The 144,179-nt window shown below is 38.8% G+C and overlaps 3 protein-coding genes and 1 long non-coding RNA gene across 4 annotated transcripts; 1 reads left to right on the forward strand and 3 right to left on the reverse strand.

Annotated features, from left to right (window-relative positions):
* The first annotated feature begins 39,112 nt into the window (after nucleotides 1-39,112).
* hs3st2 (heparan sulfate (glucosamine) 3-O-sulfotransferase 2) lies at nucleotides 39,113-70,232 on the forward strand. The gene is made up of 2 exons (XM_055004993.1): nucleotides 39,113-40,078; nucleotides 63,749-70,232. The coding sequence occupies exons 1-2, from the start codon at nucleotides 39,576-39,578 to the stop codon at nucleotides 64,365-64,367; spliced, it is 1,122 nt and encodes a 373-aa protein (XP_054860968.1). The 5' UTR covers nucleotides 39,113-39,575; the 3' UTR covers nucleotides 64,368-70,232.
* Nucleotides 70,233-86,490: 16,258 nt separating this feature from the next.
* Nucleotides 86,491-87,731, reverse strand: LOC129347544 (uncharacterized). Its single transcript, XR_008599686.1, has 3 exons — nucleotides 87,525-87,731; nucleotides 87,192-87,256; nucleotides 86,491-87,103 (listed from the first exon to the last, which is right to left on the reverse strand). It is a non-coding gene; the product is annotated as an uncharacterized LOC129347544 (long non-coding RNA).
* Nucleotides 87,732-89,013: 1,282 nt separating this feature from the next.
* LOC111582089 (inactive histone-lysine N-methyltransferase 2E-like) lies at nucleotides 89,014-99,393 on the reverse strand. The gene is made up of 22 exons (XM_055005312.1): nucleotides 99,322-99,393; nucleotides 99,076-99,239; nucleotides 98,715-98,907; nucleotides 98,289-98,363; nucleotides 98,028-98,090; nucleotides 97,207-97,281; nucleotides 96,991-97,080; nucleotides 96,293-96,367; nucleotides 96,004-96,093; nucleotides 95,148-95,222; nucleotides 94,860-94,949; nucleotides 94,020-94,094; nucleotides 93,729-93,818; nucleotides 93,039-93,113; nucleotides 92,748-92,837; nucleotides 92,058-92,132; nucleotides 91,769-91,858; nucleotides 90,947-91,021; nucleotides 90,731-90,820; nucleotides 90,027-90,101; nucleotides 89,737-89,826; nucleotides 89,014-89,094 (listed from the first exon to the last, which is right to left on the reverse strand). Exons 1-22 carry the CDS (start codon nucleotides 99,391-99,393, stop codon nucleotides 89,014-89,016), a joined length of 1,968 nt encoding a protein of 655 aa, XP_054861287.1.
* A 19,900-nt stretch (nucleotides 99,394-119,293) lies between these two features.
* usp31 (ubiquitin specific peptidase 31) lies at nucleotides 119,294-142,613 on the reverse strand. The gene is made up of 16 exons (XM_023269295.3): nucleotides 141,431-142,613; nucleotides 140,660-140,794; nucleotides 139,310-139,404; nucleotides 139,136-139,228; nucleotides 137,680-137,815; nucleotides 137,258-137,405; nucleotides 136,989-137,169; nucleotides 136,675-136,786; nucleotides 136,374-136,468; nucleotides 134,312-134,389; nucleotides 131,970-132,099; nucleotides 131,418-131,537; nucleotides 130,092-130,317; nucleotides 129,814-129,972; nucleotides 128,463-128,615; nucleotides 119,294-127,025 (listed from the first exon to the last, which is right to left on the reverse strand). Exons 1-16 carry the CDS (start codon nucleotides 141,953-141,955, stop codon nucleotides 125,542-125,544), a joined length of 3,870 nt encoding a protein of 1,289 aa, XP_023125063.1. The 5' UTR covers nucleotides 141,956-142,613; the 3' UTR covers nucleotides 119,294-125,541.
* Nucleotides 142,614-144,179: the final 1,566 nt, after the last annotated feature.

Genomic DNA, 144,179 nt, shown 5'->3' on the forward strand with positions numbered 1-144,179 from the left:
GACCAACACAATATAAATAGTGTTCTGTTTCTTTCCTGGGAATTAGGAAAGTACCCAGACCTATTCACTTCTTGCATACTTCGCATTGTGGATTAAGTTTTGACTGGATAAAAATTGTAATTTTTGCTTGTCATTCTACACTCATTAACTGACAATGACAAACATTTAATCTACAGCACAAATTGTGTAAAAACTGAATGTATTCATTGTAAAAATAATTTTTAAAAAATCTAGCTGGAAATGGCTGATTTATAATGGAATATCTCCATAGGGGTACAGAGGAACATTTCCAGCAACCATCACTCCTGTGTTCTAATGGTAAATTGTGTTAGCTAATGGTGTTGAAAGGCTAATTGATGATTAGAAAACTTGTGCAATTATGTTAGAACATGAATAAAAGTGTGAATTTTCATAGAAACCATGAAATTGTCTGGGTGACCCCAAACTTTTGTATGGTAGTGTATGTTTGCTGATTTACACGCAATATATGAAAAAAAAAAATCATTTCCAAAATTGGAGTGAGCACATGAGGACTTACAAGCAAAATGAATATTACTGTCAATTAATTAGGGAAAGACAGCCTTCACAAAACATGATGGAAATAAACAAAATGCATAACTGATGACAAAACGACCATGTCGTTTTAAGATTGATGGGCTTTTTTTCATTAAGGAATTGATTATTTCTCTGATTTCCATAGACTTTGGGTTTATCTGAGACCTGATACTCTATTTTCTAAAATTAAGAATCTATTTTCTTTCTTATTTTTTGCGCCTGTTAAGATAAAGTTTCTCACATCTTTCATCTGTCAGCCGATAGATTTCATCCCCTGAGAACTGTTCAGATATTAAAGTTTCATTTCTCCCTCAGTTAGACAAGCCATGACTCTCTGATTCCCAGACCTAAATAATTATTTTGGTTTATTTTGTCATTTTGCAGATTATTTCATGCGTGTAATGACAGGCTGCATTCTATGTCGTGATTGTAAATACATTCAGTGGTACTGTAATTCAATATAAGCACTTGACAGGAGCATCATAAGATTTTGCCTAAGTGTTCTCGTGTTAGAGGCTTAACTTGTGAAATGGCACTTTAGCGCAGATGTGTCTTTCCCACTGAGACCAATAAATTCGGCCTTTTTATTAAAATGAAATTCTGTGTTTGACAGTGGACAGTTCTCCGCCCACAGGATATGATGAATCAAAATTGAACACTCTGTCTACGCAGTAAGTGAGTGCCCGGAGAAAGGAGAGCTCCACTCGCTAACAAAATGTGCTCTCAAAATAGAGAAATAAAACGTAGCTACAAGCCACAAATGGATCAGCTGAACCCAAATATTCACAGACCAAAGTTTTCAGTCGTGGCAGTGGATTCATTCTCTCGCACAATCAGTAGCAGACTGTTGCGATAACACTGAACTGAATGCAAAGTAAGTGCGATGCCTGGGCCAGGAATCAAATTCCTCTCTCTTAGTGAGAGGAAAAGATAATAATCAGGGAGATATAGTGTCATGACGACCTCTAAAACCAGGACTTCAGCAATAATATGTGATTACATAGAATAGAATAGAATAGAATAGAATAGAATAGAATAGAATAGAATAGAATAGAATAGAATAGAATAGAATAGAATAGAATAGAATAGAATAGAATAGAATAGGCCTTTATTGTCACTGTTTCAAAAAACAATGAAAATCAGCTTGGCACTCTGTATTAGCAGCATTAAAATATAAATTATTTAAAGCAATATTAAACACAGAATAAAAATATATACAATGAAAAGATATACAAAAGAGCAAATATGGGCCAAAGATATTAACATTCTATACAACCATAAATATTGCAATTAAGCATAAATATTGCACTTCACCATGAAAAGTTAATTAATTAGTTTTCTATTTTTTGTATACTTCATTTCTTGCATGCTTTAATTGTTTCATGCCTTGTCTTTTAAAACTGTTTTAGTCAGTTTTAGTTATTCTATAAATCTGTGTGTACTTTATGTAACTATTTTGTACTGATTTATGAATTTGAATTTATGAATTTCATTTTAATTCTGATTACATGTTTTATTTTATTTTTTAAACCATCAGCATGCAAAGCGCTTTGAATAACCTCTGTGTATAATAAAGTGGTATATAAATAAAAGTAAATATTAGTATATTCATCAAGCCATGGGACAAAAATGTATGTTGCTATGGACATGCATCTACATGAACATTTACAGGATGTTCACACTGAATCATAACGTTCTTCTGTTTGTATCAGGGCACATTTACATGAAAGTTAAATGTACACAGTTGTCATGATATTTCTGATACATGTATGAAAAGTCACCACTACTTTGTAGTGTGTTTATGTCATGGTGAAAGATCATGAAAACAGCCTCTAGGTGCTTTTTCAATGAGCTGCAGTAAAATCCAGAATACACACAATATGCAATTATACAATTAAGTGTTGTTGAGTTATGTAATTTTTTTTTTTTTAACACCATTTCCCATCCAGAGATTCACACACAGTGCATCTAAAATGAAACACAACACTGGCCTCGTCTATTTCTTTTCAGTCAAGCCAAATGGTCGATCAGTATTATATTTGTAAGGTCAGGCCCTGAGGATATTTGACTGGACCAGTTTTTGCTGGCAGGAATATGACATTTGAGGGTTTTTTATTTACATGTTTGGGGGGAAAAAACACCTCTAAAACAGGATAAAACTGCTAAAGAAACCAGGTGCAAATAAACAATACATTATGATGTGTTGGATTTAATATTTTCATCAATGAACACGTCTAAATGAACTCGTACCATGTCTAAAAAAATGCTGAACTATTAATACATTCTGTCAGTAAGTGTATATTAAGTCTTAAAGTCCTCATGAAGGTAAAAGTCGGTAAGAAGTGCTACTCATTTAAATTGCTGTTATTTCTGGGAGAAATTCAGAGTTTGCCCACCAAGGGGCTCCCTCCTCAAACAAAGATATGACTATGCAAAGCAGGTTCAACCTTACGATGCATTTTCAGTCACAGTGTTCATTTTTGTGTGATGATTTTGTCTAGAAAAGCACAATCTTACTAATTTACCAGCCATATTAAGTCCTGAATAGTTTACTAGAATGAGTCTAAGTATGACCAGATTATATGTTTACTGGAGTGGATGTATCCATTTCTAAAATGATATAAGATAAAGATGAGTGTGTTCTAAATGCCACACATACAAACCACAATAGCAGCATTAGAGTAACTAAATCGCCACTATAATAAAAGCTTATTTAATACTCATGGACTCTATGGAAATAACAATGTGCTTTTAAAAAAATCCATATTCGAAAAGTTCAGATATATCTGTCATCTTTTTCAACCATTTCTCATAATCTATGTTATTTCCAGACAGGCAACTGTAAGAAAATTACACGTAGCCTTAAAGCTAAACGCAATCCATAAAGTCCATGTTATGATTCAAGTTTTCTTCTTGTGTGCAAACACCAGATCTAACACAAAGTCAGATAAAAACCCATGTGTTTGTGCACTGCACTGATGAAATCCAATTGTACAAACAGGCAACATAATATGAAAAAGAGAAAGTTTTGCATGGACCCCACGTCCGCCACTGACCTTTCTTGATTGAGTGTAATAGCATACAGAGCAAATGCAAAAAGGTCACTGATGGAGACAGCTTTAATATTATAATTGGCACTTTTTCCAGGGAGACAGCTCAGTTTCAAGCAGCTACACACACTTCCTACAGAAAAATTTATTACATATTCAGGACAGGGTGCTTGTAAGCCTGTCATATCCATCCAAGATGGACTACCTGGTAAATCACACGGACACAACGTTGTGATTTTACAAACAGAATGAACTCTTGCAACAAAAGTGTAGCGAAACTTATTTTTCCTTCTTCTGTCAGTTGACATTCTGAGAGTTGCTGTGTGTCTTTTGCCAAGGCTACTCTTTATTCTACGTTATAATCAAGGAGAGCATGTTTTCAGCTCAATTCACTTCAGCTGCAATATGCATCGGGGCAACAGTGCTAAAAACACTGAATTACAATGCTTCCCTTGACTTTAAAGAGTCAGCGTGACTCTGTCGCATTTCAAAATGTTGCTTCTGTCATCTTCAGGAACAGTCGGCGCTCTTGTACACCGTTGTAAGCTAATCAACAGAGAAAAATATTGTGTTCGGTGACTGTTAAGCAACTTCAAGTACTCTCTGACTGCCCTCTCCTTGTGCCGTAATGATGAGCAAGCCGTTTGCCCAGTTTAATCACTGTTATTCAGGCGGGTTAGCTTTGTACGTGGGCTACATTGTTAAAGGCCAAATCTGAAAATATAGAGCGAAGCACATTGAGGAAACATCTTTGTCCCTGGGCTGGCTTTGTTTACTTTGTTATTGACTGGACCAAAGACTTTGTTACACAGGGATGTCTGAGTTGTGTTTTATTTTTTTGCTGTTTTTTTTTTTTTTTCATATATTGAAGGACAAGTAGTTTTATGCATTAATGGCTCCCCCTAAAGATTTTTACTAAGATGAGTGAAAAAGCTCAAAGCAATCTTTAAGGTCAGAGAATGCCAAAAAGACAAGTTTATATACAAAATTTAAATGTAGTTAACAGTAACTAAGTACAATTAGCCAAGTTCTGCACATTCTATTTTGAGGCAACTGTGCTTTACTTAAGTATTTATATTTTATGTTGCCAGAAACATCTACTTTAATATAATTCAAATGGAAATAGTATATTTTCCCCTTATTAACATTTATTTGACAGCTGTCGTTACAAGTTATTTACTTTTATTATTTTAAGTTTCTAATTAAACTAACAAACAAAAAAATATATAATCTTTGTGAAACAAAAGAAAATTCTGACTTTGATATATTTTAGATTTCTCTGAGTTTTTCCACATGCCTTAAAGTAGCTAAACCTTTACCAGACATCCACTAAATGCAACAATCTATTGTACGAAACAAGTAGTTGAATTACATTTGCATTTTAAGTATATCTTGCTGCTAATAAATACTTGGCAATTTCCATGTATTTTTCAACACTGTTATACTGGTAAATTTATCTTTTTCCCATCACTCAATACAATGCTTTTAATTATTTATTTTTGCTTTGTCCCAATGAGCTTTAATTATGAGTGTACATCTTTAACAATAAAAAAAAAAAACATTTCCCTTTGTACATCCACCTGCAACCCTTTGTTCCTGGAAGTAGCTACAGTATAACAATGGCAACAGTAGTTAACAGTAGAGTAATTATTTTCACACAAGCTTAATAATAGGTTTAGCTCAATGGCTTATTTGTTCTGGGTTATGTAAATACTATGCATTCTAATTAATGTAACTGGGTAAACAGGAAGAGATAATTGGGAGGCATCGCACTAAGCACTTGTGTGCTTTGGTTAATAAAAGAGTCACGGTCACAGAATGCAAACTTCGATGCAGTATGTTCATAAGCGAGGTACCAGGAATTTAATATTGTGCCCCGATTCAGATGTACTGTACTCTCTAGAGGTAACATGGGAATGAAAAAGCTCAGGTTCATTGTTGCAATAAGTGTTGCATTTTGGATTCATGCGTCACACTGGACAAGCAGCATCTTGACACCATCTGATGGATACGATTCAGTCTGCAGATGATTTGTTAAAGATTAATGGACGCATCACAGATGCTGCACTGACTTCGGATCATGATCCCTGCTGTTGTTCTGCTGTTTTACAAAAGCCTTTACACCAGAAGTGCTATTTCCATACTTACCCAGTTATTTTTTTAACTTTAATACAGTCATTCATTGTTTACTGTCTCTTATTTTCTTTCCTAAAAACAGTACAAGGACAGTTTCAGCTCGTTTCCAATGCAAATCACAATATTCTCTGTCATTTTGTGTCACTGTAGTGGACCATTTGCTGTATTCTGTCTTTTTCCAAGATTGTAGACTCTTATTTCTACAAAAGGCTTGAAAAATATAGATTTTTCTATATAGAATTAATTACTGAAATAATAGACCTAAACAGTTGGTCCACTAATCAGACTAAAATATCTCATTAATGACTGGACTGATTGCCATGAAGTTTTGGATTCATTCATGGTCCCCAGATGTTTAATCATCGTGGCAATGCCCTGAACTTTCCTGGTGCCCCCATGAGGTTCAAATTTTGGTTTTTGAGTGAAATATCTCAGCTACTGATATGAAATTTGGTTCATACTTGTATTACTTTGGTGATCTCTGATCCTTTCATGTACACTACCAGTCAAAAGTTTGGACCTTCTCATTCAAGTTTTTCTTCATTTTTAGCACTTTCTATATTGTAGATACATGAAGACATCAAAACTGTAAAGCAAAATATATGGAATTGTGTAGCACGCTAAAAATTGTGAAATAACTATAAATATGTTTTATATTTTAGATTCCGGGCTGCACAGTGGAGTAGTGGTTAGCACTTTCACCTTGCAGCGAGAAGGTCCCTGGTTCGCGTCCCGGCTTTCCCAGGATCTTTCTGCATGGAGTTTGCATGTTCTCCCTGTGCATGCGTGGGTTCTCTCCGGGTACTCCGGCTTCCTCCCACAGTCCAAAAATATGCTGAGGTTAATTGATTATTCTAAATTGCCCGTAGGTGTGAATGTGAGAGTGATTGTTTGTCTTTGTATGTAGCCCTGTGACAGACTGGTGACCTGTCTAGGGTGTCCCCTGCCTTCGCCCGAGTCAGCTGGGATAGACTCCTAACAGCATAACAGCACCTCAGATTAGAGCCCAGATAAATACCACACAGAGTTCTAGTAGCAGACACATCTCTACGTCAACTGTTCAGAGGAGACTCTGCCACTCAGGCCTTTATGGTCAAATAGCTGCTAAGAAACCACTACTAAAGAAAAGCAACAAGCAGAAGAGATTTGTTTGAGCCAAGAAACACAAAGAGTGGAGATTAGACCGGTGGGAATCTGTGCTTTAGTTTGATGAATCCAATGAGGACAAGGTAGAATGGTGTGTGGGTGCTTTGCTGGTGACACTGTTGGGGATTTATTAAAAATTCAAGGCACACTGAACCATCATGGCTACCACAGCATCCTGCAGCGACATGCCATCCCATCTGGTTTGTGTTTAGTTGGACCATCATTTATTTTCAACAGGACAATGACTCCAAACACACCTCCAGGCTGTGTAAGGACTATCTGACCAAGAAAGACAGTGATGGAGTGCTGCATCAGATGACCTGGCCTCCACAGTCACCTGACCTAAACCCAGCTGAGATGGTTTGGGATGAGATGGACCACAGAGTGAAGGTAAAAGGACCAATAAGTGCTCAGCATCTCTGGGAACTGCTTCAAGACTTTTGGAAAACCATTTCTGGTGACTACCTCATGAAGCTCATGGAGAGAATGCCAAGAGTGTACAAAGCAGTAATCAAAGCAAAGGGTGGCTATTTGGAAGAATTTAAATATAACACATTTTGATTTATTTCACACTTTTTTGTTTACTACATAATTCCATATGTGTTCATTCATAGTTTTGATGCCTTCAATGAGAATCTACACTGTAAATAGTCATGAAAATAAAGAAAATGCATTAAATGAGAAGGTGTGTCCAAACTTTTGACTGGTAGTGTCGATTCATTCTTTGGTTAAAATTGCCATCAGCCCTAAATTTTGGTTTATAACTGAAAATCCATTCAATTGTATTTAATTTATACAGCGCCAATTCCCAACATATTACAAATTTTAAACAGAGAACCCGGCAATCAAAAGTTCCTTTTGGATTCCCTATGAGCAAGCAGTCGGCAACAGTCAGAATGAACCACGAAACAAAAAAAAAAAAACAAAACCAAAAAAAAAAAAACTTTAACAGGGAGGAATAAGAGCCCTCTCCTCTGACACAACCAGCCTCAGGGAAGGCAGATATCTGCTTCGACTGGTTGGGGTGAGAGTGGGGGAAAGCAGGAGGTGTGAATAACAGACAAACAACCCACTATGTTAGATACATAATGTACAAAATGTTTGCTATTGCCATCCACCTCAGCTGTACTATGTGTTACTAATTAGCAAATACATTTAGATGTATCAAAACATCCAGTTAAAATGATCATGTTAGCAGTGCCATTGTGAGCACGTCAGCATGCAGATGGTGGCAATTTAGTTAACATCTGCATGCAAGACATTAAAGGCTTGATAACATAAACTGCTTCATCAATAGAGTTCTATACAGCCTGTTGCATGGCTATCCACTCACAGGTTATCCATTTAGTTAAACGTTTACACCCGAAGAACCAACAGATGCTGTCAAAATCCAATAAAGCAAGAACATCGAGGTGGGAAAATCATATTATATCTCAATACGCTCATTACCAAACACATCTCACATCTTCACATGCAAATGAACCCCAAAGGCAAGAGACTAAAATTAGTCTGACGATCCGTCCATGAAAATGATAAATGCACACATGTCTCCACAGGTTGATTCATTCTACTGAAGAAACCATCACTGTATGTGAGAAATAAGTGCCTGTATGCACCTGTGAACCCCCCATGCTTTCATGATTATAGTATTTAATGGCTCCCACTCAGTAACACATTGACATTGTCCACCCGAGATCCTCTCATAGATGGCTTGATTTACCAAACCCCTCGAAAGGGAAAAAATCTCATTGAGGAGACGGATTGCTGAGAGGACTCTCCAGCAGGCCTATAAATCATTCTTTAATCAGAGCACACTGAGAGTGAGGTTACACACTCAGACCCCACATTAGCACCACTGACTCTCAGCTGTCTATGGTTCTGCTCCTGCACTCTGCCTTCCAAACTCCTTCGGTGCTCCTTTGCCCTCCATCTTCTCTTGTCCTCTACACCAAGAAATACAAAGCAGCATGCCATTTACCTGAGAGAAATGTTATTGGGGAAAATTAAATATTTAACAGTTTGGACATCAGATGTGAAATTAATCGATAGGGGAAGTGTAAGCTTTAATTTGAGGGTGTTTCCCTTTGTGTAACTGTGGGCAGGAGCCTTTTTTTGATCATTTTACCTCTTTAAAGATGCCAGTTTTATGTTCATTGATGCAAACTCTCAACAGAAACGTTCACCAATCAAACAGGATATTTTCTGATTATCCAAAAGACTTTTAACTTCAAAGATTAAAGCGTTAATAATAACTTTTGGGCATTAATAATTGTCCAAGTTGTCTCAGCAGTGGTCTCCAGAACAAGCTTTGTTTGCTGAATTCAGCCTGTTTAAATATGGAACACACACTGTTTGGCTTCCCCAGAGTCACGGACAGTCCAGTTAGTATATGTGGGAATGAACAACTCATAAAAAAGACAGAGGTTACAGAGAGAGGTGCTGGGGTGTAAGATGAAAGTCACTCATGAAGCGAAGAAGAAAAGAATCTTCTCTGAATGTAGACACAAAAAAGTCCTTGAATGACACTGTATAAATGTAGTTTTAGCTGGACTACATAAAAATAGCAAGATGATGTGATTTGAGGCACACTAGGCTAACTTTCATTTCCTCATTAGACACCTAATAAGTGTATGATTAGCTTTTCTGTCTCCTCAGGCCACTGTAATACTATTAGTCTTTTGTTCGCTCTGAACTTCACCGACCCACGTTCTTTCATCTGTGCTCACTGTTGAGCAAACAGGTTGAACATTGTCAGTATTTCAAATTGTAAATTATGACTATTTGCCACGACTGCTTAGAAAGTCATGCGTCCGTTTGCGCTCTGCTGTCTATAAAGATGAATATCAGCTAGTTAAATCATATTTAGTTGCCCCTGATGTTAAAGATGAATTGAAAGTTCAAATCTCCCTCTGTGGGGAAGAAAAAAGCAATAAAAAGTGTGTTCTAAAAATTGAAAAATTTGCTTTTTCTTTCATTTTTTTTTGAGCCAGAAGTGTCTAAAAAGAAACTAATCCTAGTTGATGAATGGAAATAATTTGTCAGATCATTATTTGAACATTTTACAGGATATTGTCTCTTCCTTTTTATATTACCGAGGGGCTGCATTTTTTGCCGTTTAATAATATTCAAATTCTACAAGTGTGATGAAAACATAATCAATATCTGTCTGACGGGGCTGTTTTATAGGGAAAGTGAAATATTAGCATCCTCATTAGGTTTGCTATGTACCCGCACTCTAAGTCACAGATGAGGACGTTCACCCAGTCGCCACTGGATTTAAGTTCTTTCAATTCACTTCAAAAGCTGCCTTATGCTGATAGTGTGGCAAAAAAAAAAAGTTGAAGCTTCATTACGGTCACATCACAGCCTGCACTCTCTGGATGTGTCAACTCCATCATGTGGATCCTCTTAGTTGCCATCTTCTTCAAACAGGATGTGTTCAGCTTGACTAAGATACGGAATAGAGAAGTATATTTCAGTCTGTGCGTTGGGACATCAAGTGTGCTAAGTCTGAGGATCATGTGTAGAACTTCTTCTTTTTTTTTTTTTAAGAGAAAACAGCTGCATGTAGGCCTGCTGAACATTATCCGCAGAGACTGAACAATCAAAAATACATCAGAGGGTGCATTATCTGCTCCAGCTCTATAATGTAGGCTAAATCACATTCAGCTGTAGTAAACTAATACAGTTTAGTAGCTCTATGCTGACAGAGTAATAGAAGTTTCTCCAGAATTAATCACAGATTACATAAATTGACCTCTATTCAGCTGCAAACGTAATTACAGTGATTCTTTTCTATTGAGAGAGCAAATGTAATGTGTACCTCAGTGCTGTGCGCGGTATTTTAACTGGTTGATGCATTTGAAGGACACTTTATTTTCTTTTTTCAAACAGCCAGCCTCACCTTAGTTGTAATGATTTTGGCGACAGAACAAACTGCAGCGGCTCGGAGACAGATCACTCTGAAACAATACAAATTGTTGCCAAGCAGTTTCTTATTTAGACATCCCGGCATTATCATTCATTTGGAGACATGTCGGGAATTATCTGGCTTTTTCTGCCTGTCTGCTGTTTGGTAATGAGCAGGTATGGTGGGTTTTAAGAGCTTTTTCGTCTGGTGCAGCCCCAAAACAACATTATTAGAGCGGTGAGAGTGAACCAGAACAGAAAAGTTGCAATGACATGAAAGCACCATAAAGGCAAACAGAGTTGCAGATTCACACTCTAATCTTTAATATAAGCAACCTCTGTCACATTCTTTCATTTTGTTTTGGTGGAAAATATTACTATAGCTGCTTTATGCATTAGTAATGCATTCATTATTGCTTAACAGAATGCATAGGTGGACTAAGTTGTCAACCTGTGAATCCACTGAATATAAGCAGTGATCACCACTTTGGTTGATGTTTTGTTTTCATAGATTTTGCTGTGAATTTTTAAAAAATTCATCTGAATAGGTATGACAAACAGCCAGCACTACCAAACTGCCTAAAATACGAATGCAAACTGAATTTCCCTGCCTGCCTCCAGAACATATATTAATTCCACTAAGCACAAATCCCTCCAAAAAGGCTTGCGACTGATAAATATCCTCAAGTTAACCTCTGCATAGTGGAGTGTACAGTGAAGCCCTCTCACACATCTCCTGGGAGGAGAATTCCTGCAGGCTCTTGCTAAGTTGGGAGCATTGCCGGTTATGTGGCACACAACCTTGCCATTAGTCCCCAGCTTATTGTGTGTTAATGAAAACAAATTGGCAGTGTGCCTGTGAGGTGACTGATGCAGCTGCCTTTGCTTCTGATATCCTTGAAATGTCACAGTTGCATACGTGTTTGGAGCCTTTTCTGTTTAAATATTGAAACCGCACCACTATCAGGTAGAAATGAACTTCTAACTACTAAATAGAACCTTTTCTTGTCAGAAAATTATATTGTACAGCATGAACCAACTCCTAAGACAAGGAAGCACCGTACTCCATAATGTATGTTGTTCACTGCATGTAGCTGCATCACGTCACTCAAGTTTGGTCTCGACTTGAGTTGTTGTCTCACCTTCAAGAGCCAAAATGTCCAGGGTCTTGTGCTTAGAGAGTGTAAACTCTGGCTCTTGCAGCAGAATACTATGTAGCTTGCCTTTAGGTTGTGCTTGCTGAGTGAATGCATTTCACAGCACTGTGCTGTGTGACAAGTCTGCCTTAATGTGAACGGTCACTTTGGGAATGTCCTGAGAAGGACTGCTGGCCTTCATTTGCTAACAAAGCTTTGTTTGTGCAGAAAAGACCAATAGTGAAAACAAACTGATCTCCTAACATAGGTTACATTAATTATGTTTATAAAATTTTTGTCATTGGAATCAAATTCACAGATGGCAATATACGCTGCCCGTCCAAAAACAAGTCGCACACTCTAATATTTTGTTGGACTGCCTTTAGCTTTGAGTATGGCACACATTCACTGTGGCATCATTTCGATAAGCTTCTGCAATGTCACAGCATTTATTTCTGTCCAGAGTTGCTTTCATTTTCTGCATAGATTTTGTATTGATGATGGGAGAGTCGGACCACTGTGCAAAGTCTTCTCCAGAACATCCGGACAATCCATGTGTGAAAATGATCTCATGCTCCCTGAACCTCTCATTCTCAATATGAGCCCCATGAATCCTGGCATTATCATTTCGGAATATGCCCGTGCCATCAGGGAAGTAAAAAGACCTGGCCATACAGTATATTTAGGTAATCAGCTGACCTCATTATTTGGGCACATAAAGTTGTTGAATCTAGACCTGACCAACTGCAGCAACCCCAGATCATAACACTGTCTCCACAGGCTTGTACAGTAGGCACTAGCCATTACTTCATCTGCCTCCCTTCTTACCCTGATGCATCCACCACTTTGGAACAGGGTAATTCTGGACTCATCAGACCACATGACCTTCTTCCATTGCTCCAGAGTCCAATCTTTATGCGCTGTAGCAAATTGAAGCCTTTTTTTCCTTTTTTAGCCTCACTGATCAGTGGTTTCCTTTGAGCTACACAGCTGTTTAGTCCCAATCCCTTGAGTTCCCTTTGCATTACACGTGTGGAAATGCTCTAACTTTCACTATTAAACACAGCCCTGAGTTCTACTGTTGATTTCTTATGACATGATTTTACCAAATGTTTAAGTGATCTCCAATCACGATCATTTAAGAGTTTGTTTCGACCACATTTCTTCCTCAAAGACGATGGTTCACAACTATCCTTCAGGTTTTAATAATGCATTGCATGGTTCTTAACCCGATTGTAGTAGTTTCAGAAATCTCCTTAGTTGTTTTCTTTGCTTGATGCAGGCCAATAATTTGCCCCCTCTGAGACAGATTAACATCCTTTCCATGACCACAGGATTTGTCTTCCGATATGGTTGTTTAAGAAATGAGAAGCTACTTACTACTTCAGCTAGGATTAAATAAGTTGTTGCAGCTGAAACATTCATCACTGCAGTAATCATCCAATGGAAGGCTCTTATCTATTTACTTAGTTAAATCCATTTTTTTGGACAGACAGTGTATCAGCTTCATTATCGGGCCATCTGCTGTGAAATTTGCTACAGTTTTCTAAAATAAATAGTAGTTCATTATGGCTTATTTTTACTTGTCATGATAGACAAACACTATTTTTTTAAAAGTTTTTCCGTTTTCCTTTTGTTGGTTATGTTTTGCTGATTCTATGTCTATTATTGTGTCATGAAAACAAGAAAATAGGCACCACTGAGAACGAAAGAAATCTGAGCCAGCTAGTATTTATTTGTTCTATTTACCATCTGAGAATGTTCTAGGAATGTTTTTAATGGGAAGTTCTTTTAAGAATGTTCTTTATAAAGGTGGAATAACTACATACTTTCCAAAAATATTTACTAATATAATTATATTAGTAATTTGTTCCCTAACATTTTTTTAAAGTTTTCTAAATGTTGTATTGAGAATGTCCTTCTTTTGCCATCATGTTACATTGTGTAACATTGTCAGAGCATTTTCTAGAGATATGTTCCGTAATGTGTTACCACAACAAAATCTTCAAAACGTCCTTGAGACATTGCAGGTGAATGAGTCAGAATGTTTGTTAATACATCACATTACAGGAACATTTTGTCATCTGAGGCCTTGAGAACATCTGGAAAACATTTTTTGAATATTGTTTTGGTAATATTCTTCCTTTGTCATCATGACAAAAAAATCATCTGTGGCACTGACAATATCCTCCAAACTTCCTTGGAATGCTGCATCTTGTAGGTATGTACAGCTATGTTTTAGGGGTTATATTATAATCTAAAACATTACTCGAGCTTGTAGGTGATGTTAGCTAATGTTGTGGGAATGTTGCATGCCACCTGGGGATCCTTATGATTAAGGAGAAGCTTTTCCAAAGCCAAATTTGTAGCACTTCAGTTATGTTTGCATGCAAAACATGACAAATGACCAAAAGTGTCCCTTTCTGTTTCTGCAGTTTTGGCATCCCTCAGCCTTGTATTCTGAGACTCCACCCTTGTGACACTGGTGCAGTGAGAAGTGACGAATGATTGGAGTCAACCCATTTTATCCCTCCATTCTTCTATATGGAGGCTATACTATCTCCTCTGACAGACACTGGTTGTGTGTAGAGCTTCCCCTGAGCAGTGCAGGGATGGTATGGATACAGAGTCAGCCCTGTGTGAAAAACAAACTAGGCAGAAAATTGAACACCATTTGCAAAAAATAATAAATAAATTTAAAACTGTTGAAACATTTATGCAGCGATCCTAAAGCTTCCTCTTCTGATTGTGTATGTGCTTCCATATCTACCCAAAGCTCTGACAAATATACAGGCCTTTTCCTGGAGCACAGTGTGACCCCAGTGATACTTAAAAAAAAAAACACCAAAAGTAATATCATAAATTAAATGTATCCTTCCATATGTGTAAGATTGTTTCTTCTTCCTGTTTCCATGGTCACTGCCAAGCACCTTTCTTTTTCGACTCCTCCTCTAAATCCCAGTAAGAACATTAATTGAGAGTAGATTCCTGGAGGATGAAGGCGATGAGTCTGCACGGATGACAGTAAATGAGATCTGAATATGTAGTGGGGACCAAGAAGGATTTAAATATAAATTATGAATACGGCAGGAATTCTGAGTGCTCTAAAAATTCTCCCTCATGCTTCAATAATAGATATGTTTTAGTGCTCTGCCAATCCATATGGAATCTGTACTGAGACGCTGGTGTTTGGTAGCATAATTCCAAATAATCTTTGCTCTGTTTAACATGAGATGGATGAAATTTACAGTGTTGGTTTAACTTAAAATAAAATTAAACTTATCACTCAGCTCAGTGCTTTTTATTTGATACCGTAAATGTATGCTGCAAACTCAAGCTAAACTTCTGCATTAGCTTTTTCTCATTTTTAACTTTGCAGTACGCATCACAGATCGTGAGTGCATCTTTTTTTTTATTACACGACATGTTACATTTGCAATATACACCAGCAAAACAAAAGTTGCTTTATACAAACACCTTTTGCTCTCACTTCTGTTTTCACAGAAGGATGCTGTGTAAAAGCACAGTTGCTTCCTCCTGCACTGACAGCCCTCATATGCTGAGATGTATGATGAACTGTAAGGCTCCTCAGGAATATCAAAAATAACTGTCCAAGGGAGTGTGTGCTGTAGGGGAGTCGGGATCAGGGATCTTTAAAAATTAATGCATGGATACAGGTAGATAGGTACCCTGCCCATCTCAGTCACCTCAGTCATAACAGATGAAATGCTCAACATTTTTGGATAGGAAGTTATTGGTAGATCTGTGCAGGGATGTGTGTAGAAAAAAAAAACACTCCTCTCTTTTAAGCTGAGACTTGTTCCATACCACCTATACTGTCTGCATCACCTGCTGCCTTCTTGAAATCTCATACTGGGACAGAACCTTTTAATCTTCTGTAGGATACCAGTTCACTTGAGGCAGTAGCAGGATACAAACATGCTCTTTTTGCTGTGTTCAAGTCCACAAGGAGAAAATGAAGGCGCCAATGGCCCAGAAGTCTGCGCAATGTAACACAAAGCAGGTACAAAAAAAAAAAAAAGAATGAGTGAACCACATCCTGAGAAAACCAACAATGATCCAACTTCTTGGTGCAACATCATTACACTATGTAGTGTAGTGTAGTGACACGGCAGGTGGAACCAAAGATCTCAAATTTGGACTCATCAGACCAAAGCACACATTTCCACTGGTCTAATGTCCATTCCTTGTGTTTCTTGGCTCAAAAAAATCTCTTCTGTATGTTGCTTTTCTTTAGTAGTGGTTTCTTAGCAGTCTCCTCTGAACAGTTGATGTAGAGATGTGTCTGCTCCTAGAACTCTGTGTGGTATTTATCTGGGCTCTAATCTGAGGTGCTGTTAACTTGTGATTTCTGAGGCTGGAGACTCAGATGAACTTATCCTCAGCAGCAGAGGAGACTCTTGGTCTTCCTTTCCTGGGAAGGTCCTCATGTGAGCCAGTTTTGTTGTAGTGCTTGATGGTTTTTGCGACTGCACTTGATGATATATTCAAAGTTTTTGCAATTTTCTGAACTGATGGATCTTCAGTTCTTAAAGTAATGATGGACTGTCATTTCTCTTTACTTAGCTGATTGGTTCTTGCCATAATATGGATTCTAACAGGTGTCAAATAGGGCTGTCAACTGTGTACCAACCTGACTTCTGCACAACACAACTGATGGTCCCAACCCAATTAAGAAAGCAAGAAATTCCACAAATTAGCCTTGACAAGGTACACATGTGAAGTGAAAACCATTTCAGATGACTACCTCTTTCAGCTAATCCGGAGAATGCCAAGAGCGTATAAAGCAGTAATCAAAGCAAAGGGTGGCTATTTTGAAGAACCCAAAATATAAAACATTAGTTTTGACTTTTTCACACTTTTTTGTTTATTACATAATTCCATTTGAGTTCATTCATAGTTTTGATGCCTTCAGTGAGAATCTACAATGTAAATAATCATTACTTGAGAAGGTATGTCCAAACTTTTGACTGGTATTGTATGTATCTATGTATTATATTATGCAAGACTTACTTTAATCAAAAATGAACATCATATATTGTCACTACCAAAACCATGTCACAACCAAAACCTTTCCATATGTTTTTGTAGTGACTGTTTCGGTAGTGATATTTTATGATAGTTGTTAGCATAACTCAACGCTAGGCACAAAGTGGCTACCAAACACAGTTTTCAGCATGTGTACAGAGACAGAAAACACAACATTTCGCATTTAAATCAAAAGTGCTTATTTAATTGCAGAAATTATGCATTTTAATATTTTATTTATGACAAAGTTTAAATTATGGGTAAAGAGTGAAAATAAATGACTGGGATTATTTTGACTCTTAAGAATCTGTTTATTTTTAGTTGAGTGCACGTCAAAACTCTCGAATAGCCACTATCCACAATCCTGTAGGGCTAAGTACAGGACATAGCCACTACGGGTAGTGACATGAAAACTTGGGACAGGATTTTTTCCATAAAGACGACAAAATCAACCTAAATATTTCACCTTCCCTTTAAAAGAAATCAAAAAGATCTATTAAAATAGAACATTTAGGAAATTGGCAAAAATCATTAAAATTGTATTTTCGTTCACTGAAATTTAGGAGTTAGAGGTTGGGACACCTACCTCCCAATAGGAAGTGACATATAAAAGAGGATTTTTTTGTATATTTAATTTAATGGTATCTCTACTATTAATGTCTTATGATAAAATAGATCATAACAGGTCTGAACACTTCATTGTTTTTTAAAATATGATTTTCACTGTGGGACAGCAATTTGAATTCAATTCGGTAGCGTGGTCCTTATACATCTGCCATAACAAGCTCACCATCTACAATATTCACATCACCAGTGACATAGTCCCCATACTCAAACTGCTGTACAACCATAACAAACTCTTTGAGCAAATCTGCCACACACAGCAAAGTAGACCCACCACTGCTCATATTACTCTCATCTAGCACCGCGTACAACTCATTGCCTAAAACTACTACCTCATCGACAGTGTCAGACTGCTACAAGAACATACTATCCACTGTATGCCTTGCTATGGCTACTAAACATATAGCCATACACTGAAGACCACCATACTGAAAGCAAATGTCCCCAATTAAAGGAAACTCTGACAGAAGGTTTAGGAAAAACATCAGTCCTACCTTTGACGCACATGCCAACGGCACTCACTGTTGCACCCATCACTGCGCCCACAACCTTGCAAGTACTGGCCTGGAAGATGGATCCACAAGACACGGGGCTTCCTCCACCTAGAAAACAAAACATTGAATCAACTGCATATCAAACGTGTATGTACACACATAGCAATTCATAACACATTAGGACGGCTTTTTTTACATTAAGAAGCACAGTCAAATGTTACTCATACGTAAACATGTACTGCATTAAAAATAACTAAGACAACTTTGCGCTTTCAATGAAACACACATTTACAGGCCTTAAAGTGAAAAATAATCCTGAGCCTGAACTGTTTTTGTTGTTGTTAATCTAGCCAACTAATAAACAATTCAGATATCTGCCTTTACAAACTCAGACTACAGATTATAATAATATCAAGGCCAGTAGGTCGTGGTAGGTACTCCATCTGACTACAGTATGGTGCAAATACATTTTTTAGCAACCAAAGACATGGAAAAATGACATTGATTCTCCTTTTAGCAATATGTGCACCATTTGTGTTACGGGGGGAGCTGGAGAACCCAGGCGCAGACAGGTGAATTTAGGAAAGACTTTTATTAAACCAGAAAACTAAAACAATACATAAATGGAGAACTGAACTGGGAGGAAACAAAACTAAAATAAACACTATGAATTCAAAAACGGAAGATGACCAAACTAAAACTAAGCTAAGGAGGGGCACTTACAAGATGGGGGGAACTGACAACAGAAGGAGCAGGGAAGCAGGCTCAGGAAATTTGGGGTGAATGGAGATGAGACTGGAGCTACTGGCTGGAGACATAAGCAGGGCTAGCGAGAATCTGAAAGAAGACTGAGTCCAAGTGAAGGAAATCCAGAGGAGGGGAAAACAGAGTCCAAAAGCAGAGTCCAGGTGGGAACAGAGTCCATGAAGGCATGTGGGTCGATGATCCGATGGGGAGTGAATCACAGCACAGAGCTTAAATAGCTGGAGGTGAGGTGGAGAACAGGTGAGCTGATTGTCACAGCTGACTTTCATTGCAGCAATCAGCAGTTCAGGCATTGAGAGCAGGGGAGAAATGAGAGACAGAGAGAGAGACACAGGGGCAAGAGCGACGGAGAGAGAGAGAGACAGATACAGAGGAAGACAGACAGGTCAAAACAGACGCAGAAAAACGAGGAAGAAGGAAAGAGGGAGAAAGAGGGAGAAGGAACAAGGACAGAAGCAGAATCATAACAATTTGCACTATTTATTTTGAAATACAATGTAAACAGAGTGCAAAAAACCCCCAAAATAGATAAAAATATAGTTTATAACAGCAAAGCATAGTTCCATTCAAATAACAACAACAAACATTAAAGTGCTCTAAGAACTAGTAACTTCAATAATCAGAAATAATAACAAAATAGAAAACAAACAAATACAGTTTACTACAGAACGCAGTTCAGTTCAATTAAAAAATATTTACTGTGCTCCAAGAACTGTTTAGCTGAACCTAAATATTTTCCTATCTATTTCTTCTTCTTTTTTTTCTCAGTCTGGGTTTTGAGTCCTTAGAACCCCTCCTTTTTAAAGTATTTGCAGAGGCAGCTGAGGCTTTGGCTGAGAGAAAAGAGAGAAAAGAACCTGGCTGGCCCAGAGGAGGTGGTAGATGGTCCAGAGAGGGAAGAATGTCTGGCTTGTTCAGAGGAGATGGTGGCTGGTCCAAAGGGGGGACGATGTCTGGTTGGTCCAGAGGAGATGGTAGCTGGTCCAGAGAAAAGAGGATATCTGGCTGGTCCAGAGGAGATGGTAGCTGGCATTTTGGTTTTCCTGGCCTGCTATACCAGTTTGTTTGCCACCTTTGATGACTGCACCCTTGTTGCCTCATACAGCCTTTTCTGCTTTATTGTCTGTTCTCTCCTTCTTGTTCTGCAAGTGTAATTGGTAAGTTTGGTATGATGACAGGCAGGATCGCCTCAAAGGCTGGTCTATAGTCGTAGTTGAGGCTGTCCAGCCTTTGGTTTTCATTGTGGACTTAACTGCAAGGCTCTTGTAAGTTTCCACATTCATGGAGCACCTGTCAGCTTCAAGGATATCATCCATTAAACTGAAAGATTCTTCCACTAGGGAACCAGTGAAAATGGAAGGAAGAGTTTGAACTGGCTTACACAGGGTGGGATACCCCACATCTCTCTCTGGATTTTTCAGAGATGCAACACGGCTCCACCAGTCAACATCCACTCGGCCTTCCTCTTCAGTGTAGCTCTGGGCATGAGGTACCAGGTCTACATCAATCTGGTATGCCCGACTCTATTCCTCTAGGTGACCAATGTCTTCTGGAGGAACAACATTAGGCAAGGCCTCTCCTAGAGTGATAAAAGCTCCACAGACAGAATCATACTGAATTAGAGATGAAGTCAGTGCAGAGTGAAGTGAGTATGCTGTTGTCCAGGGGAAGTTTTTTTTAGAGGGAACTCAGCTGATTTCATGTACCCTTCTCTGTGAGAGTTGTAGATATTTCCAACTCATGTCTTCCTCTCCACAAGGGCCTTGTTCAGCACAGAGTAGCAGAACCTTCCAACACACAGCCTTTTGTCTGACATTTGCAAATCTTTACTCCTGACATCAACCCTGAGAATCTCCTTGGCACTCAGTTGGATAGCTGTTGCCTTCATAAATCTGCTGAGAAGTTCTCTCACAAGGACCACTATTTCCACATGCAGCAAGTGCACCAATGGCTTTTCATGTTGAAGTTTTTTCACGAACCCCTGAAATGTTGGAAGGACACTTGCAAACATAAAACAAAATCTAAATATTGGATTTGACATTTTTCAAGAGTAACTGAAGCTCACAACCAGTGTTGGGAAGTAAATGAACGCATGCATTTGGAATTACATTTTAAAAATCCAAAATAGAACTATTTAGTTATAGTTACGTCAAGGTGTCTTTATTAGTCTCCCTTGGGAGAAATTAAATTTGTCTGAGAAGGGTCTGCTGCACAGACAACACTTACCACTCATACAATAAAATAAACATCCAGAAAAAATGAACATACAGGTAAAATAAACATCCATAATAATAAATAAATAAAGTGCAATGCATTTTCACATTGGTTAAAAAAACAAACAAAAGTACAGTGTGCAAACTCAACATTATGTATGTAAAAATAATACAGATACACCCCTTACACTGTTACACACAAGTTATCTGGATGACCTTACTGGCTTCCTGTCCTTCTGTACATCTCGGATAATCTGCTCATTACTGAGCTTCACTGACTGAGGGATGAATGAGTGTTTGTACGGATTGCGTTTGCATAGTGCGACCCTGTACATTCAGACAGTTACATACATATTTAAATGGGTGGTATTCAGAATACACTTGTTTTGATCAATTGAAGGGATCACTTCTTGATAAAAAACATGACTAAGTTTGGCGCCTGTAGCTTTGGTGCTGGTGACTGAAGTGAATGCAAAAATACACACATACTTTGTACTTGTCCGATTCAAACAACACAGTTACAAAATGCTTTTTGTATATCTGAAATATACACGTGTGCCGTAGATGTTGACAAATCATACTTGCATGATCAATGACAGAATACAACTCACTAACAAAATAACAAATTAACTGTATATTCGTGCTTTGTATGTGCAGGACTTGTCAATTCAGTTGCACAGCTTGCCATTTGGTGTGATACAACATTGTGTTATACATACACTATTCCTGCTCCACAACTCGAGGTTTGTAATTGGAAAGTACTCCACAGTAGAGAAGCACTTCATACCTTATAAGAACTAAATTCACATTGTGAAAAAATGGGCTTAATTAAAGATCATATATGATTTTGAAGGAATATGTACTCAATATCTTTTCCAGTTGTTAGATAGCCATTTACACAGATGTGTGCATGTCTATAACTGCTATTTTTTTTTACATACCCACATGTGCAGCCACCCAATGATACTCATTGTGACGGTGTTTCTGTAGCTTCATGTCAATGTTCAAACGTGGAGGAAAGTCCACCACAACAACTTGTACAACACAATTCTTGCTCATTAGAATTCAATCAACTCCCAAATCAACCATATATATTCGTCTGCAGGAATCATATCAATACAAAATTTTAATACCACTAACATATTAACACCAAAAAAGTTGGCAAATATGCGTACTTTTTTGTAGCTGGTGCAGACAATGGCAAGAAGTTTGCTAAAGTCTGCAGAGGCATGATCGATGGTTCTGCTGGCATTGAGGTTGTTGCTAGGGGCTAGCAGACAGACAGCATCAGGTGTCCGTGGACAAAACAGCGTTCACCACCTCTGTTGTCAGCTAAGCTGCAGCGGCCCCTAGTGTCGACTGTACACTGAAGGACAAGGAGTCATGTTCAACCACTACAATAATCATACCTTCTTGTGTGGTGACTCAGCTGGAATGACCAACTTCCAAACTTTGTAGTTAGGAGTCACCAATAAGCAGCACAAACTATAACAAACACATTTTCCAGAATTAATATCATCATACTAGTATTTGGATATTGTCTTCAACCACTACAACAATCATGCCTTCTTGTGTGGTGACTCAGCTGGAATGACCAACTTGTGGCTTCGTCCAGTCAGTTCGTCCAGTTGGCCATTTCCGCACTGCATGTCGGCAACCAGTACCTCTGCCTATAATAAAAACACACAACACCAAAATACTGAACATCCATGCTTTAAAAATCCACACAAATGCTTAATCATGGCATCACTATAAACTTCTACCCCTCCAGACATACAAAATACATTCAGCTAACACTGGTCCGCTGTTCATTATTGTCTACCACAGGGGTCACTAACTGGTGGACCACAGTCCAAATCCCAACCCAGACGTCGTCCTATACAGACCCGGACCTGTAATCAGTATATTGTAATGGAATTTTAACCCCTTAATGCCTACTGGCACAAATATGCGACAAACCGTTTGGATCAAGCAATCAGCCCATATAGCGTCTGCATTCCCCCAATGCCAGTTAGTGCATATGCAGTATGAACCTAGGAACCTTTGGCAAGCACTTGCTTCTAGTAGGACCGGTCCGTGATTGACATATTTCCTGCTGATGCAAGAGGGTGACTCCATTTGTGACGTGGTCAAAACGAGGCTGGAAATCAGGAGTGATTGGGAATGATATAAATGTCCTGTGTAACAGTACAGAGGGTTTAGACTTTAGAACTTGAAGACTTAAACCGCAATTAGTAGTAGCTGTATCTTATTAGTTATCTGCACGCATAAAGCTTGTATAAACCAAGAGGACTGGGGTCCAGGACGAATGCAGACCATCAGAAAACTGTCCTAAACATAACATAAAAAGAATCAATGTAATTTAACACTCACAAAACATGCTCATAAATGATGCTTTGCAGGCTGGGATTTTCTCCTGTGTCTCCGTCAGGATGAAGTATTTGACAGTCAGCTCCCTCGTCTTTTGTTCGGCTGGATTGTCTACTTTGGGTCTTCTGCATTTCACTAGCATGATGTCCATGTAAGACAGCAGCGTGGCATCTTGCTTAACTTTATCGGTCACTGCACTGATTCGCTCAGAGGAGTTGTCGGTTTTTGACAGGAAACAGTGGCACTTACTGGTTTCTGCCACAAGACATGAACTTTGCCGCAGTTTTAAATGGGAGATATCGTCCTTTCCATAAAAACGAATTTTGTATCTCACAACAGCTCTATGTAAAGCATTCATTACAACTCTCAACTCATTTTTTTTTTTCCAGATTAGCATTTATTGGTTTTTGCAAATGAAAATGACAAAATCTGCTGGGTCAATAATGCAGCAGTAACTTGAATTCAGTATCAGTTCTGGTGATATAGATCATCAAGTATAGGTAAACTTTTGTTCACAACCAGAAGAACAGAAAAATGACAAAGCCATTTAGATGTCCAGTCATCAGTCTTGAAAGATGTTAGTCCCGATGAGGAAATCTGATAGTTACCTGATAGTTTTTGTGACAAATTTTCAGCTTTTGGAGTCAGAAGATCTCACCAGCAGACATTCTCCTGAAAAACATGGTATTGATCTGCTTTGGTCTCGACTTCCAAAAGCTGACGGATGCTCTAAAAGTCTTGAGTTTGAGAAAAAGAGCCACTTCAGCTGAAAAACTTTGACAAAAAATGCTGAAGATGCCACATCTGTCCATCTTAACTAAAAAACAGTAGAGCAATGGTGTAAAAAGGATCCTGATTAGTGATTTCGTAAATAATTTGCATTGTAAACAAGCAATATCATCTTGATATGTGGCTTAATATGCCTTTAAGCCCCAAAATAAGTAATTTTAGAAAAACAAACTGTGTATTTAAGGAATGTTTGACATTCATTTTGTCAGTTTTCTTGCTAAAAAAAATAGCAGTAAGGTAATCTGGCAACTGATGTATTGTGCTTTTATCATGAATGTAGTTGTTTTTACCTTAAACACACTCTTAAGTACACTAAATAGCTTTTATTTGTCACACCAATATTTTGTTTTGGCTGCTTGTGTATTTAGATAATCTTCAACAGGAGTCACTTAATTTAAAACACTGCATCCCTGAGAATAACTTAAAACACATATATGTGTGTGGGGTCTTTGCATTACCTTGTAAATATGCAGATGTGGGCAATAACAAATCTTATTTTCCCACTCAGTATGCTCATTGGCAAGACAGCTTGATTGAAAAGAGTGGACAACTCATAAACGCTTCACATAATATTCTGTGAATGCGGTCACATCTGCCTGTGTGAAAATTAAACAATCTACAATTTTGCTTGAAGCAGAAAATGGCCAAATGAAATATTCTCATCTCTGCTGGACGTAAGATGCTGCAGGACATTCCAATCAATATTTGTCACTGTTAATTCTCTGCTCAGGTCATAAATGAGACAACTGTAACTGAAATGTGGGGCGTTTGCAAAAAGTGACATCAGAAGTATCAGTTGTTAACTTTGCTGAGCCATTTTTGATGTTGTGCCTGCATTTTGTGACGACATAGGTTCTTTATTTTAGCAGACAGGTGTCTGGGATTATTGACTGGAGAAAATTTAATATGCTGACTATTATTACTATTTTATATTGGCTCATACTATAACCTTTATCTTAACCAAGCAAACGCAACAAGTTAGTTTGCACAGAGAGACCCAGCCAGTGTCATTATCAGTGTTGTTTTTTGCTATTTCCCACTTTGAGTCTGTGATCCATCAGCCCACTGAGGGACGGTTCTCATTTTGGCTGGATTCAGGATTGCTGAGCCTCAGAATAACAGCAGGGATTAGGTTTCCCTTGTTTATGTGCTTCTCACCGGGTGCCGGCCACCCAGAATAAAGTAGCTGCGATGCAATCAAGGAATACAAATCTGAGACCCACTCGAAGGACATCGAAATCCGCTTCGCAGTCATTATTAGGCCCCTGTCACATTTAAGCAACAGAAACAGGGGTGTATCCTTGTGCACACAGTGATCAATCAGTCACCGAAGCAGCCTCCTGTGTCCGTGTCACTGAAACCCCTCCAAAAAGGCACAAAATCCATCAGCTGTGTGGTTTGTCTAAATCAATAAGCAGCTGTGTTCAGAGGAGCAAATAAATGGCTTCATTTTTAACAGCACTGATGTCCTTCTGTGAAGGCAGCTGTCCATCATCACAGAGCTGCTTCATAAAAATGGAGCGAATGCAAATCGGTCAGTGTTTGAATATTTTTATGATGCAGAGAGATTTGATTATATATTAAAAACAAGCCGCCCGTATATCATTTAAACTGCTTTAGAAACTGCTAAATATTTGAAAATTGCAACATTTTGTAATTGATTATTTCTACTTTTTAAATCACTCAATCTTGAATTACTTACTAGATAAAGTAGTAACTCATTTGAATTTTAGAATTCCTCCTGGCAGTTAAGGGTCTTTTTTCACCTGCTAGCAGCTGGATCTGTGGGTGTTGACTTTACTCTCTGTGCAGGTGGATCAGAAATATTTACTGCATTCAGGAAACTGCTGAGTCCTGTCAAAGCAAACTGTGTGATAATTAGAAGATTTTTTTTTTCTAAATATCGAGATGCTCAGCAGACAGCGGAGAAGATGGCATTTCTAAACTGCGTCCACTCTTTGTGAAGAAACAAAAGAAAGCAATGCATCAGAATAGTTCCGATTTAGACAACACAGGCAAAATGTCAGCAGCAATTAGCTGAACACTGCCGTTGACAAGGAGAGAGGTAACCTGCTGTTCGACGGCCTTTAGTCGGTGCTTGGCTTTTGTTCTTGTTGTCTTTTTCTTGGTGGATCAACAAATGCACAGGAAGAGGAGGAAGATCATGAACAAAAAAAAGATGAGTAGTCATAGGAGATGTAGTGGGAGTAGAAGCTGGTTGGAATTAGAAGAAAAAAAGAATGCAAATTAGTACTTATTTGACAATAAGTTTTCAAAGCACAGTTATGAAAAGAAGAAAAAAGTGAACTGAAATATTTTGCTCTGAAGTTCATGGACAAGACAAGTCAAAGTAAACAGTGCCTGATGAGAATAAAAGAAAAAAACTTTTTTCCTATTTTTATAAATAAAAAATACAGCTTCTCCTGCCCCATTATCCCTTAGGAGGTGCAGTGTGCTCAGAGTCTTGAATAAAATAACATCAATTTATAGTGAAAATGTCCTTATTTATACAAAAGAAAACAAATTCAGCCAGGGTTTGACTGTTATGGCCCTGGGCTGTTGCAGGATTTGATTCTGAGTTTTATTTTGGTAATGCATCACAGATAAGCATCTAACTAACTTCATCTGTTGTTATATTAATTTCTTTTGTCTGAGTAGCATCCATTGCCCTCAGGTCCTCCTTTTGTACAATCTGTGTTGTTTAATTTGTGATAATTACCCACCTTTTAATAATAAACAAATATCAGTTTTAGCTAAACAGCGTCTACCTGGCTGTTACTCATCATTCACTTAGCAAGCTGTGTTGTATTAATGACAATTGAAAATATAATGAAATATAATGCAATAAAGCTCTCAGGCATTCGATATTGCTTTTAAATATTCTGCTGTAGATCAACTGTTCTCATTTATTAATACCACACATCAAGATTTACTCCTCTGTCCGCTATTGTTTGCAGCTGTAACCTCATCATTTTCAAGGATAAAGCCATCAAATTTTAAGAATTTTAAAACCTCCTCAACATTATTAGCCCAGATGTGCTTCTGCACATTAAGAATATACCATACAGATTTGTATTTATCCCCCTCAAAATCCACAGTCTGCACTCGTTCACCCGTCAGTGTGGTAGAAGTGACACAATTTAACTGCACATCTTTCAGTGGTTCCAGCGAGTCAGCAAAATTTCTTTAGTGTGAATCATGCATACTTTTTTCTTTTTGTCCCAAGCACAGATGAAGCTCCAGCACATTTATTGATTAAGTTGTAAATGATGAAAATAAAACTGTTAATAAATTTAATGAACCACAAAACAATCACCAAGTTTTGATGATTCAAGTGTCAGTTCCTGACCTTAAAACGCCAACATGCAAGAATTTCATCTCTATATACACTACCAGCAAAAGTTTGGACACGCCTTCTCATTTAATGGTTTTTCTTTATTTTCATGACTATTTACAGTGTAGATTCTCATTGAAGGCATCAAAACTATGAATGAACACATATGGAATTATGTAGTAAACAAGAAAGTGTGAAATGAATCAAAGCATGTTTCTCATGTTCTTCATGTTCATCAAAATAGCCACCTGTTGATTACTGCTTTGCACACTCTTGGCATTCTGTCCATGAGCTTCATGAGGTAGTCACCTGAAATGGTTTTCACTGCACAGATGTCCCTTGTCAAGGTTAATTTGTGGATTTTCTTGCCTTCTTAATGGGGTTGGGACCATCAGTTGTGTTGTGCAGAACTCAGGTTTGTACACAGTTGACAGCCCTATTTGACAACTGTTAGAATCCATATTATGGCAAGAACCAATCAGCTAAGTAAAGAGAAACAACATCATTACGTTCAGAACTGAAGGTCAGTCAGTCTGGAAATTTGCAAAAACTTTGAATGTATCCCCAAGTGCAGTGGCAAAAACCATAAAGCGCTACGACGAAACTGGCTCACATGAGGACCTCCCCAGGAACAGAAGACCAAGAGTCTCCTCTGCTGCTGAGGATAAGTTCATCCAAGTCACCAGCCTCAGAAATGGCAAGTTTACAGCACCTCAGATTAGAGCCCAGATAAATGCTACACAGAGTTCTAGTAGCAGACACATCTCTACATCAACTGTTCAGTCCAAATTTGAGATCTTTGGTTGCAACCGTCATGTCTTTGTGTGACACAGAAAAGCTGAATGGATGGTCTCTACATGCATGGTTCCTACCGTGAAGCATGGAGGAGGAGGTGTGATGGTGTGGGGATGCTTTGCTGGTGACGCCGTTGGGGATTTATTCAAACTTGAAGGCACTTTGAACCAGCATGGCTACCACAACAACCTGCAGCGACATGTCATCCCATCCGGTTTGTGTTTAGTTGGACCATCATTTATTTTTCAACAAGATAATGACCCCAAACACACCTCCAGGCTGTGTAAGGACTATTTGACCAAGAAGGAGAGGGATGGAGTGCTGCATCAGATGACCTGGCCTCCACAGTCACGTGACCCAAACCCAATCCAGATGGTTCGGGATGAGATGGACCACAGAGTGAAGGCAAAAGGACCAACAAGTGCTCAGCATCTCTGGGAACTGCTTCAAGATTGTTGGAAAACCATTTCAGGTGACTACCTCATGAAGCTCATCAAGAGAATGCCAAGAGTGTGCAAAGCAGTAATCAAAGCAAAGGGTGGCTATTTTGTATAATCTAAAATATGTTTTGACTTATTTCCCACTTTTTTGTTTACTGCTTAATTCAATATGTGTTCATTCATGGTTTTGATGCCTTCAGTGAGTATCTACAATATAGTCATGAAAATAAAGAAAAACCATTCAATGAGAAGGTGTGTCCAAACTTTTCCTGGTAGAGTATATATTTTTGTAAAAAGGACCAAAACACTTCCACACTGTCACTCATTTTATTAGTCCTTCTAAAATTAATTTTGATGGGACAGTGCAACAGTAATAAAAGAGATTCATTGGTGTGAGAACTGCATTTTAAAGTGTCCTCAAAGTGCCCATTCTGTCAGTCCAGGGTCCAGACTAATTAATTAAAATGTGCAGGAGTATTTGATGGCAGAAAAAAAGACAAGATTTAACTAAAATAGCAAGAAAACACAATTTCGTAGCCTCATTTTTTTTTTTTTTTTTTTGCTGGAAGCAGCAGTGGATCATCTGGCTGCTGCTTTACACTTTGATCGCTGCTGCAGCAGGACATTCTGATGAGGGGTGTTCAGTAGTTGTATAACACTGTGTTATGGATTCAGTGCGTGTGTTTGTTCTCAAAGCAGCAGAACATTACTGCAACTCCCAGGGTTCTCTTTGGGCTCTTTGCTCTTCTTCCTGCATAATTTCATAACTGGTCCAATCGGGAAACACTCTTCTGCAGATTTGTTCATCCAGTCTTCTAAAAGTGTTTCTGATCTGTGTCTTTCAGGCCTCTTTGCTTTAATTAAAGTGAGTTGCTGGGTGATAAAGTCAACAAAGTCAAGGTTTTTCAACTCTTTTTTTATACAACATCATAAATTTTTAATTTTAATGTCTGTCTTTTAATTTTTCAGTCACAGCATGTGGTGTATTTTTGATTTCATATCTAACTCTGCGGTAGTTATTTTAGATTGAAATTGTGAGGATACACAAGTCAAGACGACTCTCAATCTGATTTGCCACCAGAAAAGTAAGGAAAAGATTGCAAACAATGAGTGGGTGTTAAGCACAGATAAAAATGACACATTTTACTTTACTCTATAACCTGAATTCTAAAACTCATCATCACTGTCAAACTATTTTTTTCCCAAAAGAAAGAATAATAGTTATTGTCCTCACACTGGCATCTTTTTCAACTTTATCTACAAAACTGTAGCCTACAGAATGCCACATAATTTACCCATATAACGTCAGGTTCTCCACATAGAGTGGGTGGAATAACTTAATGCTGTCAAGTCCTGATATCACACTGATACTGTGATCCTATAATCTCTGAATGGCATGAAACTAAATGAAAAAGTGTGATATCCTGATATCCTTGGCATTACGGGACGATTGGAAGAAGAAAGAGAAGGTGTTTCATTACCACAGGCTGCTATGCTGCGCTGCTTTGCAGAGCTTGGCAAGGTTGCTTATTCTCAGTGGTTTATACCAACTTAAAAGGGAAAGATTACTTGAATCCCCCGGGACAATATTCTCTGCTGGAAACGTGAGCTTCAGCCAGGGCACAGCTGGCAGTTTAGCGACATAAATACAGCGGCAGAAGAGACACTGCGTTGCATTTAATTGGGACATAGCAGCAAGTGATCAACACATGAGATTTCAGTGTTGATATACTATTAATTAAACATGAATAGGCTGGTATTTGCAGAAAATGGAGTGTGTGATGTTTTGTTTGCTTGGATCAGCAGGAACAAAAGTACACAAGGCACACGCTGTGCAGTGTAAGTGAAAATATTCGCTGCGTGACAAACTGGCAAATATTGCAGAAACTGATAATTTAAGAGCGATTTGTGGGACACCTGCACACGTCAAGCAAAACGTTCATGATATTCTGCTCCATTACTGACTGCAATTCCAGACATTTGCACAGAATCCAAAAAAGCAAGGTCACCTTCATCACAGTATTCCCAAATGATGATGACAAGAATTTAATATTTACAGAAAGTATTCTGTAGATTTTGAAGTGTTTTTTAATATTTTATGTCCTGAATGGTTATGATTTTTACAGCCTTCATATTTCTTCCTTTTTCATTGTGAGTATGATGGTCATATCTCAAGGCGTAATTAGAAAAAAGTACCTATACTGTACCACTTTACAGTCTGCTGTCCTTAGATGCTGAAGGAGTTCAATCATTAAAGTGTGAAGGATGTGAGGGAAGTGTAGTGTCGGACATAAGTGCAAGTGTTCAAGAAGTGTTCTGGAAAGATCCTTTCAATACCTGCTGTCTGTGTGAGCAGACTTTAAGCAGGTGAAGGAGTGCTGTTTTTTTCTGGAGAGGACGTGTGTTTCTGTGTGGAGGAAGGAGTTGAAGCTTGAACACTAATTTAGTGAAGTCACCACTGTATGCAAGGTTTATTTTTTGGTAAAACAGCAACTCATGGGCCGATTCATAGCAGTTTATCAATTGCAAATCAATTCTATTGCCCGACCGAAGCTGAGCTGACTGAGACACAAAAATGTGAACCACCCACACTCCACACATATGCTGACACCACCAAGAGCTTTTCAAAATTCCAGCAGTGTAAGAACACATATAGGTTTAAAATGCTGTCTCTTCATGTCCTTGAATTTTAGTTTGGAGCCCATAGTCTTTCATAAGAGACACAAGCGTGCATCCTTGCAGACCAGGGCCTCTCTCATGGACAGTGTTGAGTGACAGTAAGTGTTAGGACTGTCTTCAGGGCAGTCTCTTCTGCTACGCTGAAATTTCTGTTTCATATTCATTTTGACCTGAGTGCACTCGTGTTGTGTACATGTTTGCGGATCCAGCGGCAGCTACATGGTACGAATCGAGAATGCTAAAATGATGTTATATAGTGCGGTGTCATTCACATGCATTCAAGAAAAGAAGTGTTTTGGTTCATCTCTCAGTTCATTTGAACTCTCAGTTCACTGTGAGTGAATGTGCAGAAATAAACTCACATACTGGGTGAGCGATTCAAGCTATTCATTTGCAGGGATAAATTCAAGCAAAATAGCAGTTACTGGATGTAGCTCCACTGCTATGAGTATGTGTAAAGCCATGAGGTAGCTCAAGATTATTCATACATAGGATCTGCAAGACAGAATGAATGGAGTTATATGACGATCGGCGTATATTTGTCTGTCTGTTGTTTGTCTGTGTGCAACATTATTCAAAAACGGACTAACGGATCTGGATGAAATTTTTAGGTCAGAAATGATACAAGGATGAAATAATTAGACTTTGGCAGTGATGCGGCTTATAGTCTGGATCAACGGATTTGTTCAGGATTTCTGTATCATTGCAAGATAGCACCACAAATTTTTTCAAGATTTTAGCTGATGATACAACGACTTAGCAGCCTTGGTAGAGCACTGCGCTGTCTGAGTGCTTTGCTTGTTACATTCTGCTATAGGGGGAAAAATGCCTGCCTTGTTTACAGTTCTTTAATCACAGTCATATTGTGTGGAGCTAAGAGAAGGAAGCAGTAACAGTGTTCCTGCAAGATAGCGTTGGGGGAATTGTCTTGGTAGAACATTTGCATACAGGGCGGCAAACACAAAATTTCACCAGAAAAAAAGAACTAAAGAGTTCACCTTACAGCAGAGTCAGAGCTCTCTGCAAAACTTTAAATTGTCAGTGTCGTAGGTTGCTAGCTAAGAGGTTGCTATTATTTCCCATGGTGAATGGCATTTTCAGAATGATAACATGTAGATAGCTGAAGGAGAGGAGAAGGTTGTGTGACACGCACGGCCAGTGGCAAGCCTATACCCACAGTCTACATTCAGTAAGTCAGACTAGATCAAGGTAATCAGTGGCCTAATTCATCACACAGCTACTCTTTAAAAGCAAAATGAATGCAAATGCACCCCCCCAAAGATTGTTTCAGATAGCGAAGTATGTTTGTTCATTGAGTTTGTTCATTGAATGTATTGTCTAACTCACCAGATGCAGACGGTGGGTATAAACCTGCAATTGGCCATACATTTCACACAGCTTTCTCCTACCCTTCCACTATCTACATGTTGCCATGACGGTGATTGTGATTGATTTAAAGAAAAACTAATAAGCCAAGAGTTTTATTCGACTATGTGACAGATGATGAGGTACAAGCAGACCATTCTGTGCTGCAGACAACTGAATGTATAGCACAGTGTGATGGAGGCGCCTTAGAGATAGCAAGTGGCTCCAACTGCCAGAATCAGGCCTTGCAAGTTCCAATGTATAGCCGAACTGTAAATCAGTTGAAATGCTTAAAGAAACTTTTAAAATATCAAGCATGGTGGGCTACAAAACAGCACATTGAGTTCTGGAGGCTGGATGACGATGAGGAGCACACACTGCTGCAGTTCAGTGAGTTAGTCGGAGCTCCAGTCAAGCACTGCACAATTCAGTGAACGATCCTTTTTAATGAACACAATCTTAAAGAACTACTTTGCTCCTCAATAGTGGTAAAGTCTCAGATTTGCAACAAGTCCGCCTCATTGCACAGCTCGTTTTCTAACAAGAGCAATACCTGATGGGAGAGAGGGATGTGGTTCTCTAATCTTACTTAAATGTAGAATTTATTTATTAGAAAGCAGACAAAAGGGGGAATAAATAGCAGACCCAAACGGATTGTTATTGTCTAAAAAGCTCATTTTTTAGAGCTGGTTACATTTCTGGACATCATCCAACATGTGCCGCAGGTGAAGCGATGCTGTCTGCGAGGTAGCTCAAGGGGCCTGACAGATGATTTCATTAAAAAGTATATAGCTTTAGCAGTCTAAAAAACTGCCACTTGTTTATTTCCAGGGATACAGCACAGTAGTATGGTGGCAAACCCAAAGCAGCCAAGAATGTTGTCTGTCTTTATAATGTGGCAATATTTGCACCTCCAGATATTTTCCTAAAACATTATGTGGAAGCAGTTCATCTGTGCAGCATGACACTGCTTTATGTTCTTCTTTAATATGTAATAAAGACAAATTAATGATCAAGACGGGGAATAATAATTCTGAAAACATAATTGTTTTATTTTTTTCAGTTCATGATAACAGGCTCGGTTTCACGGGCTTTTGTGTTAATGTGAGGATCCTGCTTTTGTTTTAATGTCAAATATGGCTTTTATGAGCTTTGAGTGCCGGGAAACTGAAATAATAAAGAGTTAGAAGGAGGCAGAGGCTGGATATTGAGTATCTGCGTTCTCTGTTTAACAGGGACTTCACCTTCACCTCTTTGCACCTCTTCACTTTTAGCAAATACTGTACACTTTTATCATCGTAATCCTTCATGAAACTGACTTCTTTCACATTTGTGCTTTACTCTTTTTGTATGAACTGTTTGCCTTGAAGCAGTAAGTACATACAGGCACATAACTTTGCTCTGAAATCTTTCACTTCTAGCTGCTTCACATCATTGTTGTTGCTCAGACAGCGCTTCAAAGGACATTCATGCAACACACAACCACTGCAAATGGATCCCAAGCTTCATGAAAGAGCCAATACGAGGCAACGGCTCAAGCATGTGTCTGCACAAGGTCCGGGACATTCACAGAATAGCAATATATTATATTGATATTTTTGCATTAAAAAGCAGGCAAACATAAATATTGCAGCTGCTGTTTATCTAGACACTGAAAAAGCCATTCACTCCTCCATAATTAAACAAACTTAAGCCATGACACTGAAAATTTTGCATTCCAGTCTGCATCCAGCTTGCATCATAGCAACGCAGAGGATCAAGTGCGATCTTGACTTTCAGTGGCTGCGAATGCCCAGCTGTGTGTACAGAGCGTTCTCAACATGTAGAGAATAGCGCTCAGCCTTGATGAATCATTCTGTTTCAAGTGAAAGGCAAACATGTTGTACACGGCGGAAATTTGATTACAAAACTGTTCGTAGCTGCTTTCAAAACCAAGATGCTGTGGCTGTTGAAAAACAAGAAGTGGCAAGTATCTAATTATGGTGGCCCTGAGAGTTCAAACACATTGCAACTTTTTTTTTTTTTTTTTTTTTTTTAAAAGGAAGTCGTAGATGGATCCCTATGCGGGGCGGCTGGTCACAAGCTCAGGGAGCCGAAGAGTCAGGGGGGCATCTGTCCAGAGCTGCTGTTTGAAGTGATGGTTAACATTCCTTGCTGGTAAATCAATCAAATAAACAGAGCCACAAAAACAGTGACAGGGGCCCAGAACTACAAAGAGAATCAAAAGGACCAGAGAGAGAGATGCTAACTGAGCACAAATAAACACAAAATGACTGTAAATAAACACAAACTGGCCAGAGATTTTCAGCACAAACACAAAACAAAAGCAAAAAGATACAAAAGAACCACAAAGAGATGCAACCGCAAGGCTCAAAACACATCAGCATTGTGTGTCGCCTCCTTCAGTCTGGGTACCTTACTTCTATATGTAGGGGCTTTGTACAAACACAAGGGAAGATCTGCATGAATGTGACAACACACATGCAGAACACTCAACCCAATACACCAAACGGCAGATATCTGGAGTGATATCTGAATCATGCGGTCACTATGATAAAACAAACACACATTTTAGTCCATTTTCCCACGCAACAGTTGGATAGTGGAAATCAGCAACTTCATGAATCACCATGGCAGCAGCAACTGTGTCCCAGCCATCTTCATCACTTTCGTCATAGTCTGTGTTGTTTCTCACTGTATTTTCTCGCTTTGGAGTATTTTCTTTTTTGTGAAAGTTGCACAAGTGTTGACAGCAATGTCTTCTTAAGATGCTGACTCTTGAGCTTTCTGAGTCACCTTGGACATGATGAAACTTCATGTCAGAATAGGCTCAAGGTTCAACAGACTGAGCGAATCTAAGAGACTAAGTAAAAATGATTCTCAAGACCTGTGGCTCTCAAACTGGTGGACAGGTTGCATGACAGGTGGAAAAATGTAGAATCAAACCTTTTCCTGAGTTCTCTTTGATGTTGATGTTCCTCCTGGCTTCATTCAGACGTATCTATAGATAGTTGCGATATGCAAGCAATTTTTGTCATACACGGAAAATTTGACAGTATATCAAGTTACATAATACAGAATGATGCACTAATTATAACAAAACAGACTAAAGCTAAACTAATAGCATGCTTAGCAACCTCTCCAAATAACAAATAGCCTAGTTTATTTGTGATTTTGTAAATGCTGAAAATTGTTATGATAATCTAACTACTAGTTTATGAACAGTGAAATGAAAATATCCTGTCAACCTGCTGTGTAACAAACTATTTAATTACAGCTGATAAATTCTGTCTGTGACAGTTTACCTGCCTAAGGTAAAGAAAAGTACACGTCATTTACTGTTAGATCCTGACTAATCACATCTCCATGCCTGGAAAAAATTAAAATAATTACTCAAGCGTTGTTGTGCTATGTGTAAATGCTCACAGGTCTCTTTGGAAACACTCATATGGATCCTGATGCTGATCTGATGCTGCAGGTATTTAATAAACTCAGAGGAAATACTTTTACAAACAGCTAGAAGCAACAAACTAAACTTCAACTCCTGTTAACATTTTGTTAAAACCCAAATTCATTATTGATGAGTATCTGACTTGTTCACTCTGTCTTCACTGCAGTAAAATCTTAGTTTTATGGATATTTCAGTTTTTAGTAAAATAGATGCAAAATTATAGATCAAAGTTGATGAAAAAGCTGCATCTTGCACTTGTTTTGATGCTTTTGGACCAAGGTTCAATTTGTATGGATGAAGCCTTCTCAAAATCCCTTAATGCAATTCTAAATATGTCACTTGTGTGGGTCTCTCAATTACTGACACAGCCTGCAGTTCAGAGTTGTGCCATGTTGGAAGTGATGTGCAAATGTTATTACGTCCAACATAGTAAAACCTCTTTCAGACATACACTCCTTTCATTAATCTAACAGCAGTTGAAGATGTCTGAATGAGCTTTGTAATCACTTTTCCATCAAAGCTGCATTGGGAAGCTTATTGGGCTGGACTTAGTGCCATTTCTATTTATTTCCTTTCAGTACCGCACAAGTAGTGGTGTCGGTGCTGTTTAAGTGCTCTGTACTAATACAGCAAAATGCAGTGTGAGGAGCTCTTTCCGTCCGATGGCCTACAGATCACCCCTGGGTAAGGTTTAGCACCTATTTATCCTGACCAGGGTTATGTGAAACCATGACTTGCAGGTGGATGGATGATTGTACAAGCAGATTCAGTTGAAGTGAATATATGGTTGCATAATCACAACACTGAGCAGACGAATCCATAGATCAATGTCGAGGGTTACAAGTCCAGTATGGACACTGCAGCTGAAAATGGCAACGGAAGACCACTTCAGTATTTATTCCTAGTACAGCCATGAACTCCAGTCAGTGTTGGTTTAAGCTCAATGATGTGAATGGAGCCTTCAAAGAAGGAACCTCATTCGATAGGAAACTTCATGGGCCACAGGTGCCACAAGTCTGAACTGCACCCAGTCACAGTAACAGAAAGACATGCTCAATGTAACACCTTAAAAGGTGCAACCTAGTCCCATCAGAAGCTACCTGTGTGACTGCAACAAAGTAAAGCAAAAAGCAAACCCAAAATGTCTACAAACTGATGTCACACTGAGATCAGAGAGCTGCTCTTTTCCCACTGAGGATGAGGTCTTGGGGGAGATTTATGGGACAGTGTGTACAACAACATGACCACTAGCCTGCACAGTTGAGTTGTGCAGAGACGCAAGGCCCAGGTCATTAGTAAACTGAAAGGTTTTTGGACAAAATATTTCATTATAAAGGGCCGCCACAGAAAGAGTGGCAAAGGAAAATCATGTTGGTTGCACAAGTTGACACTTGAAAAATTCAGTGGCTTAGTAATTTGTAGCAAGATGGTCCCAGAAGAACAAGAAAAAGTTGACGAGGTGAGTTCTATTGTCGTTATTGTGGCGTTCTGGTTTCCATTTCAATTAATGTCACACAGTGGCTGTCGAATCGCAAACTTTTTTGCTTCTATCCAGGTATTTTGACAGTTTGATAAGCTTGCTATTAGTTTATGTTTAGTCATTTGTGGGGAAGGAAACATGAACAGCAGAGTGACATGCTGCAGTCGGGGTTCAGGATAATGCTGCACTGTTGGGATGGCTGATCAGAAGTCTTTATTCTCTTGTTACACTACCGTTCAAAAGTTTGGGGTCACATCCCTATTTTTGAAAGAAAAGCATTTTTTTGTCAATAAAGATAACATTAAATTAATCAGAAATACAGTCTAGACATTACTAAGGTGGTAAATGACTATTCTCGCTGGAAACGGTTGAGTTTTAATGGAATATCTCCATAGGGGTACAGAGGAACATTTCCAGCAACCATCACTCCTGTGTTCTAATGGTGCATTTTGTTAGCTAATGGTGTTGAAAGGCTCATTGATGATTAGAAAACCCCTTTGTAATAATGTTAGCACCTGAATAAAAGTGTGAGTTTTCATGGAAAACATGAAATTGTCTGGGCGACCCCAAACTTTTCAACGATAGTGTATATTTTCAACAGGACCCACTTATAAACCCCCTGAAAATAAAGAAAAAAAGAAGCTTTGACACCAGCAGATTTCTGAGGACCTGCTCAATCTTTTACCCGACATTGACAGACTCTCCAGCAGCAGAGGGAATATGAGGACAGCGTTCATAGACAGGAAAAAGGAGTACAAGAGGCAGCATTGGGCCGTGCAGCTGGAAATGTGGAGGGAGACGCAAGAGGCTCTGAACAGCTTCTTTAGAGAAGTTTTAATCCGGATGTCTGTTTTTGACCTTGACTTCAACCCATCTTTTCTGGATGCCTTCACAACTTTTATGGAAAAGTAACTAGGGTGCACCTTCAGTTCCTGTGAGATTAACAGAGAGGAGTGCATGTCTGAAAGGGGCTTAAGCTGGATAAATATAATTTCTGTGAAGAGTTAGCTGATGCTGTTGTGTTGATGTTCACTAACATGGATCCTTTTCTGTTGAAGCTTCCTCTTATTGTTAAATGATAAAAGCAGTGAAGGATGTGAACTTTTTTTGACTTCTAAATGTGAGGATGCCAACAAGAAGTTTTTGTGCCCCTTTCCCCAAACTCTCTAAATGTTATGCTAAAGAAAATATTCCGGATGTTCCTTTAAAAAATACACGCATATAGAATTATGATCATGTGCGTGACGTCAGAGGGTTGATTAAATATTTATACCTGGCAGCCTAAGTGCATATTTCTTCACAACTTCATTATGAAAGGGAAGGAGAGGTGGGCTGAGCATCGAAATCTCCTCGGAGGAGAACAGAATCTTCGTGCTGGTGAGAGTTTTAGGGACGCTGAGGACGCGTTAGACTTTTTTTCTTCTCGCTCACACACAACAAAAAGAAGAAGCTGGATAACGATGTGATTCCTCTGGTGTGCGTTCCAAGACAGTGGCATCAGTAAATGATCCAAATGAGTCACTTCAAACTACTTAAGAAGAACTCGTTTAGAGGAGGACTGATCCAATTTTCTCGGCTGTAATCGTATTCAGCTCCCAAGTTTTCCCCCCTCACAGTTCAGCAGCCTATTGAAAAGAAATGATGCGCAGTTGATGCCTCCAAGAAGCCACCCCTATCCTCATATGCCAGTGTGTCTGACTTTGGAACCTATATTGTTGCCAGACTCCGACCGCAGAGCAACACAAGGAGGGAGACTCCGATGGAAAATCATGCAGCACTTTGAACCCATGGAGACATGGCACATAGGTTCCTCTCATCTGCGAACAGATTCAGCGCCAGATTCGCCTTCATATTCACCGTGTCACTGTCTTGCACCTACTTGTGCTATAGTATTATTTTCTGCCGCGGCACAATCATGACAAACCAGGGCTACGAGGGGAAGCGATGTCCGCCGAGCAAGAACGCGGGAGGGAAGAAACTTCTTGGGAAATTAGACAATTGCGCGTCGCTGGAAGTCAGGTCCGCTTTGGATGAATCCGCTGCCCAGCGAGGATCAAGTGATCTCCGGGACCAAAGTAAAGCCCCTGGTAATCACTGGACTGACGCAAAGTTGAGAAACATGAGCGTTGCGCAGAAATATGGGAACAAGAAGCTGCCAAATGCGTTAATAGTCGGCGTAAAGAAAGGAGGAACCAGGGCGGTGTTGGAGTTCATCCGGATACATCCAGATGTGCGCGCACTCGGAACAGAGCCTCACTTTTTCGACAGAAACTATGACAGAGGGCTGGACTGGTACAGGTGAGGAAAATATGAAACAAACACTGAAATATTCATTTGCACTGTCACTGAAATAGGCGCATTTACCTTGTCAGCTTTGTGCGCAAATGCTGCGCTATCTGAACAGTCACCTCTGTGATCTGTATGACAGATAACTCTTGAAGATGAGAAGACACTGTAAAGTCTATATGCTCATTTAGCTTGTTTTCAATATAAATGCAAGTCCCAAGGCACTAGTCTGTGGCATACAATCGTTTATTATCTCCTAATGGCCTGCAATTCATTTTAACTGACTGTACTGTGCCTTCAAAAGCATCCTGTTGGTGGAACAATCACACCCATGCTGAAGTTTCATGTCCGGACTGAGATCATAGTCTTGAAATACTTTTGTGCTTTTTCTTTTCTTAGTGTGTAGAGCGCTGTTTCTGTCAGACTTTCGCATAGCTGTCAGCAGGCAGCACCACCAGCCTAATTTAGTGTGATGCAGTTCACACCAAAAATCACAGCCAACACCACAGATGACACAGGCAACCCTCAGGTTAACAGCTGCCTTCAAACAGGATACATCCCGGGCACAAACTGTTCTGGGTTAGGCTGCTGAAGGCAATAGGGGCCCTCGGCTTCACCCCCATCCACACAATTGCTGTCTCTGCACCAGGTTTCTATACAGGGACCCTGTTGAATCTAAAACAAGACATCTTTCTACTTTTTTCTTTCTGTTTGTAACCTATTGAGTAACTGTAAAACCTCAGTTCTGACCATGAAGCAGAAAGCAAGTAAAGTGCTCCTCAGCAAAACCCCCCAAAATACTGAAAACTGTCACTAAAAATGTTGTATTCAAGTCCTCAAACATTCTCATAAAAAGGCTTGATAAGATCGTATTGCATGACATCAGATAGGGGTCTGCACAGTGGCTTGGTGGTTCGCACTTTCGCCTTGCAGCTAGAAGATTCCCGGTTCGCGTGCTCGCCTTCTCTCTGTGCATGTGTGGGTTTTCTCTGGCTAAACATGCTCAGGTTAATTGGTAACTCTAAATTGTCCATAGGTGTGATTGTGAGTGTGATTGTTTGTCCCTGTGTGTAGCTCTGTGATAGACTGGGCATCTGTCCAGGGTGTCCCCTGCCTTCACCCTAAGTCAGCTGGGATCGACTCCAGCCCCTCCACGACCCTAATGAGGATTAAGTGGTGAATAGATAAGGAATGGATGACATCCGATTGTTGGAGCTTTCCATTGACACGATGCCACCAGTGTCATCTCTATAATCGCTTACAAAACCTAGAACAAGAGATGAAGTGTGTTCTCAGGCAGCACTGCAGGAATGAGCAGCAAGAGGCTGCAGCAAAATTATCATGTATTTGAGTACCTGTCCGTCATGTTTCGGCTGATGGTTTGCTCAGATCTTGTCAGACATGCACGCTATGAGGTGTTTTTGATTCACCTCGGCTATTTAGCAGACTGAGTTAGCATCATTTTTAATACTAATGAAATAATCACAGGTTGAAATTCTGAACAGGCAAAAAATTTCTTTGTGTCTCAATTCTGTGTGTATCTGAGTTTTATGTGCTGAAACTAGACTGATTAGTTGCCTAAATGAGCTGGTTCTTGGAATTACTAATATAAAAAATTAGTGTGCTTACAAGAACACATGAAGGCCACATCTCTGGACTCAAAATGTGTCTTTTTAATGAACTAACCTAGTGCTCAGTCACACATACAACCATCATCTTTAGCTAAAGTCATTGTTCCACTTTGAGTGTGGTCATTATAAGGGCCTCATTTTAGATCTGATTAGGTATTCCAAAGGTAAAGGTCAATATATGAGAAAATACATCCTAAAATCAGTAGTGGTTAGTTACTCTGTACTCTGTAGAGTCTGTACTTGATCTTGTTCTGTCAGATGAAGAGTTTTAGAATCAAATAAATGTCAATATTATGCATCCTTGATAGTGTCAGTATGAACAAATAGGGCAATCTACAACATATACGCACAGTGTACATATTTCAACTCAAAAGCTGGTTATACAATTGAGTTATCATTCATTATAAGCAGCTCCCGACTGACATAAAGAGAATTTGTCCTTTTCATACTCAAGCTAATAAACCAGAGGCTATAATATTTTAAAAACGCACCAATATAAGACATAAGAAGTACATTATAATTCCCCCGGCGTGATGTTAAAATAGCAAACACTTATTCAGTAATTTGCATGTTATTAAAGACTTTTTGCACTTTCTGATTTTAATCTTAATTTCCTATTTCTTATACTTCAAAATATATAGAGTGATTTCACATCATTTGCATGCATGGTGAGGAGCATTTAAACAGCAAAGTAAGACTCCCTCAGGGGTTTCTTTATGGATATTTAGCCTTTGTTGTTGTCTGCATTTCAGAAATTAAATAGATTTAGAAGCAATGCATTCATAAACAATGGTGCTTATCTTGGTAACGTGAACAGCATGAGCTGGAATGTCAGTTACATACGTTCACTCACACTTTTATTATAGGATGTGCTTTTTCAGTGCTGAAAGAGTCGGTTAATTTATGAAAACACAGACACATATACGGCCAAATGGAGGCGCAGAGTAATTTAGTATATAGTGTATTGATAGGCCTGTCTTCATAGTGACAGAGGAACTAAACCTCAGTTCAAACATCTGAATTACGACTGAAGACTGAGTACACTGATGTAAACAGCTGTGGTGCATTTATCAGGCTCTCCAAGAGACCAGATCACACGTCAACACATCAGCCATCATCCTGCCTCATCCATTAGTCCGTTCACTGCTTCTGCAGCCTTCCATCATCTAAATCTAACATTTTAATACAGCTTAATGATACACAACAGCAGCCTCATCAGTAAGAAAACTACCAGACCACAGATTTTGGCTTCACATAGCTTTGATGTAGTTTTTCTTGTTTCTTTTTCTGTCACTTCGAATTCGAGATAAATTGAGGTCCCACGCAGATACAATGCCACTTGTGGACAAAGCTGGAATATTGCACACTTGTCACAAACTGACAGCTCACATATTCAAGATACTTAAGCAATATCTTGGACACAAAGATTAAATTAGTCAAAAATAAAACAACAGTTTTTCAACCCTGAGTGACTGAGACTGGTCCTCAGTGATTATCTGTCACAGTGTTCAGGCCGTTGGCAGCAATGTCACGTAAAGTATCTTTCCATTTAATTTAACTATGACATTTGTCTCTGTAGGCAAGTAACTGTATGCGTCCAGTCAACGTGTTGCTCTGTTTTGCTGCACTCAATCTATCTGTCTATCAATGCATTTCAGATCACAGTTTGTTGTATTGTTATTATCCATCAGTTATTATTACTTTTTATTGTCACATTTTAGCCTTGAAATATAAAAGATGATGGCCGACAGAACTCCTCAGGTCTCACACACTTTCATGTTTACAGTATAGCAACTTTTGTTACTACAGTATAAAAGCAGCTAATATACAACCCAAGAGATGTATTGTATTTAAAGCTCAAAAGGATTCAATAGAAAAACAATATGCTAAACAAATAATGTAGTGTATCGACAAAAGAAACTCAGATTCAAGAGAAAACAACCTGTTTGAGTTTCTTATCTATAATAGAAATAAGGACAACATGTCAAATGTGGATGTCTATAAAATGTATAATAAATAGAATAAAATTAAAAAAAACAAGTATAAACTTATAGTCTGTAAGTTATCTTATAAAATCAAATGAATTAGATAAAAATGTACACTGCCATCTATAATTATTTAAGGATTGCCATAAAATTTGGAACACATATTCACGGTCCTCAGTGGATAAATCCTAGCTTTGTTGATCCACTGACTCACAGCACGTCTAATTTTTCATACCAGTTTCATGATTTTATGTTTGCTGAAAAAAAGATTGGAGCTCAGTATTGTGGCCCGGGCTCCTTTAATCTCAGAAGTGCCCGACTCTGCACAATTTGCGGACAATCTAAAAATTAGCAAATAGGTGGAACATGATTGAATCTGAAGTGAGTCATGCAAACATCTCTGGACCATGGAATTTTCCATGACGGCACCCACTTGTCACTCCAAGTGACCATGCCCTTAATTAGGCATAACTTTAAGCCTTAATGACATTTCAACGGTGAGTTATATATAAAATGTACCCACTCCACAGATGTCAGGATAAGCTAAATTAGCTACGGAGACCAAAACCATGCAGTAAACATATTTATTTCTGCTGCAAAATTGGACATTTTAACATGGGTGTCTATGGGGATTGACTGACTTCTGGAGCCAGCCTCAAATGGCCATTCGAGGTACTGTAGTTTCTGGCACTTCTGCACTGGCTATATATTTAAGTCTTGGCGGTTGCTGCTGGGTTATAATTGGAGATCAAAGAACTAAGACAGCCCCAGATTAATTTTCCTTTAATTGGTGAATTTGACCATGGAAGCTGACTGCTAACCTTTAAATGTGTGACAAAATACTCAAAACAGGAGTTGCTCTTTCACATTTTTCATTAGAACATGCAAAGAATTGGCTGCATTACAAGACAGCATTACCCAAATGCCTAAGATATCATTTTCAGCACAGATCCATCTGTAAAAGAAACACTTTATACTCAACACAATCCTCTGCAGACGATAAAAAGTGTTTTCTAAAGACACATTTCAAAACACCTTTTTTGTTATTTGAGCTAATTCTCAGCAGCTTATAGCTCTTGAACTGTCTAAAACATACAACGTGTGACATCAAATTAACTCTCGTAAGTTTCAGTGTACCGACCAGCTCTGCACAGTCTGTCTTGTTACATTAAGTGTGTGACAGACCATTTAGACTCAGAAGAAAAATGGTGCAGTGTTCATTACTGTGCCTCCTGAACAGAACACACACACGGCCTCATTTGTTTTGTGCGAGGGTTTTCGCATAACCACACAGGACTTGAAGAAACAGACATTTCTCTGCCACCAATTGCCAAACACTTTTCTCGCCGCTTTTTCCATTCTCTAAAGAATCATAAAGATCAAACAAAAACACATTGCTATACAGCATCAAGACTTAAAAGGGCACCTCAACTCTATTGATTTCACAAGAGTCAGAAGCACTTCCAGTTGCTTCTCTGAGAAGTGTAGAAATTGTATGAGAGGCTGCAGCTACGAATATTCTCCAGGTCCACATTAATTGGCTCGGGGAGGCAGAGAGCTGTGGAACAGAATCATCAGAAAGGTTGATGAGGACAGAAAGTTGGATGGTTCTCATTTAACACAGAAAACTACACATTATAGAGTGAGGGATGGTTAGGCCCTACTCTGCATTATTAATGAGCTGTCTTCATTGTAGCGCTGCTCAGAGACATGTAGTAGTTAACATTAATTACAAAACAACTCTTTTTAAGACGTTTCCCCAGCGAGTAAAACAGGAGGTTGTGCTTTTATTCCAGTAGAATAATTCAGGAACTGTTCTAATCATGCATATATCGGAGGCTAATCATGCTAAAGCTCCTGTGTAGGCAATTAAATGACCAACAGCAAATCTGGCAACTTTGGTGGCGTGAAGAGTCTGATAATTTGATATTTATAATATAATAAGTCATCATATTTCGCAGTACTTGCTTACATATTAGTCAGTAATCAGTCAGCTGGTCAGACACTTGGGTTCAGAGTGAAACAACACAGCAAGTGTTAGATTAATTGGAATTTTGCATTGTATAATTTTGTACATTCATAATATAAGTGAGGAACCTGAATTTACCTGTACTGTCAGCATAAGGTTGTGGTTTTGACATGTGGCAACTGTTGGATGGATTGTCATGAAATTTGGCAGAAACAGGGCCAGCTTATGACACCTGCCAACCAGGTGGTTGCCTGAGGCATCACCAACTTCAGAGACACCAAAGAGGAGGAAGAAATATCATGTCATGCATCCGGATCTGTTCTTGCCTAATGCACCAGAACCTGCAGAGGGATGACTCTCACATAGCCTGACTTTTTCTAAACTTTTCCAAACTTGAGATTCATTTGCTCACACTGCTGAGCAAGAATCACATATGAGGAACCAGGTTGCTGATATGTCCTGCAAGCATTTTAATATAACCCACACTGCGATATATCATATTATATTGTAAGTGCACAGGTGTTTCCCCAACTTGGGTTACAGGAGTCAGTAATAAAAGAAAGCCTGTAATGAGGAGCAATAATCTGCACCATGGTTTCATAATATGATAATGGTAAATGCAGACATTGTAATAGTGATAACATATCAGCTGTAAATCCAGATGTTTGCTGTGGAATGAGTGTAAAAGACACAGTTTACATGCTTAAGAGAGGAAGGGCCATGCCCACATCTGAGTAAAAATGAATGTAGGTTTGATCAAATCTAAACCAGAATTAAAGTTTGGTTTGTTGCTCACGGTTGCTTGTAGGAGATGTTCCTCTTAAATGATTAAATAAGTGCAGCACCAGAATCCATATGTGTCCAAAGTAAGAGAGATGCATGCATTTACACGCGTGGTGCAACAGCAGCAATCTCATCATTTATTCATCACTAGTAATTATTCCAGACACAGAGACATGATCAGTCAGGCCTTAACAGTAAATTACAATTTGTACATTTGTACGCCACAGACAGGTGAGCTGTCACATACAGAGATACAGTTTTACAATTAGATCATTAGTTTCACAGCGACCGTCCTCAGGTAGAGTTCTGAGCTCTGTCACAGCTGTCAGATCATTTTTATTTTACTGTCAGTAAACGTCTGATCTGTTAATTAAAGTAAAGATTGATGCTTTATCTGCACCTTTTTTATTTAAAATGAGTGTTTGCAGTAGTGATTACTTGTGTGTATTAATTGCTTCCCATAAGTACACTGTATATAAGTATTCTAACTCTATAATCATTAAAATAACTAAAAAATATAATACTAAAAATAATAAATTTTATTTGAAGGCACTTTCTTGGCACTCAAGGACACTGTACAAACAAACAATTCCATATATATACATTACAAATTAAAAACATTCACAATAGAGTCAGGGCAATTGGCATCAGATGGAATATGCAGTTTTGAACAGATGTGTTTTGAGTTGTGATTTGAAATGGAGGAATGAGTCCATGTTTCTCAGCTGGGGTGGCAGTGAATTCCAGAGACGGAGAGCAGAGTGACTGAATGCTCTGCTCCCCATGGTGGTGAGACGGGCAGAGGAGATGGACAGGTAAATAGAGGAAGACGATCTGAGGGAGCGGGATGGAGTGGGAACATGGAGGAGGTCGGACAGATATGGGGGGGGGGGGGGGGGGGGGGGGCTTGACTGTTAACAGGAGGATTTTGTATTGGATGCGGAACTGAACTGGGAGCCAGTGGAGCTGTTGAAGAACAGGAGTGATGTGGTGGATGGAGGTGGTCCGAGTGATGATATGGGCAGCTGAATTCTGGACCTGTTGAAATTCGTGGACGGATTTGTGAGGGAAACCGAAGAGGAGTGAGTTACAATAATCCAGACGGGAAGTGACGAGGCTGTGGACAAGGATGGAGGTGGTGTGGGGGTTGAGGGAGGGGCGGATGCGATTGATATTTTGTAAGTGGAAGTAGGCAGATTGGGTAATGTTATTGATGTGAGATTGAAAAGATGACACCCAGACTCTTAACCTGGGGGGAGGGTGAAACAGAGGAGTTGTCAATGTTGATAAAAAAAAGCTATTGGTTTTGGATAATGTGGATTTGGTGCCGATGAGGAGAACCTCAGTTTTATTACTGTTTAATTTAAGGAAGTTTTAAGTGAACCGGGTTTTTATTTCAGTAATGGAATCAGTGAGAGAAGTGGGCGGGAGAGGAGGAAGCAGGAAGCAAGGTTACTGATGAAGTCTGTAGTGATTTTGTATTTTTGCTTGGTCACAGTTTGCTGTCAGTTAGGCCATGTTAGACTGATGGCAGTTATCAGACTGTCACTTGATGTCTCTTGAAAATAGTTAAAATGTAATTAAATATGGGCTTCAGTGGTCCCTTCATGAAATGGTGCGATCAAAAGAACTCTGTTATTGTACAGACATTGTGACTGTGATATCCAGCAGTCAGCGATCCTTAGCTCACATTTAGTGATTGTCAGCTTGTTAACTGTCCCCTTTTGGCAAACCCAGCGTGTCCCTGCTGACCAGGGATCAAATCCTGTCTGAGCTTTCCTTCCTCTGTCCCCACTTTTCTGTCTCCTTTTGTACTTCTTCCACCGTCTAAGTAAAGACTGTACACTTCTAAAGATGTGCAATCTGTCCGCTTTCCATTTATAAATATCCTTGACTCTCACATTGCTAGAGGCGATACTGTAAAACCTAGAGAGAACTTCTAGGGGCTCCGATGTTGATGGAAATGCAAGAAATCACCATTCATGTCAGTGGAGATGCTGCTGTAAAGCTGCACAAATAGGTAAGAAATTAAGGCAAAGTATGCGAGCACAGAATGTGGTCTTCCCATTACTGATTCATGCGTTCACAATGTCAACAATTAAGGCTTTTATTGTGAATTACTAAATTGTAAAACATTTTTAGTTCAGTTGAAACACAGATGATAACACCTTGATTGTATGTGTTCATCAGCTGGAATTTCAAAACTCATTAAAATAAATGCAAAAAATGAATCAAATCATTAAGATAAATGCACAGAATAGACAGAATGAGCAGTAATCTTCATCCGAGAATGTGCAGTTTAGGATTTCAGAGGCTTTTTGTGTCTGTCTGAGTGTCTTCATTTCAGTGACCGTGGATATTTTGCCTTGCCACATGTTAATGTGACAGCTCGTAGCTCAGTTCAATTGAACGTGTTATTGCTCAAGGAGAGCAAGTGTCAGTCATTTCCCTCTGCAGGCCAAACCATGAATAATTGTTATTTCAAGGAAAACAAGAGCCTTGAGTTGAAATGACAGCAGTTAAATAGGATTCTGTTCAAGGGCGAATATTTTATACTATTTTTTACAGTGCTGCAGGACTGCATTGTCCTGCTAGAAATGTGTTTTGATTCTATTATATGGGCTGAGGACATGCCTGATGTCAAAAAGATTCTCTCATGCAACACGTCTGCCTCAGTCAGCCGGCTATTTTCAGCCAATCTGTCTCCAATTAAATTAGAGAAATAGATGCTTGATTCTCAGGTCGGCGAATTGTTATTCACCTCTGTTCCTCACCTAGCTGAATTGGCCGCGGGATCGCTGTAATCGCCCGGACTGCTCTTTGTTAACTCTTAATAGACTTTTGAGGTGGCAGGCTTCGGTTGTCGGTGATTAATGACGAGGTGTCATCACAGCTGTAATCTAAGTGAGTGATAGTTTAATAATGGAGCACGCTTGCCGTTGGAGAGACTGGATCTATGCTTTCATTTCAGGAAAAAGGAAGATGCCATTTTTAGGAAGTGCAGTGGCGCCGACATTATGAGAATCACGCAGCATAAGAACATTTTCTCCTCACAGTCTACCTGTGTAATACACACTGTTAATGGGTTTGGATGGCGGGGAGCAGTTCTATTTGTGGTGTTGGCTTTTTCAGTACATTTCGTGGCCAAATGGTTTGTACGATTTCCTCACGTCAGAACGAAGAGAAAGACTGCACACAGAAAAAAGGTACGGAAAAAAATAATTAATAAAAAATAATGTAAGCAAATTGAGCAGAAATATCTCAAGTGAGACAAAAATGCATTTCTCCACAGCTCCATTTGAAAATATACTCTTGTGTCCCACGCAAAGTAATTACCCTGAAGCTTCTATGACAGGCTCCCAGGACAGTGCACAGTTCAATTACTAATAATATAAATTTTCACAAACCTGACGGCAAAATTTATTAAATTAGTCAGACAAACCAACAACAGAGACTTGCTGTTTTTCTTAGTAGTACATTATTCAAAGTTGAACTGGATTCTTTTACATTTTTTTAATTTTTGCCAAGGACTGACCATCATTACGCTGCGTGCTGCTTACTCTGATAACACCCTGGCAATGAGAACCCGGGAGACTTGTTCTTATAATTCATTGTTTAACTTGTTTTGTTCTTAAATTACTCCAGAGACCGGCTAAACACAGCATGTAATGGATACTTTGATTCGGGCCTCTGCATGGTCAGCCTGTGAGCCTGCATATTGTTTAGTGGCCAGTGTTCATTATTAGTCCTTGTAATGACAAATATTTGTTGTCTGGTGGGAGGTAAAGGCCATTCACTAAATCTCCCTGTCGCTGCCCCGTAGAAACACTTCACATTGTGATTAATAGCCTCCAAGTTAAATCCCAAACAGATCAGTGTTTGCCTGAAATCCTCCAAGCCCTCCAACTCATTAAACTGATTTATTAGTAATAGCTTGTCACCACAATGCTTTGATTAATTAAAAGTGATAGGAAGGATGACGTGTGTAAAATGCTTGTCAGTTTTCAACTGAAGTCACACATTTTAAAAAAGCTTTCTTGCAAATCGCCCACAAAATAATGCAGAGTTATGATTTAAAATAGAATATTAGAGTTTGAAAGCCTCACTGACAAAAAAGCACATAATGTGAAATAATAGTTTGTGCATTAGAGTTAGCGAAGTTAAATGGTGTTTCAGTTTGCATAAGTTCGTGTGATACAAAACGTATCAATCGGCAACCATAATAACCGCACAAATATGGAGAGAAGTCACTGGAATAGAGCAAAACTACGTAGCAAAGCAACACAGCAATAAAACAGATATTTTGCTCACTTGCTCAGTAGTTTTTTGTAGCTTTTTTACTTACAGAAAAACATCAGTTCAGAGTTCTGTCTTTGATATACAATACATAAAAAACACACAGCTAGAAAGTCCACTCTAGGATTTACCATAGCGGCAACAAAACCAAACCACTTCAAAGGGTCTTATTTTCCTGGAACTGGGTGCAAGAGCAAATTCTGTGAACACAGAATTACAGTGAAATGCAGCTTTTGGAAAATAACAAGTAATCACACAGTTTGACCAAACATAGAGTCTATTTGCCTAAACTAAGACAAACTAAAATTGTGAATTATTCTCATCACACAGCAAATTCTGTACCCGAAATATGTTCAGTCTATCGTCAAGGTGTTGCAAGTTCAGATTGTACAGTGAAATATGTCACACAGTCCTGCTTTTGAGCAAAACAAGCTAAATGTGTTCAGTGAACCTGTGTGCAGTTTTTAGATCAGGTGACAGAACCTGACGGTGACTCTGTTCTGTCAGAGATGTGCTGTCTAAAAGAGAATTTAACCTTGACTTGCAGTTTTCTTTAAAGCTTTGGGCTGAATACTGATTTTAGACTGCATATTGAGTTCCACTGAGGACTGTGACATGTTGAGTAATAGTGAATACTGAGTTATACTGAACTCCAGTAAACACTGAGTACCAATAACTTAAACTATAGAATATACAGCTATATCAGAGAACACAAAAAATGCAAAATAGCTTTCCAAGGTGCAATCGCATAAATGTTTAATATTGCCCATTACTAAGCTGTTTTTGTTGTAACTCCCAGCACTTTGCCTCACATTACGTGTTTTACATTAAAGAATAATATATTCATACCTCAATTACTTTGCTTTGTTTGACTCTAAAACAATAAATTAAAAAGTTATCTGCTTTTGCCAGTAAACAAGTTTTAAATTTGAAAAGGCTTAATTTGGAAGATAACTGCATTTTGTGAAGTTACTTGTACTCAATCGGAACAATCTAGGAGTGACACGGTGGTGCTGTGGTTAGCTCTGTCGCCTTACAGCAAGAAGCTCCTGGCTTCAGGTTTCCCCAGGTGCTCCAGGTTCTTACCACAGACTGAAAACCTGCCTCGTAGGTTAACAAGAGATTGTAAATTGGTTGGTGGTTGTTGGACTCCAAAGATGCCCCTTGTCTCCTTGTCCTGTTTCTGATGCTCATGGGCTGGATCTTAAGATGTGCCTGTGGTGAGGAAGGTGTCCAGTTTGGGAACCTCAGAGTTGCAGCTTTGTTTTTTGCGGATGACATGGTTTTTGCGGACTTTGCTTCATCAGGCTGTGACCTTCAGCGCAAACTGGGGAGGTTTGCAGCTGAGTGTAAAGCAGCCAGAAAGAGATTTGGTATCTCTAAGTCTGAGGACGTGGTTCTCTGCCAGAAACAGTAGGAATCCTTCCTCTAGGCAGGAGGTGAGGATTTATTGCAACTGACTGTTGTGGTGAAAAGGGTGCTGAGTTGGAAGGCAAGCCTCTCCATTTACCAGTCAGTCTTTTGTTAACCCTCACCTACGGCCATGAAGTCTGGGTAGTGACCAAAAGAATCAGATTGTAGGTACAAGTGGCCTAAATGAACTTCCATTGTGGGATGGCTGGGCTCAGCCTTAGAGATAGAATGAGGAACTTGGACATCTGAAGGGAGCTTGGAGTGGAATCACTACCCCTTCGTGGTGAAAGGAGCCAGCCAAGGTGATTTGGGCATCTGATTAGGATGCCTCCAGGGCACCTTCCTTAGGAGAATGTCAGGACATATCGTACTGGGAGAAGGCCGCGTGGTAGACCCAAAAATTGCTGGAGGGATTACATATCTCGTCCAGAAAAAACTTAGAATCTCCCCGGAGGAGCTGCAAAACTTTGTTAAAAAAGGAACATCAGGAATGCCTTGTGTAGCCTGCTTCTACCATGGCCATGATGGATGGATGGATGGATGGACAGACAGAACATTAGGTACATTCCAATGCCTATGCTACTATACTATATAGTATGTCAGAAAACTTACAAGTATGTCCGAGCAGTAGTGTCAAAAATAGTATGTCAGAAATACCAGGATCTCCTTCTACCTCTAGATACATTTTGCATTATACATGGCAGCATGTTTATCTGGCCTGTCGGAGATACAATCCTCTGCTATGGTAGATACAGCGCAATGTCTGCACAAGTATAAACAAGATTGAGCTGCCAGGAGTCAGCAGACAGATGACAGCTCATTTCATTTTACAGATTGCAACAGATATCTGACCAAGAGCTAAAAGCTTCAGCCATATTATTATGACAAAGTTGTATGCTATGTCCTTACCGTATGCATATTGTATATAACACAACAGACTTTGTAGGGGCAGCTGCAGTACATTCTAGAAGCACAAAGAAAAGGTATGTGATATGGAAGACAGCCTTTGTGTAGTATTAGTAGTAGTAAAAACAAAGATATCTGCAATTGAACTCAATCAAGCCAAACTGTATTCAGGGTTTGTCGCACAAATATTAGCCCAGTTGGGAGTGAAATAATATTTATGATTCAGTCTCTGGGAATAGTGTCTGAATTTGCCTTTTTTTTTTTTAAAGCACCGATCACAGTCAAGGTTGGAGGTATTGTGACACCATAAATGCAACAGTATTTAAAGAAAGTGAAGCTGCACAATAATATTACCTGAGATTGGTTGTTGTTGATTTAAAAATATGCATTATTGTTACATACATTATTATAAAGATATGAATCTTGTGTGATGTATAAGACAACATATCAAACATTTACATGAAACAACCAATCACATGTTAAAGCAGTTTGATATGGTCTTTCTGTTCACGATTTGTATGCAACCTCTGTATTGCATGTGCATATTTGCTGCATGACAATTTTGCATATGAGCCGGAAAATATAAAGAGAATTTGTCTTGAGTTGACACAATGTAACAGCCTATTTTAAGTTCAAACCATCGTGCAATGACAGTAATAAATTCTGAGTTCATTGATTGTTCACAAGGAGATCATTCAAAGCTGACCTTTACTTGTTCCGATGGTCTGCATCCCTGATGAACCTGCGTTGCTGTTGAGAAGTTTCCAATTGTTCAAAAAGACACACTAGTCTGCAGTCAGGTCCTCCATTTCTCGGCATTTTGTCAGATGAGTTATGCTGGGAATGATGCAGGGCAATACAACAACAGTGCACACAATAGTTTGTAGTGTCAGAGAGGTTTGGATGGTACTTTGTGGTGTTTTTTTTATGCATTCCTTGTAATACTGGGAAAAGTAGTTTGGAAGGATTTTAAAAGGATTTTTACCTGGTGGACTGGTAAGAGTGAGACTAATTTGATTACTGTAAAGTCTGCTTTTTCCATCACAGTGTCAACAGATGAAGACATTGTGTCTATATTTTTAGATATTAATGCGACATGAACTAATCTTTTGTATTTGTTGATCTTTTAATAGTTTCTTCAACATTAACAGGTCAAAATTGCAGCATTTAAGTAAGATATATCCAAACATAATAGTCAGTTTTTCATTTTTTAATGATACTCAGTCAATTCATGCTCCCCAGAGGATGAGTACTTACGTTTTCCAACTCCAAAAATGTAGTTACGTAATATGGCAATGAATATCACATTGCAGACATTAAACTCAAAACAATATTGAATATTGCACTGTGGATAATTTATGCAGCCAGCCAGAAGTTAACAGATGCTGTTGCAGAGATGGGCTGGTTTCAAGCTCATACCAAAATGAAAAGCTGAGGCCTAAGGACAGAACATCCAGTTTTTTGATTAGATTTCTTGGAGACCTGTGTGAGCTCAGCCCTGCTAGGTTGAAATTGCTCATTCTGACTGGCTGAGTAGATACTGAACATTCATATATCCTGTACCTTTAGAGCCCCATGAGAAGTTCAATCTTGTGTGTAATAGAACAACTGGGCGTTTTACAGATATTAACTGGTCAGTTAAAGAGATGGAATGGATTCATATACAGATGAACTGCTGAAAGTTTGATTTGGGTATGCATGAAAGCTGCAGTCTGGGATTTTTAAATATAAATGAACATCTGTATTAAAGCACTTGCCAAAACAGTGCACACAATACTGATTAAGCCTATTGCCGGCAAGTGTATCGCCTGTGTACTTCATAGTATATTGAAGTATTAAATTAGTAATTTGTCTACATTCCCATGCTGGGACACCAATAGTGATGCATTTTATGTAAACCAGCTATGATTGGATGGTTGAAGTTAAACTCCAGACGAAAAAGAGACAATTAAAAGGAAGGATTAATGTGTAAGCAAAAAACAACAACAATTGTGATAGCGTAATTACCGTCACTGCCAGAAGGCAGTATAAAATGATTCATAAATGCTTCATTTTCGGCATTTGTTTGAACGCAAACATCAGTGTTTCCATTGGCCAAACTTTATCAGTCTAACTTAAACCGTCTAACAGTCTAACTTTAGCAGTGAATCAACTGTGATGATAGTGTCTGTGTAATTATCCTCACTGCCAGAAGGGGGAGATGACAATCCCACTCTGCAGGTGTAAAATGCTGCATAAATGCTTCATTTTCTGCATTTATTTTCAGGTGAATATCAATGTTGTCCTCACTGGCCAAACTTCAACAATCTAACTGTTCACCCACATAGACTTTATCACCATCAAAAGTGTATCTTCCTCTCCCAGTAGTTATATATATACAGCAAAAGATTGCTGTGTCTGGGTTTAATGGGGAATATCTCGAAATAAAGACAACTGTGTTTATGTCTTATTCATTCTGTAATGATATGGCAGCGTCCAGAAGGAACTAGCCTGAACTCCAGACCTCCTGCTTCCACAGTGCCAACAGAGATAAATCATTCAGCGTGATAGCCAGCAGGCTCTTGCAGGTTCACTATAATATGTTTACTAGCTTTCGGCACACTGCAGCTCATTAATGAAAGGCAATAACTGCTGCTTTCCCACAGTTGACCCCAACTAACCTGTAGATAAGAGTTGCAGGAGTTTTTTTTTTTTTGTCTTATCTCACGACGTAGGCACGGGGCTAACATTACTAGAGCTGTTGAGGAAGTAAAACGTTAAAATTGACGAAGTGGGGCATTTTTGTCGTACTTCAACGCCCAAATTCTAACGGTCATATTTATGGAGCTTATATGAAGCAAACTTTATCTGTTTCAATAGACACATTTAACAAAGATGAGTGTATGTTAGAGTAGATTACATAAAAAAAGGTCAGCGCACATTATACTGAAAAATATTACTGCTGTGAAGATGCCCAAATCAAGAACTTCACATTAAAAACCGGGTGTGTATCCATCAGTGGCTTTATATTTATTTTCAGGAACTTTGTGTTTTGGCTTCTGTCTTTAAACAGATTGAGCTGGTACTTTCTTTTAGGTTGTCTAGGTTTATTTTCAACAATGTGTTTCTTTGTTTCTTTTATATATGACATTAAAAAAAAATCATTAGATACACATGACATTGATACAAAAAAATCTAAGTACAAATGCTAATATAATATTGAATCAAAATTTAGCCAAATAATTCAATAAAATTGCATTTTTTTTCCAGACTCTATTAATGAAATTGTGCAGTTCCAGCCTCAATTGCAGTGCTGAAGTGTAAAGAGCAAATTAGCTTTCAGCTATGTTCTCCACCAACAGGTCTCATTTACAGTATTGAGCAGATCTTCCACACCTGAGTTCATTTTCCCAGCGTGATTAAAATGTCACCGCCAAGTCTGTAATGCATCCTGACTTCAAGTTTGACCAAGAATCGAGAAGAAGACTGTAAATTACCCCAAAGAATTTACTGTTGATTCTGAAGGAGAAGGTGGTAATCAATCAAGGCACTTCACTCAAATGTCACTTAATCAAGGTGTGTGTGTGTGTGTGTGTCTCCAAAAAGGCAAGATGTTCACATTTATTCCCAAGTTACAGAAACAGTGATTACTTTTAAAGCAATCCCAGAGGAATTACAATTGTGTAGGTTTTATAATTGCAAATAATTATTATTCACCAGGTACTGAGTGGCTTTAAAAGCACAGCATAACCTGCTGCAGTAAAGACCCTCAGTTTTATCTTTTCATTTCAGATGCTGTGTGCAGCGCTGATAGTTTCTTGGGGGCATGGTAAGGGAGAAAAAAAATCTCTGAAAAGCAAATTTCTGATAGTTGGTTCAGACACCTGCCTCAGGTATCACATGTTCTCCTTCTGGCCTGATTCTTGCTATCTCACTGACAAAAAGACACACGTGCAGCTGCTGCCATGTGTTCAAATAAGGTAGATTTATTTTAAAAAATAACATTCCATTTGCTTCATCACTTAAATAGAGACATACCTCCATTAAGGGTTGACATGCAGCCATTAAAATCAACCTATGTCAGAGCCAGCTCACATGTGGATGCTAATTTTATGTTAACCAAACAAATGGACCTGAACATGAGCCCCAAGTACAAAATGTTACATCAAACCCCTCCTCCTGCAGTGTTTCTCATTAACATCACCCCAAGACAGGCAACTTTGAAATTATTGGTCCAGGCTGCTCCCGCTGACATGAAAGTACCCCACATAAATAGCTCTGATTAGAATAAAAAAAAATAAAGACTAAGGTTCTTTGATCACCGCATTGCATCTCTGTCTCCGCGGCTGCAGCTACAGCTAGTTAAACAATCCTTTGCATGGACAGCTGACAGGTGAAGCATCCGAGCTCATATGACACGGTTGCTGTAGGTATTGGTTTAATGAGCCAGGGGGAGGAATTAAAAGTCAGTTTCCAAGGATGCAAAGCAGAAAAATCTTCTGTTATTTCTAGTTTTACCTAATCTTGTGTGAACAGATGCTGCATACACAGTTAATTCATATCCTAACTGGTAACAAGTTGGTCCCTGTTTAGAAATCTTTCACTGGAAAACTACACACACATGCACACACACACACAAAAAAAGAAATCTGGATTTTTTTTTCATCCGTCAGTGATAATAATTCTAACAGATAGTGTTAATGTGGATCATAGCAATGAAACTGCAGCTGGGCCTGAATAAAAGCGGATGAGCCACAATTCAGTGTAGCTCAGTAGCATTTACAGTACATTACAAAGCACAAAAGTGTTCTGTATATAATGACCTGCTGTGTCATATTTCCATCCCATAATGGTGCTAAAAATCAAACCAATCCACTTTGTTCAGTTACTGCAGCAAGACACAAGCATCCCACAGTAGACGTGGCAACAACACAAGCAGCTTCATACACAGCAACGACACAGAAGCATCAAAACCAAGCCTTGTATAATAAATATACAGTGCATAGCTAGTCCATGGACACTGTAAAATTCTGAAATCAATCAGGTCTGAAATCCAACTCCAACTCAAGTCGTGCCACTCAGCAGCCCTCTTGGTAACGCCCTCGGGCAGTTATTTTGAGTTAGCAAGGTCCCCATCTAAATGAATGAGGAGAGAGACATAGCTGGAATTCTAGTGGTGCTAGAGCATTAAAATGACTTCACATTTAGAGTCACCAGTCAAATCTAACAAAAACTTACTTTAAAAGTTACGAAATATGTTCTTTAAAATGTTTTATCCTGCAGGTTGTGAACATATTCACAACGCTGTGCTTGCATCAGTGCAACACCATGATTAGCTGGTAGTTTTCCTGGTTCAGCTCTTATAAGGAAGTTGATTGGCTTTTTAAGAAGAGGGATGTTTCATTCAGCTGCCATTTTTAGCACTACAGAATTCTATCAGATTTCTGAGTCTCTCTTATAGCATCTAGTATTTATTAAATTGTTTATTACTCCGCCAAGGAACGGCTGAGTTATTTGGCGATCGGCGTACGTTTGTCTTTTACTAGCATTACTCATAAACGAACTGACGGATTTGGATAAAATTTTCAGGGAAGGTCAGAAATGACAAAGGGACCATCTGATTAGATTTTGGCAGTGATGTAGCGTGTAGTCTGGATACATGGATTTGTTAAAATTGTCTGCATTATTGCAGGGTAAAATACAACTATTTCATAGCAAGTTTGAAACTTTTCATCTAATATATGATTGCTTGAATGGAAAAAAGTGGCATTTTAAGCACTAAAATAAATGGCAAAACATGAATTTCCCTCAAAAGGTAATTCAGAATGCAGTTTAGTTACACAGTTAATGGAAGACTCTTGCCAAATCTTGTGTGAGATTATTATTATTTATCACCAATTTGTGACAGTTTTGGAAAGACAAATTGTTGTGATGAGGGCTTCCATTCAGAAGATCAGACAACGTCTATCTGCTGTTGTAGAGGGAACAGAGGAAAAGTTCTGAACGTATCTGTAGAAATCTTGCTAACTTGGCTAATTTTACTTCGACTGTTTTTATAAAAAAAAAAAAAAAAAAAAAAGCAATCAGTGCCAACATAGAAACTCTCTAGGTGCCTTGCCTTCCTTTCCTGTTGTATAAGCTGTGGATTCAGCTCCAAGCAGTTATGCTATCGCAGCATCTGTGGGCTTTTACTGGCTGCCTCACATTTCATCTCTGATTTTGGGTTCATAGAACATGTGTCGTAGAGCGGAAATCTCAGAGTGTATTCATGTACGAGTCTGATTTCTTGTAGGCTCCCAGCACACATTAATAGGATAAAAGCATTTAATGATACAGCTTCTCGAGATTATCTTAAGTTATTGGACCAAATAAATCCAAATTTTATAATAAAAATCATCCTTTTGAGGGGTTTGCGATGCCCAGAAAAATGTTTTCACCATCTGACAGCTGCTCCTTTTCCAGTCATAGTGGGTGTGTTTTTCTTTACCAAACCTGCACAGAATGCACTTACACTTTCTTGTCACAGTGACTCAGAACACCTCCAGATGTGATACAGATGCATTTCGATTGCAAATGTGTCCTGCATGTATTAACGCCTTGCAAAAACCCGTTAATGATACGATTTTAGGTGCGAGTATGTGTATTCAAACAGTTACATTTGCAGTCAAGTCAAATTTTTTTTGCCTCCAACAACAACAAGGCAGAAGAATACTTGACAGAGACCTGTCAAAAGCACCAGAGTGTCTTTCAAAGTAAAAATAACATAGTAATGGTACAATTACCCCTTCTTTTTTTTTCACACTTTCCAGATAATTATATACACTACCATTCAAAAGTTTGTAGTCACAAAAAATGTCCTGATTTTTGAAAGAAAAGATTTTTTTTTTAATGAAGATAACATTAAATGAATCAGAAATACAGTCTAGACATTGTTAATGTGGTAAATGACTATTCTAGCTGGAAATGGCTGATTTTTAATGGAATATCTCCATAGAGGTACAGAGGAACATTTCCAGCAACCATCACTCCTGTGTTCTAATGCTACATTGTGTTAGCTAATGGTGTTGAAAGGCTAAATGATGACTAGAAAACTCTTGTGCAATTATGTTAGGACATGAATAAAAGTGTGAGTTTTCATGGAAAACATAAAATATAATAAGGTGAATTTCCCCTGGCGTGGGGAGAAATAAAGGACTCTTTTCTTATCTTATCTTAAATTGTCTGGTTGACCCCAAACTTTTGAACAGTAGTATATATTAGGGCTGGGACTGTAACACCTAAAATACGATTAATTAATCACAAAAATCACAACATGTTTCGAAAAAAATAAATAAATAAAAAAATAACGCATTTAATCGCACCTTTCTCAGTTCCCTAATTTCTGGGACACCGATGAAAACTCTAGCCAGGTAGGTGGCGGTAATGCACCTAAAGTCTGTTTGTCAGCCACTGAACGTTACGGTGGGGGCTGGAGAACCCAAGCGCAGACACAGAAATTGGCAGACAAGTAAATAAAGGAAAGAGTTTTATTAAACCAGGTAACTAAACCAATACATAAAATGGAGAACCAAACTGGGGAAACCGAACTAAACCAAACTACTCAAAACTCTACAAACCAACACTAAGAACGCAAAAATGGACATCTACAAAACTAAAGTGAATAAACAATACTAAGCTAAAGAGGGGTACTCACAAGATGGGGGAACTGACAACAGAGGGGGAAGACAGGCTGAGGGAATCCAGGGGCAGACAGAGGCGAGGCAGGAAAAACAGGCTGGAGACTGAAGCAGGGCTGGTGAGAAGCCAGTAGGAGAACTGAGTCTATGTGGGGAAAATCCAGGAGGGGGTAAAACGGAGTCCAAAGGTGGGGAAACAAAGTCCATGTGGAAACTGAATCTAGGAGGGCAACAGAATCTAAGAAGGGAAGGTGAATCTATGATCCCGGGGGGAGTGAATGGAAGCATGGAGCTTAAATATTGCAGGTGAGGTTGAGAACAGGTGAATGAACTAATTACTGCAGGTGACACTCATTGCAGTAATCAGCTGATGGCAGAATGCAGGCAGGTGAAACAGGGAGAGCAGGAGGGCGAGAGACAGGGAGAGAGACAGACATGAGGGAGAAAGGAGGAAAATGGGAAAAAGGGGAAAGAAGGGCAGGGGCTGGAGCAGGATCATAACACTGAAGAAGATACACAGGACACACTGAGTGAATCAGCGTAGAAATGTCGGACCAACATGGCAGCTCAGTCGCAAACTTCCTCTTTTATTACGAAAACTGTTCAGCAAAAAGTATTTCTGAAAGCATCTGAAGCGAGAAATAAGCTGCTGAATCTGTCCTGGTTTTAGCTCAACGACGGCTAGTTTAGACATTTGACGAAAGTTTTGCGATGTGTTGGACCTCCGCTCCTCGCACCATATTTGCATAAATGAAACTACTTAATGCAAGTGAGCTCCAGGGCAACCACCATACGTTTAGCTACAACAATCCTGGTCCCAGCAAACAGTGTAACCAGCCCACAATAGACCACTTTTGAAGACATTGAAATTGCTTACAAAAAGTCTTAAAATGTTGAATATAATTGCTATAATTGCACTTTGAGTTTGCAGTAATCTGTGAATGTAGACGATGATGAAAAATGCAGATATATATAAATGAAACAAGCATTTTTGTTTAAGTTCACGTATATGTCTATTCATCGATTCAGTCGCCAACTTTGCTTATTATGTCATATATTGCTATTTGACAAAAAATTTGATTAATCACATTTAATTAATTACAAAGCTTCTAATTAATTGAACTTTTTTAATCACGCCCCACCACTAGTAAATAATAATAATAATGCTGCTGGCTTCCGAACTGCAGTCTTTTCTTACACATATATTCCCGCTTGTCAATATGAGTTCCTTCTGTGTTTTATAGTTTCCGTGTAACAGCCGTGTAATTTTTTTCCAGTGCTAAGACTCACTGGGAGTAAACAAACATAACAGCTGTAAAAATCAATAACTCAAGGCAAGTTAGCAGATGTTGCAACTTCATCTGATAGGGGAGACTCACTCTGGGCTTTATGTTCTGTAACCAAACAAAACAAGCAGTTTTGAGTGAAAAAAAAAAATCCCCGTGTGACATACATTGCTACCTTATCATCCCCATCTTTTCCATGAATGTCGCTCTGTTGTCATCCTGCTGTGGCATGTGTGTGAACATGATGTCTACAGAATAGTGCTGTTGTGTAGTCGACACCAGCCGGCTGCGGACAGTATGTACTATTTTAAGCGGAATCATCTGTGACCTTTCACTGTAAGTGTTAATGCTGTCGGTTCAGTTTTACAATATGCCAAGCTAAAGTTTTGAAGTCGCACATATATGAGCCTCTTTGAGGTTGGGGGAAAAATACTGTGTTTGGAACTGACAAAGACAGTTCCTCCTACAAGAAAACCAAAGATTCTCTTTAGATTCTGCACCTCCTGGAAGGTCTCTGCAAGTTTTTTTTGTTCAGTGTGTTGCAAAGCTGTTTGCTCAAAGAGGTGCTGTTCTCATAAAAGATTAATAGTTCCCTGGTGGCCCTGAGGCACCCAAGCACAACAACTCAGGATTCATAAATAAAACTAAATGGATCAATATTTCCAAGACGTTAGAGGTAACCTATGGCTAGCCCTACCTTGAGAGAGCGAAACCTTTGAGAAAGGTTAGGTTTTAATCGAAGCCTTCCTCCAGTTATAATAAGGATAGTGTGGTATTTATCGTCAGCACTGTGTGGCAACGTACCTGAGATCCAGAGCCTGATTCACGCTGGGTGAATATAGCCATAGAAATTCAGGCACTCCTGCTTCTGCAATCATAAACCTTAATGACCGTTTTAAAAGAACTGTCTCGGTATTATTCCAGCCAAACTGCAGAGATATTGTGCAGCGGAGCCACTTTTCTCTCCAGAGGACACAGAGAACTATGGGTATATGAAGGAGTGTAGCCGATCTCTGAATGGTGAACGAGGTATTCGTCGTCTCAGCAGCCAACACCAGATGGTTATTAATCAACTTTTATTGAACCAAAATGCCAAAGCAGAATGACATATTACAGTGGGAAGGAAAACTCTCATGACAAATATGACAAATACAATCATTTGCCTGTGGTTTGCAAAGCAATTATCTTGGCAGCCTGATGATGATAATGATGATGTATGCTTTTTGGTTGTACAAGCTGTCCTGTCACCACTGAATATCTAACAAATACATTCACATTGTGTTTATTTGGGCGTTTGTCTCTGTATTAAAGCATTACAAGATACTGGCAATTATTCGACACCCCTACAACTTTCTTTGTTATCTCACTGAATATGTAAAACCAGTATTTGCTTGTAGCTTTGGGTCAACACCCATCTGACATTGATTTATACATAAATCTGAAGTAAGATTTTCATTGCAAGCCAGAACAAATTACCAGCTGCAAGTCATTAATGCATCTGTAACAGTATTACTTCCACTAGAAACTGACTTTCTACACTATTGTATTGCAAAGCTCTTTCTCCAAACACTAGTTTTTAGATCTTCTGTGATGCAAGTGACAGGCAGTACTGTTCAACTTCCACCTGATATATTTTTATTTATCATCCATGAAACAAAATAAAAAAGAAAAAACGTGTGTGGAAATGTTCCTGGACAGGAAAACAACAACTCTTGCTGACTCATTCATGTGTTTTGTTTTTTGTTTTTGCCTCCCAAGGGGACTAATGCCACGAACACTAGACAGCCAGATCACATTAGAGAAGACTCCCAGCTACTTTGTCACCAGAGAGGCACCCAGACGCATCGCCAGCATGTCCCCCGAGACCAAGCTGATAGTTGTAGTGCGCAATCCAGTCACAAGAGCCATCTCCGACTACACACAGACTCTTTCCAAGAAGCCTGACATCCCGACGTTTGAAGAGCTGGCCTTTAAGAACGGAAGCTCAGGCCTTGTTGACACCTCCTGGAACGCCATTCGGATTGGGATGTACATTCTGCACCTGGAAAACTGGCTGCAGTACTTCCGCCTGTCGCAGATGCACTTTGTGAGCGGTGAGCGGCTCATAACGGATCCGGCCGGGGAAATGGGCCGGGTTCAGGACTTCCTGGGGCTGAAGCGAATAATCACAGACAAGCACTTCTACTTTAATCGAACCAAAGGTTTTCCCTGTCTGAAGAAGCCGGAGAGCAGCAGCCAGCCGCGATGCCTCGGCAAATCCAAGGGCAGGACTCACGTACAGATCGACCAGGAGGTCATAGAGCAGCTGCGGGAGTTTTATAGGCCATTTAATATCAAATTCTATGAAACTGTGGGACAAGATTTCAAATGGGATTGAATGTACCATAAAGAAATAGTGCTGTTTTTTGTGGAAAAATGGCTACCTCTGGAAACACGCTAAGATATAAATAAGGGTATTTTTAACAAAATGTTTAAAAAGATAAGTTTATTGACCTATGTGTACTGTAAAGTGACAAGATTAATATAAAATAATATGTCATTCAGAGTTTAAAGGATTTCACATCATGCTGGGTCATTCAGGTAATTGAAACATATACAAGAACCTTGCAATATATACAAATTCAACAACAGGCAACAGATTCATTAACCAATTCACTAACAAGTAACCATCACAATGCTTTCCTGTCATTTCACCACACCAGACATAGAATAATGACACTGTTTGAATATTCATTACCTAGATTGCTTATTTATTCACCATTTCCGCTGAAAGTGAACCACTGTCTTTACTGTGAAAATGAGCACTCGACATGAAGTCGTGGCGAAATGTCAAATGAATAATAAAACCAGTCTGTCAGTTATTCTGCAATGAAATTTATCTCCTTATTGTTGACAGAAGCTCGTAGGAAACAGTGACAAATTTACTGAAAAAATGTAAATGCGAGCAAATAAAGGATTCCATTACAAACACGCTAATCAGACTCGCTGTCACAGGGACATGCAGGCATTTTAACTCAATGATTCATAGTGAAATTCTTCAAAATCAAAGCTTGCCTTAGCTGCGATCACACTTTCATCAGTGTGATTTAAGGATGTACCTGCACATTTCAGCAGGAATCCACCTAACTAACCACAATACAAGTAAAATATAAGATAGTTGTACTGACAAGTTTGTACTGAGCCTCTTGAAAGAAAAGATATTCCTTTCCAAGCGGTGCTACACATGTCATTGATCTCAGTAATTTCAAGATTCCTTCTTTTGGTATACTTGATTGTGCTTGTGCTAAGCAGCTACATTAACCTCATGGATTCCCACCCTAAAGCCAGTCAGAGCTGCCGTTACAAATTTACACTGAAAGTGCAGACAAACAAGAAATCGAGCTTTTCAAAAACAAAAAGTTAACACAATAATGCAACCGAAACTGTGTGTATGCACCTTTGCAACACAATATATTGCTATGTGAAATGTAACAGCAAAATTACAGATTACAGACATGAAAAATAATCACTCGTCATCTGTTTCTGATCAAAATCAAATGTGACAGTGAGGAAATATGCATTATTCTTATAACTTCAACTGAAAATGTTTCACAGTGATCATCTTGAGTATGTAATGCAATTAAATGATATAAGGTATTAATACATTATGTAGTTTTATATCTGATTTGATAAAAGAATGTAAGGATAGCATCTTGACTGAAGCAAGTTAAGCTGCTATGCTACTGGCCATGCTAATTCCTGCATATGTGGGGTTTGAAAAATGTTTTTGACTTCTCTTTTCATAAGTGTTTTTTCTCTTTCATTGTTTAATCCGCTGCTGCAGGGCTGTGAATTCAGCAGCCCTATCTAGTCGCACTTAGACTAATGTGCAAATGTGACAATGTGACCTTCCATATTAAGGAAATGAGATATTCTCTTGCATTCCGACTGCTCCTGCAGCACATGTCCGTCGGCCAACAGCAGTATTTAAACTGTCATTTGTGATATTCGCCATTAATTTTTGATTAACCTGCCAATGCTGTCTGCAGCCGCCTGCTACTTAGTGAGCCATCAGCAGACACGCCAGTTTAGCAATAAGCTCAACTTTATCTCAGCTCAGTTAATTATAACTTTTCCCCAAGAATGCTTAGGGCTGGATGACATGACACAGAGGAAAAACTCCCACACCGTTTCCGCCATATGATTCTAAATGAACACTTTGATGCATTATCCATTCAGCATGTGGCTTCTATCTGAGTTTTTGGGTAACTTTTTTGGGGAATATCCATGTTTGTGTAACAGAACGCAGTTTGTTGCACATGAAAAGTGGCTCGTGCTCATTTGCTATTCATACTTTCTTGCAGTATCAAAGGCAACCTCCACCTGCAAAGTCGCAGATGCAGCCGTTGCAATCACAACACGCAGTTCATTGATCGCATATATTGTATTAACTCCTCATTATGACAAAACAAAGGTTCACTGGGTAACTAAATGCTATCTGACTGACCATTCTAACCTTCAAAGTAAATACCAAAGAAGCTGCTGTAAATGTCATGAACTTTGCAAGACTCAGAGGTAAAACACACCTCTGCTGCTCATCAGAAATATCTAACAGCGTGCGCTGAAATCCATCACAACTGCATTGCATTTATTTTCCATTTTAATAAATAAATGGAAATAATGAGGTGGTATTCAAATATGTGTTTTGCAGTCGCCTGTTGTGGATTCCAAAATGTCAGGGGGCTTTTATAACGCCCGCTTTGAAAGCCTATTGAAGTTCTACTGAGACTCCAACCTTGAAACTTCACACACTTTACAAGCTTGTGTGTGTAATATCTGCATTGTAGGGAAGACATCTAAAGAAGAAAAAAACATTTGCAAAAGTGCTGTGTCCCAGAAAGCAAAATAACTATAGACTGCATCAAAAAAGTAACAAAAACTCAATCTTAGGAAAAAAAACTAAAAATATGTTGGAATATTTATAGGATTCTTGTGTGTAATGCACCATGTTTTCTGTTATGTTCCTGAAGCCACTTGACATTTCCAGATGTAACGCAGGCTGATTTCCTCCTTGCTTTTTTTGCTGGAATGTGCAGTTTCTCCAAGAAGACTTCTTCTTTTAGTGGAGGGGGACAGAGTTGAAGTATTTATATCGAGACAACTCCTTGTCCCCTTTAATGAGCCAAAGCCATGAAGGATAATGAGGATGTTCCTTTTCTCCAATGGACAATGAGATGAGCAGACTTCCTTTTAGATGATTTGAAACTTGGCAGCCAGAAACCCCTCCAGAGGAAATCTCATTAAATACTAAAATGGTATGCGAGCCAACCACTACCTGCATCAATGCACCTTTTGAATATGTCATCATTCCCTAAGGTTTTCCCCCGGAACGTGTTCTATCAATGTGCATCTTCAAGTACTTGGAGCTGTTCCTTCGAAATTAAAAGATGTACGAAAAATCGATTTATTTCCACTGCATGTTGGTATTTTCTCAGGATGTATCGGTGTCTCTGCAGTTCCTTCATGCCTGATGTAACACAACCGGCAAGCTCTGTGCCACACTAATGAAAACTTTCCCATTAAAGAAGCCATGCATTCTTGTGGAAAAAAAAGTGGGGGAGAATACAGCCACACGTGCAAGCCTGCAGTATGTACACACATGTACACACCACTAACCAACGTGAAAACCTTTTCCCCTCACCTCATTTCCTCTGGTCTGTTGAACATGTGCTGCTTGCCTTACCTTCACAAAGGTCAAGTGCAGAACAGGTCTCCAGGCACACAGTCAACTAATTAAGCAGTAGTGGTGGAAGATGCGTACCAGCTCCTGGGATACCGCTGTGGTCGGCAGCCACCCTCAGGGGTGACGAATATATTGTTTCACATGCAAGCAAGGTAGGGATTTGCATTGTATTGTTGTCATGCAAAAATATAAAAGACTACTATTCCACACCAGGAAATAAAGCAATCAGATGGTGGGGGAAAAAATATCAATGTACCACTGAATCTTTCTACTTACTACTCCTGTTTGCAAGAACAAGTCATAACAAGTCATTTAAAATGGTGTTAGTCATGAAAATATAAAACAGCTTCTCTGTATCTTGATGCTGTAATCAGGAAATACAGGTAGACAATAGAACTGCAAAGTCTTGATAAACAAAGGATTGAAATATCTTGTCAGCTGCTATCTTATTAAAGGAGAACTTCTTTGACAAAGACTTTCATTAGCCCTGTCACCAAAACATTGCATTTCTATGCAACTACAATTTAACAGACAAACAACATTACAAAAAGCATCATTGAGCATTAAATGCTATATTAACAGAATGAGAAAAACTTACATATAAGTGAGTAAGAGAAAAGTTGGGGGTCACCCAGACAATTTCTTGTTTTCCAGAAAAACTCACACTTTTATTCATATGCGAACATACCTGCACAAGTGTTTTCTAATCATCAATTAGTCTTTCAACACCATTAGCTAACACAATGTAGCATTAGAACACAGGAGTGATGGTTGCTGGAAATGTTCCTCTGTACCCCTATGTAGATATTCCATTAAAAATCAGCTGTTTCCACCTAGAATAGTCATTTACTACATTAACAATGTCTGGACTGTATTTCTGATTCATTTAATGTTATCATCATTGGGGAAAAAAAGCTTTTATTTCAAAAATCAGGACATTTCTAAGTGACCCCACACTTTTGAATGATAGCATATATGGCTACTGAACATATATCAACATGCATTATTATTAAAATCTAGATATTTTTCCATACCAAAATATCCAAATCATGCCATACAATCTCCAGTTTAGTGACTACAACATTATGAATTTTTGTTGGTTGTTTTGGTTGGAGAGTTGCTACACTTGATTAGCTTGGAAGGCAAAGACAACTGTAACATTGCACCTAAACAACATGGGAAATCAATTTAGTTACATAAAAACTATCTAGAACACTGGGTTGCTTTGATACCACTTACATGTCTGCGTCATGTGCCAAAATGCTGTAATTTCTATCCAGAACCAGTTGCCAGGCAACTAGAGGAGACTCCAAGATAGTCCATGAGACAGTTTAATGCATAACCCCGCCTGCAAGATGGTGAACTTGCATTTTTACGTGTACGTGTTTCATTAATCAGATGTGACATAACACGTTCATTCATGCTGATTTATAGTCCTTTTATGCAGAGCAAAGTTAGCGGTTTCTTCCATTTCAAGCTCTTGAGCTAAGCCAGTTAGTCAGCTGCTGACTGCAGCTTTAATTTAACAGACAGAAGAACTGCATCTTCTCATCATGTAACTACAAAAAAAGGCGAATAAACAGGTTTCTTAAAATGTTAAAGTATTTGAGTGCTGAATTATGAACAGATGTGGTAAATGGTCTTTCGGTGGTGATTTGCAGTTTATGTCCGTCGATTTTTTTTTTTGTTACCACAGCGGCTTCCCCCTGCAGCAATATTCCAAACTACCAAGTCATTTGCTACACAGAATTATATTTAAATGGTCTTTTGTTGGGGGGAGAGAAAAAAATCAATCTGGAAGACAAATGATTACATGCAAACTGTTACGGAGGCTGCATATTTGCAAGTAAAACAACTGGTTGGTGTTGGCAGAGGACTGTGCTCTGCTCGCTGCCTTCCATTTAAATGTGGGATCACAGAGGAAGTCAATTCAGTGTAAAGGACTGCGCCCAAGGGAGCCCCCGAAGGAGAGGAAGGGGTACGCAATGATAACAGACATGCTCTCCAAGATGCCTGATAAATGTAGTCAGTCTGAGTCTGTAACTCAGATAATTAAGTCCTTATTCAGCTGAGTGAATGTGCCTGGAAGCGTGTTCAGGAGAGCACGGCACAATAGGGAGCTCTGCCAAATGACCACCACTTACACAAACTTTCGCCACTTTTGTCTTTCTTGCCAAATCCCAGAGCCCATCAGCCTCAAATATAAATAGCACACAGCTCCTGAAACTTAAAAAAAAGACCCAGCAGGTGGTGAAAATGATTAGCATTTCATTCCGAAAACCTTGACTATTAATATGTGGGTAAAACAACTTTAAGCGAGTAAGAAAGGCTTTACAATACAGGCGGAATATGTTTATTGTTAATTTCATGCATTTAATGTATGAAACTGATATCTCTGCAATGAATTTCTTTTCTGTTTTCCTTTCTGTATCTATTGTTTTTGCTTTGCCTGCTTTCCATCTCATACATTCTGGAATCTGTGCAAGTTTTAAATGTGAAACATTAAAAAGTGATCTCACATCTGTTCCTGCTCTGGACATAAGATAAAGGAAAGGTTTGCACACTTGTACGGTATTTAAACCGCTCTAATTTCTGGTGTTGCCATTATGTATCACAAGAATTATGCCGTTCATTTGACTTGTTGATCAATACTGCACATTTGTGTTGCTTGTTTAGATGTAATTATTAATGCAAGGTTGAGATTTATGAGGGCGTCTGTAATGAAATGGAACCGTAAAGCTGTCATGCTTGTTTTCAGGGTGTGAGTAAAGTGCCATCGCTGTCGTAAACATGGATGTGGACGTGCTCTGCTGATATAATGCCTCGTTGACCCGTAATGTGTAGGCATTTTGGAAAAAAAATGGCGAATGATTCTTGAATATAACTCTCTGTAATTGTGAATCTAATGGCCTTACTTTGGAGAACAGGAGACAATAATCAGAGCAAATGCAAAAGCCACTGAGATTGCCTCTGCCTGCCTGGGATGGAATCTCGCAGGGATATTATCATAGATCCTTGCAAAGCTTTCTGCAATCACAGTGGCTCTGTTTAGTCTAATGTGACTTATTAAAGCATTTCCATTGTGTCATTACTTTCATGCTTTCAGAGAAAATGGGCTCATTCAGTCAGTATCAGTCCAACACCTTCTCTTATCTTTTACTGTCTCCCAGCTCAGCGACTCTCAACCCCCAACCCATATATTAAATATTTTAAGATATCATCTGCTCACTCCAGCCAGCTCTCTGCTCTGATTACTCTTCCTCATGGAGTTTTACTGTATGAGTCTGGAGTATATGTCTTCATTTGAAGAAGAAGAGGCTGCATGCATGCATGCACAGAATGAAAAAAAGAAAAATCAGTGGACATCTGCTGCAAACTTCAGCACTGGGAGTCCACTACAGCCATAAAGTCAGAACAAGTTTAGTGGTAGTTCGACTTTGGCAAATATGCTTATTCAGTTTCTGGCAGAGATGCAACACTACAGCAAGCAGGCATTTACTTTATCTTAGCATAAATACTGGGAATAGGGGAGTGCATAGCCAGACTCTATCCAAAGAGCAAAGCGTTATTTATATATAAATTATTTAAGAACACAAATTGAGAAGCAAATATGGGAATTCCCATGAATTTGGCCAAAGAGTCATCAGAGCCAAGAAATAGTCTTTGGGATATAATTTCTTAATTGCACAGTGACAGAAGAGATTCTAGGCAGATTTTGTTTTTAACTTTTGGTAGAGCCACATTATCTGTTTCCATTTCCAGCTGCAGGTTTGTAACACACAGGTATGAAAGAAGTATCTCCCCATCTAAATCTGAAAGAATAGGTGCATTTCCCAAAATGTTAACCTCAAATCAGACACAAAAACAAACCATGCACAAACTCTGAAGGTTACACTTATACAAGGTATACTTACATCAGTGGAAACTCTGAAACATGATGGAACTTTGAGTCCGTCATCAACAACATCACAGTCACAGAGATGATCAGAATCAAAAAGGGTATAAAACTTAATTTAAGTAGTGTAGACGAGGGAATAATAGGAAACCATAGCACAGCTTGAGCATTTTTCCTTTTTGAAAAGCCTCAGATTTAATAAACGCAGCAGAGAAAATGACTCAATCCAAGGGAGAGCTTTTAATTTCGATTTTGAAGCAGCTGAAGTTGGGAAGTTAAGACTCATTTAAGTTCATCATGAAGCGTGTTATAGTGCTCCCAATTTGATCAAGAGAGAGAACTTAAAGAGTGAAAGTGAAATTAATGATATTTTTGAGCCGTCAACATACTTCTAACTGAGCTGCTTCTAAGGATAGAATATAAATTATTCAGTGTTTGCTTTTAACAGTTTTTGAATGAATTCATGCATCTTGATAACTAGCTGGAATTTTCCACTGTGCTGCAATTCTGATCACAAAACAGTGATCGATTTCGTAGACCTTTAACCTTCGGTGATGTCAGATGAGTTTGATGTGGGAAAACTATAACTATCTGCAATCATGCGTCTTGTTTTTCTTTCAGAAGCATGTGCAAAGAGCTGAAAATGACACATTATGCACTTTTAAACAACACAACGTCAGGTAAATTAGAGAAAATCACCCATTTTACATGAGATTTTAACAGTTCTGTTTGTGCACGAGTGCAGTAATTTTTACCCCGAATGACGTCACACAGCGCCTGGAAATGTGAGAGAAAAGGTAGAAGCCATAACAAGGCTCATCTGTTCTCTCAGCCTGTGAAATGGGCACAGCTTTAATGGCTTGCGGTTGGTGGAGACATTTTATAGCTATATGCTGGCAACAAAGAATCAATCTGAAATGCATGACAAGTTGCATTACATGGACTCAAAATGTAAGAGCATTAGTAATGTTTGCTGACATAACTGGGACTTACAATGAGCTCCACTACAACTGTCAGCCTTTGTGTCTTACGGCATCAAAGTTGTTTGAGTATTGCATTATTAAAACCGGTCTATCAACAACACTCAGTTAAGAAATACGCACAAAAAGCAAGGAAGTCACAGCAGAGCGAGCAATCGTCTCTAATGAGGGCCGTGCACTTTGGACAATGATGCATTTTCATGTTAAGAGGAGTCGATGAAGCGACTCTGAGATCAGCCTGTAATCATTCATATGAAGACGTGTTCTGTTCAGACTGTATGAGTAACTTTCTGAGCTCCTCAGTAAATAAATATGGCTCATAAAAACAGAGATAAAAAAACAGAGCTGGAGCTTTCTTGAGATTGAAACTGAGATCTTTTATTTTTTTTTTTGCAATGTTACCACTGCACTTGTGTGGATTTTAAAATAAATAAATAAACTGTGTTATCTGGAAGTGTCAAATGATGACTTACCACAAAGTGTCAAGAACAAGTATGTGCAGTTCTTCTTTACTGCATTTTTTATTTTTTATTTTTTTTCTGCTCCTGGAAGTCGTGCTGGTGCTTTGACACAGCCCAAAATCATCGCTTGACTTTGAAGTGAACGTCTTTTTCTTTTAAACACGCCGACGCTTCCACACGTCTTCAAGGAGCTGAAGCTGAAGGTTTCCAAATGTGTTTTTCTCTCACTCAGAATAAATGACTCGGGTGCTGCAGCAATGGGAACAAAAGAACACGCTAATGGTATTTCAGAATTCAAGGACTATGAAAGTCTTTGCCAGTTTTAGGTCATTTAAGTAGAAATTGCATAATTATTACAACTATATTATGGAGATTTTATGATACGTAATGATTGTTTTCTCCTATTTCCTAGACAACCAGTGGTTTTAGTTCGTGTTAGTTTGGTATAAAAAATAAACGTTAAGTGGATCATTTGAGCTTGAAGCTTTAGATCATGATCTGTTTTAGATATTGGTCTGGTTTTACTTGTTGAGCAAATTTTGCACAAATCTTCTCACCTAACTCTCTGCAAAAAGAGCTAAATTATTCCCGTAAGAACACAAAACAAATGTTGAAAATCTGTTTGCAAGGTTAACAGGGAAAAAAAACCCAAACAAACAAAAAAATCATTAAAATCGTATAGTAAAAACTGTTCAAGAACAGTTATCATATGTACCTCAAATCCTTTTTAAAATGAATTTACTAATTTGTTAATTGTAAATTTAATGTAAAAAAAAAAAAATCTAAAAACCACCTAAAAAATTTAAAAAACACCTTTGAATGATTTTTTACTAAACTAATTGAATAATAACAGAAAAATACCTTAAATATATTCAAATTTGTATACAAAACAGAAAAAAAATCTGTAACTTAACCCCCTTAGAACAGAAACTGCAGTGAGGTTGCTAATAAATATCTATTATTGCAAATGAGAACTTATTTGTCAACACAAATTACAGTTTGGGTCATTTTTTATGGTTAGCAAGTAAATTTTTTTTTTTTTTAAGTTGTCATCTGCACCTTCAAAACATGGAAGATCTGTAGAATAAGAATAAATTCATCACAGTCATAAAATTACAGTTTTTTAACAGCTGAACAAAATGACTGGTTTTTGTACAGCGTCATGTGCAGATGTTGTACAAACACTAATTTTAACAATGTCAATGAATATTAAAAACTGTTGTTAGTGAAAATAATCTGTCCTTAATGATGGGCAATCATAATGATGGAAACATTGAACCATGCTTACAGTGGATTTCTACTTCCCCACTAAACTGATCATTCATGCATATCCACAAACCACCATCTGTTCTGTAGCATTTGCAACTGAGACTGTTTCTAAGTTTGAATTCTAATATCAGAAATTGACATTTTGAGTAAAGAATGAGGGAGAAAAAGTAAAATACAACTGCTATTGCAAGATTTTTTTGTATCCAGAGCTGGTGAAAGTCTGGAGGAACTGCAATACCGCATATATATATATATATATATATATATATATATATATATATATATATATATATATATATATATATATATATATATATATATATATATACATGGAAATGAGCATAATCTGTCTCTTTTAATTGACCCACTATCGCTGCTCTTGTCTGGCAATAGGGTTGTGATCCACAGCCTCCAGCTTCCAGGGTATTGTTCATCAACAATACAAGGAAATGTGAGCACACAGGAAGTTCACGGTGGCCGAACGGATCTCAAAGCAATCACGTTGGAAAGAAACGAGAAAGAAGAGCCGAGTGCGGAGACAACTCCATGCTGTCACCGAGACAACTCGATGTTCTCTCTTTATCCTCAAGCTAAGAACACATTAGAGCAAATAACGGGGGATGATGTGGGTGAGCAGATGTGATTCATGGGGCCGAGCGCACACGGTGTGTCCTGGTTGCTTGTTAAACGTTCTGACAATGGATAGTGGCCTTTCAAAAACCCCACAAGTCTGTCATGCATTCTTGCACTGAGGAGAGTCGAGCCTCTTTGCCAAAGACTCCCAAGACAAAACGATATGTCAGAACTGTGGCCTCACGTGGTTCATCATGTAAAGGTCACACATATTGCGGTGCAGAGGGCCTGATGAGCATCCAAAGATGGAGACTATGTTAAGTCAACAGGAGTTGCAGTCTGGCACAGAGCTGCTCTTTGGTACAGATTATTACAACCTTAGGCTTAAATTCTTGGCAAACCGTATTTTCACAGCGTAATGTGCTGTCTCATCCCACACTTTAAACCACTGCCAGTGTAATTTCCCCATTTGGTGACCTTGAGTTGGACCTCCAACTCAGTCGCAGAGTACACACTCACCAGTTTAAACTCAGTATAATGAGGTGTTACAAACCGAAACGCTGACACCGCCATTCTTCTGCCAGCAGTCACACAAAATATGTAAATGGTTACATCAGAGACATCCCAAGAGGCGAAGAAGTAGGAGGGCCTGCTCACAGAAATACAAAAAAAACATATTTTACATAGCTACCTGCAGTCTTACAGTATCTAATCATGCTGATCGTTTGGGCGTCAAGTTTCTGTCTGCTGTTGTCTCGACACAACAAACAGAGCAAACAGCAGCTGAGTGGTACTCAAATCACCAGGAAGAGGTTTTTTTGTCTTTATTTCTGGGAAGAGATTTTTGTTGTCAAGTTATTTTGAAATGTCAAGGTTACTTCTGATAATCCACAGACCTGATTACGAGCAGTTTCAGCTTCCATCAGCGGCACAGGATGCAGACTTGTACATTAGTGATGACATTTGCACAACATCATGCCAATACTATATGATAGGGAAAAAAGTATAAGTCAGATATCAATCAAATATCAGAGCAAGCCAATATATGAACATCATATTCAGGATTTGTACTGGGATGTATAAGTATATACACTTTGAAAGCTTAGGGATAGACTGATCTGGAAAAGACTCTGAGGAAAAAAATGGAAATAGAGACCACATATATATTTATATTTTTACCACCAGCATCCCAATATAACTGCTGCGTATAACAACGCACGAGGCAGTGTTTGTAAGATGGCATACTTGTATTATTCAAAATAGATTAGAGTGTGATAATGCACTGCAGGGGTTACAGAATGTCACTGAATCAGCAATGTTTGAAATCAGCAGCCTTCAGCAGCACTGCCTTAAACTTCAAAGGGGATCAGTTCAGCACTGTAGTTTTTGATCATTGAAGACAATTGATCTTTAGTGTTCAAAGAATATTTATGCGTCAGGCTTCCCTAAGAAACTTTTCAAACAACCTGCCATGAAATGTGTGATTGTAATATCAATGCTGAGAGAAAATTCAAACAACTCCCTGATAGTACAGTATCTGCAGGGATTTGGCTGTTTTCCTACAATTACTAAGCTCTTTCCTGTACAACACCAAAGAGTGTGGATTAAATCAGTAGGGTGGATGCTAGGCAGCATTGGTATGTACTACAGTTAGTGCTATAAAGCAGGGAAGGTTACAGCATTACTGGTATGTGCGAGTTTACAAATCTGTGACACTGAAATTCATCATGCATTTAGAATACATGGTGTAATTTCATCTCTTTAAAATCCTCTCACAGACGCGCTGATTCTTTCTCAGACAGCTCAGTAATATAACCAGGTGTTGATTCTACCGATGCAATAAAGATTCAGATGTGATGATGTGCATAAAAATTACAGCCAAAAGGCCTCCATGCACAATGCCTCTTCATCTCTATTTCAGCAAACATCAAGCAGATGTAAGACATTGTCAAACCTGCACTGGAAATATTCACTCTTGTCTTGTTGCTTTGAGACACCATTTGTGAAAATACGGGTAAGTTAAAGTTTCGACCGGGATGAAAACTAGCAACTCCAAGCCCGAAACATGAATCTCTGGTCGATTGCTGCATCTGGGTTTGGGAGGAAGTTGCTGCCCCAAGCAAAGGAGTTTAAGTATCGCAAGATTCTGCTCAAGAGTGATGGGAAAATGGAGCGTAAGATACTGAAGATTAACACTTTTTGGTTTACAACATAATTCCATATGTATTCTTTTATAGTTTTAATGTCTTCAGTATTAATCTACAATGTACAAAATAATTAAATAAAAACCATTGAATGAGAAGGTGTGTCCTTTTGCCATGGAAAATAAGACAAACAAGTTCCAATACAAATTTCAACTAACAGTCCATCATCTACTGGACTGCCCAATCAATCGATAATTGTAGTTGAAGGATTCTAAGAGTCTTGGAGGCAGAGTGAAACTTTTGTCAGTATTATGAAAACCTATGTGCGCAGTAAGAAATTCAGTTACTTATCTGTACTGAGGCGACTAACTCAGATCTTTTATTCGTACAATGAGAGATCTTGATAATCTTTGAGTCTGAGGCATCCACTGCAGACTGAAAGAAGAAGATTGCAGGTACAAGAGGCCAAAATGAGTTTCCCCGCAGGTTGGCTGGGCTCAGCTTTAGAGATAGGCTGAAGAGCTCAGACATCCTGAGGAAGGTCAGAGTGGAGTCAATGATGCTTTGCGTCCAAAGGGGCCAGTTGAGATGGTTCAGGCATCTGATTAAAATGCCTCGAAGATTTCCTGTGGAGGTTTTCCGGTAACAACCAGGTGGAAGCAGACTCTGGGGTAGACCCAAAACCCACTGGACTACCATTCAAAAGTTTGAGGTCACTTAGAAACGCATTGTTGTAATGAAGATGACATTAATCAAAAATACAGTCTAGACATTGTTAATGTGATAAATGACTATTCTAGCTGGAAACAGCTGATTTTTAATGGAATATCTACATAGGGGTACAGAGGAACATTTCCAGCAACCATCACTCCTGTGTTCTAATGCTACATTGTGTTAGCTAATGGTGTTGAAAAGCTAATTGATGATTAAAAAATTCTTGTGCAATTATGTTTGCACATGAATAAAGGAGTGAGTTTTCATGGAAAACTTGAAATTGTCTTGGTGACCCCAAACTTTTCGATGGTAGTGTATATCTCATCTGGCCTGGGATCGCCATCAGATCCCCCAGGATGAACTGGAAAGTGTGCTGGGGAGATGTGCGCCTGGAATTACGTACTGCCTCCTGGATAAGCAGAAGAAAATTAATGAATGGATGTTCGACTTCCTGAAGACTACTGTATTAAAAAACAAATCACCTTCCTGTACAGCTGTATCATTCTTCACAGCTCCCATCAACAGTTACACCATCTTGTGTCGGAAACAGAGAGAGACAGATAATTTGGTAAATCACTGTCACACCTAACAGTGTGAAAGTCATTTCTGGTAACTGTGTGAGAGGAAATTTAGCTCTCACCTTAACTCTGCATACCCACTGTCTGTCACTGATGGCATGTTGTCACAGTTAGGTTTCATTTATGTAAAACTGTCATTTTATTGTTGAAATAGGGATATTTTTTCTTAATTGATTAGAACAGAAAAAAATGTTTTTCAGCACTCGCAGGCGTTTGCTAATATAACATCTTTTGAGACTACAGCAACACAAACTGGGAAGAATCTCCTGAAACAGTTTGATCGTACAGATTCCAGAGAAGGGCTCTAGTTCCTCCACAGAAGCCATTAATATCAGGGTCAGTCTGAACCCCATAGCACCGATATAAGCCCATCCTTGCAGTGTGGGTTGCAGTTCTTCTGGAGACTCAAGAAACCTGGCCGGCTGCGTTGTGCAAGAGCTCCGAGTCGCCTCATGTCCAGAAAACAAAGAGGTTCTGGCAAACTCCCCGACAGTTTTAGCATCACTATTCAACATGTTCAGAAAACGGGGACAGCCTGGAGGAGTTGTAAATCCACTCCACAGTCTGTGCACCAAACCGTCGCTCCAGTTGGTGTGAATGAAAATGTCTCAAGTTGAATGAGAGTTTGAGCCAAAACACTCAATCAGAGAACTGCTTTATACAATGCATCTAAGAAATAAGGGATTTGATCTTAAAGGCTTTTATAATAAATAAGTATATGATAAGGAATAAGATACATAAAGAGTAAACTGGCGGTGCTTTAAAATAAATATCTGGTAGATGCAGCTTCAGTGAAAATGATGCTGAATATTTATACGTCATACAAACCGGCCTGGAGGAACAATCAGAAGGCTCTGCTGTAGGAATCAGATAACAGCTCTCTGACTGCTCACCAGCCACACACAAGCTGCTCATTTGCACTGGCTTCACACTTCTGATTGCACAAGTGGTGTGACTTGCAGCACGCATGATGAATTTATGTGTTGTGTATGTGTTGTGTATGTGTTCCCCCCACCACACAACTAGTGCGTCCTCACCTAAATCACTGGCATCCTTCTTGTCGACTCACATGGATCCGAATCCAGAGGCTGCTGCAAGGATGTACATGGAAATATGCCGGTCGCTTTGTTATGCGTCGTGTGGCCCCACTCAGGTCGAGGAGCACGTAAAGTGGCCCTGATACTGACTGACATTTCCTGATACTTAGCCTCGAGCCCCCAACTAATCTCCATACTGGTCGGCGGACATTTTAACAAGATTGGAAGCTCTCTGGCAACCAGAAGAGGAATTAATATTTGGCTCTGATTGAGCACGATTCTTCTTTGCAAAACACAACTCTGATTGGAAACACATAAGTGTAGTCATAATCACCCACATCACAACATCAGTCACTGATTCTCCAGTGAGTTAGAGGCAAGTTGTCGCCCGTGGAAATTCGACAAAGAACTTTAGAATATTAGCATGTTTTTCCACCACTGGAGAGGAAGTCTGCGGGTGCCATTAATGATAATAAATCTTTTTTCAGTGCAACAATTATGCCTCCTTTCAAACTACGTTCATCCTTATTTGAATTTGCGATTTCCGGAGGCTAATGGTTATGATTGAGCTTAATTGACCGGCAAAGCGAGCAACGCTGAAGAATTTCTGGTTTTATACTTGCTTCTTATTCAAGTGATTTTTTTTAAATTCCTCAATTAACCTCCCACTCATTCAGTCTGTCGCAAATTGCTACACAGCAAATGGGCCGAGAACCTCGTTTCTGTTCATTACTAGAGATATTTTCTTTAGTTTATTGATATAAGCTGGAGTGAAATACTAAAGATACAAAGATGGGAGTAAGCAACTCATAAGATTTGTTTAGTTCGTTTTTTTGATGGCAGATCAAATGATACTGTAAAATACAATATAATTAACTGTCCTTCAGTTTATCAAAAAAAATTTTAAAAAGTACCATTTATCATTTATAGGGAGTATAGCAACATTTAATAAATGATTTAATAAAATTGTCAGCATTTATATATACACTACTGTTCAAAAGTTTGGGGTTACCAAGACAATTTCATGTTTTCCATGAAAAGTCACACTTTTATTCATATGCTAACATAATTGCACAAGGGTTTTCTAATCATCAATTAGCCTTTCACCATCATTAGCTAACACAATGTAGCATTAGAACACAGGAGTGATGGTTGCTGGAAATGTTCCTCTGTACCCCTATGGAGATATTCCATTAAAAGTCAGCCGTTTCCAGCTAGAATAGTCATTTACCACATTAACAATATCGAGACTGTATTTCTGATTCATTGAATGTTATCGACATTGAAAAAAAATACGGACGTTTCTAAGTTACCCCAAACTATATTAATTTTTTTTTTTATATATATATATATAAATAAAAAATTGATATTAATAATTTATGTTGGTTTAAGCAGATAAAGGTGACAATATGGTAAAACACAGCTGCTACAAAATAACAGTTGTTTATTAACATTTGATGTATGTTAAAATTATATGTTCACAACTGCATTATTGTGCAATAAAAACTAATAATAAATGTTCCATTTGCTGCCTAAGAGATAATGCAGTTGATAAGAGTATACACCAACAATGTGATGCACCAGTTGCTTCAGAATTCATCCATCTACCTGTAAATGTATGTGAAAGAATGCGTTCTGCTGTTTCCCCAGTGGCCCTCGGTTGCAGAAGCACAATGATGCGGAAACGCTTATTGAAACCAATGAAAATTAAATTCTTTAACTGAAGGCTGCTGCTTCAGACAGATGCTTGTAAACCCTTGACACACACACACACACACACACACACACACACACACACACACACACACACACACACACACACACATACGGGTCTATATGGTTTAGCCAGACAGTTTCGCCAAACCCGTCCGGTGGTGGTTTAGGCTGGCTACCCTTTCCCAAGGTTCCAGAGCAATAGGAGTTGGATTAAAATGCTGCAAAAAATCTGAAAAAAATTTAGCTCACTTTAGGTTTCAGGTACGAGCTACAAAACTCCATACACACCTACCTAAAATTATGGTGGTTTGTGAAGACATTTCTCTTCTTGACAAATGTGTGACTTATAAGGACCAAAAAAACCACTATGGGAACTTTAAAGGGACAATGATGTCAGCATCTCATTAGCATAAATATACACCCACCTTATACACCAGACCTGACTGCACACAACATTAATGGAACAGTTGGTTTAATATCCAAAAAAAGTAAATTTGCACTTTAACAGCTGTCTACACAACTTAAAACACACAACAGTTAAAATACAAAAATGTATGAAAAAGTGTGTGGACACAAATAAAACAAGTGCATTAAATTGGAGCTGTTATGAAATATATTAAGGTAACAGCATCATTACAACACAAGACAATAACTGCAAATGAACCTAAAGCTTTTGCTTCTGTGCCTGTCTCTTTGCAGCTGTTCCTCGGTTTCTCACAAAGTCCCTGATATTTTGCACTGTTCTCTGGGCTAACACAGGGTCTTCTACCAGCTTGCAGTGACTGCATTCATTTTTGGTGGCCAATTTTCCTTTAGATATGTGATCTCTGAAATGTCGCATTACTGCAGCAACCTCAGCCTTAGACCACATTCTCTTTGATACTCTTCTGGAATCCCGTTCTTGACCAGCATCTTTTCCTGGAAGACATAAAAAGTAGAAAAACACTGTCACACAAAGAAACCAAATGTGTTGGCCCGTTTGAGCCATTACAACCTGAATGCACCTAATTCCATAAATTACTGTTTATTTGTTCCTTTGATGGAAACTTTGAACAAATGCTGAACCCGGGCATCATAGATTGGTTCTGGGGATGTGAAACACCACCTCTCTGGTAGGGAAAGAAATTTAGCTGGTGTGTGAGGTGGAGCAGTACCAGCTAGAAATATCTGGACTCACTTCCACACAATGCAAAGGTTCTATAACTGAACTCCTGGAGAGGAGCTGTAGTATCTCCTTTTCTGAGTTGCCCAGAGTGAGAAGTGTTGGGCAGGTGTATGGATGTTCACAGCACTACTGTGCTGAAGTTCTTCCAGAAGGTAAATCACAAGGTTGACATCTGTGCAAAAGCCTTCAGTGCAGAAGAGGATGTTAAGAGCTGTGGTCAGAGAGTTTTAGGTCGTTGTCACTGGAGCAACCTAGGAATTTGTTGGTGGACACTGGTGGAGGAGGAGGAGGCCATCAGGCTGAAGAAGAAGGTAAGTGGCCTAGGCTCCTATTTTCAAAAAGGCAGACTGAATAATAATGTTCAGTTATCAGGGGTATCACATTGCTCTAGGGTGCTGGAAGGAAGACTATGACTGCTGACATTCCAACCTATACTAGGGAAAATTAAAGTTGAAAAGTATCAAAACCCTGGAAAATGACACACCACAATATCAATACCTTGCATAATAATATTTTGTTCTTCCTTGCTCCAGATTCAAGACAAAAAGAGACTATATTTTCAAAGTTTTAGCTCCAAAACTCTCTCAAAATGGACTTCATATCTGTGGACACTGGACATTCTAAAAAGCAGTTAATTACCCACTGTTTTAGTTTTGTCATTTCCTTGCCTCATGGCAACATCTGGTAATGTCTGTTGCTCAGTCTCTTACTAGCTCTATATTTTTTTATCCATTGCGTCATACTTAACATGTTGCTTAAATACTTGCCATACCTTCAGGGATAGGGTGGTCTCATCCACCGTGGATGACACCGATGATGCCAGTCCTGTTAAGCATAATATGACAGAAGTTGAAAAAAGTACTTTTTTTTTTTTAAATCAAGAGACATGCATTCGTGAACTAAAGTTTTCAAGCACTTGTAAAGTCCATGCATATCATGTCAGTCTTGAGTTTCCAGTGACTCCTACAACTCTAAATTTTCTCAAATAAAATGATTGAAACCCATGTATCTTGGTGACAAAAAGCAACTGTGCTTTCTGGTTCTTACATATTAAAGGTCTTCTCGAAATATGACAAAATCTGCTGGGTCAAAAATATACATACAGCAACTTGACCTATCAGTTTTGATGATGTAAAAAGCTGTGTTAATCAAAAATGTTTTTAGTTGCATGCCCTCTGAAATTCTTGTGAGTGATTACGATTGCCATGAGATGAGACGTAGCTATGCAAGGAAAAACTCTTCCTCGAGAAGCTGAATCTTAAGGCTTGACTGAAATTTGCTGCTGATCACATGGAGAAACAAAAGGCCTTCGGGAAGAAAGTTCTGTTGTCAGATGAAAGAAAAATTGTGCTGTTTGGCTACAATGACCCTAAATATATTATGTGGAAAAAAGGTGAAGCCTAAGAACACCAAACTTATCGTCAACCATGATGATGATTGTATTCTGCCCTAGGGCTGTTTTGCTGCCAGTGGAACTGGTGCTTGACAGTAAATGGAATTATGTAAAAGGGTGAACTCCACATTCTCCAGGAAAACCTAAAATCATTAGCCAAAATGTTGATCTTGACTCAGTTGGATATTTCAACAAGACAATGATCCCAAACACATGTCAAAAGTAGTAAAGAAATGGTTCAATCAGGGTGAAATTAGGATTTTAGAACTGTCTTCCCAAAGTCCTGACTTAAATCAAATCAATTAATTTGAAAAAAATAATAGAAAATATTTTGTTTAACAGTACCAATTCTGTCATGAGGAGTAGTCAAAGATACAACCAGAAGTTTGTAGACAGCTACCAAAAATCTCCTAGTTGAGATGAAAATGTCCAAGAGACTTTAAATGAAATATTGGCATTGCTGTATGTATATTTATGACCCAGCAGATACTGTCTGAATTCCAAAAGATCTACAATAAATCTATGAAAGAACAAAGTGCATGATTGTTTTTTGTGATGACACGTTTCAATGATTTCATCATAGAATATTTAGAGGGATAGGAGTTACTGGAAACTCAAGACGTCATTGATATACATGGTCTTTAGTGCATGTACAGTTATGCTCACAACTGTAACTATGTGGTGAGGTACCTTACCAAAACCTTCAGTGCCATGAGCCTCCTCTGCTAATGCAGAGACTGATGCAGCGTCCACAGGCTCACTATTTCCACACTCTGATGTGAATGCTGTGCCGTTGTCATCTGACTCGCTCTCACTATCCTGGGCCCCAGCATCACTTAACGCAATTTCATCTGAGAATAGGTATTAGTAGAGTTCATATGAGTAACTCAGTATTAAATACAGAAATTCATTTGGGAAAGTATATTTTAGGCATTGACTTGTATCATAATTTAATTCTGCAATTTCTTTAGTTTGCCATAAACTCAAGAAGCCTACAGGATGGGAAGATTACTGGAAGCCTGTCAGTGTCATTATATTGTGCACAATGGATTACTTGTGCACAAAAAGCAAAAATCCTGGTTTAGAGGCTCACTCGTTTGAAATTGTTCATAAATATGGACTTGGTACATTATAATTTTGAAAAATGATCACACAACACGGTGATACGAAACTGTTGCAAAACCATGCCATCGGAAAGTCTATCACCTGGCCTACTGTGGTCTTCAAATTGAATGTTTTTGAGCAGTACCCCTCTCCTTATACTGTACATAAAATGTAATCTGTGCTGAGAACATTTATCAAAGTCCCAATGCTTGACTTAGCATACAGAAAAAGAAACAAAACCCTCAAATAATATTAGATTAATATCTACAAATGCTAATTTCTGTACAAACCTTCAAGTTCAATCTCATCCAGGGATTTCCCTTGCAGACCAGAAAGACGTCCTTTTTCCATTGACAGAAGCAGTTTGGAAACCTTGGCCAGCTGTGTGGTGGGAACTGGTAATCTGTAGAAATCTCTGTGAACACGGATGTCATGACCCAGAAAGTCTGCAACTTGATCAAGTTCGTTGTTTTTTTAGATTGAGGACTTGTGAAAGTGTGGCAACATGTTTCCTGAGTTGTGTGGACCTGAGGTGCTCAGGGTGCTTTGCTCCACACTGGTTTGCATGAATACGCAAACAGTCCTGTCCTCTGTAGTAGGTCATTGACTTGGGTCTTGCAAACAGGAAGACATTTGTGGCACTAACGCCACATTCGGTTCTTTTACTGGTCAGTAGCGAAAGAGCATCCACCACACTTGGTGTGAGCAGAACTGCAACCTTTCTGCCTCTTTTCCCCATGATTTCAATTCTTCTGAAATAGTTGCAGAGCTTTTGTTCAATCTTTGACAACCCCATGGCAACATCTTCATGAAGCTTTGTGGTGTCTCCCTCCTGAAAACTTTTGAGGCGCATTTTTGAAACCTCTCCAGCTCGTCTACGATTGAACACAATAATTTGTGCCAGAGTAACTTTTGCAAGCTGAGCATAATTCTGGGTGGTGGTCTCCTCATTCAAGTCGCAGACAGCTCTTTTCTGCAGTTTTCTCCAGGTACTTGTGAAGAATCTGAACATCTTGAGTGAAGGGTAATGTAGATGGTTTGTTATACTTTGCATCGCTCAGTGTACTCAGGGCCCTGTGAGACACTAACTCTGACCATTTGGAGGTGTGCAGTTTCTTGAATGTTTCAGTGGACTTGATCAATTCTTCATCTTCAGCCATGAGGGCCCGGCAGTGGATGATGTCACAAATTTTGCGTAGTGTGTGTCCCAATTTCAGCGCAAGGCTTGGTGTTTGGAAACAGAGATTTTCTTCATCAAAACCTGAAACTTTCTTCACTGCTTGCACAACTCTCTGGAAGTTAGCAGGTTTGACAGCCTCCTCCAGGTTATGTATAGAAAATTCTGTCCGCAGACATAACATCAGACGCCCCACTTCACGGAGCTTCTGTCGCATGTATTCATACTTTGTGGGGTCTTGTCCATGTCTGTTGTAGAGTGACTGGGCAAACTGAATAATAGAGAGGTCATTTCGCACAACTGAGGCTACCTCATCCTGTTTCATGACACTAAGGAGCTTCCACACTCCACTTGAGATCTGTTGACAGGATGCAGACTCTTGAGCTGCAGCTAAACCCAGTACTCTGGTTCTACCAGGTTCTTTATCCAAGTCTTCACTTTCTGGCTTGCAGGAGCATCTGCGGACATGTCTCCACAGTTCCTTACGAATAAACAATCCTTGGCAATACATACAGTGAATGAACTTTCCTGTCACATCTGAAACTTTTGGTTTCTTTTCACTTTCAGTGGCCCTGTCCCATCTTGTAAAACTGCAGTGTTATGTTGGAAATTTCCCTTATTTCTCATTTTTTCCAATAATATTTTACGCTCTTTGGAGTGCTCAGGGAGGGAAAATGCATGAACTATTTCAGCATGTGTTGTATGCGTTTTCAAGTGGCGTGAAATTTTGCTTTGTGGTTTACCACAGACATAACAATAATTTTTAGAGCTCATAGTCAGAAGCGCTGATTCTGGTCTCTGAAGCTCTTCTTCACCCTCTGGTTTATCCTTTGATGACTGTTTGACACCATTTGCTGAATCGGACGTTTCAACAGCACTGGAACTCATATGATCCTCAAGAGGTGGCCAACATTTTGATGTACTAGGTACAACTGGGATGCTTGTGTCTCCCACATTTGATGTTGTAGCACTGAATATTGCTGGCTGTTGGGCTTTCAACTGATGAGACATAAAGGGCATCCTTGCATCTAAATCTTCATCTTCTTCATCTGTTGTGTCTGGTATGTAATCCTCATCAGAAAAGTGTTCATCATCATCTGATTGTGGCTCCTGTTCTAAACGTAGTCTCTTGATATACTGATCTGATGATAATTGATCCCCAGAACATTCAGCAGACTGTTGCTCCTGAAATGATGAGAAAGGTATTTATTATATGCACTGATGGAGACTGTAGACAGTGTAAAGGTTCAAGAAACATTAAGGGGACACTCACTTGTGAAAGGTTTGGCTCATTTGGAATTTGACGGATACAGGATTTATGCCAGACCTGTGAACAAACTGTAATGGATTTTGAATATGAATTTAATTTCAACATTATGGATCACTGTGTTAAGTTGTTCTCCTATCAGAACACAGCAGCAATCTAGGATAAATAAAACAGCGGCAACTTGAAAAGAGCATGACAATTGGTGCCACTCAGTGCTCCTGCCAAGACTACCATGATATACACGACCTTGTGTATGTAAACTTTTGTTTAGGACTGTACATTAAATCTCAAGATATGCATTTACTTAGTGCCTGTCCATCAGTTCATTAAATATCTCACCTTTGCATTTATAGCCAAGCCATTTGAAGGAGGATACAGGTCCCAGACACTGCAAGCACTTGTCTAAGGAGGATACTGTTGTGCACACCAGGTGATGTTGTACACACTGTTGGCAACAGATCAGTGTAACATTTGCTTGTCAGTTTAAGGAACAAAATATTTCATATTCACTTGCTGATGTATACCAAGTCTGATAAGAGAATAAAATGCTTTTAGTCCAATGCCAACATTATGGACAGTTTACCGTTTCAATGTTGACACCTGAGCCAACTGACTTGCGGTGACTTGATTTGTAATGCTGACCTGCAAGAACAAGGATACATACATACATCTTGTCTTTTTCCAAAGGAAGGGCTGGTAGTTATTGTTATATAACACTAAAACGACTAAAACCTAAAGGTGCATCAGCAAATTCAAAATGTTAACTGTTTATAAAATACAAATAAGAAATTAAACAATGAAAAATCATCAGTATCATTCACTGTTATCTAACACAGTCAGATGTTATACTATTTACACTCTGGAACTTATGTTATTAGACTATCCAGGCCTAACAATGTCCAAATAAATACTGTCAAACTCATATGACCTTTTCTTGCAATACATTTGCGAGTGGTGACAGGGCCCACATCCATGAAAAAGGTCTGCAAACACTTAACATGTCCATTGAACTAAAATACAGACCCAGTATAAGGTGTATAGACATTTGTAAGTGCTAAAGTGATTCCATTACCATCTCCCCATCAGAAGAAGGAACCTTTAAACAATACAGTCCTCCAAAGTCATATTTAGGTGGTTCATAGCTTAATATACACACACTCAGATGTCTATCGTCGATTAAGATATACCTGTTCAACATTTTCATTTGTTGATAGGGAATTTGTGATCTCTGGACTTTCCTGGGGCATTTCCTCATAGAGATCCTGCAAAAAACAACAAAACAAAACAAGACAATATTATAATTCATTTCAAGAAAGGATGTTCTCTCTCACACACACACACACACACACACACACACACACTCAAATGTTATAAAGACTTACAATTTGTAATGCTTCTGGTCGGTTCATCCTTACTTACCATTGTCCATGTAAGCCACACTACATGAATGTGAATACGCACTCACACTGCATCAATGACCATGTTGGTGGACTTAACTGTGTGCCACAAATTCTGACATTGATTAGCACACTGGATTTAACCTACCTTTCCAACCACAGTGAGTACATCAAGTACTGGACTTGTCTGGTTCAGGTCACTCACAGTCCTCTCAATCTGGCTTTTCTCATTCGTCATCTGCAGCAGATCATGCATGGAAGAGAGATACAGTAAAATACAGAGAATCTAACAGTCAGGAGGATATCTGAATTTTGGACAATGAAACAACCTACAGTTAATACAAAGTAATGGTGGCAAAACATTTTATGAACCTCTCTCGATAGTTTCATTATGATGTAAAGTGCAAGATGAAAATCTTTCTTCCATTAAGTTATACCTGTTCAACAACTTCCTTTGTTGATGGGGAATTTGTGGTCTCTGGACTCTTCTGAGGCATTTCCTCATCAAGATCCTGCAAAAAGAAGATGACAGTATTATAATTCATTTCAAGAAAGGAAGTTCTCTGTAAGATTAAGTGAAGGTCATCATGGCTATGATTCTGAATGTTTGGTAGGAAGGAAAATACACTATAGAAGTGACCGATTGGATCTTAAAAAGGTGGCCAGAAGATTTTTGCAGGGAGATGCTGTGCCTTTGTAGCTGATGAATTTGCACTGATTCATTCTAAATAGGATCTTTTCTTGCAACATAATTATGACTGGTGTCTGGGTCCACATCCTGACATGTGTCGAACAACACTGACCATAAGAATTAAGCTAACATATAGATAAAATTCAGGTTGTCCAGGTATTCATACAGACCAAAGTGATTCCATTACCATCCCCCCACCAGAGGAAGGAACCTTTAAACACTAAAGTCCTCCCAAGTCATATTTGGGTGGATTATGGCTTAATACACACACACACACACTCAGATGTTATACTGACCCACACTTTGAAAAGCATCTTGTGAGATTGTCCTCAGATACCATTGTCCATGTAAGCCACACTACATGAATATGAATGTGCTCTCACACTGCACCAATGACCATATTGTTAGACTTAACTGTGTGCCACAAATTCTGACATTGATTAGCACGCTGGATATAACCTACCTTTCCAACCACGGTGAGTACATCAAGCATTGGACTTGTCTGGTTCAGGTCACTTACAGTCCTCTCAATCTGGCTTTTGTGACTTGTCATCTGCAGCAGATCATGCATGGAAGAGAGATACGGTAAAATACAGAGAATCCAACAGTCAGGAGGATATCTGAAGTTTGGACAATGAAACATCCTGTTGTTAATACAAAGTAATGGTGGCAAAACATTGTTATGAACCTCTCTGAATAGTTTCATTACGATGTAAAGTGCAAGATGGAAATCTTTCTTCCATTAAGATATACCTGTTCAACAACTTCCTTTGTTGATGGGGAATTTGTGGTCTCTGGACTCTTCTGAGGCATTTCCTCATCGAGATCCTGCAAAGAAACAAACAAAATATGACAATATTATAATTCATTTCAAGAAAGGATGTTCTCTGTGTAAGATTAAGTGAACGGTCATCATGGTTGAGATTTAAATGTTTGGTAGGGAATAAAGTACACTATAAAAGTGACTGGTCAATTGACTATAGTCTGCACACCACTACAATTATAATTTTCTAAGTTAATTCTAACTGATGAATTTGATATTTGATTCTTTATTTACATTTGAAAATCCTGGGTCTAGGTCTACATCCTGCCATGTGTCCAACAACACTGACCATAAGTATTAAACTAACATACAGATCAAATGCAGGTTGTTCAGTTGTTAATACAAACCAAAGTGATTCCATTACCATCCCCCCACCAGAGGAAGGAACCTTTAAACGCTACAGTCCCCCCAAGTCATATTTGGGTGGTTCACAGTTTAATACACACACACTCAGATGTTGTACTGATCTACACTTTGAATAACATCTTGTGAGATTGTCCTTACAAACCATTGTCCGCATAATCCACACTACATGAATGTGAATGAACCCACACACTCCAAAAATGACCACATTAGAAAACATAATATTGTGCCTCAAGTAATGACATTAATTGGAAAAATAAATGTAATTTACCTTTTCAACTCTGGTGACTAGGTCAATCACTGGCCTTGCCTGGCTCAAGTTGCTCATAGCCATTTCAATCTGGCTATTGTCACTTGTCATCTGTAGTAGATAATGTATAAAAGAGAGGTACAATACCAAGAAAATGTTATTATGAATCTCTCTGGACAGTTTGTAAGATGCAAAGTACAAGATGAAAATCTATCTTCCATTAAGATATGGATATACCTGTTCAACAGTTTCATTTGTTGATGTGGAACTTGTGGTCTTGGGAGTTTCCTGAATTATTTTCTCATCGAGAGCCTGCAAAAGTTAAAAATAGTTTGACAAAATGATGTTCTCTGTGTGACATTAAGTGAAGGTGATTCTGAATGTTTGGTGGGACGGACAATGTACTATACATGTGTTTTTAGTCAACTGACTGGTTAGCTGACTACAATCTGCAGACGACTAGAACTATAATTAACTTGGTTAATTCTAACTGATGAATTTGATACTTTTTTAAAAAATCTCTGACAGTCCATGTCCTAGAATGGTCCCATGCTATCTGAAAGAGGTGGCCAGAAGATTTTTGCAGGGAGATGCTGTGCCTTTGTAGCTGATGAATTTGCACTGATTCATTCTAAATAGGATCTTTTCTTGCAACATAATTATGACTGGTGTCTGGGTCCACATCCTGACATGTGTCGAACAACACTGACCATAAGAATTAAGCTAACATATAGATAAAATTCAGGTTGTCCAGGTATTCATACAGACCAAAGTGATTCCATTACCATCCCCCCACCAGAGGAAGGAACCTTTAAACACTACAGTCCTCCCAAGTCATATTTGGGTGGATTATGGCTTAATACACACACACACGCTTAGATGTTATACTTACCCACACTTTGAAAAGCATCTTGTGAGAGTGTCCTCACATACCATTGTCCATGTAAGCCACACTACATGAATATGAATGTGCTCTCACACTGCAGCAGTGACCATGCTGTTAGACTTAACTTTGTGCCACAAATTCTGACATTGATTAGCACACTGGATTTAGCCTACCTTTCCAACCACAGTGAGTACATCAAGTACTGGACTTGTCTGGTTCAGGTCACTCACAGTTCTCTCAATCTGGCTTTTCTCATTCGTCATCTGCAGCAGATCATGCATGGAAGAGAGATACAGTAAATACAGAGAATCTAAAAGTCAGGAGGATATCTGAATTTTGGACAATGAAACATCCTACAGTTAATACAAAGTAATGGTGGCATAACATTGTTATGAACCTCTCTCGATAGTTTCATTATGATGTAAAGTGCAAGATGAAAATCTTTCTTCCATTAAGATATACCTGTTCAACAACTTCCTTTGTTGATGGGGAATTTGTGGTCTCTGGACTCTTCTGAGGCATTTCCTCATCGAGATCCTGCAAAAAGAAGATGACAGTATTATAATTCATTTCAAGAAAGGATGTTCTCTGTAAGATTAAGTGAAGGTCATCATGGCTATGATTCTGAATGTTTGGTAGGAAGGAAAATACACTATAGAAGTGACCGACTGGTCAATTGACTATCGTCTGCAGACCACTAGAACTACAATTTTCTCAGTTAATTGTAATTGATGAATTTGGTATTTGATTCTTTCTTTATATCTTAAAATCCTGGGTCTGGGTCCACATCCTGACATGTTGAACAACACTGACCATAAGAATTAAGCTAACATATAGATCAAATTCAGGCTGTCCAGGTATTCATACAGACCAAAGGGATTCCATTACCATCCCCCCACCAGAGGAAGGATAATTTAAACACTACAGTCCTCCCAAGTCATATTTGGGTGGATTATGGCTTAATACACACATAGATGTTATACTGACCCACACTTTGAAAAACATCTTGTGAGATTGTCCTCACATGCCTTTGTCTATGTAAGCCACACTACATGAATATGAATATGCACTCACTGCACCAATGACCATATTGTTAGACTTAACTGTGTGCCACAAATTCTGACATTGATTAGCACACTGGATTTAACCTACCTTTCCAACCACAGTGAGTACATCAAGCATTGGACTTGTCTGGTTCAGGTCACTTACAGTCCACTCAATCTGGCTTTTGTGACTTGTCATCTGCAGCAGATCATGCATGGAAGAGAGATACGGTAAAAATACATAGAATCTAACAGTCAGGAGGATATCTGAAGTTTGGACAATGAAACATGCTACTGTTAATACAAAATAATGGTGGCAAAACATTGTTATGAACCTCTCTGGATAGTTTCATTACGATGTAAAGTGTGGGATGAAAATCTTTCTTCCATTAAGATATACCTGTTCAACAACTTCCTTTGTTGATGGGGAATTTGTGGTGTCTGGACTCGTCTGAGGCATTTCCTCATCGAGATCCTGCAAAAAGAAGATGACAGTATTATAATTCATTTCAAGAAAGGATGTTCTCTGTAAGATTAAGTGAAGGTCATCATGGCTATGATTCTGAATGTTTGGTAGGAAGGAAAATACACTATAGAAGTGACCGACTGGTCAATTGACTATCGTCTGCAGACCACTAGAACTACAATTTTCTCAGTTAATTGTAACTGATGAATTTGGTATTTGATTCTTTCTTCATATCTTAAAATCCTGGGTCTGGGTCCACATCCTGACATGTTGAACAACACTGACCATAAGAATTAAGCTAACATATAGATCAAATTCAGGTTGTCCAGGTATTCATACAGACCAAAGGGATTCCATTACCATCCCCCCACCAGAGGAAGGATAATTTAAACACTACAGTCCTCCCAAGTCATATTTGGGTGGATTATGGCTTAATACACACATAGATGTTATACTGACCCACACTTTGAAAAACATCTTGTGAGATTGTCCTCACATGCCTTTGTCTATGTAAGCCACACTACATGAATATGAATATGCACTCACTGCACCAATGACCATATTGTTAGACTTAACTGTGTGCCACAAATTCTGACATTGATTAGCACACTGGATTTAACCTACCTTTCCAACCACAGTGAGTACACCAAGCATTGGACTTGTCTGGTTCAGGTCACTTACAGTCCACTCAATCTGGCTTTTGTGACTTGTCATCTGCAGCAGATCATGCATGGAAGAGAGATACGGTAAAAATACAGAGAATCTAACAGTCAGGAGGATATCTGAAGTTTGGACAATAAAACATGCTACTGTTAATACAAAATAATGGTGGCAAAACATTGTTATGAACCTCTCTGGATAGTTTCATTACGATGTAAAGTGTGGGATGAAAATCTTTCTTCCATTAAGATATACCTGTTCAACAACTTCCTTTGTTGATGGGGAATTTGTGGTGTCTGGACTCTTCTGAGGCATTTCCTCATCGAGATCCTGCAAAAAGAAGATGACAGTATTATAATTCATTTCAAGAAAGGAAGTTCTCTGTAAGATTAAGTGAAGGTCATCATGGCTATGATTCTGAATGTTTGGTAGGAAGGAAAATACACTATAGAAGTGACCGATTGGTCAATTGACTATAGTCTGCAGACCACTAGAACTATGATTTTCTAAGTTGATTGTAGCTGATGAATTTGATGTTTGATTCTTTCTTTAAATCTGAAAATCAGTTTGGGAGAATGGTCCCATTCTATCTTAAAAAGGTGGCCAGAAGATTTTTGCAGGGAGATGCTGTGCCTTTGTAGCTGATGAATTTGCACTGATTCATTCTAAATAGGATCTTTTCTTGCAACATAATTATGACTGGTGTCTGGGTCCACATCCTGACATGTGTCGAACAACACTGACCATAAGAATTAAGCTAACATATAGATAAAATTCAGGTTGTCCAGGTATTCATACAGACCAAAGTGATTCCATTACCATCCCCCCACCAGAGGAAGGAACCTTTAAACACTAAAGTCCTCCCAAGTCATATTTGGGTGGATTATGGCTTAATACACACACACACACACTCAGATGTTATACTGACCCACACTTTGAAAAGCATCTTGTGAGATTGTCCTCACATACCATTGTCCATGTAAGCCACACTACATGAATATGAATGTGCTCTCACACTGCACCAATGACCATATTGTTAGACTTAACTGTGTGCCACAAATTCTGACATTGATTAGCACGCTGGATATAACCTACCTTTCCAACCATGGTGAGTACATCAAGCATTGGACTTGTCTGGTTCAGGTCACTTACAGTCCTCTCAATCTGGCTTTTGTGACTTGTCATCTGCAGCAGATCATGCATGGAAGAGAGATACGGTAAAAAAACAGAGAATCTAACAATCAGGAGGACATCTGAAGTTTGGACAATGAAACATCCTACTGTTAATACAAAGTAATGGTGGCAAAACATTATGAACCTTTCTGGATAGTTTCATTATGATGTAAAGTGCAAGATGAAAATCTTTCTTCCATTAAGATATACCTGTTCAACAACTTCCTTTGTTGATGGGTAATTTGTGGTCTCTGGACTCTTCTGAGGCATTTCCTCATCGAGATCCTGCAAAAAAAAGATGACAGTATTATAATTCATTTCAAGAAAGGAAGTTCTCTGTAAGATTAAGTGAAGGTCATCATGGCTATGATTCTGAATGTTTGGTAGGAAGGAAAATACACTATAGAAGTGACCGACTGGTCAATTGACTATAGTCTGCAGACCACTAGAACTATGATTTTGTAAGTTGATTGTAGCTGATGAATTTGATGTTTGATTCTTTCTTTAAATCTGAAAATCAGTTTGGGAGAATGGTCCCATTCTATCTTAAAAAGGTGGCCAGAAGATTTTTGCAGGGAGATGCTGTGCCTTTGTAGCTGATGAATTTGCACTGATTCATTCTAAATAGGATCTTTTCTTGCAACATAATTATGACTGGTGTCTGGGTCCACATCCTGACATGTGTCGAACAACACTGACCATAAGAATTAAGCTAACATATAGATAAAATTCAGGTTGTCCAGGTATTCATACAGACCAAAGTGATTCCATTACCATCCCCCCACCAGAGGAAGGAACCTTTAAACACTAAAGTCCTCCCAAGTCATATTTGGGTGGATTATGGCTTAATACACACACACACACACACACACACACACACACTCAGATGTTATACTGACCCACACTTTGAAAAGCATCTTGTGAGATTGTCCTCACATACCATTGTCCATGTAAGCCACACTACATGAATATGAATGTGCTCTCACACTGCAGCAGTGTCCATGCTGTTAGACTTAACTGTGTGCCACAAATTCTGACATTGATTAGCACACTGGATTTAACCTACCTTTCCAACCACAGTGAGTACATCAAGTACTGGACTTGTCTGGTTCAGGTCACTCACAGTCCTCTCAATCTGGCTTTTCTCATTTGTCATCTGCAGCAGATCATGCATGGAAGAGAGATACAGTAAAATACAGAGAATCTAACAGTCAGGAGGATATCTGAATTTTGGACAATGAAACAACCTACAGTTAATACAAAGTAATGGTGGCAAAACATTTTATGAACCTCTCTCGATAGTTTCATTATGATGTAAAGTGCAAGATGAAAATCTTTCTTCCATTAAGTTATACCTGTTCAACAACTTCCTTTGTTGATGGGGAATTTGTGGTCTCTGGACTCTTCTGAGGCATTTCCTCATCAAGATCCTGCAAAAAGAAGATGACAGTATTATAATTCATTTCAAGAAAGGATGTTCTCTGTATGATTAAGTGAAGGTCATCATGGCTATGATTCTGAATGTTTGGTAGGAAGGAAAATACACTATAGAAGTGACCGACTGGTCAATTGACTATAGTCTGCACACCACTACAATTATAATTTTCTAAGTTAATTGTAAGTGATGAATTTGATATTTGATTCTTTCTTTACATTTGAAAATCCTGGGTCTAGGTCTACATCCTGCCATGTGTCCAACAACACTGACCATAAGTATTAAACTAACATACAGATCAAATGCAGGTTGTTCAGTTGTTAATACAAACCAAAGTGATTCCATTACCATCCCCCCACCAGAGGAAGGAACCTTTAAATGCTACAGTCCCCCCAAGTCATATTTGGGTGGTTCACAGTTTAATACACACACACTCAGATGTTGTACTGATCTACACTTTGAATAACATCTTGTGAGATTGTCCTTACAAACCATCGTCCGCATAATCCACATTACATGAATGTGAATGAACACACACACTCCAAAAATGACCACATTAGAAAACATAATATTGTGCCTCAAGTAATGACATTAATTGGAAAAATAAATGTAATTTACCTTTTCAACTCTGGTGACTAGGTCAAGCACTGGCCTTGCCTGGCTCAAGTTGCTCATAGCCATTTCAATCTGGCTATTGTCACTTGTCATCTGTAGTAGATAATGTATAAAAGAGAGGTACAATACCAAGAAAATGTTATTATGAATCTCTCTGGACAGTTTGTAAGATGCAAAGTACAAGATGAAAATCTATCTTCCATTAAGATATGGATATACCTGTTCAACAGTTTCATTTGTTGATGTGGAACTTGTGGTCTTGGGAGTTTCCTGAATTATTTTCTCATCGAGAGCCTGCAAAAGTTAAAAATAGTTTGACAAAATGATGTTCTCTGTGTGACATTAAGTGAAGGTGATTCTGAATGTTTGGTAGGGAGGAAAATGTACTATACATGTGTTTTTAGTCAACTGACTGGTTAGCTGACTGCAATCTGCAGACGACTAAAACTATAATTATCTTGGTTAATTGTAACTGATGAATTTGATACTTTTTTTAAATCTCTGACAGTCCATGTCCTAGAATGGTCCCATGCTATCTGAAAGAGGTGGCCAGAAGCGTTTTGCAGGGAGATGCTGTGCCTTTGTAGCTGATGAATTTGCACTGATTCATTGTAAATAGGATCTTTTCTTGCAACATAATTATGACTGGTGTCTTGGTCTACATCCTGACGTGTCGAACAATACTGACCATAAGAATTAAGCTAACATATAGATAAAATTCAGGTTGTCCAGGTATTCATACAGACCAAAGTGATTCCATTACCATCCCCCCACCAGAGGAAGGAACCTTTAAACACTATACAGTCCTCCCAAGTCATATTTGGGTGGATTATGGCTTAATACACATACACACACACTCAGATGTTATACTGACCCACACTTTGAAAAGCATCTTGTGAGATTGTCCTCACATACCATTGTCCATGTAAGCCCACTACATGAATATGAATGTGCTCTCACACTGCACCAATGACCATGTTGTTAGACTTAACTTTGTGCTACAAATTCTGACACTGATTAGCATACTGGATTTAACCTACCTTTCCAACCACGGTGAGTACATCAAGCACTGGACTTGTCTGGATTTTCTCACTTGTCTTCTTCTGCAGATCATGCATGGAAGAGAGCTACATTAAAAATACAGATAATCTAACAGTCAGGAGGATATCTGAAATTCGGACAATGAAACATCCTACTGTTAATACAAAGTAATGGTGGCAAAACATTGTCATGAACCTCTCTGGATAGTTTGATTACGATGTACAGTGCAAGATGAAAATCTTTCTTCCATTAAGATATACCTGTTCAACAACTTCTTTTGTTGATGGGGGACTTTCGGTCTCTGGACTTTTCTGAGGCATTTCCTCATCGAGATCCTGCAAAAAAAACCCAAAAACAACACAACAACTGAACAACAACAACAAAAACAACAACAGTAATGTAACTCATTTGATGAAACAATTTTCTCCGTGTGAGATTTTGTGAATGTCAACTTTTTTTGCTTTTTGCAAAGATGTTTTTGATGTAGATGATACTATAGTGCATTGCCCATCTAAAGACAATCTTCCATATTTCTGAAGCTGTTCATAAACAAAACCAGACTAATGAGATCATGCGGGGAAAAAAACTACAGCTAGATGGAGAATATAAAGTGTTATGTAACAATTTTTTTCTGTGGTTAAAACATTTCCTCTAGGAGAACTATCTGAAAAGAAAAATTTGCCGACCTTGCTCCTCCATGGCCAGTCAGAATCACCATAATTATAGGTGATCTCCTCTCCTGGACTTATGTCCCGTATTGCAAACAAACATAGATGGGGCTTTCCTTGCACGCTGAAGTACTTCATCTTGGTGTTAGGGTTGATATGGTCATCATTTACAAGTCTTCCAAGTGATCCATCCTCTTTTGCAGCATCAACGCTACACAAACATAACACTTGACATTTAATTACAAATCATTCACTGTCTATACTTAACATGCTTATGAAGTTGATTGATGGAAGAGCGTTTTGTAAATAATTTCCACAAACACTCCATAGCAATATATAATTTCATTCTGACTGGTGAAACCATCAGCATAATACATACCACCACAGTTTTCCATTAAAACGGAACTCGAACATGAACACTTTAAGACTGCTGTGGTAAAGCCTCTGTCTCTTCTCGCATTCCTGCTTGTTTATTAGTTCACCTCGATACTCCAGCAAAAAACTCTCCTTTTTCAAATGGAGTAGTTGCAAAGATGCCACGTCCTAGTTAATAATAAAGAAATCAAGAGAAAAGTCAGGCCACAAATTCAAGTTTAATTGTAAACATTAGCAAGAGTCAACATACCTTTGAAGGCACTGATGTATTGGATGTCAAGTCCCGCTTTGTCCCTTCCAGCAGTAACATAAAATTTTGCATCCTCCTTTGGATTTATACGTCTTCGCCGTTGCATTTTAACTGCCCTGCATCAAAATCCTGAATTATCAAGGAAGATGACTGTCAAGTTATCATATTTATCTGTAGAGACAAGCATTATCAAAGCACTGAAATCTTTCGCTGTACAAACCAGTAACATACTTATAAGATACGGATAGAATCCAGTGGATGTCTTCACAACAGCAGCGTTCACATTTTATTTATTGTTCCTTCAGAAATCTACGTGTCACCAACTACAATTATTTCATTCCATATGCAAAAGGACCAATATTAAGTGTAGCAATACTTTTTTTATTACCAAAGAGAAGGTCAGGTGAGAGTCTGCACAAGAATTACAATTTAAATAGAGAAGGATAATGTTTGTTGTAATGTAAAACTGAGTTGGACCAGTGACTCCAATTCATTCTGACTCTAAGCTTTAAGAAGACATATAGTGCTATCCCACAGTATACAAAATCACCCACAACATTAGTTTCTAAAACTCCTTTCAGATACAGGACATGAAACATTACTTCGTTCATCCATTAAAGTGACGGCATTCCATTTTTTCAGACAGAGATTGGTTGCTAGAGAGTGCTGCGGTAAGCATGCAATATTTGTAGTAATGTATTAACAGACTAAAACTTAATTAATAGCATAAAATCAAAGAGTATGGCCTGCTGTTAGATCCTGATGGGCCCTTTTTCAATAATACAATATAATTTATGGTTAAACCTAATTATTGAAGTTACTACTGTTGCTCCGTGTGTAAATGCAGCAATTTTCTTTCTTTGCAGACACAAATATTGATCCTACTGCTCTCTGATGGTGCAGGTATTAAACTCATAATCAATCAGTAGTTTCAAACAGCTGGAAGAAACACGCTCAGCCCCTTTTATCATGATGTGGGAAAAAACACTTGGATCCTTCAGTGAGATAAGGACCAAGGCTTAGAATGTTGCTACTGAACTGCTTCTGACATCTGATTATGTTCTTACTGTTACCCAAAAGCAACTAGTTAATGACAACAACAATAGAGAATACAAGAAAACAGTCTCAGCTTGTTTCATCAAAAAAAAGCATTATGTAGTTCAAACTGGCATTCCCAGAAGGATCAAATTCAAATATAAACTGCACTCACAGTTCATCCTTGTCCTTAGCTAATGAAAAGATTTAGGCCTGGCATGTACATTACAGGTAATTTTCAAATCAAAACAAACATTAACATAACACATTTTTCTTGCATCTCACTTTACAGTTTAATAAGACCACTTAAAAGGAGCCAAATTACCTCTATGGTAAAATCTGTTATCTACCTGTTTAAGCGTACAAGAGCATACAAGAGCACAAGCAGCACAAGGTTTGGCTAAAAACAGAGGCCCAGCCACAGCTTACCTAACTAATTTACCACAAAGAAAGTATTACACATTCCCTCCATTGTTTCTTACTTGTTTTCAGTCAAAACTCACCAAACCAGAGCAGTGTAGTGTTAGCTACTTCTCTCCTCTCCCTCACCTGCGGTCCTCTTCACTAACACAGAGAAAAATTACTCCCTATGTGCTGCTTAACAAGGAGGCCCTCTCCAAAACTTAAAACTACAGACTCTCCAGACCTTAGCTCAGCTTCCACATGTCAACAAAAACACATCACTACAGCCTGACAGTTAAATACAATAGAGCATAACATCATACCTCCTCATGTTACTTCTCTTTTGTGAAAAAGAAGTGGCTAATTGCAGCTAGCAGTCTCATCTCCACCAGCCTACCCAGGAGCTAATGTTAGCTGCAGCTAACGTTAGCTGCAGCTAACGCTAGCTCTCTACCTGAGTGCACATCTGTTAACACACAGTGTCTTTTATAAGGTGCTGTTACTTGCAAAAATCTTTCTCAAAAAAAAAATTAGCCAATTTACAAGTTTTAAAGCTTACCTGTGTGTATTTATTCCTCCAGAATTGTGGATATCCACTCGGACATGCTACTGTGTGATTTAACTTTTAAAGGGAAGGTGTATTAGCCGGACCCAAAGTGTGTGTGGGCGGAGCTTAAAGCCAACGCCCTGTAGGCCACGCCCACCAATTCGAACCAGCCAATCACAATAGAACCCGCCGAATTTGCACCGTGTGTATCAAAAATGTGTAAGAAGGTGCATTACAGGACCTTGAACTAGGGTGCGCTGTTCTATACACTGGGATACACTGAAAGTCAGGTCAAGTGGTACATAAGGACTTTCAATGAAAATGAGAAATTATGTTGTTTAGACACTAACAAATGCAAATACACTCTCTGAATTATGGGGACTTCGGCATAGTCCTTATAATCCCCTAAGGTCCCTGGAATGTCGGTGTGTAGTCAGGTCAAATGTCCCGTTAAACCATAAATACCAACACACACACACACACACACACACACACACACTAGTGAGAAGTTGTTAAATCATGTACTGCGCAACAAAAATGGCATCACATCAACTCAGAATATGAGTTCAATGTTTTGTGTTGGTATCCAGTTGCAATAATACCTCATAATCTAAAACTAAAGGCTGCAGTAGAAATAAGACAATAGAATTCTTATTCCGTATTATTTTGCCATTGCTCGACAGGCGCCACAGATTACCTCTCACTCTTATGTCTCCTGTTGGGGTTCAGATGATGAGAAAACGCTGCTTTCATCCACGTTTCGCTCTAGTGTTGCGTTAAAGAATTGCAGCAGCCTGGTAAATAACATGTCCAAGTGACACGTTCTCTGGTTGGCAGGATCTGGAGTGAAGGCGGACAGGTCGCAGCCCTCAGAAACACTAAAGCGTGTCATTGCCTCAGCTCCATCTGATGGAAACTGAAAACAAATAGCAAAACTGAGTCAAACGAGAAGTCTTTTGTAAAGCATAGACTGCGTTCCGATTGATTTTTCATCAAGAGTTCATGTCTTATTACAAGGTGATGAGTGCGGGGTATTGTAGAGACGATTCTTTTGAACCGACGCGTCCAAGAGGAGCAGCATCATGTCTCATATCATTTATTAGAAGCATAAACCGACTTGTTTGATGTTCAGAATAGCCTGCAGAGGGACATTTCATGTTCTTGTAAAACACTGCGGGGCTGACTAATTGCTGAGTGTTTGAAGGACTGAATACAGTCTGCTAATTACTCCCGATTGCAATTGATAGATTCATGATCATTACCTTTAATGACTGTCATTTTTACAAAGCAAAGGACGTGAGGTTAAGACAACACATCAGCCAGCTGCACTGTGAAAAATGGCAGCAATTTTCACTGCAAGGCATGAATCATTAGAATATTTTTTAAAAATAAAATTTACAGCTTTCTCATGTGTAATCTTAACAAGAAGCAAAGAAAAACACATTTTAATTAATAAGCAAATGCATAAAGTATCAGTGGGCTGTAAAGCATCCCTGAAGGTACAGAAAAATCCCTCCAGATTAGAAGATTTACTGCAGCATCTAATTCACGTCATAGCATCGTCTAAACAGGGCTGCTCTGTTTTATCTTATTCTCTTTATTAATAAGTATGGTGATGTTCTTTACTGTAATAAATCTGTAGCCATGTAAACTTGTGTTTGGAGACAAGTAGTCAAGCTGCATAGACGCCTATAGTGTTTCTACCTTTGCCAATGTATCACATTCCATTCCATTGGCATCTATGGCAGCCCAAAGAACTATGTCAGAAAAAGCTTTAAAATTTGGCACGCTGATTGATCATTCTTTTTGCCGGGTATCATGTCTGGAAGTGTGTTTATACACAGATATTTTATGCACTTTCAAACCATATGCCCAGTTTTCAAAACTGGCAAACCATTGGATTTCTTAGATCAAGTCGAGTTGGAACCATGACGTCAAGTGGTGCCATATGGGATTTTTCCACCGTATTGATTTTTTATGAAATTACAATCCAGAAGCCTTTTTTTTTCAATCTTCACCAAAATTGACACAGATTACCTTTATACCAAGGCACGTGAAAGTTATCAAACTGATTTTTGGGTTTTAAAAGCAATCATCCATCCCAGCCAATCGAATCTCAGCAGTGCTTTGATCTGTGAAACTTGGTACCAGGACTTGTGGCCCTATTTTGAGCAAGCACAGCCAATTTTGCTGCATTTGACCACTAGCAATAATCATAAATGTATAATGCAGTGGAACATGCCAAAGCCAAGATATGTAAAATTATCAACCATCTCTAGGTGTGTCGCTATGTTGGATAATCTTCATATGAAGCCCCACAAATGTTAGCAAATTTTCCAAACAACTGTTTAATATATTGACACCAAACTTTGTGTGCATGGATTTGGCACCTTCTTGTCCAAAATATAGCATCATTTGACGACTGGAAGGTGCTGCAATAAGCACAAAAGCATTTTTTCTAATACTGTGTGATGTGCCGGCTTTGTAAAATGCTTGTTGCCTCTGGTGATATCTGTGGAGAGCCCAAGGGTAGGACTTGACAACCTATTATGTTGACCAAATTTATGTCGCTGCTATGTTGCAATGAATCAAAAACTGTAAATAAATAAATAAATGAAAAAGTTTTCAGTGGCCATAAACACCGTCAGATATCAAAAGTAATGAGCTGGAACGTAGTAAAGCCTAAATGCGATATATCATCTTGTCTGCTGCAGGTAAGCAACCTGGACGAGATCTTCCACCCAATCACTGGTCAGTTGACATAAAACTTGCTATCACTGCCTACAGCCACGTTTTCAAGACGATCAGATCACGTTGCCATGGCGACTGTGCCCTGCTGAACTGCTTGGTCCCCTCATCCCTGCTATCAGCTGTATTTATTCTGTTTTTTACTCCTTTCAAACCAATCAGAGGGCAAATCATTACCCACAGAAAATAATCAAATCTCTTCGGCCGAGCCAAAACAGTCAGGGGATAGAAGCCACTGCACTTTGAAATGATAAAAATACTCCTGAACCTCAGTTTGCAGAATGGAGAGAAGATCAATAACAATCAGGACTCTGATTAGACGAAAGGGCCTGTCTTGTTTGGATTGCCTTACATCAGATCTTTTAAAGTATTCAGGCCCGTGTGTTACCAGTGTTTGGACAAATAAAACCAGACATGTTGACTTTCAGTTAGAGATAACTGAAATAAAGTCTCCCTACTTTGCCCTGTGTACAAAATAAAGGTTTTCTCAGCTAAAAATCTGTACCCATGAGGGAAATGGCTGTTTTTAGTTTCTATTTGATTCACTTTTTTGCTGTTTATGTAGAAATCTGTCAGAAAGTGTGTGCGAGTAAAATAATAGGTACCTGAAATGATCCGCTGTCGTCTATACTGCAAGAGTATGCGGATCAGTTCATCCATAGCTGCTGAGCGAGGAATAGTCTCGGTGATCCGAAGTGACTTTAAAGATGGTGGCAGATCAGTCGAGAACTGCAGATGAGAGATGAAAGTGGAAGGGAGAGGGAGCCGGACGGAGGGAGCGACAGAAAGGAGACAGAGCGAGGTGAGAAGTTAATATCTCCATGCGACATATCCTGCATATCATCCGTGTGAAATAACAGCGAGTCCATCAATGCAAATATGCACAATTACTGAGACTTTGGAGCTGCTTGATATTTTCAACACGTCACAGGGATTTTCAGCTTGAACCCAAGACTGCGGTGGAAATCTGAGTCCAACCAAGCAGCTGTCTTGTGAAAGGATCAGCCTAATAATCTTTGTAATATTAAAAACACATTCATTATTCTGCATGGTGAAGCGGGAGGATGTGGCCTCACCGAGCAAGTGATTCCCAGTTCAAATAGGAAAAAACACTCCTGCATGTCTTTCCCAGTTGGTATGAAAGCGGTATTCAAAACCACTCAGAGATTCCAGTCTATTTACCATCCTCATTAGCATTCTTTTCCATCCTTTAAGCTGTGGGTCATTAAAATACCTGATGGTAAATCCTACAGCGCATTGTGTCCTTTAACAGATTTAAATAAATAAGTTGCTGCAATTAAACATAAACACGTTTGACTTCAGTCCCCGAGCTCAGAGCCATATTTCATGCTCCTCTTCTCCACATAACATGTTAAACTCCATGTGGTTTGTCTCATCTCACTGACAAGATTTTATATTTCAAATACATCCAGAGATCAGCAGTCCCATGTGATTAAATGCCGTATTAAGAAGGTTGATCAATTGAAAATGACACAATTATCAGCTTTTTCTAAGAAATAATATACTGAATATGCAGCAAACACGGCAGTAGCTTCCTGTCATCCTGGGCTGTGTTCATTCTGGTTACATATGATAATGAGAATATTGCTATTTGCCGCCTTTGTTGTGGCGATAATCATAAGGAAGTGCGCCTCTGTTTCAAATATATTTCTCTTTTTCTTCGGGGAAACAATATAATAAAAACCAGTAGTGATTTATGATACAGTAAACTATAGTGAATAGGGCTAAATAAGGCTTTATAATCATTGCCTATGGAGCTGGATAGTCTTTCCAAACAGTTAGCAGGCATGTCTTCAACTAACTTATTGCCACTTTTGCATACAGGCGAGACTGTAAATCATTCCTACAGCCTCTCCAGTTTTCCTTGATGACATACTTGTGCTCCATTCCTTTATTAAAAGACCACAGCAAAGTCCAAACCTGACAGTCGACCAATCTCTGAAGCCTCCATATAACGCCCTCCTCCCTCTTCCTGCCTCCTCCTGCCCCCCAAATTAAGATTAATTACAGAAGAGGCCAATATGCTGAAATGGGAAATTATATGCCCCTAGGAACAGGGCTCTATAGATGCTCTGTCTCAGTTAGTGGAAGAGCTTTTCGATTGCACTCTCGTCTCCCTATGCTGAGCAAAGCAGGCAAGGGATTGACTGTCTTGCTGCGTTCTGTGGGTCTGATAATACCTGGTAGAGGAGGGGGACTCGGGATATGATGACACTGATTAAAGCCACTTTTATTGCGTGTCAGCTGGGGGTTGGAGTCCCCTTATCTTTCTGATCAGTCATTACTCACAGTGTGACAATGCACCACACCTCTATGTGTAATGTGATGCACATCTGACAGCCGCAACAGGCTCCATACAGCATGTGGACACAAAACTGGCAAAAATCTATCGAGGCTTTTAAATCACTGCAATACGTAGAGGGTTGAGGTGAGAACAAGTCATGATTGCAACCTTTTCACCTTTTAAGTTAACATGGCAAACCTGTGTGAGCAAACTGTTGCTCTCCTGCAACTGCTGAAGGAAATATGTGTCTCTTTAGTTGCTAAATGTAACCTATTACCTGTTAAAGTGTCTTTAAGGAGTTTGGTGTTGAGAAAAGAGGTTACAGTTGGTTTTTAAAGACTTTTTTTGGCTGAAAACTGCTGCTGGCTGTGACCAAAGTGACTAAGAGCGGCGAGAGGGAAGAAAAACAGCAAAAGTTGACAGTTTAAAAAATCAGCTTGAAATCAAGTGAAGTACAAGTACTTCAAAATTGCAGTTATTTTTCACCATTTGGCAAGCAATTATCTTAGCTGAAATGTTTTGCCAGTACTTTTCTCTAGAAAGTTACTTCCCTGGAGAATAACAAAAAAAAAAAAAAGATTTCACGGACACACAATGTCACTTTTCTTGTTTTGGTCTTTTCACGGTTTAAGATAAATGTTGCACATCTTGCAGCACACATTGCACAAGATTTGCTGCATATTTTTCATGTCTTTAAAGTTTCAGTTTTGGGGCATTTCGTTGATGTTTTATTCACACTGACGCAACAAGGGGACGAGTGTCTTTCTACAAAATTGCTTTTTGTTAACAGCTCTGCCTCATTGTTTCTGCAGATTTTGCTTAACATTTGATGCGTCCTGCCACTGAAACATGCATCCAACAATCAAAACACAAGTATAGTCCTTCTTAGCGCCCTCATAGCTGAACATATACTACATATACCATTAACAGCCACTGACTGCTGACCTTTCGCTGTTACAATATCAGCATCAAAGATTTTCCAAGTATGAAAGAAAAAAGCTTTGACCAACTTGGACCGGCTCTGCTTCCCAGTTCCCCCACTGTGAGCATTACCTGAGGAAAAATTCATGCTGAGGGAGCTGCAGGGGAGCGAAGGGAAAGAGTAGCACCTGGTGTGTTATGTAATGCAAGCGCCTCATTGTTCAACATGGAGCACTGTGTGTTTTGCATTGCAATCTGCGACACATTATGTCCTGGACTGTGTTTCGATCCTCTCACCAAGGACGGAAGCAGAGCTGGGCAGCTGGTGGCTGCGACATGCTTCTGAACTACTTCACACATGCCAGAATCTGACACAGTTTGAAAGAATTCAGTTCGAGAAGGCGACGTGCAGTTATGAACACTGCAACCAATTAAAAGTAAATGTGCTCTATGTAGGCTTTGATCAGGGAACAAAAGGGAATTCTAAATCATATAATAGGACCAAACAGAGCACATCTGCACTATGTTGTAATGGTGCACATGGTAAAAAAAGATGTGTATTCAACTGCATTTCACTTCTGCACTTTGGTATGATCTGGCTCAAAATGGCCACAGCAAAAGGAGAGACATGCCAAGTATCATAATTAAAGCTTTGCTTTATTAACTTCAGTCAAATTAAAACCAAAACAGTATAGGGTTGTGAGAATCAGTGGAGTGTGAGTGCTGCATGTGTGAATAATGCAGGTGTGAGGTGTAAACCAAATCCCAAAAGAACTAGAACACCCTAGCTAGAGCTGGGTGTGTGGTGCTTGTGGAGGGAAGCAGAAAGAAGGATTAGAATGCAGCCATCACTTGCATAACCCAGGAACACACTGGAGCCCACCTGTACACCTGATTACATTAAGCAGCCACTCACAGAACCAATAGAAACAACTACTAGAGCCACCTTAAAGATGACTTCAGGGGTCGTCACCCCACACTTTAAAAAAGGGGTCCCAAAAGGATCACCGAAAGATGCCATGCAGGGCAACCTATACACAAAAGTTAAAGGTGTGAACAAGATTCACTGAATAAGTCAAATGTTTACTGACAACGTGATAAATGCATGCTTCAAACTGTCAAATTCAAATGTATATTTTCAAGACCAACTCAAATGGTAGTTGGATTATGTTCATTTGTCGCTTCTTATTATAGAATAGCATTACTTTGAAACAGATAACTAAATAAGGAAAGTATGGTTTTACCTTAGCTGACATGTTTCGACTGCATCTGCAGTCTTCTTCAGAGCATCATCCGACATGTGATGACGTGTCCTTTTTTTTTTTTTTTTATCAGGTGACCAGTCTGACAGATCTGTCAGAATGGTCACGCCCCCCACTGTCCGGTGGTCTCTAGAGGATGTAATCCCAGGTATGCGAGAGGGTGTAGGCCTCCTCGTTCCGGGTTCATGGAACTCCTCGCATGATTCCTGATCTCTATGGTCTCCTTAATCCATCGTTTGTATTTGTTAGCCTCCGATGTTAAAATCCTCCCCTGTCCCAGTCCGTGATGTGATTATTTCTTTTACAGTGGTCCCTGATGGCTGATTTTTTGAGTTTTTTTCTTTTTGTGTTCTTGGTAGTCATCCAATTGTTTCCTTTTCACATTCTATCTGATGTTCCTTTTTTCTTGTGCTGTATGATCTACCTGTTTCACCAATGTATGTTTTCTCGCATGATTTGCACGGAATTTCATATATGATGTTGCATTTATTGTCCGCTTCTATTTTATCTTTTGGATGGACTACTAGCTGCCAGAGTTTTGTATGTGGTTTTACTGCTGTGTTGATGTTGTGTTTTTTCATTATGCGTTGGATGATGCTCTGAAGAAGACTGCAGATGCAGTCGAAACATATCAGCAAGGTAAAACCTTATTTAGTCGTCGGTTTAAATGTAACGTATACTATAACTCAAATGGTCATAAACACAAACTGCATTACAAACAAGTTCTGGTCCTCAAAAGTCAGCCCAGTTTCCTCACCAGGACTGGTACAGCTACCAGCACTGAAACAACCAGGCAAGCCACACCCTCCTCTAACACATAATCTCGCTCATACGAAGACAACACCAAATCCTCTTTTTTTCCTCTGAGACTTCTTCTTCTTCTTCTTCTTGGGTGTCTTTCATACTCGCACTGACGACCATGCCTTTCCATTTTTCTCTGTCATGTGCATGGTTTTTCTTGGCATCATACAGCAGTGGTTTGCCATTGCCTTGTGCCGTCTATTTACCCATAGATGGAGCTATTTAAGCCACAGCTGGCACCCTTTCAGGTCCTGCCACTCCGGGTCAGAGTGGACCTGAGAACAATGACAATTAAGTGGTTGTTTCACCTTCCCCAAAGTGCAGAGGTGAGCCTTATCACTGGATGTAGTTTAACGTCATGCCCAGGACACAGACTACAATGCCATAATGATCAACTTTTTGAAATAATTGCTCTTTCTTGTGGCCACAAACAAACAAATCATCAAAAAAAAACCCAGACAAAGAAGCCATATTTTCAAATTCACCATCACAGACAATCAAGCATTTACTGACACACACACAAATAACAGCCCTTTATGGAGACTGCCCAACTAGAACTTACTACACTCACCCCTAGTCTTCATGTGGTTCTGCGACAGGTGTATTAAACACCAAATCAGTGAGTCTGTGAACCCAGCTGAAGCAGGTAACCCCACCAGACCACACGGAGTGCCGCCGAGATACCTGTCCGAAGACAACCAATGCTAACTGCTCCCTACAGCACTACTAAAACAAAAAACTAACATAACCCAAAGGGGACGTGTCCTACAGCCAACTGGAGAAATCTCTGTAAATAGAAGCATCAAAACCTCACCTTCTGGACGTTGGGTCACAAACAACTCAAAGTGTGTCTCTCCAAAAACCACTCTGACAGCCAGCCCTCCACTGGACCAAATCCAGTAATCAGTGGCCAATCAACAACATGTTCCCACAAGATACAAACCTAATAAAATACCTGAATAGATGAGACCCTGAACTAATAGAGCCACCTGCAGGGGTCATCACAACTCATAAAACATGGTGCAGGTGTGCTCAATTTGATGCTATTCTACTGTGTTGGATTTTTATTCATTTCTCTTTCTTTTTCCTGTTTTAAGTGTGAATCCAAGTGTATTGGGCCTCCATGCATTCTTGTTTGATCACTGACTTTCAACTTTATATGGCTGGAGATCTTAAAATCCAATAACCTCAGATTAACTTCCACAAAAGCTTAGTTAGAATAAAAGAGTGTCTGAATCTGCTGTTTGTGCCACAGCGACTTAAATACACTAAAAGTCATTGGATTGTTCTAGATCTTCACCAGAAATGGCATCACAGTTAGACTTATGGATAGAAATGTGGATAAACCAACTACTGCCAGCTTCTAACATCAATATCGTGATTTACACTGACAATCAGTGTAGGCAGTCAAGTGCTCTGCAGAAATGCTCATCAATAGCCTGCTGATTTATATCTTACTTATGTTTCATCTTCAAGGGTTCTCAATATTCTGCTCCTGGACTTGACTCTTTTATGCATGTGTACTTTTTTGTTGTTTAGGGGACTGATTTGTATTTTAAAAAGTACCATAGATTGGAGCAAGAGTGAAAGATGCCTAGGTATAAGTATGCAGTGCTTTTTAAAAATGGGTGGAATGGCAAAAATGTCTGATGTGAGCTTGAAAAGAATATTAATAAATCATAGAAGATTAGTCAAATAACAGAGGAAAAACAGTGATATTGTGGAGATGTAAACAAGCGCTTGCAGAGGATGATCCAGAAGAACAAAACCGACAGGCGACATGGAGGCCGCAGGCTTTTCTAAATCAATTTTTTTTAATACATTCAGATGTTCAAAAACAAAAAAATTGTCTCAAGGTTTTAATCTAAGGCTAATCTAAAGGCGCCTGTTCTTTGTATCTAAATTCCAACACCCACCTCCATCCACATCACAAAACTTATATTTTCTTTTGAGTCTACCGACACCTCATGGTGTTGTTCAGCTCAGACAAGAGTGACAAAAGCAGCTTTTCTATACCTCAAAATCAACGTGACAAACATCACAATGTCACAAATCTCTCCCAGCACAGACGACGCAGTCTAATCAACAACACAACCCCGTTCTGACTCTCCGCTCTGGCGTTAATGGCAGATGTTGGGAGGAATTAAGAAGAATGGCTCCATGTCAGCACCAGATATAAGTATCAATCATCTGATGATAAACGACGCAGTCCGGGCAAACTGAATGTGTTCTGCTTCTGTGTAGGACCTGATAACTCTCTCCAAAACATATCTCGTCCTTCAGCAGAATGTCAAAGTGAACCTGTTTCAGAGACAAAAGAATGCAATGATTAAATTCCTGCCGTCAGCCACAGAGAAACTCAACACTCGAGAGGAAAACACGAGCCAAGGTCACTGCATTCACATTCCAAAGCGTTGCTCCTTGGGTCTGTTTGCTTGTTGTTGTGTTTTTTCCCCCGTCTGAGTCCACTGTGAAGAAATATGAAGTGTGAAACGTGTAGGGGGAAGGAATGCCAGAGAAGGATCGGTCGGAGAACTATCAACATGCTGGACTGTAATCTATTACAATGACGTTCCCAAGGATCAAAAGCAATGAGCTGCTGACTGTTTAATAAACTGCAAGCTTACACTGCAGTACGGTCTTAACTATGATTCATTACTGTCACTGAATCTTCTATGAAAATAAAAGAGGCGCCTGAGGAGGCTGCTGGATTCCAGCCACACTAAATTGCTGTAAATTGCCTCTGCATTACATGTAAAGACTTTTTGTGGAGTTCATTTTGGTCTGTTTTCTTTCCCATTCCCTTTATTTTACCAGCAATTAAAAATGCATGAAAGTGAGAGTTTTAAGATCCTCATGAGTCGCCATAGGGTTTTCAAGTTTACATGCTCAAGGCACAGTTTGATATTTTATTCATTAATGTGTTTCCTCACATCATAATTATAGAGGTTGACTTAAGGAGCTTGCCTCAGAGTCAAGGCTGACATTTCTTGCTTCATGAGGGGCTGAGTGCCGTGAATGTTCTTCAGTTCTTGTGGGCTTCATTTCATGTCTTGCAGCAATGGCTAAATGAACTCTTTAGGACATCCCGGCTCTATAGAACAGATAAAAGCATTGATATTTAGGTCAGGAATCTGTAGAATGAGAAGTAATGCATTGCTTATCACTCGGCATGAACGTTTTCTGCAGCCGAAAAAATCTCCAGTATGAAAATTCCGTTTCGTGCCGGAGAATCTGAAAATGTGTGTTTCAAACAGAAGCGCTTAATTATGCATTTTCATCTTGGGATCTGTGTGTCAAGAATTTGTAGCTATTACAAAGGTGAAGTGAGCGCTGTTTATTTGCATTTTAAATACGGGAATTAAGAAGCAAAGGCTTATCGGTGAAGAAAGGCTGTTTGGAAGGCCGGCTGGGGACTGGTAGGAACAGAAGAAGAAACACAACACACACAACAGCAGCAGCAGCAGTGCTCTGGTTTAAGGTGTTGCTCTAGTTAAAGCCAACGCTCCGCTGACTCATTACAGGGCTGTGAGTACACTCATTAGTCAGTTTCTGTGGGCACTGAAAACAGCTTAAAAGTGCCTTAAATGGTCACCAAAAAATTTACTGTGTACTAAAGCGCTCAAATTATTCTTCAGAGTATGGGGAGGATCTATAATTCATTCTGCTGGGTTCATTGTTATTCTCATTGGTGAAAAGGAGACTCTGGGGAATGTGATAGGGTCTCTTCTTACTGTTAATTAGCAGAGCAGAGAGGTTGGCTTTTTTTGAAACTTGTCATGAACATGACACAAGGCCATTAGGTGATGGGTAAATTTGACTCATTGCAGAAATACAATCTCACTTCTCTTTTTAAAAGCTATCTTTCACCGAGGGGAAAAAATTGTGCATAAAGGTAAAAAAACAAAAAAAAACAAAAAACAAAAGAGCCGGTGCTTTAAAAGTCCTTGTGGGTTTGTCCACTGCCCCGGTGTGTATTGGTGGTTGTGTTTAATTGAGGGGTTTCAAGGACGCGTGGAAACCTCATCTCAGTACAGGCACTTTGTTGCTGTGTTCGTCCACATTAAACCAACAAACAGAATCCGCCAGAGATTGTTATGTAAAGTAAAGCGTTTTAAATTTATCTTCCTGACAACCACAGCGATGCTCTCCAAACGTTACAAAAAATATGGCTACAGGGAAGTAATGATAAATCCCCTGCAAAGTCTGTCAACGTACCATTCGCTCCCTTTGAGTCCACGAGGTTATTTTTATGACGTAAACAGGAGACTGGAGAGAGAACATTGGAATTAAACTCATTAAAAAAAGGAGATGCTTTGCTGTTTTAGATGAAAGCGCTCCATTTTCCAGATATTCAAAGTATCATTGGCTAGATTCACAGACATTCCTTCCTTTGTGTGCAATAAATAGCATTTGTGCTTTTGATAAGTCTCATCAAATTTTCATTTCAGTTTTTATAATGCAGTAACTGCAGATAATAATAATAATAATAATAATAATAGCATTTATTTAGGTCTTTGTGCGTCCACAGGCTCAACTATCATCCGTTGTCAGATTCTCAGTAACAGGAGGGCGAAAGGAAACGGAAATAAAACCCCATGACAGAGTGTTACTTTTAGAGATTTGACAGGCAATAAAGAATCCCAGCCCAAGCTTAACAAATATATTAGACCATTTCCCTAAGCCCAGGGACATATTAGTGCAGTTGGAGAATATTCATTCATAAATAAATAATGGTGAAACAGCTTATGGGGGCATCTGGCTTTATATCTGTATTAGCTGCTGTGCTCATGAAACCATGTATCATGATAAAGAGGATTCATGTGCACAGAGCCTCTTTAAAATATGGTTCCTTCAAGGCCTTTTGTTCCTGTAGAAAAGCATAACATTAAGAGTTGTGTTATATTTCTTTTCCAAATTCATTAATGCATAGCACAAAAATGTATATATACATTTGCAAGTCAGGTGAGACAACAGAATGTTTGTGTTGGAGAAGGTTTGAGTACTTCAAGACAGTTTGCAAGGTCACATTTGTGAGCAGCAGTGACAGTTTTTGTGCTACTTTCTTACTCATAAACTTTATAACAGGTGATCATATAACTATAATAAATGGTAATGACAGCAAAATGACTTGGAGGAGTGTCTTTAAAGCAGTGTGGCTGTGGTGCAGAAGAGCTGGTGAGCCCATTATCCTTGTTTATTGAGTGACTTTTTCTTACTTTTTAGTGCCTATTTCATTTGCAAAGTTTTCAAAAAAATGTCAATGTGATGTTTTTTTCCCCTCTCAATTAGTGCTACTTTGCCCAATATGTGCCTCCTTTTCACACATTTTTAATGAGCTTCTCCATATTCCAAGATCTGCAATGTATATTTTACAGTAAAGAAGCATGTAATCTCACACATGCTGTCACATTGTTCTCTAAGGAAAAGCAGCAGAGCAGCGGCTGCAAGCGTAGATATAAACAAGTGAGTAGCTCACTTTTGAAGAACTAGTTCACAAGCTTAATCTTCAGGTTCTATTAGTATTCCAGATGTGTATGTAAAATACATCGATATGCAAATGAGGTACTGTGGTATTGACTTGCTTGGTGACAGGTTCAGGCGTGTTTTTATCCGCACTGATGGTAATGTGGCCAAACATAGACATATGCCATCAGAGTAATTGTGAGCACATTGAAAGTGCTGTCAGTAGAAATCTGCTGAGCCGTGCGGAGGGTCATTACACCTGTCTGATTCTGGTCGTGCAGCCATAACAACCGAAGAACTGGATGTTTAATACGCACTGCATGCTATTATCATGAGTGCCGTGGATCCACGGCCATGCTAACACAGATCTACAGTGCTCAGCCTGACAAAATAGAATTTTATATATACACACACATGCAAGAGGCTGTTTTCCCATGTGGATTCGATTCATATCAGCAAACACAGAGAGAAATGAATTGAACATGCATATATACAAGGTTACACCACCATTCAAAAGTTTGGGGTCACTTAGAAATGGCCTTATTTTTAATAGAAAAACTTTTTTTTTTCAATGAAGATAACATTAAATGAATCAGAAATCCAGTTTATACATTGTTAATGTGGTAAATGCCTATTCTAGATGGACATTTTTAATGGAATATCTCCATAGAGGTACAGAGGAACATTTCCAGCAACCATCACTCCTGTGTTCTAATGCTACATTGTGTTAGCTAATCATGTTGAAAGGCTAACTGATGATTAGAAAACCCCTGTGCAATTATGTTAGCACATGAATAAATGTGAGTTTTCATGGAAAACATGAAATTGCCTGGGTGAGCAGACACTTTTGAAGGGTAGTGTATATATAATGTATAGAAATCCAAGTGGGAAAAAAAATCTTAGACTATCTGCACATTAGTTCTTTAAGTTTGGTATCAGGAGACTATGAAAAAACGCTCTAAAGGGGAGCATGACCTAACCAGCCCATATCAACACATACAATCACCATGGTGACATTGAACAAATTATTTTTTATAAGCATGTTATTTTCATGCAGGAAGAAAAAAAATCAGCTCAACGGCATAACAGCATTGTGATTGGATGTCCATGTGTGCACGCATCTATATTAAAATCAACTCACCGTTCCGATGGCTTTGATCAAAATCAGGAAGAGTGACGATTTCTCTCAGCGCTAATCTTGGGGTATTTGCTTTGTCTGAAAACGCTAGATAAAGCAGCAGAGGAAATGACAGCAGGGAATAATAAAACATTCAATAAAGAAAACACGGAACAAAAACATGGAGGGGGAGAGCAGGCTCCTATTTTCTTTGAAATTTTACTCATCTTGAACCGTTGATGGGCCCCCAGGTGCTCAGATCAAGTCTGCAGGTACTGAGTACCATTCAGCAGTCCTGATGACAGGGGGGGATGGCCTTCAGCCTAGAGACCGCACACACACACACACACACACACACACACACACACATAAACACACACTTCGCTGAGGGATGCACGCAGATGCCCCACTTCCACCCGACTCTACTGGTGCCTTGGATCACTGCTCATGTTGTCCAACACTGTTCCGCCTGGGAAAGATCTCAACTATCAATCTCCAAGCTGTCAGCCACACTGACCCGCCGGACCCCAGACGAATCCTGCAATAGAAATCAAACAGCCCTTCCTCTCTGTAGTGAAAGTCTGTTGCTGTCTTGTCCTGCTTTGAACATTACCCTGTGAAGGTTGATTGAGTGTTTTCAAGCGGGGAGAAAGGACTAACAAACAAGAAAAACATACAGAAAAACAGGCTACTAATTGGCTGCTACAAGGAGGAACAGCACAAAGTAATTGTCAAAGTGGGGCTGCTGATTTGACATCAGATTTGGTTTTATTTTCCACTTCAAATGACTAAATCTTGCAGTTTTTATGAGCTACATTAAATGAATATCTACCATTGAATAGAATGACTTACTGTTAAGATGTAGCGTCACTGTTCTCAGCTGCCATTATTCTCCCTTTATATGTGGGACCTCAGTAGCTGTGAGGCCCAGACACTTTATAATCTGTTGTTACAGACAGGTTCATGTTGGTGACCTTTATCTGTGCCAGCACATGCATATTATGCTTAGAGTCTCGCACCTCTCTGCTCATACCTCTCTGTCTCTGTCTTCCTCCGGTCCTTCCCCTGAATTCCAACCTCTTTTTCCTGCCTCCTGAAATCAATTATTATCGATTTTTGCTGCACTCTCTGGGGTGGAGTCAAAAGAGGGGACAAAGGAGATAAAACCACAGGCGAATTGCTAAAGTAACTCCACCGTACCACGGGGGGACTGATACGATCATGAGAGAGGAGTCAGACGCTGGTTTGACTCCATTTAAAAAGCACTGGAGAATAAGAGTAAATGGCATCCTCTCTTTACCAGGAAAGTTTTGATGCATGAGGTGGATGTGAGCCAAGAGCTGACTGGCTGCTGTTGTTTTTTTTTTTTTTTTAAACCAACATGCTGGTGACAGTCAAATAGACAGAGATGCTTTAAAATCCGGGCTTAACAGCTGCTTCAGATGACCCTGACAGATGACATTCTGGCCTTTAAAGACCTTTGATTGATCTAGTTATGCACTTACATCACTATAAAATGGCTGCCTCTACTCAATGTGACAGAACAAACTGGTCTCTAAAAGATCCTGCTTGCAGAAAAGTATCACAAATAACAAGATAAGTGTGATGAGAAGAAAAGCACCAACAATTACAACTTCCTGTTACTTATTAGCAGTGATAGAAAGTCACATTCAAAATACAACTTTCATCTGATATCAAATCACGCCATCATCTTATAATGCATTCTTATCAATGAGAATAGAACTAAATGTATAAAGAAAACATTTTAAACTGATAATACATCTGCCTTTGGACTGGCAGTATTGATCACTGGTCACAAGGATTTTTCTATATTTCACATTTCGAAACAAATGACCAGTCATGTAAAGAAATAACGAATCAATAACACAGGAGTGTCAAACTCATCTTAGTTGAGGGGCCACATTCAACCCAATTTGATCTCAAGTGGGCCGGACCAGTAAAATCACAGCAGATAAACCTATAATAACAGCAATTCCAAATTTTTCACTTTGTTTTAGCGCAATAAAAATGTCCACATTTGATGAACTACTTTCTTACAAAACACTATGAACAACCTGAAATTTCTTAAGAAAAATAAGTGCAATTTCAACAGTGTTATGCCTCAGTTTATCATTTAGCACATTACAACTTACAGATCACAGTGTATCAACAAAAAGTACAAAACATTTAGCCTCGGGTATCTGGAACTGAACAATCTAGTATTTTTACTTTGTGGTCAAAACAACTTGTCCAGATCTAGAAATTATTTTAAATGTACATTCATTTACACACCTATGTAGTATTCCTGACACACCACACCACACAAACTAAAGTGGGAACTATAAAGAAAGAAGGTTGAGTTATCCCCCTGCCTTGTAAATGTACTAAATTTAAACACAAAAAATTTAAAAAAAAAGCTGTGGCAGTAAAGTGGACAAATGTAAAACAGCAGTTATTTTTACTGACATGTCGCCTCTGTAATTTTTATACTTTGCAAAGTCATCCTGCAGGCTGGATTGGACCCCATGGTGGGTCAGTTTTGGCCCACTGGCCATAACTTTGACACCCCTGCAATAGCAGCTCAAAGCTAGCGGTCTAAGCTCTATCTGTCTTATCTGGTTTAATAGATATTTGACAATCCAGTCTCAGGAACATGATGTGCACTTCATATTTCTGATGAAAACAAAGCCAATCTATCTTTTTCCATCTGAACAATCACATTTTTTACTGACAGTTAAAGGTGTTGAATTATGACAAGTGGTAAAAACAATGCGCAGATGCAGCTCCTCCATCTCTGTATACTGCAACCAGAAAAGGCTTGAAATAATAACCCTGTCCAGAAATTTAGAGCCACTCGTGTATCGGACAGCCTTGAGATCTCAGATAGCACACAGTCCCCTGCAGCAGCGAGACAATGAGCAGTAGATTTGTGTGCTCATACACCCGGGCGCCCAAATCCGACGGAATCAGAGCTGGATAAAAGGGAGATCTTTGAGCATTCAAATACAGCAACTTCAAAATGTGTCTCACGCTGGTACAATATAACATGTGACAGCTGCGAGAATAGAAATGCTTTAGTGGCAGCAGAGTGTGGACAGTGTTGCAGAGCTGAAAACTGAGCCCACGAATGAGTGTTTACACTCATTTCCAGCTCAGAGTGAGATCACAGGACTTTCTGACATTAATCAGTCTCAAGTTGTGAAACAGTGATACACAAAACTCTGGAACTTTAGTGTTCTATTTTTCAGTACTGCATCAGTGAGTCTGTATAAAGCAATGAAATCCAACCACCAAATGCTGTTTGGGGTCATTTGTTAGAGAAAAGCTCCACCTAGTGTCGAAACTTAACATCACAACAAAACCAAAAGTAACAGTTTCAGTATTTTTAATCAGATTTTTCATTTTGTACTTGCATGGGTAAACCAACAAAGTATATACACATTTGTCCTTTCTGAGGAAAAAAAACATAAAAGTGCATATATGGTGAAAAAAAAAGACAAATAAATTAACACAGAAGACTTTGAGGCAGTCCAATGAACTTGAGACTGCACAATGTCAAAACAGTCATAAATTAAAAATGAACAGGAATACGCTGGAGCAGAGGCTCTGAAGTAAAATGAGATGAAATAAACTAAAAACATTTGGTCATTTCAGACAACATAGAAGTCAATAAAAACCTCATGAACCTGGAAGAACAAGGAATACAGAAAAATACACTTGAAAAGTGAAAAGAAATCTCATTAAATGCAACATACCGTATTTTACAAAACATTTTGAGTTATACAAAAAGTAAAAGGAGAAACATGCTGTGCATTTGTAGTGTTTTCTGTTTTTTGTAATAGCTTAAACAATAAAATGAGACATGACATTCATTCGATACACAGCTCCTTAGTTTCTGTATCATCCTAGAAACTGTCCGTTAACAATGAGTTTTTTGCTTAAGGCTTCTGAAAAGTTTCGGTCTCCTCTACTTGTAGTGTTTACATTTGCAAAATGCCCTCACAAGCCTCTTAAAGCCTCACTAGTCTTTTAATACTGAGGACACCACTTCACCACATCCGTACAGCTTTATTACTGTAGTTCCACGGCATGTGCAGCATCTTAAGCCTGGAGGATTGGAACAGGATTGTGGTATTTCAGTTTTAGCGGTTACTGCAACCTTGATTCGGCGGTAAAATGCTTACTGTGATGTGTTGCATGTAATATCGTTAATCTTAAAAGTTTACCCTTGAAAAAGTGGAACTTTGCATGACTCTGCTAACAAAACAGCCATGTCACAACAATAATTCAATGCAGGATTCTCTAATCTTAATTAAATTCTGCAGGAAAGCCTCTATGCATTTTAACTAAAGTGATTAATGTTGCACTTATCAGGTCATTATAAAAATAAAAGGAAAGAAACAAAAGTGTGGCACTGCTTTGGAAGTTATTGTTCTGTCGGTTTAGAATTTAAGAAATAATAAAAATTACATCATGATTGAAATGATTGATGTAAGTACTACAAAAAGTATGAACTGAATGTTTTAATGTCTTTATGTACTGTATTATAAAACTATAAATTCACTATCTTTCTTTATTGCATTTAGCTACATATATCTATTTGAGTTTTTTATATTAGAGACTGACCACATCTTCAATGCAGCTGAGAACATGGCAACAAAGGCTCACAAACTGTTTATCACTGAAGTGAAGTAATGGAAGGCTTTATCACAATACATACATACATAGTGAGTCTATTTACTAACCACATAGAGATTATCGTATCCATAGTGTTGTCTCTGCTGGTGTACAACAGTAAATATTCAACAACAAAGACAATAACCTACCAGTTTGGTAGGAGCACCCAGAGAGCACAGATCAGCAGAATTCATAAAAATAAAGTGAGAAGAAAAAAAAAAATAATCAGAAACTATTAACATTAAATGGTAGAATGCCAAAAGCAGTTATGGCATTAAGTAATTATTTTTTTTGTAATATAGGCAATGACTTTTAAGTTTAAGTACAGATGAAATATTCTGTATTTTACAGCTTTCTAAATATTGGAATGGTGTGCAAATGAAGCGATGGAATATACCAGCCATGCTCTGCTTTCTACTTTACACAGCTGCAGGTTCTTTGCATAGTTTATAAAATACATGCATTAGCGTTTACATGCAATACTGCATTCCTTAATCATTCTCGGATTTGTACATTGACAAGAAATTTACAAAAATAAAAACTGCAGACGATAGCTGCAGTGATTTAAGTGAGAGATTAAAATCAATGATGGGAAGATGGTGTTTCAATGACTCTTTTACCCTGAATTTGACATCTTGTCTCAACTAGTGTGGATTAAATTCTATGGAGTGCAGAACTTTTCTGGCCTTTTTGAGGCTTAAAAAAGGTGATCTAACTGATGAGCACCAAACCATAAAATAAACATTGGATATCGCTCAACCACTGCAAAAAAAACCAAACAAACATCTATCCGATGGTAGATTTTTTTGGAAGCTACCAGTTTCGTGTTTGGCAGCAGGTTTGTAACAGCTTTTCAACAGGCTACAGACCTCTTTTCAACAATTTCCACCGTATAACACCACCAAATTTCTGCCTGCCATTAGAATCTTAACTGCTAAACCACCAGGTCTCATCTAATCGTACATGCTGTGAAAACAAAACGATAATATTGGCAATGTGGCGGTTACAAAAATGGTCGGAAAACAAGGGAACAGGCTGCAGCTTTTAGTGTTTTGTTCTGTACAGAAAAAAAAAAGCCACATAAAAGCAACTGGAAATAATGTGACCTCAAATTGGGACCCATATTTATATATTACAAACAATATACTTAAAAGTAAACCACCCTGACTGTGATTGTCTACCGAACCTTGCTTACAATGCGCTCCTGTTAAAAAAGAGAAGGGGCATCCCATCCTAATGCACTAGGTTTTGGCTACATGAATGGATTAATATTAGATTAAACTGTTTATCTAGCAAGTAGATAAAGGACAAACAAGTAAGAGTAATGGCACGATCCAGCTCTAATATACACACTACCCACTACTACAACTTCATTACAGACTTTAAACAGGCAAACAAGACAGTTAAAAGCCAAATGTACATAAAATTGTCCTGCTTTGATCCAAAGTGCCATGCACAGGTTCCTGATAGGTTATAATGTTAAGTAGAAAAGAGCAGCTACAGGAATACCACCTCATTTAAACAGCTGTATGTTATTTCTATGACCTGTAACACCACCGTTTGGATATTTTTGTACAGTTGGGATGTTGAAGGATTTCGAGACCGCTTGCTACCAAAGTACGCACAGATGAAAATCACTAAATTAAACAGTACACTAATAAGTTGTTTCGATGGGTATCACTGAAATCCAATTCAGATGTGTCAGGTTTGAGACTGGTTTCTTATCCTGGGAAGAAATTTGGGGGGAGGAATTTTTTAGGACACTAAAGGTATAAGCAAATAAAAATAATTTTTGTTTGCCATGTATTTTGTTGTTCTATCGCTGTCACAGTAGGTTTGAGCAGTTAATAAATTTAAGTGTTCACATATTTTATTCACCAACAATCTAGATTTCAAACAAGAAAAGCACTCAGAGAGCGCAGTACTCTGCCAAGGCTGCTCAGTCGTATCATTTCCGACGGCTGAAATCTTGAATAAAGTCGTGGCATAATAGAATGTGGCCATAATATAGATGCACCCACAAACAAAATGACATTACGCTGAGCACAGGCGTGTGTTATGCATGTGTACGTTATGTATGGATACCAAATCACATGACCTACATATGTAGTGGGGGGCAGGAATTGATGAGACTCAGAAACACCCCCACAATTTAATCAGTTGTTCCTTGTATGATTTCCAACGGATACATCCCAATAAGTCTGCAGTAGTAGATTTGTAGTAGGATCACAATCATGTGATCACATAGTGATCACTTCTTGTCATAGTTACAGTAACACTCTGTCGCTATCTCGCAATGGTACAGAAATCTTTAACAAATCGGTGGATCCAGACTATAAGCCACATCATGGCCAAAATCTAATCACTTGGTTCTTGTGTCATTTCTGACCTTCCTGGAAAATTTTGTCCAAATTCGTTAGTCTGTTGTTGAGTAATGGTGCTAACAGACAGACAAACCAATGGCAATCATTATTATTACTCCACCTCCTTGGCAAAATTGGGTTAAATGTGTCATTTTCTAGAAATTTTAGCTGTGCATTGATGAACAGCTTGTTGCGAATCTAAAAATACGCAGTAGCATTTACCTTGTTATCAAACTTTTGCAAAAGTCACCAGAAAAAGCTCAGTGACATAACTATGTTACCTACAGGTATTTTTCTTACTTCATCAAATGTAAAAATATGCTGTCAAATTCTAAAACATTGTGCAGGCCAATAAATAACAAACATGTCTGTTTAAAGTGAGTGGTATTTCCTCTAAAACCATCTGAGAACCACTGTAAACCTGATAGATGCTACAGAGAAATAGTGAGAGAAATACTGTAGATCTATAACTCAAAGATTATGTTAATGCTTAATGTCAAATAGATTTCATGATTTGGATTTTAATGCCGTGACCACATTCACTCTTTAAAAATATACGCTGTGCTGGTATCTAATGTATGAGTATTGCCATTAATTGAGACAAAATAGGGCCAGAAAGCATCATGACAGCTGCAGTGGTAATATTCTGGCTCTGCCTTCGCTTCTATCATTTGACTGCAAAACAAACATGCCATGCAGCGTCTGATAGTTCCTAAAGTTCAGCATACAGGTCCATATTTGGACAACAACTGCTCAAAGACAATGTTAATCTAATGGCTCATTCCCAATATTCTGATTCAGGCTGATGAAGAAAAATGGCAAAGTATAATATTCTCCAGTGAGGTACCACAGGTTATGATAAACACTGCTAACAGGTTTCTAGTTCACTGAAGTGTGTGGTCACAGTTCTGAACATCTACATTTATAAGTATGCTCATTAAGAAATATCAGTGCCAGTGGAGCAGTGGCTTGTTACAGCACCAGGTGTAATAAAGGGGTGATTTCTTTATGTAAAATGACCCCTGAAACATTGAGATGAATGTACCCTTTTACCATTTCAAGTCTAAGGCCTGTTGACTCTGCTTTACGATATGTCTTGAAATCATTGAAATAATTAATTACACAATAATTATCATACTACTTTATCTATACAAAGTGCGAACAAAATAACATTCCTACTCAGTGATGCATACAGTAGAAGACTACTATGTTGCCAAAGGCAATTATTTGTTTCCATGTACAGCATTTAAAGGCGCTTAAGATTATTTTCATCTTGCTCATGGAAAAGAAAAAAATGGGTTATATACCATATACTTTCTGTCAATATTTGTACAGACACATCTACATATATTTATATTCTTTGATTTTAAAGGGTTTCATTCCAAAACACACTATCCCTTTTGAGGAGAAAGTACTTAACTTCAATAAACATTTAATAAAATACATTTCTATCAAAAAAGTACTAGTATTAAAAAAAATAATTAAGTTTTCAAATATTGGAAACTTTCTCAATTTGTAGACCGATTCTTATTCTTTCTCATCCTGTTCTGTTTTGGTCCTGGGCCTGCCATCATCTATGTATTTTACAAGTATTCTTTTAATATTTTAAGACTCATTTGTTCCTGCTGCTCTGCATCAATGCTAGATGCTCTCAAGACATGTAGTGTAAAATTACTTAAAAGTTACATATAGTCTACTAAGGTCTTTTTCTCAACAGCGTTTGACAAAAAGAAACACTCATAGGACCCTTTTTGATCGATACATAAGGAGTATGGAGAAAGTGTTACTTACCAGTGGTCAAATTGATAGGCTCAAAACAATTAAGGAAAACTACTATCAACGATTAGCCACAAATATTTCGGAATGAAACTCTTTTGCGTCCGTGTGCATGTCTGTGAAACAGCAACTCTGTTTCAGTATTTGTTACAGGCTAATTTTGATGTTACGGTTCTGTTTTCTCTGCCGGTAGCAGCGGGATTCAAGCATCGACAGCCAGCTTTTTTCCATCTTAGCCAGAACAATGAGTCTTTGTCAGTTAAAACTGCTACTATACAAGCCAAAATATGCGTTGTTGTGAAGGTGAGTATTTCTCAGACCCCTTAATTTTTAATGTATCAGCTGCTGCATTTTAAATCAACTTGAATTTCAAGATTCAACTAGGGAATTCTGTCATGCAGGTCCTCGCCGCACACAATCAAATGGGTTGTGCTGTACAGCTGAACTGCATATTGCATGCTCAGGGACCCTCTGTGCCTGTCACTTACAATCAAAGTCATACCTAATGCTCAAAGATGTGGTATACACTACAGTAAAAACACTAAATCGGCAGCATACCACACAAATGCTAGGCACCCAGGTATGCAGACGAATTTGAATGAGTTTATTTCAAATAGGTGAAAATACTCAAAGCTGGCTGCCAATATTCAAACCTCAAAGCCAACATATGCATCTAATGCCACTATACAAAACCATAACATCAAATAAATTGTGTCTCACATATATCTGGTGCTCACTGAAACTCAGGCACAAAGAAAATAGCTGCATTATGTTTGTTTAATAGAACTACTATAAATGTATTATTGAGGCCGCTGTGTTGTTCGTGCAGGAGATTGCATGCTTGATGACAGCTTTCGGGAAGATGCCATCCTTTCGAGAGGCTTCTTCCCATTTGAAGGAGACTTGCAACTTACATCGGAAGTGGAAGACTTTGCCTTGCCTAGCAGAGTGCGGCTGAGAGAGCTGGGCGGCTTGGAAGACTCTTTTGTCTCGGACTTTGTCTCACCTCCATGAGTCTCTGTAGACGTCTGCAAAGACGCGCCGTCTCCTGTCTTTCCATTTTCACCACCGATCTCCTTGGCTTGTCCGTTCTGCTTGCATGTCCGCTCTGAGGCCTTTTTGGTAAGCAGGGTGCTTTTTCCTAAATCAGCCGACCGGCGGCTTTCCCTTTGTCGGAGGGCACTCTTGAAGAAAGACAATCCTTTTTCCTCAGATTTGCTGCTACGCTGCAGGTCTCTGGCGGAAACGCTGGGTGAGCGCAGGCTAGTGACAGAAGAACTGCTACTGGAACTCCTCACAGATCTCCTCTCAGGCCGGTTGCTTTCCCCACTCTTGGAAAGTGAAGTGCGGGCTACTGAGCTGCCTCGGAGGCTGTCGACCAGAGGGCTTGTGTGCATAGAATCTCTACTGTAGCTCCTTTCTACTAGTCGTTTCCGGCTGCTTGCGGTGCTTTTGTCAGCAACACTAAGGTTCTTCTTTGCAGTTGGTGAGGGTGAAGCTGAGGACTGAGGTGTGGAGCCGAGACATGGCTTATGTTTTGGCGTACCCTCTGGGAGTTGGGTTGACTCCTTTGTTTTGGAGGGAGTTCCACTGGGTGTTGAGGTGCTCTTCTTAGCATTTACACTCTTCTCTTTAGTATTGCTTAGCTTTTTGCCTTTCACGGGTGTACTGGAAGACGTCTCAGAAGCGGCGGTCTTATGGGTTGAGCACAGTCGCTTTTTGGAGGTTTTATCTTGCTCCACTTTGCTTGAACCCTTTGAGGAGCCTGTGCTTTCTGCCTTTAAGTTAAATCCTCCGATACTACTCTTACGTTTCTGTTCTTTGGAGGGAGTAGCTTGGGTGGGTAGTATGTTTTGGTCTATAGCTGTAATCTGGTTGTTGTTTTCAGTTGGCTCATTTTTGGTGCTCTTCTTTTCCACTGGAGTGGGAGCCCTGCAGTACATCATGTCCAGGAACCTTTTATTGTCCTGGTCAGTGAAGCTGCTCTCCATCATAGACAAGGGAGTCCTGCTGCCAAAGTATCTTTCATGTCTACTGTAGCTGCCAAAACAGGACGTGGAAACCTTGTCGTCACATGCCTCTCCTATCCTCTCTAGAGGAGGGGAGCATCGAGAGTCGAGTGAGAACCGTGAGGGTGAGTTGGATCTCATGTGCAGCTTGGCAGAGAGAGACCAAGACGGCTTTATCCCGCTGTCGCTGAAGGCCAAAGGGCTCGCTATGGATGACCTGGAGGACAAGCTCTGTCGCTGAATGCTTCTCACAAAAGGGCGGACAGAGAATCCTCCTAAAATCAGGGAAACATTTAGGAAAGACACATTTTTATTAAACAACTTCAAACCTAAACGATGAACTAATCCAAATTCCAACTACAACAGCCATCAATGATAATTAAAATAAATTAATGTAAATAAAAATATTCTAAAATAACCTGTCATATGCCTTTTAACATTATTTCCCATAGATTGCATCTTTTTAATCTACAAGATTAGAAAAACACATGATTATGTACAAGTTCATTTGTAATTTTATCAGAACATTAATAATAAATAAAAGTTAAAAAAGAGTCAGCTTTCTAACTGCTACTGACAACCATTTTCCATCTACATTTCATTTTTGCACCAGAACATAGCTGAAATCTAAATGCAGATGAATTAAGAAATGAATAAATAACTACAAATGGCTGAATAATAAGTTCTATTAAGTATGTATTGATGTGAAACTCATTCAAGCATGACTGAATAAATGGTTATACAAAATACAATACACTGCATTACCCAGAAGCATTATCCATAGTTAGACCTCTGGAAGTTACAGTTAAATACCAGTTTGCCTTGTTTAATGAAATGTGTAAGACATGAGCAGCAGCTGACAACATTAGCTTATCTTCTACCATGTTCATTTTTTTTCACACCATACTACTTGCTACACACGGCCATGGGAAACATGCTCATGCAATCAAATCTTTCTGCATGTTGTGTAACAGGATGCTAGCACCATTTGAAATCAGACTGTAGTAATATTCACAAGTCACTCTTCTGCATTTTTATGCTCACCGTGTGATTTGGGTTACACAGAGTCTACATTTATTGTAGGTTAATATAGCAGCACTGAATACAAACAACAGCCAACCTCGGCCTCAGTTAGATTCACTCTGCAGTTGAGGTTTCCCTCGATACAAACATCTGTTAAGCATGCTTTCTTACATGTCCCACTAAAGCCTGTCACTTTCTGCCTTGTCCCTGAAATGTGTTACCTCTTGTAATAATGGAGTTTAAAAAAAGGCAGTTCTAAATTCAAGTGAGGGATTTCTTGAGTTTAAAGAATTCTAGGAAACCTTGTTGGGTCTTTTGATTCCAGTACAAATACTGTCACAAGTGAGAATATTAAATTCTCAGCACAAATGTTTGTCATATTTAAAGGTGAAATACAATAAGCCACAGTGAAAGCAAAGCTGTCTCTTTGAAGGTCTTTCTTTTCATCATTTAGGTCTTTAATTAATGCCATGCCTTGTGTATAACAGCATTTGATGTCCTGAATAAATTTTTTTTAAAAAAATCTAACCTCTAAACTTTCTACCCCTGCTAGAACCGTAGTGTGGAATTTAAAATACGAGTCAGTTGGCACTGGCTCATGTTTATATAATGACAATTTCCGCATACAGCATGGCACCTGTAAATTCATATAAATCATCACAATAAAACTAATATAACCACTGCCTTACCATCATCCTCACTACGTTCTCCTGGAAACTCAACTGACTCAGCCAGTGAAGCCAGAGAGGTGCGCCTGGACGAGGCTCCAGAGGCCAAGCTAGCAGGCCTGCTGCCAGGTAACCTGTTGATCCAGTGATCACACAGGGACGAACTAGTTGAACCTGCATCAAACACATAAAAGATCACAGTCAATCACAACTTTTAAAGCTACAGTGACGCATTTTAACCTATTATTCTCTACAAATATGGCAATCTCTAAACAGTTTCGGGCTCCCTGTGCTTGGGGTCATTGACTAGAAATACATTCACATAATGGCCAAAGGTCAGTTGACCCGGATACGACTGCTCAGTTAATAAGCCACACTTCAAAGCACAGTCCAAATATTGGCTGAGGATGGCTCTATGTTATACAGAACTACATTTGGACAGACAGCCTTTTCAATCAAAGGCTGTCACATCTGGAACACATTACCAAACGAAATTAATAAGATAGCAGAGTTAAAACTTTTACAGCAAAAGTTAAGTATTGGCTGAAAGAAAAACAAGAATGTACCCACCTATGACAACTACAACGTCTGACTGACTGTGGATTGTGTCATTGTGTGTGTGTGTGTTTGTGTGTGTGTGTGTGGGTGGGTGGGGGTTATGGGGTTATAGGTTTATAATGTTGTCTGTGCTGTTTTTATTGGTGTTGTTGGTCCTCTCCTCTTTTACTGAAAAGCCCAACCAGGGGCGGGAGTTGAAAATTAGCTCAGTGCTATACACTCTATATGTAATACATCAGATGTGTTCTATGGTAATTGCATGGTCCCTGATCAAATAAATGAATAAATAAATAATATTTGTTTGTTGGAGCATTTAAAAAACATATATACAGAAAACTTTTGCTCATATGCTCAGACATGAATTAGGAGCAAACAAAATTACAGAATAAATGAAAATAATTAGAATTACATTGAACAAATGCAAAATATGACCACTTTATGGCCATCTCGCATACAGCAGTTTGGATCTAAGGCACATGCTGCCTGGAATATGTTGCAAAAAGACTGGAAATTAACTGAGTTAATCTCACTGAGTGCCTTTAAATCTAAACTGTGAGTTCTTGAGGCCGTTTCCACAGCATGCACTTGTTTTTTATAACTTGCTTGTAAATTTAATTTTTAAAATGTTTTTTTCGTATTTTAATTATGTTTTAACTGTGTAATTTTATAACTGTGTTTTGTACTTGCTGCTGCGTATCTTGGCCAGGACTCCCTTGAAAAAGAGGTTCTTAATCTCAACGGGATCTCTCCTAGTTGAATAAAGGTTAAATAAAAAATACATTTAAAAAAAGTAGGTGGACAAAACAAAACTGACCAGCAACAGAGCTGTTAGCCGACCAGGAAGGAATAGCTGTCCTCCTCTGATAGAACAGAATATAGGCTGTCTGCTGGCACACATCATCATCAGCTACTGGTGAAACCTCGCTGTCATCAAAGCAGTACCACTGACCATCGATGGAGTTCTTGCAGTAAGCTGTGGGCACAAGCGGGAAAACAAGGGGTTAAAATGGATAACAAACACACTACATTCTGCATTTATACCTTGATCATTTCCACATACAACATATAAAAGGCTACCAGTGTTTGAATTACCAGTGTAGTGGCCTCCATGCATATTCCCATGATGGTTGCACACAGCATACAGGTCATACAGGTAGTCATCGGGGTTTCTCCCTAGTCCATAGGACCGTCTCCACGGCGACCAGTGGGAAGGCAAACTCCAGCTGCTCTGGCTTCTTTTAACCACATGAGGAGCCATGTCCATCCCCATCAGCGGGAACCTCACCATGTTCTGCATCTTCACCCTCCGGTCCCCCTCCTGAAGCAATGACATAGAAGCAGGTTGGATTTGTAAAAATATGCGTTTATCTCAGCTTTACTTCTTCATCTAGACAAAAAAAGTGTTTTTATCTCCTTCCATGCAGAGTTCTTCCAAAACATCTTTCAATGCGTGTAAATGTACAGTGTAAATGTGGGTTTAATCAAGATTAGTAGACAATAAGGATCTTCGCAGCGTGGGAATGGTTACATATTGAGCTTAAAGGCTGTAATTAAACAAAACACCCTGTTTCATACTTCAAATATGTAAATGACAGCAAGGATATGGCGCATTTTGCTGCATTAAAACACAGTATATCTGACCATAGAGAGCAGTACGGTATCAAGCAGAGGTGTAATAGGCGGCCACAGTAACCAGCTGAGTGTAGTACTGTCACTGTGCATGGGCTGCGTCACAGCAAATGTAAAAAAAAAAAAAAAAAAAAACTTTCTGCCCTTAAACTTTTTCAGTGATCGAGTTACCTTAGCTGATCATAACCTCAACCTAATTATAGCCAACATGTTTCTGTGATCATTTTGTCAGATGACATTCTGGCCATGAAATAATGATTTGGCCAATGTCTGTCTCATTAATTACCGGATGTTGGCTTTGAAGTCCAGTTTTGTTATTTGCCAAATCAGGGAAATGAAACAGTTTCACAATTTTCATGTTGTTTAGTCTATACTAAAAAAGACCTGGAAATTCTAACATGGATGCAAATCTTTAGAACATAAAAACAGCATTTTAAAATGTAGATGATTTATTGTGGATGTGGATGAACACCTCAAAGCAGCTGTTCATGTTACTTAAGGAACATGAACATTAAAAGATGAAGCCAAAGTTTATAAATGTAAAAAAAAATGTCAAAATAATTTGAGTATCACTGTTTGGAATAAATGTCAGTCAGGAATAAAAAAAAAAAAAAAAAAAAAAAAACCTTGCATCTTGTCCATTCCCAACAACAAGATGCTCAGAGTTCCAACACTACATCCAAAACCCATGAACACATATAAATAATAGGAATTGTTCTTTCTCTTTTCAATCAGGAAGCACATTTGACATCATATTTTAAATAGAAGTGTTTAGATGAGTTGAAATACCTGTCTGAACCTCTTGAGATGCAATATGAGCACATCTGGCAGGGTCCACAGGCTGAGCTTAATACGGCCTTGCTGCAGCTGCTTGCAGTGGGGACAGCGCCAAGCATCGTCTGGGGCCAGCTGAAACACACACAGCCCAAGGACTGGCTATCAAGAACAAACTCCAACCACACTGCTTATAAAACTGGCCTCACACAGGAAGAGGCCCTCAGTTTTTCCTCCAGCTCGTCTCCATTCTCCTCCAGGGCAGTTGCAGGCAAGTTAAACCACAATGTATATGTAGTTCTGTGCTCAGAATTTCTAGTTTATTCCAAACATAGCATTAGAAGTCAAATACACAGGAAACCCAAAGTGACTGAAAAACTTTTTGAACTTCAGCAGAATTATAACAAACCAGTTGGGAGGAGACAAATACGATACTACACTTCTAAACATACTCACTGCTGACAAGTGCCAAGGCAAACCCATGATTTATTTTTTAGTGTCAGAGTACTGACAGTGCTGTGTGCTTGTGTATATGTGCACCAGCTATGTGTGCGGTCAATAAGTTACCTGCTCCTCCTTAGTGTAGAGATGAAAGCACTGAGCGAGAGTGCAGGCCTGAGGCTGATGGTGTTGCTCTCTGTACAGATAGACGCTCTCAGCATCTGGAATATACTCTTCCTCAGTGTGCCCAAAGAGACTACAGGAACATAAAAAAACAGCCATGAGAGGATCGTATAATCTGCCATGCAATTGTGATCAGACTGCTTCCCATTTCAAACTGAAGTATTCTAATGTAGCTAAGACAGTTGATATCATTCTTTAACAAGTCACAGTAATGCAGTATGTCTGTAAATCACTGGTCTGCACCCAGCAGTGCCGCTGCACTGCTAAAGGCATTGGACTGCTTCACAGTCAGTACAGGCACAAACATGAAATGCATAAGAACCGGAGAAGATTCATTCAAAGCCACATTAACAACCAGGTGCCGACATGAAAGATTGAGCCAATAAACTTCTGATGAAGGTGCGACTTCAATATGACCAGCAGAGGCGTGTGTGTGTTAACCACACATCATTGTACTTGGCTTAAGCAAGAAAATAAGAGCAGGCATGTTAAATTGTGTAGGTGGACCTTCAGACTCTGGTGTTTACTTGGTCAAAAACCACAACTGTTTCAAATAAAACATCTCTGTTAGGAGATTAAGGGAGTTTATTTTTCACCAAGAAAAAGTGTGAAGGACAGCAGTTAAAGGAAACTGTTGGGAGGTACATTCAGGGCTTAAAAGAGGCTGAGACATGTAAAAGAGCCTTTGTTAAATTTGAGGTATTGCTGAACCTGACAGTCTTTTCAGAAATCCTGTACAAAGCAATGACTGTCACCATCACTTTTTACTGAAATGCTGCCACACATTGAAATTCTCCTTAACTGACAGCTGAAGTTGCACAGATGTTTAGGCAAGGATATTTTTGTGTGTGTGGCCACTTGGCTGCAGTGTTGTCACAACACCAAAATCACGAGTTTCATACTTAAATATACCAACAGCATTGCTGACACTCAACCGGGTGTCAAATATGCAGCCCGCGGGCCAAAACCGTCACGCCAAACAATCCAATCCAGCTTGTGGGATGACTTTCTAAAGTGTCAAAATTACAGAGAAGACTGAATATTTTCAATTTATAAAACTATAAATTTAAAATAATTTCTAGATCATAGCAAGTCGTTTTGATCATAAAGTAAAATACTGCTCATTGTTCTTTTGTCGTTAGGGGGTTAGGGTTAGATAAATACTTGTTTATATCCAACCAGAACTGGAGGAAATCTTCAATAAGATTAGATCTTCACGTGTTCATGTTTCTTTATAAAAAGTCAAGTCCTTGGAGAGATATTTTATTTATTTGAGATGTATTTATGTATACTACATTAACCCACATTTCCTTTTTCTACAGGAATTCAGTTGATCATATATGCCCGCTGTTGTGGATCTACATACTTGTGAACACCTGATTTTAGCAGCTTGTAGGAACGTTAGTCAAGGTTACCAGTGTGAGCAATATGATTTCAGCCACATTGGTAATAGAGCTATAAAGAAGCCAAATTGAACACGCTTCATGGCTCTTAATTGCCTCATCAAACTAACATAATGAAAAACATTTGTTTATCACAAAAACCGAACACACGACTTATAATTAAGCAATTGTGTTATCTAACACACGTCAATTTTTTTTGTCAGTTTGGACGTCTTGGCTGCCTCGGTCCAGACTGGTTTAGAACATCTTTTACAGATGGGCTTTGTGGTGTCACTGGACTCGCCCTCACTCAGTTGTAACCTAAATAATGCGGTATTTTGCTAAGTGCATCTACTTTGGAAACAATCTGGTCCGCTCGCTAAGCGTTCCTTTTTTTTCCACCATGTTTTGCATTTTGTCAGCATTTGAGCAGCAGTGTGCTTATACAAGAATACAAAAGTGGTTCCAATAGATTATGCTTGCAGAGAACAGCAGGAGAGCGCTGCACACACATCAATGTACCGCATGAGAAATGCAACTTCTATTAAAACACCATCATTCCTAAGTACCCACACTAAAAAAATGGACAACGGTATCATTTACAGTGGCATCAATACTACTATGCAGCACTACCTGGATGTCACCTTTGTTATGCCTTCTAAGGCAATGGGCGATCATATTCAGTCGGGATCAGTTTAAGGTCAAAAATCTGCAACATTTTTGACTGTCAGTTGGGGTTTTCAAATACTTTTGCAACAAAAAAATCATTCTAAAACATTCAATGCCCAGTAGAGATTACAACATTCAAATATCAAAATCATTCTGTGAAGGACAAACACGCTGTACTGACAACAAATCAAACTGACCACAAAAGCCAAGAAAATATTCATCTTGTTTACTCACTAATCCTTGGTTTCTTTGTCCCACTCAACCACAATCTTCACATGTGGTGGTCCGCCTTGTCCACAGGACTTGTATGCTCTGTAGTGAAAACAGCATCAGTATGAAATAAATGAAGTAATTTGGGCAGGTAGCATTTATAAACTGGATGTAATTCCTTCATTTAGGTCAATGTAAGATTGTATGTAAAATTATATGCACTGCACAATCTTCATTCAATCACAAGTAAAATAAAAATGGACTCAGTGTGAAAGAAATTTCTTTCTTTAGTTTTGTTTAATTCATTAAAAAAAATGAAGTCAGTTACACTTACAGAACAAACATACAATAAAAGCTACACTTTTTCTTTTTGTTGGTCATAGCATTTTGTTAATAACTGAAAAACGCATGCTAGTTGTCATAAAGGCAACTATTTTTCAAAATATTACACAGACAGTAATAGCAAAACAACTTTGATTTCACTTTGATTCGTGCATCTTCATGGACCTGTTGCGGCTTGTTTTATTATTGAGGAATTATGTAGGTTATAAGTCAAACATGTCCAACTGGCATTTTAACAAACAATCAAACTCTTGTTAGGGCATGTCCTCTACCTTTGCACATGGGAGGAGTAGAACTGATGGGTGTGCAAAGGCGAGAATAAAGGAGAACTTTGATGAATTTTGATCTTACACTATCGTTCAAGGTCTGTCTTTACCTTTGTTTACATATGGATGTACAGCATTTGCTTTGATTTCAGCCTAGCTCCCTTTTACCTTCCACTGACGTCACTACTGAGAATGCTGAGAAAACATTCAGACATGAACATAGCCAGGCAAAGGGGAATATACCCTTAAGGAAATGTGGTGCAGTTTGTTTAAATTACAGTTAAGTTACTACAAACTATCTGATTTCACACACTGGATCCAAACATCTTCTGTGGAAGGGCTCAGTTTCCTTGGCTGTATCCAAACAGATGCAATAACAGGCTGGCTCTGACTTGCTTTAAAGGAGAAGGTAAAGATAAAGACACTGCAAAATCACTTCAATAGGTGGAGAGATGTGACATCAATATGAACATTTAAATGGGCTATAGAAGAATAAAACTGTACTTTTATATTCTGTTTATTTATATATATATATATATATATATTTTTTTTTTTTTTTTTTTTTAACTTTCCATTTCAATGGCCCCAAAAGTCTCTGTGTGACAAGGCTGAAATGTGTTTATATAAGTTTGTATCAAGTATAAATTAGATTTGAGATAATATAAATTTTAGCTCATAGCTCCAATCTCTAATGAAGCAATACAGTCGCCTCGTCTATTGCAGGAGGGTCTGGGACATAACTCCCGCGATAGACGAAAATCCGCCAAGTAGCTACCATATTTATTTTGTTACTTATATATATTTTAAAGCTTTATAAACCCTCCCCACACACTGCACAACACCGTAGACCAACGCTATGCACAGTGAACAGACGTACACTATGCATTTTATTTTGATTAAATATTCTTTTTATATGTTTTAATTATTATTTTAATATATTTTTATACTGTTTTCATTCGTTAGGCTAGAAAATGTTTATTTTACCACAAAAATAATTAAAATAATGTAGTGGAGTGATTGCAGAGCCGGTTGCTATGACTGAACTGTTGTGCTGCAATGCACCATGGGAGTTCTGGATGTTCGGGGTTTAAATGTCATTATTGTGGTTTATGTTAGGTGTTACAGTGTTAATAGTGTTTGCATTTTATTGTGTTTTTGTGGTTTAGCCAGCCTAGTTAGTTTGGTTAAGTGTGTGAAGTGTGTCTCCTGACTTCCTGCCACATTTTTAAACGTGCGGCTCTCTGTATGTCAAAATAAAAGCATCTGCCAGTTGCAGAGTGCATGAAAGGCAGATACTATTTCTCCAGCATTGCTGTTCAATGCAGCTCACCACAGTAATAAATATATAAGAATACCTACATACCGCAACATCCCGCGATATAGCGAAAAATCCGCGATACACTGAGGCCGCGATAAATGAACCGCGATATGGCGAGGGTCCACTGTAATCAAATGTAACATGAAATATCAGAACTGACCTTTCCACAGTTGGGTGACACAGTGGTCGCTCATCTTGGGGAAGGAGGTAGGTGATGCCAACTACGCCAACCACCCGAAGACTGAAAGGTCCAACCTACACAGAAAAAGCCAAACATTAACCTCTAAACTTCAAGACATCCATGTCACTAATTCAGCCAATTCACTAACATGTAATTTAAACAGTGGCTTGGGTTAACAAAATATTACTGAACTGACTTTAAATGTGCTTTCTCTACGAAGGTGATCTTTTAGTCGCCTTTTATTCAGTATGTGAGACAGGATGAATGTTCCTGTTCCTACCTGAATGTAGACCCCAGGCCTCAAAAGATGACGCATTTTCTCCAGGATCTCTTTTTGTAGAGCATCCCAGGTCACAGTGCGCTCCATGTACAGTACAAAAGGCAGGCCAAACCTAAAAATATAAGACATTCACAGCCTCTATTAGCTGTTATGAATTTCTCTGTTAACCTGTTAATAAAAAAGAGCCAAAGACAAACTGTGTTTTAGGAGAATGTGCAGTCTTTATCAGTGACAGAAACATGAGAGCAGAGCATGTGTTACATGGTCTTTAAAAAGACAAGTCAGAGTCAAGGAACACAAAATATTCTTAGTACCTCTTTCCTTGATGGCCAGTACATGCTCTGTTACACACCAAAAGGATCATTTTTTCTGGTCCAAGGTTTTTATTAGGTGATGCAGTTACAGGTGTCATGGCTCCCTGCATGAAAGATGGAGTCCTGCTGATTTCTGTTCCGTACTTCAAGTTGTTATGATTCAGGTTTGCCAGAAGACTTCCTGTGACAGAGAGGAAAGGCATATCTAGAAGTCTGAACAAGGCATAATATGATAACAATATTTTTTAAAGACACAGCATTGGCATTACCTCTTTTTGTGCGTATGTTTTCCAGTTTGAAGGTCTCAGGTGTCTCAAAGGCAAAGATGGAATCGCTCTCTTGAATGATGTCAAGATCATCGTCGTCATCACAAAACGAACGATGAAAGCCGTCGTAGTACATTTCGGTCAAAACAAACTGAGAGAAAAAGAAAGAAAACTTTAAAATGTATGTAAAGGTTTTGATGTTGTTATTCTAAAAAGAAAAACAGCAACCTCAACAATCACTTAGACTTACTCTCAAGGCATTTTTATTGGAATCATGCATCACTTTCCAACTGCATCTATGAAAAGTGGATTTATAACAAACTTCTTTTCAAAGGTACGCCTGCTTTTCTGAGCACTGAGCTGGCACCTTGTGGCTGTAATACAATCCCACTGTGTCAGACCCTGATAAGTGACAGGAATAGCACCTGGTCCATTGGGATCTTGGTCTCACGTGACACAGCATCTCTGAGACGATAGACGGTGCTGTTGAGAGGAACAGCAACTCCGATCCTCATGCAGTGAGAGTACTTTCCCTGGTAGACCACGGTCACATAGAGGGGCCTGACGAAAAGAAGGCAACACAAATTAAAAACTACTTTCCCAGAATTGTTTACGAAGTGAGAAAATAGAGCCGTAACAGTGTCCAAACATTCGAGGTTCAAAAGTAACTGGACATAGCCACATCAAGCTAAATAAAGTTATTCAATGACTCCCTGCAGTTGTTGACCTTTAGACATCACAGGACACTTTATAGCTTAATTGGTAACACGTTAATCTTTCTGTCATTTTGATAGAAGTAAAATTTGCCTTCAGAGGCCCACTGTACTCTATTCCAGGGCTCTACCAGTTTCTCTTTGTATGTTGTTGCAAACTGAAACCTGACCTTTTTGATTGTGAAGTAATCCAGTGATTTTTAACTTGGGTGAATCCAATGAGGTTAAGTTTTCACATGATTACTGAAATGGAAACATCCACATGCTAGAAATGAATCTTGATATATCCAGTCATGCAGCTGTTCTTCTACATTATGCAAATTATTCTCCAGTCATCCACAAGATTTGTGCCCTTTGGTTTGACATGGTGTTCGCCATTTTCTATTTTCCTTACATGCTTTTTAGAATGTAGAGCAACTACTTTTGACATTTCTCTGACAGACTTTTGCTCATTACTAAACCAAATTACTATGTTCTTCCCCTCTTTACTCCTCACATTGACAAAAAACCCTGTCTCAACCAAATTCTGAACCGCTTTGTGCTCTTTTGTGCAAGAAGTGATGCTGAGACGACACAGCTGCTGTGTCTAATTACTTTTCAACTCTTGCAATTTATGTAAAGAGGCCTTTATTTCATGCACAGTTCTGTCGGTACTTGTGTAAACCTACTCAATTTAAGGCGGATACTTTAATGAAAGATCCATTATTTAGAGCCTAAAGATCAAAAACTGCACCACTTAAAGTCTTGACTGTATGTTCTATAACAATTAAAAGAACTGAGCTTCCAGTCTTTCCACCTTCTCCACGGCCTGCATGATCAGACTTAATCAAGTTTAGTTTGGGACTCTAAAGCCAGGCTCTCCAGCACCTGCTTGCTGTTCGTACACCCTAGAACTGTCCACACCCCTGCCAAAACAGGTTCAGTTATTCCTTCTGCAACAACACACACCAATATTTGCTTCACAACCTTGACAACTTGTAAACACACATTCAGTTTGATGTTCAATAAAGGGTGTGATCCCTTTAAAGACGATGCTTTTGCTGGACTGGAGGAAAAAACAACCTTGTAAAACAATAATAAATACTTCTGGACATGTAAAAACCTGTCATCTGTTCACTCTAAACTGATCAGTCCCTTTCGTTTAGCAGAGCTCGAGAGAAAAACTTACCGTGTGTGTGGCAGCGGGATTGGTAAGGAGATACAGAGGAAGGGATCAAACGTATTGCTCTGCTTTTGGCAATGTGGGCAGGTAAGAGAAGACCTGTTGGGAGAATATTAAATCTCTTAATAACAGAGATAATGTGGCCACACTGTCAGAACACAGAGGTTCTACTGTACGTACCTGTACTGAGCCTGAAACAGTTCTTGCACAAAGGACCCGGCAGAGAGGGGAGGAGAAGGACCCTCTATGCTTTGGTCATCTTCTTCAACAGGAGGCTGAACAAACACAAACAGGCTTTATTAGTCTGGTTTAATAATAATAATAAATAATACTGGTCTATCTGGGTTCATAAGCTACAGTAAAAGTGATCGTCTTCATATCCTCTGTTATTGACCAGTTGCAGAGAAAACAATAATAAGTTCAGGCAAGACTGGGTTAGCCAAGCTTTAAATGTAGTTCATTTCCAAGATAGACTGAGTAACCAGAACACCTTAACCCTCTGAGCCGTTTCAAGACATTTTTTGCTCCTTTTTACTCACTTTGGACTCATTTTTCAATATAATACAAAGCTCAACACCTCTATGGTAAAAGCATGAGCATGACTAGAATTACAGAGAACTTCTGTGCAGTATGAAAATATTAAATTTCCATAAATAATAAAGAAGAAATAACAAAAATTGCAAAAACCTGAAATAAATATGTGCTATATTTTCCAAGTGCACACGTGTTAGCAATACCAGAAAAAAATGCTAACCCTACATACTATAGCTATTTTGCCACTTACATTTATAATTTGTTTTCATATGTGTCTCCTATCTGCTCTGTAAATACAGCCAGCAGCTCAGGTAAAGATTTAGAATTTTTGTCGCATGTATGTTGGTTGTAACTGTAACAGCTTCGTGGTTGTGGCAAGGATAAGGATAAACTTTATTGATCCCACAATGGGGAAAGTTCACCATTACAGCAGCTCCAAAGAAAAGGTATAAAGGCAGTGCAGGAATAGCTAAGAAAAAGAAACACAGTGCAAAAATTGCAGAAAAGAAAACAAAAAAACATTATATACAGATGATTGAAGGAGCATGGAATTTTGTTTTTAAAGATATGCTGGTTTATATTTTTGTGGTAATTTTAAGATGAGGACAATTTCAAGATGAGGACAATTTCAAGATGAAGACACGTAGAAAAAAAATATTCTGATAAAATATGATGATTTTAAGAGTGAATGAACATGAATAGTTCAAGGACCACCAAAAAGTTGGAAATCCCAACCATTCTTTCTTTCTGTGTTTTTACAGTTTCTATCTGACAAATGGTGTAATCTTGATGATTTACAAAAACCCACCAGCTGGTTTTAGGGTTCAGCGAGGTTAAACACCTGTGAGTTGGAATAAAATATAGCAAAACAGCATTGAATAAAACTGGCATGAACTGCCAGTTGTACAATTTGAAAAAAAAAAAATCAATTTCACCAATTAAATTTCAGCAACACCACGAGAATATTCCCTTAATATAGATGTGTTGTAGATTCACCTTTATAGGAGGCCTGCTGTGGGGGTTCACTGTGTTGAGGTCCTCATGCACTCTGTCCAGCAGCCACAGCAGAAACTCCTGAGCGTCGTGCTGAGCGTTCCCTTTAAACTGCGTGGCATTTTTTGACACAGCATTCTGCAACAAACAGCACGGTGGAGAAATCTCAGCACTGTTTATCCTGAAGTGACCCTAAATTTGTCGATCATGTCGTAAACCATTCTCAACATCACATCCTAACTGCCTCATAGCTGGCAGTGTGGAAGGCCAGCTCTGGGACTTTAAGCCTACGTTTACACAGTAAATGTTTCTACAGCCAAGAATTTTTAACAGAATTCCTAAGGCTTTCTTACATGCACATGTTTTTAAAGGAACAACACATAGAAGAGCCTGTGTCTATTAAATACGAAACTTTTCAGGATATTTATCATTGCTTTTCATATGTAGTCTTTACATGCACGTTCTAAAAGTCCAATATAGACCTAAAGCATGGAGAAATAAGCAGATATCCCTTTATTCTTTTATACACGCACACATTTCTAAATAAAATAACCTATAACACAATGCAAAGCTTTTGTGCATATATTCATCCACTTCATGTTTTTCTTGTAATGGTTCATCTCAAGTATGATTAAAAAAAAAAACCAAGATATTTTGCAGCAATATTGGGATATCTGTCAATGACGAACACAGTGAGAGTAAAAATAATATCTCGGTCACATTAATGTCAACTTGTAACATAATCTTGCCTTGCTTCATTCGTGTTATTCTTACCTTGAAGTCCCTGCTATGCTGGGGGGTGTACTCAAACGTCCATAAAGCCCGCACAAGTCCTGACAGCTGCTCTGTAACTTCTCCTTTGGCCAGAGGACCCTTCTTCTGCAAATGCACGCCATTTGTCTTTGGTTTGTCCTCATCCAGCTCCTCGCCTTTATAGTGCTCCAAAACGAGGTACTCAGCAAAGAGTTCAGTGTTGCTGAGGCACTGCAGAATTGCATTCATAAAGCAGGTATTCCCGTGGTTTTTCAGACCCGACACTCCAGGAACTCTCTCCCCGGACAGGAAGCCCCCCAGGTCCCCATCTTCAATGGGCATATCTTTGCTTCCAGATTTAAAAGTGGAGAACCCTCCATCATCTTTGTCATCCTCGTTTTGTACTTCGGATCCAAAGTGGGATAACGCTGTCAGTGTCCTCAGGACTCTGCTCATAAAACTGCCCACAGATCGCACTGAGCCTCTCCTGAACAGCTTCTTGCTGAAGCTGGACTTCTTGTCCTTGGTCGCGGCTTTGCAAGACATGGTTTCTCCTCTCACAGGCGTTCAGCTCAGACAGATGTGCTGTGCAGAGCGAGAGTTGTCTCGCTGGCTGTCTGCTGCTCCATCTCAAAACATGTAGACAGCAACAACGCCAGCTAGTTGTTCAAGCTGGTCTGCAGGCAGCGTTAGGTGTGTTAGCTAACCTCAGCTAGTCATGACATTTTGACTGAGTTTCTTTTCAAAGCATGCAGCGGTAGATCTTTATTTTACTTATAAAATATAACGTCAGCATATCGTACACTGCAACCTTTTCCTCAAAGACTGGCTCAGGCCGATTACCTAGCGAGCTGAAAAACGTAACATAAACATTATTCGGGTTAGATGTTAAAGCCTGCAGCTTGCAGCGGGGTTACCTTGTTTTTGCGGTTTACTGCCCCGCAGCAATGAATCGGTTATGGAAGTGAAAACAGCAGCGTTAGCTCATTTAGCTAACACGGGCGCTAGCTACAATAACAACAGGAGCTGCAGAAACAGCGACAGTCCTTTTCGGTCGAGACGTTAAATTCCAACATAAGGTGATAGTCCGCCATGGTGGGGAGGTCATGACATTCAATGCAAAGAGTGTGTCCGAAATTTGGTTAACCTCGCGTTTCTAGCACATTTAGAGGCACATTCGGGCTAAGCTACCAAACAGCAGAATCGTTTTACTTCTTCTTCCTCTACTGGTTTGAAGGAGCAGCACTTATACGTTATAGCCTCCACACCGCCACCTACTGGATTGGAGGCAAAGCTGCTGTCTGGCTGGAACGTGAAGTTCTTTTTCTCTAAAAAAAAAAAAAAAAAAAAATCTTTTTTTTTTTTCAAGTGCTCAAAATAAAAATATAAAGGCAGCATAAAAAATATTTTCTTTTCTGACTTTCTGGCTGTTGCCACGATTATAAAAAATTTAATTTAGGCAATAGTGCATCAAAACAGCAGACAACACACAGAAATCCATCATATTTCACTCCAATACAGCATAAGTGCATTTCAACATATGCCTATGAATATTTTGTTTAGTGAAAATACTCTCCACATTTTTTTTGACATATAGAAGAATCTATGCAATATGAGGAATTTTCGATTCATGGAAGACAATGTGCAATACCAACGTCTCTTTCCATAAATCTGTGCAATATTTGCCTTTGTACACATAGAAGAATATTTGCAACATCAGTAATACTTACATGTTTCTTGTTTATATTTTATCATTCTGCTGATATCCCTATATTTTTTGCACTTTCCCCTTAGCGGCTGTTATACTGCACATTTCCTTGCAGTGGGATTTTAATTTGCACATTATAATTTACAATATAGTGCACAGTACACCTCAAAAACAATAAATATTTATCCCCAATGTTAAAAAATAATTAATAGAATTTAATGAAATCTTAAATAATGTGTTATTATTTTTGTTCAGTATAGTTTGGAATAGCTTCCAGACATTTTAAATGATGCATAATGATACCGATAAATAAGCAAAGTTCTCTTTTTAACAGCTTTTTAACTGTAATTTCAAAACCAGGTACTGTTATTATGCAAGTTTCCCCTGTTTTGTTAAATTACAGATAATAACTAGTAAAATTACAGAAAAAAGGATTCACCTACACGTTAACCGTAAAACAAGGTCAAACCTGTAAACAATGTCGACATCAGAAAACAGTATTTTTACAAAAAGTAATTCCATCTTTTGCATGTTTCACTGCATTTTAATCAGTGAAAAATATAATTATTTTACAAACATTCACCAATATTTTCACCATTTTGAAAGTTTTTAAACCTTACAGTATTCAAATGTTTTGTAAATGTATTTTTCTTGCACTGTCGCTGCCAGATTTGTGTTACAGATTGTCATTTACAGTGTATTTCAACAATAGAAATGTGCACTAGGCTATTTGCTCAGCAGCTCATAATGACAATCTGAATAATAGAATCATGTCCACAAACATTAGTATAATTGTGTGCTATTCTCCATGTAGATAGACAAAGCAGTGGCCTACAAGGATGCCTAATGACTTAATGGAACAAAGTTAAGGTTAATAATTCCACAGCATTTCCTGTTGTTCCAAATGAAAAATGTCAGCCATGAAAAAGGTCTTTAAATGTTGTTGTTTTTGTTTGGTTTAAATAATTCAATCAGGCCTTATTTGTTGCCTTTGCATGAACCTATTAACTGAATCATCCATCAACCAGGCAGCCGCTTCATCCCATAGATGGTTGCAGGGTG

This window comes from Amphiprion ocellaris, chromosome 19 (assembly GCF_022539595.1).
Source record: "Amphiprion ocellaris isolate individual 3 ecotype Okinawa chromosome 19, ASM2253959v1, whole genome shotgun sequence".
Lineage (NCBI taxonomy): Eukaryota > Metazoa > Chordata > Actinopteri > Pomacentridae > Amphiprion > Amphiprion ocellaris.

Excerpts from the sequence above, each read along its gene's own strand:
- hs3st2 (XM_055004993.1), top strand. The coding sequence starts at position 39,576 with ATGGCACATAGGTTCCTCTCATCTGCGAACAGATTCAGCGCCAGATTC. Across the intron at positions 40,079-63,748 it reads AGAGGGCTGGACTGGTACAG|GGGACTAATGCCACGAACAC; the intron begins GTGAGGAAAATA and ends TTGCCTCCCAAG.
- LOC111582089 (XM_055005312.1), bottom strand. The coding sequence starts at position 99,393 with ATGCAAAATTTTATGTTACTGCTGGAAGGGACAAAGCGGGACTTGACA. Across the intron at positions 98,091-98,288 it reads CAAAAGAAGTTGTTGAACAG|AAGAAGACAAGTGAGAAAAT; the intron begins GTATATCTTAAT and ends CATGATCTGCAG. Across the intron at positions 93,114-93,728 it reads TACTCACTGTGGTTGGAAAG|GATCTCGATGAGGAAATGCC; the intron begins GTAGGTTAAATC and ends TTCTTTTTGCAG.
- usp31 (XM_023269295.3), bottom strand. The coding sequence starts at position 141,955 with ATGTCTTGCAAAGCCGCGACCAAGGACAAGAAGTCCAGCTTCAGCAAG. Across the intron at positions 134,390-136,373 it reads TGTCACCCAACTGTGGAAAG|AGCATACAAGTCCTGTGGAC; the intron begins GTCAGTTCTGAT and ends TTTTCACTACAG. Across the intron at positions 131,538-131,969 it reads TCTACACTAAGGAGGAGCAG|CTGGCCCCAGACGATGCTTG; the intron begins GTAACTTATTGA and ends TGTGTGTTTCAG.